At 36.7% G+C, this 144,179-nt stretch overlaps 6 protein-coding genes and 1 pseudogene across 7 annotated transcripts; 5 read left to right on the plus strand and 2 right to left on the minus strand.

Annotated features, from left to right (window-relative positions):
* Nucleotides 1-38,563: 38,563 nt before the first annotated feature.
* LOC126719181 (uncharacterized) lies at nt 38,564-42,807 on the minus strand. Its single transcript, XM_050421762.1, has 2 exons — nt 40,816-42,807; nt 38,564-40,609 (listed from the first exon to the last, which is right to left on the minus strand). The coding sequence occupies exons 1-2, from the start codon at nt 42,805-42,807 to the stop codon at nt 38,564-38,566; spliced, it is 4,038 nt and encodes a 1,345-aa protein (XP_050277719.1).
* Nucleotides 42,808-43,647: 840 nt separating this feature from the next.
* Nucleotides 43,648-44,673, minus strand: LOC126719182 (uncharacterized). Its single transcript, XM_050421763.1, has one exon. The coding sequence runs from the start codon at nt 44,671-44,673 to the stop codon at nt 43,648-43,650; it is 1,026 nt and encodes a 341-aa protein (XP_050277720.1).
* A 17,610-nt stretch (nt 44,674-62,283) lies between these two features.
* On the plus strand, nt 62,284-64,879 carry LOC126716913 (putative receptor protein kinase ZmPK1). The gene has a single exon (XM_050417958.1). It carries the CDS (start codon nt 62,356-62,358, stop codon nt 64,750-64,752), a length of 2,397 nt encoding a protein of 798 aa, XP_050273915.1. The 5' UTR covers nt 62,284-62,355; the 3' UTR covers nt 64,753-64,879.
* Nucleotides 64,880-65,934: 1,055 nt separating this feature from the next.
* LOC126719183 (probable carboxylesterase 15) lies at nt 65,935-86,382 on the plus strand (annotated as a pseudogene).
* A 14,380-nt stretch (nt 86,383-100,762) lies between these two features.
* On the plus strand, nt 100,763-103,852 carry LOC126716914 (probable carboxylesterase 15). The gene is made up of 2 exons (XM_050417959.1): nt 100,763-101,473; nt 103,361-103,852. Exons 1-2 carry the CDS (start codon nt 100,806-100,808, stop codon nt 103,665-103,667), a joined length of 975 nt encoding a protein of 324 aa, XP_050273916.1. The 5' UTR covers nt 100,763-100,805; the 3' UTR covers nt 103,668-103,852.
* Nucleotides 103,853-114,389: 10,537 nt separating this feature from the next.
* On the plus strand, nt 114,390-115,460 carry LOC126719184 (uncharacterized). Its single transcript, XM_050421764.1, has 2 exons — nt 114,390-114,662; nt 114,975-115,460. Exons 1-2 carry the CDS (start codon nt 114,390-114,392, stop codon nt 115,458-115,460), a joined length of 759 nt encoding a protein of 252 aa, XP_050277721.1.
* Nucleotides 115,461-131,270: 15,810 nt separating this feature from the next.
* LOC126716915 (bidirectional sugar transporter SWEET16-like) lies at nt 131,271-135,805 on the plus strand. Of its 2 annotated transcripts, XM_050417962.1 has the most exons (6): nt 131,274-131,429; nt 131,581-131,617; nt 132,620-132,830; nt 133,416-133,580; nt 133,949-134,068; nt 135,325-135,805. In XM_050417962.1, exons 1-6 carry the CDS (start codon nt 131,396-131,398, stop codon nt 135,499-135,501), a joined length of 744 nt encoding a protein of 247 aa, XP_050273919.1. In that variant the 5' UTR covers nt 131,274-131,395; the 3' UTR covers nt 135,502-135,805. The 2 variants fall into 2 exon arrangements, with proteins under 2 accessions (XP_050273920.1, XP_050273919.1); XM_050417963.1 differs by lacking the exon at nt 133,416-133,580 and having other exon boundaries at nt 131,271-131,429.
* Nucleotides 135,806-144,179: the final 8,374 nt, after the last annotated feature.

Here is a 144,179-nt window from a genome sequence, read left to right on the forward strand (position 1 = left end):
CTTCACAAATCACAACTTGCTATATATTTATTTGATTTTTTTTAATATAAAATAACCAAAGTTTATAATGAAAAAAAAAAAAAAAATCAATCACATGACATACCAAGATTGATGGAGCATGCTAAGAGCCTTGTAGCTGAATTAAAATCTCTCTATTATACACAAAGTGCTTGAGGGTTTAGGGGAAAATGATTCGAACTGTTGTATTAGTAGCATATTGTAATTATTTTTCAAAAAAAGATTGATAGAGTATAAAATGAAACACAAAATGAAGGATATGAAATTTATATTTCAAGAATTATAATGTGAAACATAAAAAGAAACTTACCACAAAAATTAGAAAGTCCAAAATAAACATGCATGTGCTGTTCTCCCATTTTAATCTTAGAATATTTATTAATCAGAAGATATGAATGGAGACTTCACAACTACATTGACAAACAAAATATATGGGACAAAGGGAAAAAGACGAAGTAGCACTGATTTTTTGAAGACCAAAATTTTTTAGCAACCTTTCCTGGTCCATTTTTCATGAAATAAAATTAAATGAATCTTATAGCCCAACCACTTTTAAGCTATGTTTCTGGAAACATGCATGATACAAGGACTCAGTCAAGTCAAGCTCGAAGAATATTGAAATCAATGACAATAAAATTTTAGCTGTTAATAGTTCAAAAATAAATTCTTCATGTTGGACCATGGCCATTACCCGCTGCCTAAAATATAGATATTAGGTCCAATTAATAGCCACAATCGTGCTTTTCCACCGAAAGATTAATAAAAACATGTACACTTAATTTAAGTGTACGTAGTTTTTGAACACAAGAACACAAGGGAAGTATAAAATAAAAACACAAAAACATGAGGGTTATATGATTTAACCTAACGGCCTACGTCCATGTAAGAAAGTCTAAATGACTACGTCTTTAATATATTAGAGTATAGTACAAATCTTGTATTATAATGAACCATATCATGGGTATATATAGCAGACTAAACCCTAAACTAATAAACTTCTAGTACAAGTAAGAGATTTGACTTGCACATAGTAAAATTTGGCTTGGGTCTATGCTAATGGGCTAATATATCTCTAACACCCCTTCTCAAACTCAAGATGGAAGCTTGATGAAACCTTGAGATTTGATAAGGTTGAGAAGATTGCTTGAATGAAGTTTGGCTCTGTAATGTTGGTTTAAGGAAGGAAATGGTCTTGTAGTGTTGATGTGACTTCTAATAGTGGCATGATTATACCGAAGAGTTTTGACGGCAGCAGTGAGGAGCCAAAGAAGATGAACGCAATGAAGAAACACCGAGGAAGACAAAAATTGCTCTTAAACACACCATAAAGACAGAAAACCATGGCCACGGAAAGGTGGCTCTGATACCATGTTAAATATTAACTAGGATATATTCCATGTTGCATATGCTTGTATAGATGTGGAAAAGGAAAGTATAAAATAGAAACACAAGAACACGAGGGTTATGTGGCTTAACCTAATGGCCTACGTTCACAGAGAAAAGCTTAAATGGATATATCTTTAATATATTAGAGTGTAATACAAATCTTGTGTTACAATGAACCATAACATGGTGTAGACACCCTTTTTCGTTCCCCAATTATAATGTATGCCTTTTGCGCATGTGTCCCCCCAATGATGAACTAATTAAATGACATGCATAACTCTCTAATCTCTCTCATTTGACACTTTAGTATTTTATTTTTCAGCTTCTCTATTTATTTATTCACAGTTTTTACTATCAATCTTTATTTTAATTGCATTTGAAGCTACAATTTTTAATCCATGTACACTTGTCTTTTTTTTTTCCTTTCTTCATTTTTCCACAAAATCCTCAATTTTTGAAAGTTATAACCAAAAAAATCAAGTTTCGTCCCTCAAACTTCTGTTGTTAATTTAACTTAAAAATAATTGCATTTTAATTCGAATACTAGCAAACCCAGCTTTAGTGCTCCCAAAAGAAAAGGACAAAATAAAACTGAATGGTGAGACGTGCGTTTTGGGTACAGTGGACAGACGCCTCCCACATGAAGCAAGTCCGGCGTGTCCTGAGCTGCAGGATTTTTTTGTCTTGGTTGTCATTCCACTGTTCCAGCCGGGCAGTAGGGTGCAAACAAAAACGCACAGACTGATAACGGGTGGATTTTAAAAAATTTTGAAAAGAGGGAGTGGAGACCATATAAGGAGAGGAAAAAATTTTGAAAGAAAAAGAAAAAAGGGGGAAAAAACGGAGAGATTTTTTTTGTTTTCCATTGGATTCAAGAACAAAGGGGCGGATCTATTTCTCAGCTCCAAAAAAATCATTTTCAGGACACCTTTTTTTTGCATTCTAATTTTCAGAAAAGCTTTCAAAAAACACAAAAGAAAAACATTGAGAGATTGAAATTTCTTGGGAGTAAACCCAGTCCTGAGGGGGGACAAATCTCACACTGTACACAGGTATTTCAGCACTTGTCCGTCAACCATTGCCGGTGGAGTATCGCATGGTGGGAGGGCCATCCATCAGAGAGCGCCGTTGTCGTCGCCGTTCGTCTCAACGGAGTCACCATCAAACCCGTCCAAGGGAGCTAGGTATGTTTTCAACCTTCCCACTCTTTATTCTTGTGTGATTCAGTGGTTTGAAGTCATTGCTTTGCTGGGTATTTGCTGGGCGTTTTGCTGGGTATTTGTTTTTCTTTTCAGTCTGAATGTTAAGGCTTGGCTGTCTTGTGAACAATGAATAAAACTTGTCTGTAATAAAAGAAAGCTTTGTTTTGATAACCGGTTAAGTAATGAAAGAAAGGTAAAAGAGAATAGTTGGGGTTAAATCATGCATGTGACTTCTTAAAAGTTGGGTCTATGCATTGAAAACTTGTGAGAAGACATAACTTTCTTTCTTTTTCTTTTCCCACCGTAGCTAGCCTCTACATGTTGGTTAGACTCATATTGTTTCCAACTACTCTCATGATTTTGGTTTCCACAAACAAAATGAAAAAATATACTTTGTTTTGTTACTTCAAATCAGAGGCAAGTCCTTAATTTCGGTTTCCACAAGCAAAAAATAAAAATTTACTTTATTATTATTACTCTTATTATCATTATTATTATTTTTACTTCAAATCAAAAACAAGTTTATGTCTTCGATTTTCACAAACAGAAATAAGAATATGCTTTATTTTTTTTTACCAAGTCCATGTTTTCGGTTTCCAAAAATAGAAATAAAAATATACTTCATTTCCTACTCCAACTCAAAACCAAGTCACAAACTAATCTGATTAAGCCCACTCTTCTCTCAAAATAAAGTAATCCCACTGGTTCCCTTAAAATGAAATCTTCTCATGTTGCTCAGAGCATGACTTGGAAGAGCTTAAGCTTACACATATTTTATATATATATATATATATATATATATAGTAGTTGTTAATTTCTTTGTCATTATTTTGTTTCGTTATTAACTTGTTGCTTATTTTTATCATCGTTATTTTGTCTTATGATTTAGCTTTAGGCCACTGATGAGGATAAAATTGGGCAGACAAAGGCGACGGTACAGACTTGACAAAGGAGACGGTACAGACTTGACAAAGGCGACAGTACAGACTTGACAAAGGCGACGGTACAAACTTGACAAGGGTGATGAGATGTTTTTGCCGTCAGCATTACTTCAAGGCTGACGGGGACTTGAAGCAAGAGAACTCCACATAAAGCTGAACATCCTGAAGTTGACGGGATAAACATAGACTGACGGGATAACATAAACTGACGGCGTCAGTCTATGGAATGTTTGCTCTGCACGGTTACGTGTATAAGTATATAACTTGCTCCCCACGTTTCACGAAACCTAAGGACTCTTATATGGAAAGAATCCCGTAAAATACGCCCAAGAAGACTCCTATAAGGAAAAGACTTCTACTCCAAGGAAAAGAGGGGCAGCCCTCGCTACTATAAAAACCCAAGCACCCTCACAAACCGAGGTACGCATAATTTACCCTTTCTAGCACTCTAGAGCAGTGAGAATAATCCTAACTTGACCTTCGGAGGGTGTTTGGCCGGTACCACACCGGTACTCCCCGCTAGGTTATTCCTTTTCGTTGTGCAGGTGCCATTTGCAATCGTACGAGGAACGTGTGACTCACTGGTGGTATTATTTCCGGCATCATCAGTTGGCGCCGTCTGTGGGAAATCGTTTTAGCACATTTTCGCTTCCTAGACAGAAGAGTTACATGGTACTCACTCGCTCAATGGCGACCACCAACGACGTTCAAGAAGAAGAAGCCCCTACAACCGCCCTTGAAAGACAGGTGAGGACACTCGCCGCCGCCATGGAGCGCCTCACCAAACAAAACCACGACCTAGAAGAGCAACTGAGACAAAAAAATGCAGCTCCCAACAACCATGGAGCAAATCAAGAAGGAACCAGCGCCGACAGAAGAAACCAGGAAGGACCCCAGGCCAGCAACGCCCCGAGCAAACCAGAGCGACAAAACACAAGCATCCCCTCCCTCGCAGAAACCACTCCGCCGCTTGTTATCGCAGAGATGCAAGCCATGAAGGAACAAATGGAGGTTATGATGAATGCTCTCAAGGGACGGGTATCAAGCGACCTTGACGACCTTGTCAACCGAACTGACTCGCCGTTCACTGCCACCGTCAACGCATACCCTTTACCAAGTAAGTTCTGCATGCCACAGATAGACAGTTATGACGGAGTCAAGGACCTACTGGACCACCTGGAGACCTTCAAGACCCTAATGCACCTTCAAGGAGTTGCAGACGCCATCATGTGTAGGGCCTTCCCTACAACGCTGAAGGGCGCAGCAAGAATTTGGTTCAGCCGACTGACGCCAAACTCCATCAGCACCTTCAAAGAGCTCAGCGCTCAGTTTACCGCCCACTTCATTGAAGGCCATCGATACAAGAAGTCTACGGCTTGCTTGATGAGTATGAAGCAGCGAGAAGATGAAACTTTAAGAGCCTACATCTCCCGCTTCAACAAAGAGGCACTCTCGATCGACGAAGCCGACGATAAAATACTTGTTACGGCGTTCACGAATGGCTTGAAGAAGGGTAAGTTTTTGTTTTCCCTATACAAAAACGACCCAAAAACCATGTCGGAAGTACTTTATCGCGCCACAAAGTATATGAATGCTGAAGATGCGCTGTTAGCTCGAGAAGAGAGGCCTAGGAAAAGAGAAAGGCAGGAAGACAATCGGCAGGACCAAGGCCGAAAGAAGGCAAGAACAGGAGACTGAAGGGACGAAAGGCGCCCTAAGCCCTTAGGGGGAAGGTTCACGAGCTTCACTCCGCTAACCGCCCCGATAGATCAAGTCCTTATGCAAATTAAGGACGAAGAGGCTCTGACGTTCCCGGGAAAACTGAAAAGCGACCCCAACAAACATTCCCGGGATAAGTATTGCCGATTCCACCGCGACCACGGCCACGACATAGCTGATTACTATGACCTCAAGCAGCAGATTGAAGCCTTCATCAGATAAGGAAAGCTGCAGAGATTCGTTAGCAAGGAGAAAACAGATCCCCCCGAACAAGACCAACGTCCCCGACGGGACAATGAGCGTCCGAGGCCCCCGATCGGAGATATAAGGATGATCGTAGGAGGAACGGCTGCCACCGGGTCATCCAAGAAGGCCCGCAAGACCTACCTTCGGATGGTACAAAATGTTCAGCTGACGGGAGTCGTACCAAAGATAGCGCGGAGAGAGGGTCCCATAATCGGATTCTCAGAAGAAGACGCGCGACGCCTTCACCACCCACATGACGATGCACTCGTCGTCAGCTTGCGTGTAGGAGATTACAATATGCACCGGGTGCTGATCGACAATGGCAGTTCAGCAGATATCTTGTACTACACAGCATTCCAGCAGATGAGGATCGACAAGGAACGACTAATCCCAACAAATGCCCCACTCGTTGGCTTCGGCGGGAGCCGAGTATTCCCACTGGGCGCGGTCACATTATCCGTAATTGTAGGTGATTACTCTCAGCAAATAGCCAGGGACGTGACATTCTTGGTGGTTGACTGCTCGTCAGCCTACAACGCTATCCTCGGGAGACCCACGCTCAACTCATGGAAGGCGGTAACCTCCACTTACCACCTGATGTTAAAGTTCCCAACTGACTACGGAGTAGGGGAGCTGCGCGGGAGTCAGATGGCCGCACGCGAATGTTACATAGCCATGATGGAAATGGAGGATCAGTTTCAGGCTTTAAGCATAGAAGAGTACCGGACGATAACGGAGCCGGTTGAGAAATTAGAAGAGATACCCCTTGACAGTTCCGATCCAGGCCGGACGACCAGAATTGGAACGCTTGCTAACCCCACGGTCCATCAGGAGCTCATAACCTTCCTCAGATGCAACCAAGACGTATTCGCATGGGGCCATGAGGATATGCCGGGAATAGACCCTCCAGTCATGGTGCACAGGTTGAACGTGTCGCCCGCCTTTCCACCTATCAGATAAAAGAAGAGAGTGTTTGCCCCTGAGCGAGACCGAGCCATAGCAGAGGAAGTCAGGAAGTTACGAGAAGCAAGCTTCATTAGGGAAGTATACTATCCCGACTGGTTAGCAAATGTAGTAATGGTCAAAAAAGCAAGCGGAAAATGGCGGATGTGTATGGACTTCACCGACCTTAATAAGGCCTGTCCCAAGGATAGCTACCCCCTCCCCAGGGTTGATGTCCTAGTAGACTCTACAGCCCGACACCAGTTGCTGAGCTTCATGGGCGCTTTCTCGGGGTACAACCAAATCCGAATGCACGAAGCGGACCAGGAGAAAACGTCGTTCGTAACCAGCCAAGGCCTCTTCTGTTACAAGGTCATGCCCTTCGGCCTAAAAAACGCAGGCGCAACGTACCAAAGGCTCATGAACAAAATGTTCGCGCAACAGATTGGGAGGAATGTCCAGGTCTACGTAGACGACATGCTAGTCAAAAGCCGAAGGGAGGAAGATCATCTAGGAGATCTCAAAGAAACGTTCGACACACTTCGCTCCTACAACATGAAGCTCAATCCGGGGAAATGCGCCTTTGGAGTGACGGCAGGAAAATTCTTGGGATTCATGGTATCTCAAAGGGGAATCGAGGCGAACCCGGACAAGATCCGGGCCATTATGGATATGGCACCACCAAGAAATGTGAAGGAGGTGCAAAGCCTCAATGGAAAGATAGCGGCGCTGAATAGGTTCGTGTTAAGGGCGACAGACAAATGCTTGCCCTTCTTCCGAACATTAAAGAAATCCTTCGAGTGGACTGACGAATGCCAGCAAGCCTTCGAAGAATTAAAGGCTTACCTCTCCTCCCCACCATTGCTAAGCCCGTCGCAGCCGGGAGAAGAACTTTTCCTCTATCTAGCCGTTTCCCCCGCAGCCGTTAGCGCGGCCCTGGTCAGAGAAGAAGAGAAAGTGCAAAAACCCGTGTACTACGCAAGCCGAGCGCTTCACGGTGCCGAAGAAAGATACCCGCCCATGGAGAAACTTGCCTTCGCATTAGTTACGGCAGCCCGTAAACTCAAACCATACTTCTAAGCTCATACTGTAAACGTCCTGACTGACAAGCCCTTATGACGGGCAATGAGCAGCCCCGAGGCTGCGGGACGATTGGCGCTATGGGCTATAGAGCTGAGCGAATTTGACATTCAGTATCGCCCGCGGACCGCCATCAAGGGACAGATCGTCGCCGACTTTATAGCTGAGTTCACTCATGACGAAGACAAGGGGGCAGCAGAGTCCCCTCAATGGAGCATATATACAGACGGATCGTCCAACAGGCAAGCCGCAGGGGCCGGCATTGTGCTACTATCGCCCGAAGGAGACACCATCGAATGTATGGTCCGTCTCGACTTCCCTGCCACCAACAATGAATCGGAGTATGAGGCTCTAATAGCGGGACTTGACCTCGCCAAAGCAGCAGGAGCCGCGAGGGTAGTCATCCACTGCGATTCACAGGTCATCACTAACCAAATAAACAGAGACTACGATTGCAAGGGCGAAAAGATGAAAAGGTACCTTGATGAAGTAAGGACGAGGGTGGGTGACCTAGAAGCCAAAGTCGTCCAGATTCCCAGAGAAGAAAACGAGAGGGTCGACCGTCTCGCGAAGGCCGCTTCAGCTGAACAAATGGTCATCCTTGGTAATGTACTCTCTTTCGTACAACTTTCCCTGCTAATAGATCTTAGCAACATGCAGGAAGTATGCTCCGATAGTAGCTGGACAGCACCGTTAGTTTCGTACCTAAAAAACGAGGTCTTACTAGACGAGAAGGAAGCCGCAAGGAAACTTAAAGTCCAGGCGGCGGGGTTTGTCCTGATAAAAGACGTCCTGTATAAAAGAGGTTTCTCTCGACCATATCTGAGATGTTTGGGTACGGAAGAGGCAGACTACGTCATGAGAGAAGTACATGAAGGAATCTGCGGAAACCACTCAGGGTCTAGATCGTTGGTACACAAGCTTGTGCGAGCAGGATATTATTGACCCACCATGCAGAAGGATGCTGAAGCCTATGTCAGGGCCTGCGACAAATGCCAAAGGTTCAGCAATATTATTAGACAACCAACCGAAGAGCTGACCCCGATGACAGCCCCATGGCCGTTAGCACAGTGGGGATTAGATATTATGAGACCATTCCCTACAGCCGTACGACAGCTAAAATTCCTGGTAGTAGGCATCGACTATTTCACAAAATGGGTGGAAGCTGAAGCTTTGGCAACGATTACAGAAAAGAACGTGCGGAGCTTTGTCTGGAGATGTATCATATGCAGGTTTGGCATTCCTAGAGTCTTTGTCTCGAACAACGGGAGACAATTCGACAACGACCCCTTCCGGGATTTTTGCTCACAGTTAGGAATAAAGAACCACTACTCCTCCCCCGCCCACCCTCAAGCTAATGGACAGGTCGAAGTCACGAACCGATCCTTGCTCAAGATTATCAAAAATCGGCTCGAGGGGGCAAAGGGTATATGGCCCGAAGAATTGCCAAGTATACTATGGGCATACAGGACGACGACAAGAACACCCACGGGAGAAACACCGTTCCGACTAACGTACGGAGGCGAAGCAGTTATCCCAGCCGAAGTTGGACTCACAAGCTACAGGGTGCACAACCATGATGAGAACAAAAACGACGAGGCTATGCGACTACAGCTCGACCTAGTGGACGAGATCAGAGCAGCAGCAGAACAAAGGCTCGCCAGGTACCAGGACCGCATGGCCAAACACTACAACTCTCGAGTCCGACATAGAGACTTCCAAGTTGGAGACCTTGTTCTTAGAAAGGTCATGGGTGCCGCTAGGGACCCTACTCAAGGGAAACTCGGCCCCAATTGGGAAGGACCTTACCGAGTTACATCGTGGCAGAGAAAAGGTACTTACCACCTAGAGAAATTGGAAGGACAGAAGCTACCACACCCATGGAATGCCGAACACCTACGGAAGTATTACCAATAGGAGCGACAGCATGAAGACCGACCTATTTTTGTTATTCCAGCAAACTTTAGTTTTACTCCTCGGATTTATCATTTACTTCAGTTTTTTTTCTTTTCTTGCAACAAATACTTTTTAGCCCGAAGGGCAGGATTCGGTTTTAATTACTTTTATTTAAATACATGCCAATAAGAGGAGTTTATTCAGAAATTGCTGGAGTATTTATTCTTTCTACGGTTCACTAATCTCATATTCTAGGACGACTAAGTCCACAACACAAGGACCTAAAAGCTGACAGACCAAAAAGATGTCAAAAGACATCAAGGCCAAGGCCAAGAAGCTGACGGTCCGAAAAGGCTAAAAGCTAAAAGGCTGACGGTCCAATAAGATGGAACAACCATCATATGGACAAGGTCCTCAAAATTGACGGACCGAGAAAAAAGATGTTAAAAGACATCAACGCCTAAAAACTGACGGACCAAAAAGATGTCAAATGACATCAAGGCCAAGGCCAAGAAGCTGACGGTCCGAAAAGGCTAAAAGCTAAAAGGCTGACGGTCCAATAAGATGGAACAACCATCATATGGACAAGGTCCTCAAAACTGACGGACCGAGAAAAAAGATGTCAAAAGACATCAACGCCTAAAAACTGACGGACCAAAAAGATGTCAAATGACATCAAGGCCAAGGCCAATAAGCTGACGGTCCTAAAAAGCCAAAAGCTAAAAGGCTGACGGTCCAATAAGATGGAACAACCATCATATGGACAAGGTCCTCAAAACTGACGGACCGAGAAAAAAGATGTCAAAAGACATCGAACGCCAGAAAACTGACGGACCAAAAAGGTGTCAACACATCAAGGCCAAGGCCGAAAAAATGACGGTCAAAAAAGGCTAAAACTAAAAAAAAAAAAAAAAAAAAAAAAAAAAAAAAAAAAAAAACTAACGGTCAAAAGAGGTTGACGACTTTAAAAAGGTGCGACAAACCAAGAGCTGTAAACCGACGGTCATAAAGCTAACGGGGTTTTCAACAGTTGAAAGAACTGACGTATTCCAAGCAGACGAGAATTTTTAAAGAGATAAAAGCTACCGAAATGAAATACATGTGCAACTGTACATAAACGACAAAGGCACTTAAACATGGTTTAAAACTACAACTGTTTAAAAATTACAACTGTTTTCCAAAAAATTTAAAAAGCAACAGTTTTATACATGGCTACAATTAAGCAGCAGGAACGTCAGTAGGGTTGCCGTCAGCCGGATGATCTTCAACATCCACGATCACGGCTGGAGAATCAGAAGTTGTAGGGTTAGCGGCAGGCTGTGCCAGGACTACACTGCCGTCATGCTCCGGAGTAGGGCCAGGCTGAGGAGAGCCGTCGTCTCCATCATCCATTGTGATCCCAGACAAGTCTAGCTCCGGAAAGGCTGACGCGACCTGTCGAAGGCAATCATCGAACCCAGTGCCGTAATACTGACCACACGAGTCCATAAAAGACTGCGACACTTTGAAGTCTCTAATCGCGTCAGTCCCCGCCGTCTGTAACTTCTCCTCCAGAACCGTCACTTCTCCTTGGAGCTTGTCGTTCTGGCCACTGATCGCCGTTAGTTTTTCCTTAACCTCCTGCAGCTCCTGGTTAAGGAGACGGACGGCTTCCTTGTACTGAGCCTGTTGATTCAACAGGTTCCTGTTATGGCTACGAACTCGGCTGACGACCCCCTCCTTCGCCACACAGCGGTCACGAAGGGCCTTGACACGAACCAAGGCCTAAAAGAGCGTATCCGTCAGTTAAAAAGTACACCAAAACAAGATACGGCATGTTCAACCCAAAAATGTGAGAAACCTACCCTGGAGAGATCAAAGAGGGCCGACGCCCCTAAATCCTCCGTCCCCACTTGGTCACAGGGCTCTATGTCCGACGGTTTTATCAGAGATTCAACCTCCCCGACGGCATATTCCTTGTGGGTTAGGAGACGGCACGGACCCTCGTTGACGGGACCAGTGGAAGTCATCACCCCCTTTCCCGCGCCATGGCCAGACGTTGGAGGGGACTTTTCCTTCAATGGTTCGTCTGCAGGAGTGACGGCAGTCTTTTTTGATGGACGGCCGTCACTCCCGTCAGGTTTCCTCTTCGCCACTTTGGCGACGGCCTTGGGGGTTGACGAGGCTTCCCCCCTTGCTTCCTTGGCCTTCCTCTCTTCCTTCTGACGAGTTGCGGCGGCCCGTATCCTTTGCTTCGCGGATTCCATCTCTACAACACAAAGAAAGACTGTTAGGAAAAGTGACGGAAAAAATTAAACTGACGGGAAAGTAAAAGCCTACTCACGTCGGCGCGTAAACTCTTCCAACCTACGAGCTTCCGCTGACGGATCTGGACCCCCACAGTATAAGTGGAGGGTGTCAAGGGTGATCAAATCCCTGCACTTACGGTCTTCCAAAGGGATTTCGAGAATCCGTTGGATGAACTCCTCCTGCTCGTCAGTTATATGCGGACGGGTATAAGCTGAAAGAAATAAGAAGTGTTAGTACCGTCACCTCAAAAAAACGCACGAGCCTTATGGTTGACGGGATTAACCTGAATCCCTGACAAAGGCCCAGGTGTTGTCAAAGTAACCGCGGGGCATCGTCGCCCACTCTTCCTGACGGCAGACCCAGTCCGTCCTTTCAACAAAAAAATACCTACTCTTCCAGTTCCTATTTGAGTCAGGCATGTCTAACACTAGCCGTAGCCCTTTCTCTCGGGCATTAAAGTGATACGTCCCCTTAGACGAGGCGATGTGGTGAGGCCTATAACAATAAAAGAATTCTCCTAAAGTAAGCTGACGGTGTCCTCCACTAAGACTGCCCCATAGGATTTCAGCTCCTATAAAAGTCCTCCAGGCGTTTGGGGCAACCTGGGTGACGGATATTCCAAGGAAGTCAGCAAGTTGACGGTGTAGAGCCGTCAACGGTAACCTCAGGCCCGCAGCAAACATGGCATCATACATGCCGACGTCAGCTGTCCTCCCGGAGTAACACCTCTCACCCTCTCTAGGGAGACGGATGGGGATGTGGTCTGGGATTTGGTAACGGACCCGCAACTCCCTAAAAACTTTACCACTCATCCCAGGCAAAAATTTGTTGTCGGCCCAATCCTCAGGAAAAATGAAGGGACGGTTATCTCCGGGACCCTCCAAGGTTCCTTCACTGGATCTCTCATCCCCGTCACTATCCTCTCCGTCAACATCCATTCCATCCCCGTCGTTTTCATCCCCTCTTCCCTCATCCTCATCTCCCTCGGCAAAACTCTCATCGCCGTCAGGAGATTGGGCTGACGACTCTCTCTCTGACGGGAGGGAGAAGTCTGACTCGTTTCCAGAACCAAAGGTTTCGTCGTAGCCCGCTCCTTCGCGGACTGACGACTCGTCACAAGACGCGTCACTCGACATCTGACTACCTACAAGTGACGGGCTCAAACTAAGTACCTAGGCTGATGGCCTCACTAATGAGGCAAAAATAAAAAAGAAAAAGAAGGAAGGAGAGAGGAGATGAAAACTTACCGGTACGGAGGCCTTCTGGATGGCTCTAAAGGCAGCAACAGATAAGTCGACGGAAGTGAAGCTGACGAAAGGTAGGCGACGGACTTTCTCTCCAAGATCAGCAAGGTTGGAATAGTGAAAAATGACTGGAAAGTGCTGTTTATATATGGAAAAAACGGCGCGGAAAACGAAGCGACGTCTCGTCAGAAGTGAAGCCAATAGGAACGAGCCACCTGTCCAAGGTATTAAATGCACAGATCCACGCAAACAATATCCCTGCCTCTTTTAAAAACAAACTCCATAACCTGTCAGTACATAGTTTGACGGAGGTATGGAGTAGGGGGCAAATGATGAGGATAAAATTAGGCAGACAAAGGCGACGGTACAGACTTGACAAAGGAGACGGTACAGACTTGACAAAGGCGACGGTACAGACTTGACAAAGGCGACGGTACAAACTTGACAAGGGTGATGAGATGTTTTTGCCGTCAGCATTACTTCAAGGCTGACGGGGACTTGAAGCAAGAGAACTCCACATAAAGCTGAACATCCTGAAGTTGACGGGATAAACATAGACTGACGGGATAACATAAACTGACGGCGTCAGTCTATGGAATGTTTGCTCTGCACGGTTACGTGTATAAGTATATAACTTGCTCCCCATGTTTCACGAAACCTAAGGACTCCTATATGGAAAGAATCTCGTAAAATACGCCTAAGAAGACTCCTATAAGGAAAAGACTTCTACTCCAAGGAAAAGAGGGGCAGCCCTCGCTACTATAAAAACCCAAGCACCCTCACAAACCGAGGTACGCATAATTTACCCTCTCTAGCACTCTAGAGCAGTGAGAATAATCCTAACTTGACCTTCGGAGGGTGTTTGGCCGGTACCACACCGGTACTCCCCGCTAGGTTATTCCTTTTCGTTGTGCAGGTGCCATTTGCGATCGTACGAGGAACGTGTGACTCACTGGTGGTATTAATTTCCGGCATCATTAGCCACCATGTCATAAAATCAACTACTTATTTGATTTGGTGTAATGAATTCAATTAATAATATTGTGCCCATTTAATGATTAATTGAACATCAAATAGTCCTTACTTATTTAGTAGAGACCGGTAGACATACCGGGCATGCGTGGGTGCTTCATACCTTCCCACGGCGTAATTTGACCCCCGAACTTGTCCTTGGTGGACGTAGACCATTTTTCTTATCCATTGAGTCAATCAAATAAAAAGAGAGGGTTTTATTTCTTGTTTTATTTTCCCTTAAAAAAAAAAAAATAAAATAAGTGGCGACTCCTTGACTTTTTTCAGACTCATGATTTTTCTAATAAAAAAAATACTCTCAAGATCAAACCTTTATTTTCTTGAAAACCCATCCCGAGAGGCATCATGTGGCTGTGTCCACACATGGGTATATATAGTAGACTTTACTCTACACTAATAGATTTCTAGTATAAGCAAGAGACTTGACTTGCACAAAAAGTAGAATTAGTCTTGGGCCTATGCTAATGGGCTAATATATCTCTAACATAATACATTCATGGTAGCGGTTTTTGCCAACTTCCACAACATATGTCACCGCCTTGCATCCGTCTTGGAGTCCTCATAGTTGCACCAAGCTATAACACGTCAACTAAGATGGTTTGTCTTGATCATGGAAGTGGAGACTTCTAGTTGATGTGTTGATGTGTCTTAAGTGTGTAAAACATATTGAACTGGACTGTTGTGAGATTAATTATTCAATTAACAACAGTCATTGAATAATAAATCTCATGACTTCTAATTTCATAGACTTTCAATCTTGAGAGGATAGTGAACCTGATTATGAAATGTAGGTTACTTTGATATATCAGGAGTGAGATATAATTTAATGGTCAAAACCTTAGTATGTTGGGTAACCACATGTAGTATTGAGGGAACACATATTCTCAAGATGGAATCTATAATCTCTTTCTACAAAGACACGAAATATTTCCTTAAGATAAGTTTAATGGGAACTGATTATTCAGGGCCGGCCACTTTAATAAAGAGTTACTAAAGTTCATATTTTATGAAATTAGATTTCATAAATATGAATAACTAAAAGATTAAACTAGGTACTTAAGGAATAAAATAGTTCTTTACAAAGTAATAGTTTATTATGACTTTGTTCATTATGGATATTTCATGGAAGGGTCAAATGATATCATATTAGAGTCATGGGATATAATTTATTGATAAGGCCTAGAGTGCAATTATATTTCCATAGTAGTACTTGTTATATAATTAATAGTAACTTCAAGCTTGTCAAGAGTTGACAGGTAAGTCTAAAGCCCATTGGAGCTAAAGCCATATTAATCCCTTTGGTCCCATCCCAAGCCACACACTTAGGCCTAATTGGGTTAGCCCAAAAGGCTAACCCAATAAGATAATTAGTTTCTATTTAATAAGAGTTATTAAATAAAATAACTGCTAAGGTAGTTAATATGTACATATGATTAAAAAGAAGAGAAAATAGTTTTTCTTTACAAGATTTTTGGAATACATTGTTCCAAAAGGAAAATTAACGTATGTAAGAATTGATTGAGAGACCACTCATTTTGGGCACCATGTGCAATTGGGATGAAGATTGAAGGTATTCTCAAATCTTGTTTTTGGATTTCACTGTATCAAGGTACGCTTTCTGTTCTTTGTTCTAAAATTCAAGGTTATATGTTATTTCTCAGGAATGAAGTAGATCCTTGTGTTTCTTCCGTTGTATGTTTTGTATGAGATGCAAAACTAGTTTTCCGATAGGGGTTTTGTAATGGGTGACTCTTTTGGAGGGAACGTGGCTCACCATGTAGCACTTAGGCTTGGTGTGGGTTTGGTTGAATTGGAGCCAGTTTGGGTGAGAGGTTATGTGCTCTTGGTTCCATTTTTTGGTGGGAGTGTGAAGACTAGGTCCGAGGAAAGAGGCCATGTGAAAGTATTTTGGAATTTGGACATGTATAACGGGTATGGAGCTAGTGCTCAATATTGCCAATATGCTATGTATAACATATGCTATCTGAGAATCAATGACTCTGATCTTCTTCCAACAAGAAATAGTTTTGCACATTTTGCCGACAATAACTAAACTACATAATAGTTTAATTATTACAAAATCCAAATATAACTTCTTTTTTGAGAAATTATGTTACTTGATTTTTTATATTTTTGTTTTTGTTTTTGTTAATTTGTTGTTGCTGCTGAATGCTTGATTATAAAGTTAGACTGTCATTTAATCCAATTAACATGGCATGATGCATGGTTTATAACTACTTTATATGAGACTTGTCCTTGACATATAAATAGAGTATGTATTAAGTAAACGACAGTATTTTATATGAATATGTAAAAATTCTGTCTTTAATTTCAATATATTATCATTTTAACTAAAAATTTCATAACTTATGTGAAAATGAAATAAAATTAACTAGATTCATTTTATCACAATAAAACAATCATGTTCAAAAAGTAAAAACTAATATAAATAAATTAAAAAAAATAAATTCTTTTTTCTTACTGAATTAGAGCAATCAAGAATAAGTAAAGAAAGAGCATAGAGCAACAAGTATAAATAAGGATATCTGATTTGTGAGAGAAAATGAGAAGAGAGGATAAAGATTTGTTTCTCTAGAATAAGGCACTTTCTTGTACAAAACTGTTGGGATGAACAAATGCTCTCTCTTGTTCTTATAAGCTCAGCTCACACACTTACTTCCTGTTCATACATGCAAAGGATATGAGTCTTGGCTTATATAGTGTGAACTAAAAAGAAGATTAGGATAAGAACGTAGCAGAATGCCAGCAGATATTTTGCGACCTTGTTGAGGGCTAATTGGTCGCAACATGGTTGCATCAATAGTCTCTTTGGATCTTTTGCCACGTGTCACTCTTGGGCTGTCTGGTTGCTTGCAGGTTCACCTCCAGGCGCGAGATCTCTGGTTGATGCAGCTTTCCATAGTTGAGGGAAGGCTCAAATACATCTACCTTTTTAATGGACTCATTGCTTTGAGCTAATATAGTTGCCGAGGAAGAGAGCGGTTTGAATGGGAGAGGAGACTGAGGATGAAGTTCTTTGTCTTCTTTTGTGTTTTGTTGGATTTTGTTTAGGGTTTCTCAAGGAAAGAGATGTCCTTATTTCTTTTTATAGTTGTAGGCACTTGGCTCAAAATTGAATGATGTTTTTTATTTATTTATTTTTTTTATGAAACTGAAAGCTCGGATTTGTGTTAAAACACAAGTGCTTGTTCAGACCCCTAATTAGAAATTACGACTAGATTGCTTTTACTCTAACTTAGACTAAGTGCAAAACAAGAATAAATAAGCGCAATGAATCGATAGCACTACCCTAAGCCATATTCATCCATCATCAACAATAAAATGAAAGCTTAAAGAGTAGGGAAGAGAGATGCAAACACAAGATAACACTGAAACGTGTTATCGAAGAGAAAACCGAAGAACTCGACGAAAAATCTCTCCGCAACCCTCCAAGTCGAAATCGATTCACTAGAGAATAAAATTGGAGTACACAAATAACAAAAGACCCTCTAAGCCTACTCTACCCCATGTACTTGAACCCTCCAAGTTCCTGCTACCAACTGACTTCTTGGAGCCTTGTCTTCTCTAACTTTCTAGATCCTGCAATTCAGCCTAATTGCATCCGCCAATGAATGGCTACTTCCAATACTTCCCAGTAGCACCAAAATCTCACTTTATACTCAGTATGAGTGTGGTAAGTGTTTGGGCTAGCAACCTCTCAAAGATCTAGAGATGGAGAGGTAAGAGTTGAGGAAAACCACAAGGAAATATGTAGATAATTATGGGTATAACAATCTCTAACTCTCAAGTATATTTTCTAGGGTTTTCTCTTTGAAAAACACTCATTACACTTTGTGTGTAATGAGGGTATATATAGTATAGGTAAAAACTTGGTAAAGCAAAACATAATTTTTTGCCAAACAGAGACTTTCGCGAGTCCTTCGCGAGTTGGCGTTACCCTCGAAATAGTCGCGAAAATTACAACTTAACATGACTCTTCATCTTCTTGTAATGTGCTCTACATATGGCTTTTTTGCGAGTTGCTTCTTGTGAGACACTCATGAGCCAGTTATGAAATCCACTTGTTCATCTTTTGAAGCTTGATTCTTTACCGATCTTTCACACTCATCCCTTACAATTAAACCTACATACATATAGGGAAAAAGATTGAAGAAATTACAATCAAATTTGGTACGGAATCAAAGCCAACACAATATAGTTGGAAATCACAACTTTATAGAAACTAAAAAGGCATTATAGGGAGCAAACTTTAGAACCCAAATGGCATTGGTTTGAAATAGAAAAAAATATTCCCAAAATCAAAGCTAATCTACAAAAATTTGTTAAACCCAATCAAACACATATGATTACTATAAACATTTGGAAGACAATTCACAATGAAAAAAAAAAAATGGTGAGTAGGCTTTAATTCGCCTAACCTACTGTACTTTAGTTTAAAGTCCTCATTGGCAAAACACCAAATATTGAAACTCCACATCTGCCATAACGAAAAGTAAAATCATCTACTTGGATAATAAAGTTGGGAATAATTCTGTTAAATGTGCTCCCTTTGTAGTGAAGAGGCTTCTCATTCTCCACTGTTATGAGAGGGCTCATCAATTTTGAAACAAGAAAACATAAAAGCTTAATGGCCATGGTAATAAACTTAAATCATAAAATGGCACAGCGCAGGGAGAAATAATTCAAAAATATAGAAGTAGATTTCATGTAATTAAAAATATAAAAAGGGAGCAAAAGTTACTTGGCTGCCCATGCAAAGAGCTTAAGAGTTTCCTTCAAAGAAAATAAATGCAAAAGTCAGTAACTTCCTTTAACAGTGAGAGATATAAATTGAGATGTGTATAAGACAGTGGCTTCTAGTTTACTTAGGAACCATACCTATAGTTTCAGGAATTGTATTACCAAAGATGATGTACTATGTAACCCAAACGCAATAAAATAAGCGCACAATGCATTGCAAGGTTGGTTATCTCGCTAAAATAAACATTGACGAACCTTGGAAGTTGGAACAAAAGGTAGGTAATTCAGTCTTTAATTTGAAACTCTTATGTTACTATACATTCAAATAGTGTAAGAACTATTACAATTATTGACTGTGTACATATATCTGATCAGTTAATTAATAAAACTATACATTGAAGCAGTGTAAGAACCATCACAATTATCCACTATAGACATGCCTGACTAGTTAATTAGCAAAACTACACAATCAAACATTGTAAGTAAGAACTATTGCAATTAGTTAAAAAATAAACTTTCTTACCTAGAAATCTTATCAAGGGCCAATCAAAATCGAATAAACCCATCTGCAAGTTATAATTTCAGATACAACCCACTATAAGATTCCACTTAAAACAACCCCATTCAATAATCATTCAAAAAATAAAGGGTGTCAATCGAAATCGTAAGCAATCGAAGATTTATGCGTGTGGTTTAGGGTTCTCGGTTTGGAGATTTTTTAGATACAAAACAATGGATTCGGTTTTTTAAAGATTTTGGGTATAAAAAAGAATAAGAAGACATAAATTGATTTTAAGATGATCAACCCAACAAAGATGTCAAGACCAAAAGAAATACAGGTCATGGGATTTTCGAAACCTTAAACGATTATTATAAATAAATGCTCCCGGCTAATCTATCGAAAGAAACGCATATCCAAACTTAAGTGACTAAGCCTGAATTGAAATACCAAAACCTAAACCATATTTTATAAGCAAATTTTTAAAACAAAATTTAAAACTTTAATGGTAATGTTTTCGGAGGTATAACGGTGGATTGAAGCCAGAAAGCGAAGGGAGATTGGCTGATGGCGGTTAAGTCCCCAGATTTCTTTCTCTACCCTTAATGTTTGTTGTTTTATATTTTGAATTGAAGCATGCAAAAGAGTGTTCATAATAAAGGCAGAGTTGCAGAGACAAGGAATGTTGGGGAAAACGATAGAAAGAGTTTAAAAATGAAATTGAAAACTTTACCAGGAATGCTTTTGGAGAAATAATTGTTTGATCACAATAGAGTATTGCATATAGAGCAAGCCACAACAACGATTGCAAGTTTGCAATAATAATACTGAAATGAAATGCCCATCCAAAAAAAAAAAAAAAAGAAAGTTCCTTCAATGGGACAAACAAAAAGGCACAATTTTTCGATGTTTTTAAATTTAATTGTGGCACAAATTTATAGAGCCACATGGCCCAAAAAAGAGTGGACAACAAAACGTCAAATGTTTCGCTTTTATATTATTATTATTATTATTATAAAATTTATAAGTACATCTGTTTGTTCATTTAGACCTCTTAAACCAGATTGTTTAGCCTAATTAATTAACCAAGTCCATTATTAGGTTTATTATTCAGATCTAGGTTAAACAAACATATATCATATTATGCACAAATGCAGAAAAGTAAATAATACCACGATATGATAACTCAGAAAAACTGATGAAACTAACCGTTTCAATATAAAAATCTAGGGAGGATTTGACCTAGCTATCTTCAAGGTAAAGTAAATCCACTACAAGAGAATCAAAATTTTTACAAAAGATTTAACCTTAAATCTATTGCTACCTCATGTAGTAACTTACTGACACGACCGTGTGCAAGCTTCGAATCCACAGACTCATTCTTTTCTTGGATTTACAACAACATAAGCTCCTTTACTTATGACTTTAAGATCCTACTCAGATTTTAGATCACCATTAGTAATAATCTTGTTGCAGCAACTAGGTTCTACCAATGCTTGATTGTAGATCTTACTCTGGTAGATTCTTGTGTAGTTAGAATAGTGTAGTTAGAAGGTACAAAACTTCTTAGATCTCACAAAGAGTATCACACAAGTCTTCCAAAAGTTTCCAAAACATAGCTAGGATTTCCCTTTTATATGTGGACAAGTTGGAATGAAACCCTAAACGTTTTCGCGGGCTTGGGCCTGATTTAAAAATCTGTAGAATTTATTTTCCGATGATTTTCGATCGATCGAGCCTAATTCTCGATCAGTCAAGCAAGGCAGAAAGTGTCTTCCTTTCTCTGCAGTCAGTTGAACTTGAAGCTTGAAACCTAAACCTTTAAGCATTGCCTAACACATAGACTTGACAAGTTTTGTTCTCAGTTTGCCAACACATTTAAAATATAATTCTAAACATTTAAACCTAAATCTTTAGGACCTAACAACATCAATTGTCTATATTTATAAATCAACTTACATTTTAATTAGAGGTTGGCATGGTAAGTGATATATAAGCTTATACTTTTTAATATTTTTAATGAATAAATATTTAGCATTTTTTTTAAGATAGTTAATACTGCAACTCAAACCATTTTCCTCCTTTACCCCCAAGCAATTTGTGTATGAGGATGTGTCAATTAAGTTACAAAACTCTTGGTATATTTAGCCTATTAAATTGACTAATAAACAAAAAATAAATATCTATATCTATTTATCTATATATAAAATTAGTAATAATTCTAAAATAGTACACTAGTATTAATCGGTACCGAAATATTTCATTTCCTTGATCAAACCAAAACACATTTTTAGTATGGTATTGACTCTTTTGGTTTTATCATGTGTTTGCCAACATATATAAATATGGCCCAATACTCATGTACAAATTTTGTTTACACTAACTATGGTTCTTTGGTTAAAGAGACTCCTTTCTCTTGTCTTGACGTAGAACCACATGAATTCAAAAGGAATGGATAGCTAGAGAAGTATGATCTTATTCATCATAATTCTAATAGAAAAACAAAAAGATGCTACTACTTTTTATAAGTGCTTCTAAAGAAAGCAATCTAGGTTCAAATTTGCCCCTCCCCCAACAATTGAATTTTTAAAAACATAAAAAAAAAAAAAAATCCTCCTTTATCAAAGAACTAGTATAAGGAATTCCCTAGAAATTAAGGAGAGATTGAAGTTTCTTGAAATTAATTTGATGAACAAATATAGGGTCCTATAAGAAACACAGAAAAACTCCACAAAAATTTTATTACATTATCAAATTTGCCCACCACTTCTATCACGAACTATTAAAAATAATTGCAGAATTTGGCGGGTCCATATGATCAGATAACAACATTATCGAAAGAAGAAAAGAAAAAGCAAGATTCTTTCACAAGTGAACGTGTACATAGTGTGGCAAACAGAAGTAGATATATATATATGGAACTCCATAAATTGTTGTTTTATTAATATGAAATACCGTAACAATCACTTAGGAGGATTGGGATACAAAAGCGTCATTATGTTGTAAGTGAATTTATAAACCTTTTTATTTATTTCAACAAATTGGGCATAATAGAGAAAGGCGGCTTGAAAGGCAAAATGGACTTGTGTGGATGCATCACGATATAAGCCTTTATCGAAGAGATCGATAGCTTGAGAGATTTCAAAGACTGCAAAGTCGTAATTATCATGACAATCCTGCATCTTCAACCACAATGTATGGTTACTAGTCTTGCTAGTGTTGTCAAACACCTTATATATGTATGAAAGTGTGTCATTTGTTAAACTCACGAATAACTCTATGCCAATCCTGACAAGGCCAGTGTAATTGGCTTTGAAGCTTCGTGGATCTGATTCAAACATCGATATGCAAATTTTCTCATATGTAGTATGATTACAAGTTTTTCTAATCAAAGCGGCTCCTTTCTATTCTGAGCACTACAAAAGAAGAGGTCTATAGTCGCGTTTCAAAAATGCAGCTATAGACCCCAAAAACACGGCTATAGGATAGAGTTGTGTTTCATATAGCCGTGTTTACAAACCTGGCCTAAACAGCGCAGCAATAGGCATATAGCCGCATTTTTGTAACCACAGCTATAGGATTTGGGCCTATAGCTGCGTTTTTAGAAATGCGGCTATAGACCCCAACCTATAGCTACGTTTTTGAAAAACGTGGCTATAGTTTCTTCCAATGTAGCTAAAAAAGGGTCTACAGTCGTGTTTTTTTTAGCAAACGCGGCTACAGACCTTGTTTGGGTTGCGTTTTACAAACACGACTATAGCCTCCTTCTATAGCCGCATGCCTGATCACAATACAAATTGCCATTTTTTTGCTCCTCAGTATCATCTTCCTTTGCAAACATAACTCATATTATAAACAATGAGTCACAAACATTATTGTCCCCATTCTGAATTTAAATTCCCAAGAAAATAAAACATTAGCTGACAAGAAATTATGCAAAGATAACTATAAATACACACATGCAAACACTGGTTTTCAATATAGATAGAAGCCAAAACTTATCATTAATGTTATACTCAAAAAAATACTTTTCCCCTCCACATCCATGTATCATGTCATCCTTTCTACCTTCTATAATATTTGTAAATGATTAGTGCCCACCATTTTATGTTGAATAGTGATGCCATGTATCCTATGTTGTTACATAGACATGCATTATAGGTATATGTGCAATTTACACAAGTGTTTACAAGATTATAGGACAAATTATATCAAGCTCTGGAAGGTTACCGTCATTCTATTCTTAAATTCTTCTCATCATCCCAACCAAATAAACCTCTAAAACTAAGAAGCTATAGAAACTAGATACTTCACAATTGGTGTTTTTTTTTTTTTTTTAATAATAATAATAATAAGAATAAGAATAAGAATTTTAAGAAACAGGGCTAACATGTGAAGGTTGGATTGACCTCAAGGAAACATCAAAACCCTCCAAAAGCATTGTATAGTTAATCTTAGGTTTATCAAAACCCTCCTAGGTTTATTTTAGTTTTCTGCTCTTGTTGATTTTGTTCTACATCAATTTTGGTATCAGGGCTCATTTATTAAAAAACAAAAAATTAAATCACATGACAAAATCCCTTTCATTTTATTCTAAATTAATTCTTTTAGATAATGGCATTTAGCTATTTTAACACACTCTTTTGTGGTCAATTAATATTTTTAAAATCATATATATTATTCATAGTAATAATATGTGTGTGTGTAAAAGGAGAGCAAAATTCGCATGACAAATCATACAAAAAGATTGTATTTTATATCAATAGTTAAACTAAAAAAATAATTGAATATGAAAATCAACAAATGTTATTAGAAGAAACTTTTTTAGGTATTTCATTCAATTAAACTTGACGTGAAATTTTTTTTATTCAAATACACATATTTTATTAACGGAATTAACTGCTTTTTTAGTTATATTTTTTAATATATAAATTTATTTTATTATTTAAGTTGTACAAAACATTAATGACACTCAAACTTAAATCCTTACCAATAAAAATTAAAAAAAATTAAAAAAGAAGGAACTGCACTGGTGCCAAGGCTAGTTTTTCTCATATCCAAGCCTCTTGGCTGACTATGAGTGAGAACCAACATTTTTCCAACATATAAAAAAATATGAATTTAAATTCAATAAGGATATTGTGTAAACCACCCCCTCCCCCCTGGCTAGTACAAACAACCACATCCTCACTAATACCCGAAGTCTAACAATTAAAGCCCACAAAGCCCACACTAATTGTTCGACTAAAAAGATACTGGGTATAGCCTTTATTTTTTTTTAAAAAAAATGTTAAATGTTTGTGCTAGAAGGTGGGGTTTGATTGGGTTATCTAAGATGTTTATACTTAGACCTTACTATTATGATGCATTTGTAGCTCACTTGAAATTCCAGTGGCTATTTTTTCAATTGCATATAGTATTATTGTTAGCATCCACCCACCCTGATAATATTTATAGGTAGCAGACTGGCGTATGGGTTTCATCACACTAGGAGGACCAACGTATCCATTAAAATTAATGATACAAGGGAGTCAAGATTTTGGCTATTTGAGCTGGGAAAAAAGACATTGGGTTTGTTCTTGACATCCTATCATGTTTTAAGTCTTGGGTCTTAAAGTGTGTCAATCCTGTATAGCATAGGATTGAAATGAGGCATATTATAGCCTCCATATGTTGTATTGTAGTATTTAGCACGATATGACATGAGAAGTGATATGGATGCCAATTTTCAACACACGCCTGAAATGTTTTGAAACTTTTGGCAACAAAATTTAATTGGAGTAGTGTCTTTAGCAATAGGATTTCACCTAGAGCAAACTATCTTAATAATTCTAACAATATTTATAGTGAGTCACATGGTAAAAGCTTGTTGTACAACAATCAGAAGTCTGAAAAATAATGAGGTAAAAAAACTGTTCACATGGCATAAGGATGGGGCATCTACTTGATACAACTATAATGAGTAACGCACAAATTATACTACGTAGTTTATAATATGTTCAATGATGTTGGAATTTCAACTAATAGATTGAATTCTTACCACCTAAGCTAGAGCTTTGGGTCAAGGGCTATGGTCAAGGGCTGCCTACAAGTATGCATTGGGACTTAAATAACATTTAACTTAATGGCTCTAACATGAAAGAAAAACTACATTCCAGAGTGCAGTTTTTTCTTTTCACAAAATACACCATTTAGGCAAAGTGGTAACCATTCCAAATCCCATTATTGTTGTGCCTTCTGCACTTTCCTTCCCAGGTCCCACCATCTTAAAAACTCAAAAACCTACTGAGGTAGCCGATGAACCTTTTTTTTTTTTTTTTATTGGTATATTCAACGATAATTTTTTCTCACAAGGCAGCCAATAAACCTGAAACAAGGAAACAGGTGCAACCATAACCAAACTACAACTAAACAGCAGTCCCTAATAATAATTTTCTATTGAGGATATTCTTTACTAATTAAAATCTTTCCTAAAACTGCTGACATGCATAAAGAAGCATTTGAGGACACCTTCGGATTCCATAGAAACATAGCTCCAATAGGTGCTCTGGAAGCCCTAGGATAAGAGTGGACATCAAAATTTCTACATTCAATTGAATTTCAAACCATGTCATCCTCTCCTCCAAGTTCAAGATGAACCTTCACTAAATCCAACAACTAAGAAAAGAAATGCACTAACTCTTAACTCCCGCAACTATGCCCCAACAAATCTTTGGCTACGATGAAGATTCCCTAATGCAACTAAATAAGAAGCCAATTTGGCAATCTTACAAACTATCACAAAGAAATCTAGATATAAGTATGATTCATAGATACAAACTATCTTGACAACCAACTATAGATCACTTCACAAGAGTATAGAAGTTAGCCATCTTTATGCATATATATATATATATATATATATAATAAAATAAAAACCACTTTTTCATGTTACAAGACCCTAAGATCATCGGTAATAGCAGCTAGCTAGACCAAACACACTCACCCACCTCTTTTGACCACTGGGTTAATTTCACTATAAAATTTCAACACACGCCTGAGAAGCCATTTTTTCTTTCAGCTACAAGACCATAACAAGGCAGGACTCCAGGTCATCATCCATCAAACAAAAGTGCACTACACTCACACTCAGTAGAAATGCATCAAATATTTTTGGAACATTGTCTGACTAAATAATTAAAACGGTTGAAATTAGAAAGGAAATTCTCATACCAAGAACAGTTTCTGGAACATTGTCTGATTGAATAATTTTTGTTTTCAAATCCTTGTTCTGTACAATAAAAATTCGGTCAGTGCTGGCTCTATAGACAAAATGAAGGCAGCATAGAAGTTTTTAGCACCAGCAAGAGATACTTCAAACCTAGCATACTAACTAGAGATAGAGTAATTATATCTTATGAAAAATGTAAAACATGAAAATTTATAACACATATTTGAGAAATAGCAAAGGAACACAAAAGGAAAACAAAGAAACTAAAAAGAAAAAGAAAATACCTCTTTAAGAAAGTCTATTTCTGATTGGGATAAACCTCTCCTGCAGTAATTAAAAAAAAAAAAAAAATTCAATTAAAAGCTAAACCAAATGCAAGATAAAGTTAATTAAATCAAACTAAAGAAAGTGCAAGAATGTCTTTCTAAGATAAAAGAAGAATGCACTTTAAGACATTATTACAATATTACATACGATCAGATAAGTATAATAACAGGGATGAAATGTGACAAAAAGATGGTGAATTTGTGGAGGATGTTTTATTACACTGCCAAATGGTGAATTTATGGAGGGGATGTTTCACTTCAATGCTCAGACAAAGTGCCATAGCCCCCCAAACAAGTGGAGCTTTTAAGCTTTCCACTTTGTTGAGCTTTTTAAACGCCGTTAAAAAATGCAGCTACAGTAGAGAATATAACAAATGCCAAAATTTATTTGCAAATGCATCTGCTCTTTATATACAACATAAAATATAACCCCTTTTTTGGCTATTCTATTATGTTTGGTAATTAATTAAGAGAATTCAAACATGTATCTAATTGTGTGTAAGTAGTGGATTCTAGTTAACTCAATTTGTAAAATTTCGGATGATTGAATAAGAAGTTTGGGGTTTAATCTCCAACTATATCAAAAATCGATTGGTGTTTTGGTTTGATGATAAATAATACAATCATCAAAAGTGAACGTCATATATTGAAACTCCATAAAAAAATTATATGTAAGTATATTTTAAGAAGAAAATGATAGACTTTTTGAAAATTTGATAGTTTTATATATTTATTATATTGTTGTTAGGTTAATAGTTGTATAATAAGTACGACTTCTTTCCTCAAAAAAAAAAAAAAAGTACGACTTCTTTTACAAGCACAACCCAATCTCACAACATTTTCATAAGATGAATCCCCAAAATTGGTAGATGCATAAAATGTTGTAGACATAGTATTTCTTTTAAAACAAATAATAATAATAACAATAATAATAATAATAATAATAATAATTAAATGCACAATAAAAATTCTACCATTATAATCTTAAATGAAAAAAAAAAAAAATCCTTAAAGGCTCACTATAAATTTCACTATTACTATAAATTCCACAATTATAATAAAAAGTGTTACTTTCACAATATTTTCATAAAAAATACAGATGGTATGTTGTTATTGGTTTTAGTTTAAAACCACTATTGAAATTGTTTTTTTGCTCGCTAGCAATAACTAATAACCACCTGCTAACTTCTTGTGAAAATATTGTAGACATAACATTTCTTTGATAACAAATGTCCATTATGATAATAAATGAAAAAAAAAAAATTGTCCTTAAATGCATAGTATAAATTTCACCATTATATCAAATTCTTTAAATAATATGTAGTTAAATATCCACTATCAGCTCCTTTAAATATTCCATAAAAAAAAATTTCACCTTTCCCCCCTCTATAATGGACTTTATAAAGTGGGTATTATTTTTCTCTTAAATTATTTCTAAGATGAAGTTTTTTTACTTTCATTTTTTACCTATTTTTTAAAGTAGCCTAAAAGGAAAGTCTTAAATAAGTTAATTTCTACACATATTTCTCCTTCAGGTGCAATTGTAAAAAAATGAAAAACAATTATACCTCTCTCTCTCTCTCTCTCTCTCTCTCTCTCTCTCTCTCTCTCTCTCTCTCTCTCTCTCTCTCTATATATATATATATATATAAGTAATACTGTACAACTCAATATTTTTTTAATTAGATGTGAATATTGACAATCTACTTTTGATTTACATTATCTTCGTATATTCTCCATTTTTGCAACATTTTATGGTGATCAAAGGTCAATTACCATCTTGTCAATCAGGTGTTTAAATTCAGGTTTTTGTTTTATGGTGATCAAAGGTCAATTACCATCTTGTCAATCAGGTGTTTAAATTCAGGTTTTTGTAGTTAAAAATAATTCATAAAATACGAGTTAATGGATTGAATGGTAAATAGATCCAATTGGAATGAAAATTGGTATGCTTGTTAAAAATATATAGAAAATTGGATGGTGTAATATTTGTTTAGGTTACATTAAGTATAACTTAAACTCTCTCTCTCTCTCTCTCTCTCTCTCTCTCTCTCTCTCTCTCTCTCTCTCTCTCTCTCTCTCTCTCTCTCTCTCTCCACACACATATATTACTATTAAACATCAAGTGGGTCGGGGGGGGGGGGGTGTGGGAGATTCCATATTTAAATACACCACATTTAGTTTATAAAATAAAAAACACCACATTTACACTTTTGTGTTACACACACCTATTTGTTAACATCTCTATAAAGTTTTTTGGAGAAAAAATAATACAAAATAAAAAATACAATGATTTATGTCCCTTTGAGTTCGAAAAAAAAGGGGGGGGGGGGGAAATTAAAATTCACCACCTAAAATTATATCTCAGATTACACTTTGTACCATAAACTTTTCAAATGCATATTTTGTACCGTAAACTATAATTTTTGTTACGCTTTGCATACGAACATCAAAATTTGTTGTTAACTTGATCAAAATCCAAAGTTTAAAATGTAAAGCGTAACAGAGAGTATAGTTTTGGGTGGTAAATTATAATTTTTACTTTGTTTCTAAAGAATTAAGAAGATGAGCAATTGAGTCTTTCACGTGATGCCATGCTTTTCCATTCAAGTTAACACCAAACTTGACTTTAGATTGCAAAGTTTAACAAATGTTATAGTTTAAGGTGAAAAATATGCTTTCGAAAAGTTTAAGGTGCAAAATGTAATCAAAGGGATCATTTATGGTGGTAATATGTAACTTTCCTAAAAACATAAAATGAATTATGTCCTTTTGTGTAATACATGAAAACAAAAAATTAACAGTTTAAAATTTTAATTATAATACATGAATTAATACAATACATTGGTACACGTCCTTTTGTATTAGACATGAAGGGTAAAAAAATAAAATAAACTACCAATTTAATGGGTTGTATGAGTATAATCCATAGGTATAGTTAATGGGTAGTTACATACAACAAAAAATGTTAATGTGAACTCTTAACTCTTCAATTTATTGGAAAAATTATACTTTACTCAATTAAAGTAAATCTAAACCAAACATTGATTTAGCACCTTGGAAGTCTATAGCCTCATCTTTTAGCCTAAAAACTAGTCATTAAGAGCACCAAAAACTCAATATACAAACTCTTATTTAGGTTCAAAATAGACCAGCCATGTTTTACCTATTGAGTTGAAACTTTGGGTCAAAAACCCATTCAACCAGAACACATTCTCACAATTCCGAACTTAGTTAGGGGTGGAAATTTGGGTATAGGGGAAACTTCCCTCTTTTTCTCGCAACCATTCTCAATTTCTACTTCTCGTTGACTGTGGGTTGAAATTTCGGACATGTTCTGTTTTTATGCATTTCTCTACATTTTTATTTTTTGCATTTTGATTTATCTCTTGTTAAAGCATCATTAGCCTCTATTCACTAAATATTGAAAATTTGGGCTTGATACTCTCCACAAACAATCGCTTCTAAAAATCCCAAGGGGAGATTTGGGCCGTTTTTGTATTTTTGGCCCTTGTTACAAAACGTCCTTGACAATGTTCTCAATAGATAAATTTCCATTTTTTTTTTGTTAAATAGAAAATTTGATACAATTGATTTTATTAACTATTGGTATGTAGAATTTTTTTTTTTTAAGTTTATATAAGTGGTTAATTGAAAATTACTCAATTGGTTTCCTCATTATAATAATTGCAATTTATGTTTTCAAAGGGAGAAAAACAAACTAATCAAATTTAGTCGCATATTAAAAGAGGACAACATAAAACAATAACAAAAAAACCCTTCTTTATATTATAATAATAATAATAATAATAATAACTTTTTCTTTTAAATGAAGAACACAAAAATATTTATATATTAATAAATTTAAGAAAAAAATCATGAGAAGAATGGGCCAATAACTAGTGAAAAAAGAAGAAGATTATAATGGAACTACTGCAATTCAAAATAAAGTTGTTATTATGGAAATGTTGTGAGATATTATTGTCTCATTAGACTTTCTCATTAACTTCTCATAAACTACTTTTTTTTAGAGAAGGGATGGCGTGGAAACAGCCATGAATAGCAAAGTCTATATACAATTTAATTAATAAATAATTTCATATTTGATATTTACAACATAAATATCTATAGTTACCAATTCTTTAATTTATTGTGTGTGCTAGTTAGTTCATCTGTTAGAGTCCTTTGTTCTCAAAATTTGGGGTTCGAGCTCCACTTACATCAAAAACCAATTGGTATATTGACTTAATAATAAAGAGTAATTATTATAAGGGTCATGTTAACGGATACTCTTAACGCAATTGTTAATAAATCATTTTAGGAATTTTTTGACAACTTTTTTGGGAAATAGAAAAAGCTATAAATATATTAATTGCTTGTTTTCATTTCCCATAAAAACTTTCTTAAAATGATTTGTGGGGCACGATAGTTTGTGGGCTCGGCCCGCTCGCTTATGGGGAGTCCACAGGCCCCAAACTGAAGGAAGCCAGGGCCTAGGCTCAAAAATAGTAAGCCCAAAGTGGCCCGAAGATACAGCCGAGGACAGCTTAGTCCTCGGCAGACCCAAAGTCTCATTGATGAAAGTGGCATACAAGCAAACTTAAAAGATCAGAAAATATCTCGGGGAAATAGTCCTTAATACCCTTCATTGATATGACATTGCACCTGACAGAACCGGATTCTTAGGCTTTATTGACCATCTCCAACCATTCTGGGATTAGATTGACGGGACAAATATCAGTCCTGGAAAAATTGACCCTATACGTGGACGAGGGACAACAAACGTAGGCTAGTATAAAAGGAAAGGTAAACTAATTAGGGAAGGGGCCCCCCATCTCACTTCCTGGAAAAAGCTCCAGGGATGAGAATGCCCGGGTAATGTATATATACACCATCACGAAAAACCCACCGCCGGGTAACCGGAGAAAAACACTAAGTGCTCTTCGGACCTGATCCGAGGAGTCCAATCCATCAAGTTAGAAAGTTGTGGGGCTTGGAAGTCCAGGCTGAAGCCTTTCCTTATCTAAGTTCCTTAAAGTCCGGTTTGGACCAATGCCCTGTGACCAAACGCTAGCATTTCAAGCCCACTCTCTACAAATTTTATTGTGAGGGATCCTTCACGCGCGAGCCCAACGTCATTGTTGGGCCGCTTGAGAATCGTGTCCCTACAATTGGCGCCGTCTGTGGGGAGGCTTGCGCGTTGGCATGGGTGGCGCATGAGTCAGCTCTCTAGCAAGCAGAGATTCACGAGTCTTTCCCATCTCCGGCGACGTGCAGTTGTTGCTCCGCCATAAGCTTCTGCTAGGGGCTACGCCTTGCACTGCTAACGGTGCGGGTAACTCTAGGGGCTTCCGGCCTCAAGCCAACTCTCCCCTCCCTGGCCTAGGGGCTGACCTTCGAAAAATAAATAAGTATAGAGAAAAAAGTACAACAAAGAAGAAATCTTACAAGTTTTGGACAGAACCAAGGCCTTGCATGGTCCTCGGACCCAAGCCTATGGGGAAACCAAGTACAAAAAAGAAATCTTACAAGTTTTGGACAGAACCCAGGCCTTGTACGGTACTCGGACCCAAGCCTGTGGGGAAACCAAGTACAAAAAAGAAGAAATCTTACAAGTTTTGGACAGAACTAAGGCCTTGTATGGTCCTCGGACCCAAGCCTATGGGGAAACCAAGTACACAAAATAAAAACCATAAGTTTTGGACAGAACCAAGGCCTTGCATGGTCCTCGGACCCAAGCCTATGGGGAAACCAAGTACAAAAAAGAAATCTTACAGGTTTTGGACAGAACCAAGGCCTTGCATGGTCCTCGGACCCAAGCCTATGGGGAAACCAAGTACAAAAAAGAAATCTTACAAGTTTTGGACAGAACCCAGGCCTTGTACGGTCCTCGGACCCAAGCCTGTGGGGAAACCAAGTACAAAAAAGAAGAAATCTTACAAGTTTTGGACAGAACCAAGGCCTTGTATGGTCCTCGGACCCAAGCCTATGGGGAAACCAAGTACACAAAATAAAAACCATAAGTTTTGGACAGAACCAAGGCCTTGCATGGTCCTCGGACCCAAGCCTATGGGGAAACCAAGTACAAAAAAGAAATCTTACAAGTTTTGGACAGAACCAAGGCCTTGCATGGTCCTCGGACCCAAGCCTATGGGGAAACCAAGTACAAAAAAGAAATCTTACGAGTTTTGGACAGAACCCAGACCTTGTACGGTCCTCGGACCCAAGCCTGTGGGGAAACCAAGTACAAAAAAGAAGAAATCTTACAAGTTTTGGACAGAACCAAGGCCTTGTATGGTCCTCGGACCCAAGCCTATGGGGAAACCAAGTACACAAAATAAAAACCATAAGTTTTGGACAGAACCAAGGCCTTGCATGGTCCTCGGACCCAAGCCTATGGAGAAACCAAGTACAAAAAAGAAATCTTACAAGTTTTGGACAGAACCAAGGCCTTGCATGGTCCTCGGACCCAAGCCTGTGGGGAAACCAAGTACAAAAAAGAAGAAATCTTACAAGTTTTGGACAGAACCAAGGCCTTGTATGGTCCTCGGACCCAAGCCTATGGGGAAACCAAGTACACAAAATAAAAACCATAAGTTTTGGACGGAACCAAGGCCTTGTATGGTCCTCGGACCCAAGCCTATGGGGAAACCAAGTACACAAAATAAAAACCATAAGTTTTGGACGGAACCAAGGCCTTGTATGGTCCTCGGGCCCAAGCCTATGGGGAAACCAAGTACACAAAATAAAAACTATAAGTTTTGGACGGAACCTAGGCCTTGTATGGTCCTCGGACTCAAGCCTATGGGGAAGCCAAGTACACAAAAGCACCATCGGAGTTCCCTACTTCCCAGTCGATTGCTCGGATGGATTATTTAGAGATTATCAGCCTTGGACGGTATTCACGCGCTTATCACAGAATATTCAACTGTTATCCCGGTTAGTTTCCTAAGTTTGATTTACTATGAATTATCGATATAATGCCTGGTAGTATTGATAAATTGGAGTTAGTTAGATTATGTTTCAAGCTATTTTGCTCTAAATATTCTTGAAGAAACACACACATAGGGCACACCCATTCACAAAGTAGTGTTGTCAAAGGAACAGTATCCAAAACAAGTAAAGAAATTTCTATTTTTACTAAAACAAAGAAATAGTACAGCGTACAATGAAAAGCTGGAATCAGTTTGTGTCAAAGCTCACTACTTAACCAAAAAGAAAGGAAGATACAAGAGAATAAAATAAAGCTGAGGAAGTAGATCAGAGGAGAGGTTGGCTACAGCTCCAAGACCTTGTTCTTCCTCAATGCTTTCACATGCCCACAACTCAAACAGCAAAAGAGACCCAACTTGAGCCTGACACTGCTGAAGGAAAGGTGCAGGGAGTTGGAAGTTGAGGGGCTTTCTCTAAATATTTGCCTGCCACAAGGCAAAGGCGCTGATGGCGGAGAGTCTTTCTTCTGACACACCAAAATCCTGGCATGAACAGAACCTGCTTCGGATTTTGACTAAAAGAGGGAGAGACACCCTTTTCCCTCGGTCGAAGTGGAGTATTCCCCTGAATTTATGCTTCCTGTGCCCATACCTTACTATTTTGAGTCTCATGAGGACACGGCGCTTCTGTGATGGAGAGATTTCTTCCTTCCCAACCTTCGCCTCAAACATGTTATGTTAAGAGAGGATAGCACTGAATGTAGGAATTGTGATTTGGGAGGAAACTGAAGGAGCTGTGTGTATATAAAGCAACTCTTTCTCCCTCATATTTATTTGAAAAGACAAGGTGGTGGCAGTCAACTCACGCGGCGTCCCAAGGAACGCTACAGACAAAATGGTTCTGGCTCAACTTCCAACGTCAACTGCAACCACAAGATTAAAGAAGCCTCGTAAAGGCGCACCTCGATCATTGGGACGTCAGAGAGTACTGCGTGGCCAGAGGTTGCAGAAATATCTCTTAATTCGTGGGGTAATTGAATTCGCGGCCCAGGCCCGCTTTGCGTGAGGGCCCAGGGACTGTGGCCCACGCCGAAAAATAGCCGTTGCCAAGGACAACCCCTGCTCGGCGCCTCGGGAAATGCCCGATGAAAGGGAGAATTTGAACTCAAAGAGTCTTGGACAGAACCTAGGACTTGCATGGTCCTCGGACTCAAGCCTATGGGGAAACCAAGTACTGAGAAAAAAACATAAGTCTTGGACAGAACCTAGGACTTGCATGGTCCTCGGACTCGAGCCTAAGGGGAAACCAGGAACATAAAAGAAGAAAAAACATAAGTCTTGGACAGAACCTAGGACTTGCATGGTCCTCGGACTCAAGCCTATGGGGAAACCAAGCACTGAGAAAAAAACATAAGTCTTGGACAGAACCTAGGACTTGCATGGTCCTCGGACTCGAGCCTAAGGGGAAACCAGGAACATAAAAGAAGAAAAAACATAAGTCTTGGACAGAACCTAGGACTTGCATGGTCCTCGGACTCAAGCCTATGAGGGAAACCAAGTACCTAAAAGAAAAAGCATAAGTCCTAAACAAAACCCAGGCTGTGCGAAGTCCTCGGACTCAGGCCTTTTGGGAAATCAACTACTCGGATGGAGAAGTTTCTCGGCTAATTTTACGGTAAGTCTCGTTCCTCACCGGTTGGATCGTTATGTCAAATAATAATTTTGTTGAAGTTATTGTGGCGTCTTTTTATTAGCGAGTATTTTGGCCTTAGTTGTCATTGATTCAAATGCTATACTATTGTACCGAGCAGTGCTTGCAAATTTATTAAAACATATAAACATAACATACGAAATAGAATAACAATAACCTTTATTAATATGAAAAATTATTACAACGTACAAGGAAGGGCTTAAACAAGCCTATACAAAAAATGAACTGCCGAAGCAGTAATAACATCCGTAATACAGATAAGTAAACAGTTAGGTGTCCTTTAAACTCGCCTTCAAAGTCTCTCTAAAATCTCTGCCTCAGTACTGCTCATATCAGGAGAAGAACCTTATATAGAAAAGATGAAGGAGAAGGAAGAAGAATTGGAACACATGGAAGCACTTCAGCAAGCTCTTGTCGCTGAGGAATGCAAAGGAAAAAGAAGATGGAGGACATGAGCAGGAAGGAGGAGAAGAAGAGGGAAGAAATGAAAAGAAAAAGAAAGGAGCAAAAGAGGGAGAAGGGGAATCAAAGGATGGCGCCAGTGAACAAAGAGAGGAAGAAGCAAGGGCATTTAGTCCCTGCCTCAATCCGAACTTTTAGCACACTGGAGCCATATTAGGTATGCTCATGAGAGAGCGGGTGGAGATGATAATGGAGGTTTTCGACTCAGTCACACCGAAAGTGGGATGTGACGAGTCCCTGCTTCGGATTTTGGCTAAAAGAATAGGGAGGTAAATCTTGAGTCTCCGCCATCCTTGCCCCGACCGAGCCATCTCAAGTTTTGTTAGGACATGTCGTTTCTGGGAGAGGAAGGGTTTATTCATGGCTGACTACTATGGTGGATGTATTATTGGATAAGGAATAACCAGATGGGAGAAGTGAACTCTGAGAAGGGCCTGAGGGATTCAGATATGAGAAAATCGCCTTTTGTCTTCTCTCTTTATATAGGGAACGAAGAAAAGGGTATATACCACGTTCAAATCCCCAGGGAAATCTATAAAGAAGAACGCGCCGTTTCGTTCTCCCACGCCATCAGTAACCGTTAGCTCTAGGAGGTCTCGTAAATGGGAAGATATTAAAGGCACGCTTCAGATAACCAAACGGCATAATGGCAACGTGCGCAAATTGAGGGAAACGTCTTGTAGACCGGCGCATTCCTCGGGGAGGTGAAGAGTCGCCAACGTTGATCAAGGGCTGAATTGAATGAACCGCAATAAAGGCTTGATATTACCAAAACCCACCTTTCCAACCAAGACGTTGGACAGCAGGGTTTTGAGGGGCTAATGTGGGGCACGATAGTTTGTGGGCTCGGCCCGCTCGCTTATGGGGAGTCCACAGGCCCCAAACTGAAGGAAGCCAGGGCCCAGGCTCAAAAATAGTAAGCCCAAAGTGGCTCGAAGATACAGCCGAGGACAGCTTAGTCCTCGGCAGACCCAAAGTCTCATTGATGAAAGTGGCATACAAGCAAACTTAAAAGATCAGAAAATATCTCGGGGAAATAGTCCTTAATACCCTTCATTGATATGACATTGCACCTGACAGAACCGGATTCTTAGGCTTTATTGACCATCTCCAACCATTCTGGGATTAGATTGACGGGACAAATATCAGTCCTGGAAAAATTGACCCTACACGTGGACGAGGGACAACAAACGTAGGCTAGTATAAAAGGAAAGGTAAACTAATTAGGGAAGGGGCCCCCTATCTCACTTCCTGGAAAAAACTCCAGGGATGAGAATGCCCGGGTAATGTATATATACACCATCACGAAAAACCCACCGCCGGGTAACCGGAGAAAAACACTAAGTGCTCTTCGGACCTGATCCGAGGAGTCCAATCCATCAAGTTAGAAAGCTGTGGGGCTTGGAAGTCCAGGCTGAAGCCTTTCCTTATCTAAGTTCCTTAAAATCCGGTTTGGACCAACGCCCTGTGATCAAACGCTAGCCTTTCAAGCCCACTCTCTACAAATTTTATTGTGAGGGATCCTTCACGCGCGAGCCCAACGTCATTGTTGGGCCGCTTGAGAATCGTGTCCCTACATAATTTATTAACAAATGTCCTTAGGACATCCATTAATATTTCCATTATTATAAAACATGTCATAGGTTGAAATATTATCCTATCAAGAAAAAAAAAAATCTTCAATATTCTTCCTTTTCTTGCCTATAACACTTTCCATTTAAAATGATGCAGCATCTTCTCGAATTTTCCTAATTAACAATAAAAAAGCGAATGGTAATAATTTGTATTTTTTTTTGAGAGAGAGAAAAAAAAAGTTTTAGCATTTGCTTAGTACTTCAAGTTTTACTGTAAGTTCTTGCAAAGCAAGGATGGAGCTATGCTTGGACGAAGGGGAGGGGGGGGAGGGGGGGGTGGGGAGCTTGGCCCAATGAAAAAAAAAAAAAAAAAATATATATATATATATATATAATTTGATTTTGAATTTTTATGCTCCATTTCTGTTCAATTCTCCCAAATTTTCACAAAAAGTACACTTTCTTTGTTCAAATTTTCATTAAATTTTGATTCTTTTTGTGGGTTACCATCTCGGTTCTAAAATCAAAATTGAACAGAAATGAAGCATAAAAATTCAAAATCAAAATTTTTTGATGACGTTATGAATTTTTTGATTCTTTTCTCGATGTTATTAACGTCATTATTTATCTCCTAATTCAAAAAATTCCACCTCATTTGTTTACAACCTGTTTCATAAATGTATGGTCTGCTTCTTTTGATGTTCCTAAAAGAAAAGGTGTATTTGATTTGCAAAATTGCATGTCTGTAATTGAACCTGCTAGAAACATATAATGCTTTGTAACGGGTTATATTTAATTATGCTTTGTAAAATTAAAAAAAAAAAAAAAATTTGAGGAAAAAATTGGTATGGGATTCCCATTGTTCTGTTTCCCATTTAAGTTTTTTACTTATTTTTCAGTGAGTAATGCTTACTATACATTTTAACACAAGTCTTCGCATTTCATCTACAATTTTTTTTTTTTTTTTTGGTTAAAAGGGTTATATTATAAACAACTAACTGTTTACAGACACCAAAGATGGGCTTGTCAGCCTACAACATGACACACCATACATATCTGCATACAAAATAGGGAGAAATTCAACAGAAGGAGGCTAATCAAAAATGACAAAATCATCTTGCATACAACAGCCCCATCTAGCCAAAAAATCTGCACACATGTTGGTCTCTCTAAACACGTGCACAACTCTGACTTGCTGCAGTTGGCCTAACAACATCCTGCAATCATGCAAAAGAGGAGAATAATTTCTATTAGGAGTACTGTTAGACTTCAAAAGCTCCACAATCACCTTGGCATCTAATTCAACCTCCAAATGCTGGCATCCTAACTGGATAGCTAAAGTAAGACCATCCCTTAAAGCCCACCATTCAGCAACAACACTGGTAGTATAATCTATTGACCTTGAATACCCTTTAATCCACAATCCATGGCTATTTCTAATGATTCCACTGCCCCCTGCCTTTCCAGGATTTCCTTGAGATGCCCCATCAGTGTTGAGTTTAAACCACCCTTCAGGTGGTTTATTCCACCAAACCTGGATAGCAACTTCCCTGGTTGCCTGACAAGTTTTGCTTACACAATAAAAATATTCTCTTGCCTGGTGGATACAAGCCTTATGAAGATTAGGATTAGGAATAGAATTTTCAAATACAACCTTGTTTCTGTTCTTCCATAAAGACCAAATAGCAAAAAGAAACATAGTACCCCAATGCACTTTGGATTTGTGCAAAATAATACTCGTACTGTTAACTTTCAACCACTCCTCAAAACTATCATTAAAGGTGCTAATAAGGGCTGGTGGTGGTTCCAACTTCCTCCAAAATTCACGGGTTAGATTACAGTCCCGTAACAGATGAGGAATAGTTTCCTCACTACATTTACACAGGGGACAACGCTTATCACAATTTATCCCTTTTGAAGCCAAAACACCATGTACAGGTATGCTACAATGAAAAGTCAGCCATAGGAAATGTATGATTTTGGGTAAAATATCCAATTTCCAAATCCAAGAACCTTGAAATGAATTTCCATCATTTTCCTCCTGACTAGCCACTTGATAGGCAGATTTTACAGAGAATTCCCCATCTTTTGAAAACTTCCACATTATAAAGTCACCTGCCCCATCACAATTCCGAAATGGGATGGCTCTAATTTTATCTTTAATGCCTTCAGGAATAACAAACGAAAAACCATCCCAATTCCATATTCCTTCATGCCTCAAATCTGCAACTGTATGGTCAAGATCACCTTGATTAAGGGGGCCCTCAATTAACTCTCTTAAGGACTCACCCCTTATCCAGTTATCTGTCCAAATTTTCACTCTCGACCCATCTCCCAAACCCCAACAAATACCTTTCATAAATACAGGAAACCCCACTTTAATTGCTCTCCAATTGGGAGAAGAAGGGAGACTATCCGGATTACTTGCTCTAGCTCTCGGACCAGTACAATATTTTTTTAGCATAATTTTGGCCCAATGAGCATCCTGTTCATGATACATCCTCCAGTTTAATTTTGAAAGCAAAGCAATATTCTTTGCTCTAGCTGCTTGGATCCCCAGTCCTCCTTCTTCCTTAGGTTGAACAATTTTATTCCAACCCACCAGATGCATCTTCTGCCTATCACTAGTGGAGCTCCATAAAAAATCTCTATTAATTTTATCCAGCTTATCACAAATATGAGCTGGAAGGGCAGCACCTTGCATCACATGATTAGGCATGGCAGCCATGACAGACTTGATCAAAACAGATCGACCTGCAAAGGATAAGAATTTTGCTTTCCACCCTAACAGTTTATTCATAACTCTCTCCACAATATCATTATATTGCCTCCGATTTGCGCCCTTGTGGAGAATAGGAAATCCAAGATATTTTCCTATATTTCGAGTTTCATTGAACCCCAATTTCTCCCATACCTCCTCCATCTCCTCACTAACATTAGGAGAGAAGTAGATATGAGACTTATCTTGACTGATTTTCTGTCCAGACTCCTTACAGAACTTCTCCAAAACTTCAGCAATGGCATTACATGCCTTAGAGTCCACTTTACTGAACAGAATTATATCATCTGCAAATAATAAATGGGATATTCCCACATTACCCTTAGAAGCTGTCAAAGGAGTCCAAGAGCCATCCCTACACTTAAGCTCAATCAAATGACTCAAATACTCCATACACAATATGAATAAATAGGGTGACAGGGGGTCTCCCTGCCTAATACCCCTCGAGGGATTGAAAGAGTCCAAACCCCCCCCCCCCCATTCACCAGCACCGAGATACTAGTAGTAGACACACAACCCATGATTACTTTGATCAGATTTGAGGGAAAATGAAAAGCATGTAATACCTTGTGAATAAAACTCCACTCAAGTCTGTTATAGGCTTTCTCCAGGTCTAGTTTAATTGCCATATGACCCGTTGCCCCTTTTTTCCTATCCAGTGTGTAAATAAGCTCCTGAGCAATGATAACATTATCTGCTCCTCTATGCCCAAGCACAAAAGCAGTCTGCATAGGAGATATCAGATTGCTTAGAAAGGGACGAATGTGTGCCACAATGATTTTTGAGACAATCTTGTATACGGAGTTACACAGACTGATAGGCCTATAGTTATTTAATGAAACTGGATTTTGGCATTTGGGCACAAGCGTAATCAATGTCTCATTAAGGAATTTAGGAACTACCCTTGTATCAAAAACTTTCTTAACTTCTGCGCAAATAGAGCCGCCCACTTCTGGCCAAAAGCGTTGAAAGAATCCCGCATGAAGGCCATCAGGCCCAGGAGCTTTAAATGGCTTTAGAGACCATAGTGCAGCTCTGATTTCTTCATCAGTGATACCACTACTAATACTCAAGCAATTCTCAGCAGATAGAAAACAACACGAAAAAGAAGTGACTGCTGAAAACATGGGAGACATACAAAGCTCTGAAGTGTAAAGCTTTTCAAAACCACAATTTATATGTCTCTTTATCTCAATCTCATCTGTGATCCAGTTCCCCAAGGAATCCTTTAAACAACGGATTTTATTCCTGTGCCGCCTAACCAGTGTGGAGACATGGAAAAAATTTGTATTATGGTCTCCGAACATGGCTGCATTCAATCTTGACTTAAGTGCCCAATATTCCTCTTCCTGGAGTAAAATTATAAAATACTCCTCAATGAGTTGTTTCTCCAAGTTCAAGAGGAAGTCACTTGGTCTGCACGCCAAAGCTTTTTGGATACCATTAATTCTGGCCAATACTCTTTTCTTTTTAGCAAATAAATTTCCAAAGACATTATAGTTCCAATGCTTGGCTTTACCAACAAAATCCATAATAGATTCTTGAAGATCTCTGCCCGCAGTCCAAGCCTCCTGAACAATATTTGGGAACCCAGGATGTAGGAGCCACATAGTGTGGAAACGAAAAGGTTTGTTTTGACCAGAAAGGGTAGATCCAAATAGTTCAATTAAAACTGGACAGTGATCCGAATAGGTCCTAGTCAAATGAGTCACTGTAGCTTCAGGATAAAGGACTCTCCACGAAGGGTTGGCAAAACACCTATCAATTCTCTCAAGAATAAGATCGGAAATGGGCCTACGATTCATCCAAGTATATTTAGGCCCAACAAACCCTAGGTCCAACATGTTACAAACATCCAAACAATCTTTAAATTGGAGAGCCCTATTTAAATTCACCTGATTCCCTCCAAATTTATCTTCGCTACTCAAAACTTCATTAAAATCTCCAAGCATAAGCCAAGGCAAATTATGGAGCTGGGCAACAACTTTAAGATTAGCCCATAAAATTCTTCTCTTAGACAACCTAGGTCTAGCATATATAGCAGAAATAAGCCAGATAGGGTCAGAGTTACGCACCTTAACAGTCGCATGAATCTCCTGTTCTGTTGTAGACAAGAGCATTACATCAACATCATCTGTTTTCCACAAAAGCCACAAACCCCCTGCATAGCCAATGGTCTCAGTAACTATGCTTCCATCAAAAGGTAAATCTTCAATAATTTTAGCAGCCCTATCTCCACCAACTCTTGTTTCTGTGATTACCATGATCGAGGGGTGGTGATTAATAGCCATCTCAAAAATTCTTCTCTTGAAGTCTGCATTTAGAGCACCTCTACAATTCCACAGTAGGACATTCATCTTCACAAAATGACCAAGAGGAACCTCAATCTCCGGAGGATTAGAGTTCATCATGGCTATTTCCACCATACTCCATCCCATCCTCCTCAGTATGTCCTTGGAAGCCACCCAATCTGGCTTCCACACCATCATATGCTTTAGAATACCCAAGGTGTCCTCCCTGCTGCACAGAAGCACATCGCACCTCTGAATTGGGGCCATTAACTAGATTAATTTCAAGGTGGGGTGATTCCCCAAGTGGGCCATGGCCATTCCCCTGAAATCTACCAGCCTCCTTTCTTGTATAATCCATCCTGTCTCATCCCAGTGTGGCACGACCGGAGGTCTTCGCTGTCTGCTCAGCTCCTCCGCCTTTTCCAATGAAATTTCGGGAAGATCCGTGAGAAACTTCCACCACTGATTAGGAGTGAGGTTCCATGCTGGGTGATCTAGAGGCAATTCTCCCGTTCGCAAACTTAGTGGGGTTATTGGGAACAAATGCCTCCAGGCCTAGCTTAGCTCCGTCTCGAACCACCCCGGAACTTCCGTCGGAGCTGCCCTTATCTGGGCAATAACCTTGTTGGGAATGATCACAATCTTGTTCTTGTACCACATTGCCCAGCCTGCTCGAGGACTTGTGCAAATCCCGAATGTTATCCCCTCCATATCCGCTACTGCCTGGCTGCTCAATATGTTGAGAAAGCTCTTCAATCTCGTCAGACTCAAAGAAAGAGCGTTTTTGCGATCTGCCTCCTTTTAAGCTCTTATTACTTTTAACTCACAGCCCCTTAATCCCTTTTTGTTTGCTTTTCTGAAAGGCTTTTATTCGAGAAGCCTCTACAACTCTACCTTCAGTCTTGTTCCCTTTGTTCAATGCTTCCTGACACAAGTCCATCTCTTGTGTTGAAATGACTTGATTTTCACGTGCCTCAGATATGCCTTCATTAGTAGATATCTTGGAAAAAGGATTATCACATCTAACCCCTTCCCCATGCCAGACGTTAGTGTCATGATTGCCAACCTTACCCTTAAAAGCATTGTCGCGAATGACCATGCTGCCCTTCAAATCATTACCTGTAGAAGTACTAATTTTAGTAGACCCATGCCCTCTTCAGACTTAACCGGGCTTCTTTTCCTAGACACAACCATCCAAGGCCCATAGTTCATTTCGGACTGGGCATTGTCCGAGTGATTGACAGGTTTAGGAGAGGTAGGTTCCTCACCATCTCTAGTCACAGGCTTGATGCGGTAACAACAATTCTCCTGCTTATGTCCCAGTCTTCCACAACAAAAACAAAGAGTGGATATGCCTTCATACAACACTTGCTGAACTAATCTGCCTATTCGGATTGACTTAATAAGAGGCTTATCTAAATTAACTTGGATGCAAAGCCTCACATAACTGCCACGAGTCTCAGATGCAGTATAAGAGTCTATGCGTAAAACCGGGCCAATCACACTTCCTATTTCTTTGAGAACAGAGATATCATAAAACTCAATTGGAAGTTCAGGAAACCTCACCCACACTGCTACTGAGGTAAGCTTATCCTCAGAAGCTTTGAAATATGGCTCCCAAGGTTTAATAGCAAGGAAGTGTCCCCCTACAAACCAAGGTCCACCATGCAACACCTTATCATAATCCTCATCATTACTAAACCGGATTAAAAAATAGTCTTTTCCCAAATTGACACAATCCATTCTAGCTATAGGCTTCCATAAGGCATTGATTTTGAAAGTAAGGTAATTAAAACCCACAGACTTACCATACACTTTCACGATCAAAGCCTTCACCCATGGAGCTCTAATACGTGCCTTAGTTTCTTTTGATAGCGTGACCTCTGCCATCCCCTCAACTAAAGGCTCTAGTTCTGAATCTGAATCATAGCTGTCCTCCCAGATTTTATCTACCTGGAAGGCCTGCTGATAAGCTCCAGGGATATCACCCACAAGGGTGTCCTTATAGCTGACAGGCAGTCTCGGTTGAGACAGGCTTCTTGATCCATGGCTATCTTTAAACTTCTTTACACTACGGTGCAGCTCATCCTCCTCTTCGCTTGATCGTTGGGTCAGGGCGTACTCAGCTTCCATACTTCCAGAAGTCTCTTTTTTTTCGGTGACAGGTTGCGTCATAAAATACCACTTCAAAACAACAAGTAATAATCCTTCATTTACTAAATTATTTTCATCTACAATTTAGTTCTATACCTGCATTTCCATTATTCTTTTTTGACGTACGACTATAAATGGATGTAAAAAGGTAGTTGGTCATAAAGTGATGATCTACCAATTATAATCGCATATGTCATCACTTATAATAAAAATTATTGCAAAGTAGGTGGCTTATGGCGTGCACCTCTTTCATTGACATATTTGATTTCATTTTTGTAGGGGGAATAGGGAGCCGATCTTGTTTGCCGCTGTCATCTGGTCACCATGGAACAGGCGTAACAACATCTGTCTAGGCAAGTCTACACTACCCCTTGATAAGTTGATGGATTTAGGCCGAGAACGCCTAATCGAGTCCCCAACCAGCAACTTGATATCTTTGAACCCTCAACAACGTCAAGCAACAAAGTGGACAGCCCTTGAGACACACGGCTTCAAGATCAACTTTGATGGAGCAACATTTGCCGATAATGACACTGCTGGAATAGGAGTGGTTATATGAAACGATGCAGGTTTGGTTATGGCTTCGCTTACTCAACAAATACCCATGCCAGCCTCGGTTATTGAGGTCGAAGCTTTGGCAGCGAGGAGAGCTTTGGAGCTTGCACTGGAGCTTAGTTTCGATGACATAATACTTGAAGGCGACCCAGAAATCCTTATCAAGTCCTTGATGAACGGTGGCAGCAAATTAGCCCACAACGGACTCCTTGCATCAAATATTCTTTTCATTATTTCCCACTCCTCAAAGTTTAGATTATCTTTTGTACGGAGTAACTGAATTAGGCTAGCGCATTCTTTAGCAAGGTGAGCATCCACTCCTCCTCCAATGTCCGTTTGGATGGAAGAAATACCACTAGACCTTACATCTGTATTTTTGGCTAATTTGAATAGCTTTCCTTAATGATAAGTCCCAATTTTGTTTCTTAAAAAAAAAAAAAAAATTCATAAAGAAATAATTGTAAGGAAACATTTTTCATTTTATATTGTTATGCGCAATATCAGGTGTCACATAAATTATGAAGATTTTTGTAACTTATTTCATTATAACTTTACATCCAAATCCGTGATTAATGGTATGGCTCCGCATCCAAAAATTATCTAGCAATCATCATAGCTAGGAATTCTTTATGAAATTGCATTGACTTAATGGGCTTGGGTTAGCAAATTTGTGGGCTGTACCAATGGATTTTGGGCTTGGGTTGGATGCTTAATATTTATGGGTTTTGTCTATTTTTGAGATTAGTATTTTGATAGGCCCATAGTTTTGCAAAAAGTGTTCTAGGCAAGGTATAAGAATTATGAAGGTTCTTTATGATCTATTTTAAAGTTTATACTCCATAAATCACATCTTGTTATGTATTAATTTGACTTTCTTTAAAAAATAACTAAAACTTATAATAAAATTTTTTTTAATCACATGACATATATATATATATATATATATATTTTGAGAACCTCTCACATGACATATTAAGATTGATAAGAGTATAAAGTGAAACATAAAGAAAAAAAGTAGGATATATATAGAATTTATATTTCAAGAATTATAATATGAAACATAAAAAGAAACTTACCAAAAAATAAGATAGAAATAAACTAGCTATAGCACCATGCATCCGTGTGCTATTAGGAAAATTATTAGTAGCTCCCGAAGTACCATAAATGCGTATTTTCTCCTCTCACATGAATGGTGGGTCCTACCATGAATTTAATTAGTGAAACCCATCATTTATGTGAGAGGAGGGAATACGCATTTATGGTACTCCGGGAATACACAATAATTTCCTATGCTATTATCCCATTTTGATCTTAGAATATTAATATCGATATTAATCAGAAGACATGAACAGTCAGAACAGAGACTTCACAACTACATTGACAAACAAAAGACATGGGACACTGGGAAAAAGACGAAGTAGTACTGTTTTTCTGAAGACCAAAATTTTTGACCAACCTTTCCAATGTCCGTTTTTCATGAAATAAAATAAAATGAATCTTATAGCCCAACCACTTTTAAGGTATGTTTCTGGAAACGTGCATGATACAAGGACTCGGTCAAGTCAGGCTCAAAGAATATTGAAATCAATGACAATAAAATTTTTAGCTGTTAATAGTTCAAAAATGAATTCTTCATGTTGGACCATGACCATTACCCGGTGCCTAAAATATAGATTTTAGGTCCAATTAATAGCCAAATCACGCTTTTCCACCAAAAGATTAATAAACACATGTACACTTAATTTAAGTGCACGTAGTTTATGAATATATCCCTTTCAATTCACCCTTTTCTTTAATATATTGCTCCTTAGCCAAACCACAAAAGTTATCAAATACGTTATTAAGAGAGAAATTAATAGAGCTATTGATTGGAAACGGCACTCTTTTTTAGTGGAAACACACTGCACAATACGCAGGAAGACATCAACAACCGGTTTGGGGCCAAGATAATTTGCCAACATGAAAAATACTTAGGTCTCCCATCTTTGGTTAGAAAGAATATGTCCAAACTTTTCGGCAGCTGATTGAGAGATTGGACACTAAACTATCTGGTTGGAAGGAGAAGCTTTTGTCGAATGCAAGAAAGGAAATTCTTATTAAGATAGTGACACAAGCAGTTTCGACATACACTGAGTGTATTTAAATTGCCAAATGCATTGTGCGAGGAGATGACAAGTATGGTTCGGAAATTCGGTAGAGTCAGTCGAACAACAAAAATAAAATGGCATTTTTAGTTGGGAAAAGATGTGCTTGCCTAAGGTTAAGGGTGGTTTGGGTTTTAGAGACCTCAAGACCTTTAATTTGGCTTTACTAGCAAAACAAGGTTGGAGACTCCATACAAATACAAATTCACTGGTCCACAGGGTACTTAAAGCTAAGTATTTCTCCAATAGTGACTTCCTCAATGCTGAAATAGGGAATAAGCCGTCTTTTGCATGGAGAAGCATAATGAGTGCAAAGACTATTGTTCAACATGGGTATAGATGGCAAGTGGAGGATGGATCGGCTATTAGTATAGTACATGATAAGTGGTTGTCACAGCCATCTACTTTTCGAATAACAAGCATTCCCCATGGAATTCCAATAGATGCTAGAGTTAGTTCACTAATTGACCCACAGCTTGGAATATGGAAGTTGGACTTAATCCAATACTATTTTAATCCGATAGATGCTTTAGCCATCCTTAGCATTCCCATCAGCCCGAGATCACCAAAGGATCGTGTAATATGGGCATATAATCCAAAGGGCAGGTTCACCGTCCGCAGTGCTTATAAATTGGCTCATTCTCTCTCGCCCAATTTGGACCAGAGTGAGACTTCAAATGACCAGGCTGATCGCAAGTTTTGGAAGGTTCTCTGGAGTCTAAATGTGCCAAACAAAGTCAAATCTTTTGCATGGAGGGCAAGCAAAAATATTTTACCTACAAAAGCTAACCTTGGTCACTGAAGAGTCCTTGATGATCTGGGACTGCGATAAGGATAGTGAGATTTGGAAGCTTTCAGGCATTCCTTCTGATACTCAGGGAGCACACTTTGAAGATTTCAAAGACTTATTGTGGCATGTTATGTTTATCCAGCATTTCAGTGATGAGGTGGTCTGTTTGTTCATTACCATTGCATGGGGTATGTGGTTCAACAGAAACTAGACTAGGCACGGTAAACCTAGACAACCTGGCCCGGTTATTCTTTGTAAAGCAAGATATCTGGTGGATGAATTTCAAGCAGCCAATCTCAAGATACCAACAATTTTAGAGGATAGACCAATTCAGTGGGTTCCCCCAAAGCTGCCATGGTATAAGATAAATGTTGACGGAGCTGTTTTTTCATCTCTTGAATCCTCAGGAATGGGGGCAGTCATTCGAGATTCTGAAGGCAGGTTGGAGGCAGCGCTTAGCAAAAATTTTCATTGTCCATTTGGCCCTCTAGAAGCGGAAGCAAAGGCCATGGAAGATGGTGTTCAATTTGCTTGGGATGTGGGCATTTGGGATGCAATTTTTTAGCGTGACTCGAGGATTGTATTTGATGCTCTTAATGATCTCAGCGACCCCCCTGCCAGCATGTTGCCTATTTGCCAAGATGCTAATTTGTTGGAGATTCATTTGCAAAGCAATGGTGTAATTTATTGAGGATGAAGAAGACTTTCTCATTGTAAAATCCAAAATAAGTCGAGAGGTTTTCCAACGAGGGTGGAGCAAAAAGTAGATTTTTTTTTTCTTCTTAGTACATGACTAACACACCAACTTGAGAAAGATGTTGGCTGCAAAGTTCTTCAGTTCATTCACACGATGAAAATCAAGAAGCTCCTTAGTTACAAAACCCTATGGCATACAAACGTAGCAGCTTCTACAAGAGAAAGATAAACAAGGGCAAATTGTCTCCGGTTACAATTTGAGTGTAACAACAATTGCAACAACCTTTGCATTTAGTGAAACGACCTTTAAAATAATCCTTATATATGTCTAGGATTGTAAGAACATAAATCTTACACAAATAGCTTGGATATGCGTAAAAAACAAATTTGAATTTCGTAATTCTCGATAGATACAGCTTCTGTCGAGAGCTGTTGAGAATTATATATTAAATCTCGATAGATACATCTGTCGAGCTATCTGTCAAACTTTAATGAATAACACTTCTTCACTTGATTCTTGAATAGACTTGCATGGCTTCAATACTTGGACTTGAACTCTTATTTCTTAAAATATTAAACACATCCTAGATCTACCCAAATACAAGTAAAGTGCGTTTTGTCAAAGGATTAACTAATTCTAAATGACATATGTTCATAACAAGTTCCACATATGTCCTAACAATCTCCCCATTTGGCAATCCGTGACAAAACCACAACAAACAAATAAAATATGAGAGAAGTCATAAATTACTCAACTCATAATCACTTGTTGAATACAAGAAAATCTAATCCTAATACAAACTCTTGAAAAACTTTGCAAGAAGAGAGTTCATAGCATGATAGATTTTGATAACCTTTATTTCTAAAACACTTTAAACAAAACTTATCAAGGCATCTTAGTGTGAAACAGAAATATAAGATTACATACAAAAAAGAAACATGTGTATAAAGAGAGAAAAGAAACAACACACGGAGAGATAGGTGAAATGATGATAACATCAATATATAAGTGAGAAATAATATACAATGTATGTCATCAAAAGAATGGTCACAAGACCGATGTACAAAAGATAATGTATCTAAAAGAGAAAGAAAAGAAAAGATACATAAGTCCTCACTACATCCCTTAAAAATATAAACACTATTCCTATAAAAAATGTCCTATGCTAACTCTCCCCCTAAGTACATGACTACTCTCATACCCAAAACTACTCCCCATTTTTGTCACGAATGACAAAGGGCAAGTCACTGAGAAGCAGTCATCTCTTTAAGAGTTAGCGTCCTCATCCTCATCATCATTATCATCATCATCGAAGCCATCATCATTGTCCTCATCCTCTGAAGCCTGTGGAGATAGAGAGGGAGATAGAGATGCAGTGAAGCCACCCATGCGAGCCTGTTGTCGTGCGATACGACTAACACGGGTGTTTACCTGATACAACTTAGTAGAAAGTATATCGAGGCGAGCATCCATGCGCTTAAACTGCGCCATGAAGGCCTCTAGCATTACACCACTCGCAGAAGAAGAAAGAGGTGCGGAATAGGCTGGAGGAATTGCCGTCTCGGTTCATGGCCGCTTAAATCGAAGTTGGGCTTCGCTCCATCTAACGGATGCCACACTGATGGCGCCAATGACGGTGAAGTGAATAGACTCGAGATAAGAGACAGAGGAGTGGTGAAAGATCCTCATGATAGTAGAAGGAAAGATGAGCTTATCACGGGTCGCCGTGTCTTTATAGACATCCATGAGAAAGAGAATGAAGTAAAAATGGAAGTCTATAGTAAGGTCCTCTAAAAGGGATAACAAAAATCGAGTATGAGGCTCTGTGATATAGTTATAGTGAGACAATGGATGGAGAACGAATGTCATCGTTATATTAAAGAACTTCAGACCTTTTGTAAAACCCGAGCATGAGGTATTTTGACGGTCACCCCATGAAGAAGGTGTCTCATAAAAGAGAGATAGAAGTTTGTCTTTGGACATAGACCTCAAACGTGGACATTCGGGGTAGTTAGGATGCGACACCCTCGAAACATGTAGTACTTTGGAGATAAGCTCTGGAGTAACTACGATACGTATACCTCAAACTTGTGTAATAGACTGAGGTATAGAGGTATCGAAACCATGCATGTTGGAGTAAAACTCCTATATGATCACGGTGGGATAGCTCACGGGTAACTTACGTAGAGATTCCTATTCCCAACTGTGAATGATAGTGGGTAGAGCAGTATTGGAAAAATCCGATAGAATTACGCAGCGTTCCGAATGAATGCCACGTTTGGAGAAGTTCTCTGAGAAGAAGTCCTGACGGGCCTTCTCATCACGGAACCGGACAGAAAGAGGAGTAGGATTAAAAGATGATGCCTCAGAGCGAAGAAGGTTCCAGAATGATGTGGATTTGCGCTTAGGTGCCATGTACAGACTGTTTGAGAGAGAGAGAGAGAGAGAGAGAGAGAGAGAGAGAGAAACAAACAGAAAAGTACCAATCACAAAGAGCACCAATATAAGAAATGAAAAGGTACGTATGCATGAACAATGCATGAGCATGTGACGTGCAAAGAAAAATTCATCATGGGCTCAGCCCAATCCAATCCTACCAGTACACAAGTTTCCAACATAGAAACACACATCTAAATGCATGAAATATTATGAAAATGCAAATGTAATGCAATGCATGAGCATATAACAACATATAAGCAAAACCCAACCTAGAAATTTCACAAAATAGTCATCAATTTTCAAAAGCCCCAAAAAGTTTTCAAAAACCCAAAACCTAGGTCTAAAGTATGAAATGCATGAAGAATGAGAAAAAAAGAGATCATACCAATGAAGAAAAAGATCACACTAGGCCGAAATCCAAGTGGGTTTGAGGTCTAGAGAGAAAAGAGAGTGTTTAGGAGAGAAAAGAAGTGTTTATGTTGAAGAGAAAAGGAGAGAAATGAAACAGATTTCACGCTAAAGCTATTTAAGGAAAACGCATCTCAATGGATCGAGGATTTATTGAGATTCTATTGAGCACTAACTCTCCACAGATTAATCTGTCGAGGTGCTGTCGAGAATCTATCGACGGCAAAGTATCTCGATGGTTCGAGAAGCTATCAAGAATCTATCTGCCAGAAAAAACTTTCTCGATGGATCGAAGATGCATTAAGATTTGTCGAGAAAAGAAGTTCAAGGGTCTCGATAGATAGCTAGCTGTCGAGATCTGTCGAAAAGCTGTCAAGCTTGATAAAAACAGTTTTTCAAAGAGAAGAAAAACACAAATATGAATGCAATCAAACAAACTACTCAACCAAAGATCCAAACAACATTTTAAGCTTTCAAAAATGTCTTTCAACAAGAAAAATGCAAAGCATTTAAGATCTTAACACACACACACACACACACACACACACACACACACAACAAGTCTAACCAGTTTTATATTTCAAAACACAAGTCAAGATAGTTTAGTAAGTATAAATTAACACATGTATTCCTTGTGATAGCCAAATCACATTGTACCCGCACATATATCAAATGTAGCAAAGAGTTTGCGTGTTGTGTGTGAAAACATCACAAGATTGCATAAGTGTCTCATGTTATGAAAATTTGAGATATGAGAAAATCAATTTAACTCACACACAATTATAACTACTTGATGAGGACTATCACATTTAAGGTACATCCTATAACTCTCACATCTCTTAGAAACACGCTTGCAACCCATATTTAAAAGCATTTTGATTCTTTTTGCTTTTTATTTTTCTTTGCATATTTTTCTTTTTAAGCATATCATGCATGGGCATATAAGAGAGAGAGAGAGAGAGAGAGAGAGAGAGAGAGAGAGAGAGAAGAAATACCCAATTATGTTAAGCCAAAAAAATCATAATTTTGCTATGACGAAGTATACAAATGTTATTTCATGATTGGCGGGCTTTAGTTGTGAGATTGTTATTTATACATTTCTCTTAGGATTTTTTAGTCCTTCTCGTCAAAAAGAGTGATATGAGTGTTAAATATAAGAGATTACTTAATTGTACTCATCACAAACATGAGCCACAAAGCTTCCTTGCTTAGTGGTGCATTAAAATGCTCATATAAGCTACAAAAGATACAAAGTTTAGAAAACTTTGTTTCAATGGCCATCCAAGGTACACAATTACCAACGTACACAAAACACACACTGTTTTTGTATTTTTATAATTTTTATAATTTTTCAATTTTTTTTATTTTTATTTTTGTGGAAGAAAAATTTAGTAAAACTAAAAACAAACAGACAAAAACATGTTAAAACAAAGCATAGAATAAAATTAGACTAACTCAAAAACAAGAAAACAAAACAGACAAGTAATGCATAAACAGAAAGAGAGGGAGAGAGAAAAAGCGACTGAATCACTTTGAACCTTTTTCCTTCCACACCTTGGAAGAACCTTTCCATTTGGCGAACCCTTGATCCATCGGTGAGCGGGAAAAATTGAAACCATTCAAGTTTGAAAGGAACATAAGGGCCTTAAGAAGATCTCCAAGAGGAGAAAAAGAGGATGAAAACTAATTTAGGTTTCTAGACAAGATCATACCATTACTTTGTTGAGTGGCTAACCACTTGTAACAATTTGGACGAGTATGTCCTAAAGCTCCACAGTGATAACAGAGATGCTGTTTTTTTTGTTTAGACTTTTGAGTATTTCCCTTCTTAGTCCTAGGGTTTCTAGTCTCTTTCTTATCAAGCTTAGAGGGTGCTCCTAAGAAATATTTACCCCTGTTTATGTTTTCACTAGCTGAAACAGTTTTAACATCATTGTTCTCAGAATTAACATTATTACCAGGTGAAACAAACATAGTAGTACTAGAAGAAGCAATATTAAGAGAAGAGAAATCATACTCCAAACCGGTTCTATCAGATGCAGATTTATGAAAGCTAAGCATCTCATCAAGTTTTGCACTGGAAGTTCTTTTTAATTGAGCTTTAACTTGGAATAGTTCCGCTTTAAGCTTCTTGTTCCTTTAAGCTAAGAAATTATTCTCAAACCGCAGTGCTCCAATAGTTTGATTAACTTCATCAAACGTTATGGAGAGCTCCTCTCGATCTAGCTCAATATCACTCAACTTCTTGGTAGCCAGCCTATACAGTTTCTCATGCTTTTCAGAGACCTTGTACAACTTAGCATAGGCTGTATGGATGTCATCTTGTTCATCCATTTTCTCAAACTTAGAGTCCACCAAGTCCACTTTATCATCTGCTGTTCTATAACCCCTTCAGTAGGATCAACTGTAGCAATGAAGGCATTCAAGATTCCTTTATCATCACTGTCATCTGAATTATCCTCAGGCTTGGTGTAACTCAAGGTAGCAGCAAGGGCCTTACTTTTCCTAATAGTCTTGAGATATGTTGGATATTCTTGTTTCATATGTACAAAACCTTGACATCCAAAGCACTTTGGTTTGGAGGGAACAGTGTACTGACCACCATCCTTAGTATCCTTCTTCCTTTTATCTTGGCTTTTGAATTGTGAAGAACTAGATCGCTTTTGGTTCTTGTCGAATCCTTTCGCATTGACATTCTTTATAAACTTTTTGAATTGCCTAGTGATATAGATTTCATCTTGAAATCTTCATCATCAGAAGACTCATTGGTATCATTGGTTTTGGCCTTCAATGCTGTAAGGTTGAATTTAATCAACCATCTTGTTGGCTTTATTCCATACCAAATTTGCTTGTATTTCAGCAATTAGTAACCCTGTATTTAGGTGGGATTTTTGTAAGGGTAGTGAGTGAGATAGTGTGATGAAATGCTCAAGATTGTGCAAGAAAAACAGAGACTTGCGACTGGATCTCGCGGGTGACTCGCAGCTGTAAGCTGCTAGAAGATGCACACGTGCTAGGCATGTCAGAAGTTGAAGCGTCATGCTAGCTGGAGCACTACAGGACAAAATAGGACAATTGGCTGTTCAGTTACCTCGCGGCTGGAACTCGTGACTCAATCAAGCCGCGAGCCAGCCCTGTTTTGAAAAATTTGACTCTTCACATTCCATTCTCACCCTAGTATAAATACTCCTTATACCCACGAAAGAAAGAGAGCTTCCAGAGAAAATTTTGAGAGAGAAACCCTAAAGTAAAATAAGATTGATTCATCCACAATCTTCACATAAGAGACTCTTCAAATTCCTCTACTCTCTTCCTCTCCATTGTTAAATTCTTGAGAGGCCTTTTACCAAAACCTTTTCTCACCATATCCATTACTGTGAGAGGGCTGTTTGGTGTTCTGGGAAGCAGTTAGGAAGGAACCAATTTACATTGGTTGATGCTATGGTCAAGAAGCGGAATCTAGGAAGTTAGAAAAGAAATAGGTTCGGCGCAACCTCATTGGAGCAAGAAGTTTGGAGGGCTTAGATACACTGGGTAGATTAGGCTTGAAGGGTCTATTGCTGTTCATGTATCCCAACTACATTTTCTAGTGGATTACTTATCGCTTGGAGGGCGGCAGAGAGGTTTTACGTCGAGAGTTTCGGTTTCCTCTTCGATAGCACATCGTTGTGTTGTCCTTGTGTTTGCATCTCTCTTCCCTTAATCTTTGCCTTTTATTTTCTGTTGTGGATGTGATTTTAATTGGCTTAGATTGTTTACCAATTCTATTTATAGCTTGTGTTCATTTTCCGCATACTTGTTGTTTGTCATAAAGCTTGAATTAGTTGTCTAAATGTTCAAGGGTGTTTGTTTGTAATTGGTTGTCTAAATGTTCAAGGGTGTTTTATACACTATTTGAACTTTCAAATGCCACGCTCTTGCTCTTGCTTGATTTCTCAATCTTAGTCAAACCCAACTCATAGGTTTGCAAGTTGCCGACCAGCTTTGTCAAAGTAATTTTGTCAATATCTTTTGATTCCTTAATGATGGTGATCTTGGCATGAAATCTCTCAGGTAGAGATCTGAGCACCTTCCCTACAATCTTGGGTTCGGGAATGGTTTCCCCAAGATTAAAGGTAGAGTTGATTATGTCCTTTAGCTTGGCATAGAACTCATCAAACGACTCATCTTCCTTCATCTTAATTTCTTCAAAGCTCGTGACAAGCCTTTGAAAATTTGAATCATTGACAGCCTTTATTCCTTCATAGGTTGTGTGGAGGATAGTTTATGCTTCCTTAGCAGTTTCAGTTATGGATATCTTCTGAACTCCTCATTGGTGACCGCACTAAATAAGGTATTGAATGCTCTGCTATTGAAGTTTGCCACTTTGATCTTAGCATCATCCCAATTAGTCAGTGCCTCTTTCGGTTTTGTCCAACCAATCTCCATAGCTAGCCACACCTTCTTATCTAAAGACTGCAAAAAAGCTCTCATGCATACTTTCCAATATGCATAGTTAATGCCATCAAATAAAGGAGGTATAGTTAGAGATTGTTGATGAGAATGCAAAATGTCATATTTTTCTCCCTTAATGTTTAGTCTTTTATATTTATTTGGTGCCTAAATGTACTCATTATTCTTATATTTTGATTTAGGATGCAAATGGAGGCATTAAGTGCAAAACGTAGTTAATTGGGCGATTTTGGACAACTTTGACATCGCTTTGTAATCTGGGAAAAACTCTCTCATCCGAGCTTCGATTGAGATGATTCAAGATGATATGGAACGCAAAGAAAAAGCTCTACAACTTTCATGTTTTGAGTTTTGAGAGATACGGGCTGAATAAAGGTCAAAATTGAATAAAGGTCAAAATCGAACTTGAAGTTGCTGCACCTGCACTGCTGACGTTCTGGAATGTTCCTTTGCCTGCAATTCTAATACGCAGATCTGGTGTGGGTTATTTTTGGAAGGTTCCAGATCTGATGCACGAAAATTCCAGCTGAAAAACACCACTTTCCTAGTTATATTAGGACTTTGTTTTATTTTTAATATTTTTCTTTAATTAGTCAGACTTGGATATTATTATTTAGAATATTTTTAGGAGATTTTGTAGGCTTGGGAAAGGGGGAATTAATGTATAAAAGGGGGAGGAGAAATTAGAATTGGACACACAAACCTCTCTCTCCCCTCTTCTCTGATTTTCTCCTTTGAGTTTTCATCATGACCCTGCGTGGCTAAACTTTTATACTTGGTCGAAGGAAACTAAAGCCTTGGAATCAATAAAACTGTTAGATTTAATTTGTTTTTATTGTTCAATTTATGTTTTGAATATCAGATGTTCTTCTGTGCCTATTTTCATGATTGTCTTGTTTAAATACTAGGAGGCTTACTAGTTTATTATTCATTGCAATCTACTGCTAGGTTAGATATCAAATTCGTAATTGTTTGATCTCTCTAACTTGTGAAACAACCAAGATTTAATAATTTGCTGCGTCAAAAATTATTAGATCTTAGGAAGAACGCTTGACTAAATTAAATACAACCGCTTGTGCTTGTGTTGTTTAATTTCATCGATCCCTCTAATTCTTAAGGCTTCTATTAGATTAAACCTTTAGTGCTTGTCTTGGATTGTTTAGTAGTTAGGGTTTATTAGATTGCTTGTTTTCTAATTAATTACGACTAAGGAGAGATAGGAAAATAGTTCAAACGGTGAATATTCAAAGTGTTAATTGATATATACTTGCATCGATGATCAGTTGTAAAATTCCAATGGTGGATGTTGACTTAGACCAAGGTTTCTTCTCTTGATTGATTTTGATACTTTGATTTGAATTGTTCCTTAGTTGTTTTTCTTAAAATTGTTTTCATTATACTCAAACCCCCTCTCCTTGTTCACGTAGCATAAAACTAAGCTAGATACTCTCTGTGAGAACGATCCTTACTCGCACTACTACATATATTTTTAGGAGTATAGGTTTTACTTTTGGTTGCCTACGACGGCACACCAATTGTTCTCTATCCATGATTAACAGGGATGGTAGCACAAGAATTTGCCCACTCTGATGCCACTTGATAAGCCAAGAATGTATTGACCCATTTGGTAACTTAATCAAATTAATTAGATTCAATTACATGCAATAGTGTGGTAGCACAAACAAATCACCAAATAACTAAATGCAGCGGAAAATAAATTTGATAAGGGTGATTTGTTTACGAATGAGGAAAACCACAGAGGCAAAACCCCACTGGGTGAATTTAAGGTCACCACTCCCTAGAATCCACTATTATTAAAACAAGTAGTTACAAGTAAAGGAATCCTAGTATCTTATACTAACCTACAGTTGAACCCTCACCCCAATACATAATTGGACTTGTAATGTAGTGACAATCTCTTATTTCAATGCACGGCTCCAAGTACGTGACTAACCAATTGATGTACGGATCCTAGTATGTGACTAACACACTAACTTGAGAAAGATGTTGGCTGCAAAGTCCTTCAGTTCATCCACACAATGAAGATCAAGAAGCTCCTTGATTACAAAACTTTACGGCGTACAAACACAACAGCTTCTATAAGAGAAAGATAAACTAGGGCAAATTGTCTTCGGTTACAATTTGAGTGTAACAATAATTGCAACAACCTTTGCATCCAATGAAACGATCCTTAAAATAATTCTTATATATGTCTAGAATTGTGGGAAAGAAACCCTACATAGATAGCTTGGATATGTGTAAAAAACAGATCTAGAAATCTAAATTTCGTAATTCTCGATAGATACAGCTTCTATCGAGAGTTGTTGAGAATTATATATTAAATGTTGATAGATACATCTGTTGAGCTATCTGTTGAGCTTTAATGAATAATACTTCTTCACTTGATTATTGGACAGACTTGCATGGCTTCAATACTTAGATTTGAACTCTTGTTTCTTGAAGTATTAAACACATCTTAGATCTACCCAATTACAATAAGTAAAGTGCGTTTTGTTAAAGGATTAGCCAATTCTATATGACATATGTTCATAACAAGTTCCACATATATCCTAACATTTATAAATGCTTACAAACACCGAACAGTTATGACTTTTCATTTTTTAATAGGTACCTTTTACGTCAATAGGTATATTTTCATTGAAAAGACACATTTCCAATCAATAGACATATTTTCATTCAACAGAAACCCTTTTATTCAATAGGCACCTTTTTATTCAATACTTGGACTTGAACTCTTGTTTCTTGAAGTATTAAATATGTCTTAAATCTACCCAATTATAAGTAAAGTGCGTTTTGTCCAAGGATTAGCCAATTCTATATGACATATGTTCATAACAAGTTCCACATATGTCCTAACATTTATAAATGCTTACAAACACCGAACAGTTGTGACTTTTCATTTTTTAACAGGTACATTTTCATTGAAAAGGCACATTTCCAATCAATAGACATATTTTCATTCAATAGACACCTTTTTATTCAATAGGCACATTTTCATTCAATAGGAACATTTTTGGCCAATAGAAACTTTGTGTTATTTCTTTCAATATCAAATTTTTTTTGTTTTTTAATTTCATGCATTTTTGCTTACTACAATTTTTTTTCCCTAAAACTCATTTGGTAGCTATTCCCATACATTGCACGGGTGGGTTAGCGACTATTATATATATGTATGTATGTATAATTTTTATTTAAATAAATTATTCAAATTGTTCTCTTTCTCAAAAGAGATTATTATGATAATCAAAATTTTATTTTCTAATTATATGTTAAGTTTTGGTTATCATACTGAATATGTATAATTTATTCTCTAAATTTTATTGTAGATAATTAGTTGTCCTTAAAAATTAAACAATTTCAAAAAGTAATTTCCATCACTCTATTTTTTACAAATATATAATTTTATAATTTTTGATGTTTTTGATAGATATTATTATTTTTTGAAATGTTCCATATTCTTCTAACTATTTTTATTATGCATTATATTTTCCTAGTTTCTTTTGGTACAATTAAAATTTTTAAGTTTCAAAGCTATTATTCAAATTTCTCATTCTCTTAAGGAGATTATTTTGATAACCAAAACTTATCATATAATTACAATTGATATTGCTTAAATAATTAATAGTACTCTAAACCCAAACTTGCATTTTCCTATTCTTAAGTAGGTACACCGAATTGGGTAGAAGTGATTTGAAATAGACCAAGTGGTTCGAAGTGGACGGGATAAAACAAATTGGATTGAATGGACTAAATTGAACTAAATAGACCGAAGTGGAACGAATTGGACCTAATGCGCCAAATTGCACTGAATTGGCCGGAATGGACCAAAGTAGACCTAATGGGACTGAAGTAGATCGAATGGACCGAAATATATGGAAGTGAACCAAATGAACCGAATTAGAATGAATTGACTGAAGTAGACTGAATGAACCTAATTGAACTGAAATGGACCGAGGTAGACCAAATTAGACCAAGATAGACTAAATTGGACTGAGGTAAACTAAAGTAAACCGAACTGGACTGAATAGATGAAGTGGATTGAAATGGAATGAATGTCGATCTGTAATTAGCATAGCCACGATTGTGTTATGATATAAACTCAAATTCTTACTACCAAAATAATCAAGTATTAACTCAAACAAATAGATTCTAAACTGAGTAATAGAAAAAAGGAGACCCTTTTAATCTACGAGAGAAGAAATCAGAGGCAGAAGCAAGAGCATTTTATAATGCTAGTTAGGCTGTGCAAATTTTATTGTTCTTTGCTCAGGTCTTGTCCTTGCAACTTGCTTCAATATTTGCTTTCTCCACTGTTATATTTTAGTGGAAGAGTTAGCTTGGGAGGAAGAAGAAGAAGATGGGATATATGGCGTTGTTTTAATAAAATATATGGTTTGGTTTTGTTTATCTGTTTTATGTTTTTAATTGGTTCATTGTGAATATTGTTAGATAGTGTTCAAGTCGAACTCTTACGAGATTCAATAAGATTTCAGGAACCCAAAACACAAGATGGAAACTAGAATGTGTAAACAAACATTGTATAACTATTATTAACGAAGACTTTGTTATGCTATTGGGTGATTCGTTGAACTCAACGTGATAAAAAAAAAAGTCTTATAAATAAAACCAACTGGTAAGATACTATTTTCTTAAAAAGAACTCTTTCCTAATATACGCATGCTAAATCTAGAAGTATTCAGTTAGTCAACACACGCAGGATCTTGTTGAGTTGCATTCCAACCTTCTGAATCTTTATATTTGTGTCCATTCCCACCAAGTCTTTTGGGTCCCTCCCTATTCCAAGTGGATAATATTTTATACTTAAAAAAATGTAGATCCTTCTTTGTATTACCCTCCGGCTGCTCCTCGGAGGAACTAACTAGCCAACCATATTGGACTCTAAAATATTGGCAAAATTAATATATTATTTCCCTTTTTTTTTTTTTATATATATAGAATTTAATATATTATTTCAGAATGAGTTAGGATTGTCACTATGTCAAAACAATAGTACATCTTTCCAAAAAATACTGCAATCTTGAAATGTCTCTCTCTCACATACAGTATGAAAATATTCACAAATCAATTAGAAAATTTATTGTTTTAATTAGATTTTTCTAAAACTAGAGAAGATTTATGTAATTTGCACCTACAAGCTTTTCATTATTCACCGAGGAAAAAAATCATTTAGCGAAAAGGGTCAAATATATGTGGTCAATAATGTCTTTTTATTTTGGCTGGGAAAAATATCATCAAAAATTGAAGATAAATGCATTTAGAGGAATAATACTACTAAATTACACACCTCTCATTTTCAACTCTTCTTATTGTTGATGGAAACATCATCCTACATTGATATGGAAACGTCATCATTGTGAGCAACACTCTAGAAATGATTAACTCTGGATCTCAAAGTCTCCAGAATTAAAAAAGGAAAAAAAAATAAAAAATCCCTCAAGGCCTTTTCCATATCAATGGTACATACTAATATATACTGAATTATATCATCATATTGATTTAAAAAAATAATAAAAAAAGTCAAAGAGACTGCATAAAGAGAACTTGGACCCTTCCCCCATCAACGAAGGCCATAATTGAGCCTAAATATTTACTCAGTGGTTAGACAAGACTTTTGATTGTGCTGATTTGCCCTCCAAATCAAGAATCTTCCTATGCCATGTGGAGAGGTATAGATATACTATTTTGGTACATAAAACAATGTCCTCAGGCTTATCTAAATTGGACCAAGCACGTAACGAGTCAACAAATCAATATTAAATGTTTGCTGGAATGTGAATACAATCAGCCATCATAATGAACGGTTTGCAGGAAATATTCAAGAAAAAAAAAAAGGGTATGCAGAAACTAAATTTTTTTTTTTTTTTAAATCACGTATATAAAATTTTCATTTAGAAGTTGGTCCATATGCAGAGTCTTTTGCCTTGTTTTATTTATTTATCTATTTATTTTTTGTTTATATTTTCTTGGCAATACATCATAAAAAGTCTTGGTGTGCGCAACTAGTGGGCAGGCAAACAAGTAGAAAGATTATTTCAACAAGTGAGCAGTTCAGATTTTGTTCTTCAATTATATATGACGAAGAATATTTAAGTAGTAGAAAGATCTCAATCGTGCAATACCTCTTGCATTTCCTTATGGATATCTCAATTTTCTTCCTTCTTTTATGTCTTCTACAAACTCTTTCTCTATCTTCATCTAATACATTAGACACTCTTAGAGGCACATCTCTATCAGTTGAGAAACCAAGTGACAAATTGGTTTCAGAAAATGGTGAATTCTCTGCGGGGTTTTTCCCTGTTGGAGATAATGCTTTTTGCTTTGCCATATTGCTGAACAAGTCCTCAACTCCCACAGTTGTTTGGATGGCAAACCGAGATGAACCTGTTAATGGAAGAGGTTCCGTGCTTTCTATTTTCGCAGACGGCCAGCTTCTACTAACCAATTCACTTGGTATCGTCATTTGGACAACTAAAGCAGCAGACTTGACCTCATTAGAGGTCACCAATTTGCAACTACAGCTCCAAAACACAGGCAATCTCGTTCTTCATAATTCCAAAGGTGTTGTCATCTGGCAAAGCTTTGATTCACCATCAGATACGCTTCTACCTCAACAAGCACTCACCATGATGTCGAGCCTTATCTCAAGAAAAAGCCAAGATGACTATTCTTCTGGCAACTATAAGCTCTTTTTTGACAATGATAATGTGCTCCGCCTGCTTTTCCAAGGTCCCACAATGTCCAGTCTCTACTGGCCGGATCCATGGCTTACAGACCCTGGACAAGCTGGAAGATCTATGTACAATACTAGTAGACGTGCACTACTACACGACTTGGGTTATTTTGAGTCATCTGATAATTTTCAATTCAATGCAACAGATTTTGGTGTGGTAACTCACAGACGATTAACACTTGACCCTGATGGCAACCTGCGATTATACAGCCTGCAAAAGATGAATGGGAGTTGGGATTGGGTTGTAACATGGCAAGCCTTCTCTGACCCATGCAGGATTCACGGCATATGTGGACCTAATAGTCTTTGCAGTTATGATCCTGTTTCTGGCAGGAGATGCACTTGCTTGCAGGGCTTCAAGCTTAAAGATCAGACTGACTGGTCTTATGGCTGTGAACCAGAATTCAGCATCCCTTGCAACCATACAGATGAGTCTAGCTTTGTCCAACTTGCTCATGCTGAATTCTATGGCTCAGATATGTTCTTCCATCAGAATGTTACCTTTCAATTTTGTCAAGAACAGTGCCTGAATAGGTGTGACTGCAATGGCTTCCAGTATAATTACAATGAAGGTAGTGGTTACTATAATTGTTACCCCAAGTATCTACTAATGAGTGGACACCAATCGCCAAATTTTGTTGGAGATTTTTATTTAAGACTACCAAAAGCTGGTCTTTTTTATAGCAAGATTCCTGATGACGAATTCAAGTTACAATGTTCGGCCAACCTATCCAAGCAAATCATTAGAACGTATGAAAATAAGACCGTAAAGCTTTTGCTTTGGTTTGCCACTTCAGTGGGAGGTATGGAGGTGACTTGTGTTTTGCTGGTCTGGTTATTCTTGTTAAGAACTAGTAAACATCCTAACCCAGATCCTGCTTCACAAGGATATCTCCTCACAACTAAATTTAAGCGATTCACCTTTGATGAGCTAAGAAAGGCAACGCGGGGATTCAAAGAAGTGATTGGGCGAGGAGCAGGAGGGACAGTATACAAAGGTGTACTGCCTGATCAGCGGGTTGCAGCAATCAAGCGACTCGATGAAGCTAACCAAGGAGAAGCAGAATTTCTAGCTGAAGTAAGCACCATTGGCATGTTGAACCACATGTACTTAATAGAGATGTGGGGATATTGTGCAGAGGGAAAGCATAAGCTTCTGGTGTATGAGTACATGGAACATGGATCTTTAGCTGAAAATATTAGTTCTAATGCACTTGATTGGAAGAAGAGGTTTGAAATAGCAGTGGGCACTGCAAAAGGCTTAGCTTATCTGCATGAAGAGTGCTTAGAGTGGGTTTTACATTGTGATGTAAAGCCTCAGAATATATTGCTAGATTCCAACTTTCAACCAAAAGTAGCAGATTTTGGCTTGTCTAAACTAGTAAGTAGAAGCATGAGTGATCATTCAAGCTTCTCAAGGATGAGGGGAACTAGAGGTTACATGGCTCCTGAGTGGATTTACAATCTTCCAATTACTTCTAAAGTGGATGTTTATAGTTATGGAATTGTGCTGTTGGAAATGGTGACTGGAAAGAGCCCAAGTGGCATCCATACCTCTGATAGTGGAGAGACAAGAGAGCATAAGAGGTTGGTCACTTTGGTAAAAGAGTATATTAACATTGGAACTGCAACAAGGAAGTCATGGATTGAAGAAATTATAGATCCCATGATGTTTGGCAAATATGACAAGGTTAAGATGGAACTTTTGGTCAAAGTGGCCTTGCAATGTGTGGCAGAAGACAGGGATGAGAGACCCAGCATGAACCAAGTAGTAGAGATGCTTATAGGCCATGAGGATTAATATTTGTTAAAATAATTTAGAAGTTTTGTTTAATTTGAGTTGTAAAAAGATTTCATTATGCATTCATATTTCTTTTTTGTGGAAGAATAGAAATTTTTGAACTGTAATAAAGGAATTTATGGATTCATCTTCTCTCCATTGTATATAGAAGTTTCTTTGATTTTTTATGACATGTAAAATTTGATAAAGAGTAATGCTATAGTCACAAACTATTTTACAATATTTTTACAAAATGTTGATGTTACAAACTTCTTATTGGTTTTCATTAAGGCCCATAATTAATGTAACTATTTTGTTTATCAATAATCACTCAGTATATTAGCAATTTGTAAAATTTTTATAAAATAGTTTGTATCTTTAGCATTATTCTTTGATAAGTGTACGAGAGAGAAAGCAGAAAATGTTGGATACTTTTAGCCTCTTGGTTAATTTAACATGCTTTACAAGGTTGTTACTAAACTGTTGGCCAGACATATGAAGCCTTTCCCATATGAACTCATTAATCCACTTCAGGCGAGCTTCATCTTCGGCAGGAGAGCAATAGACAACATTGTATATTCCAAAAGGCTGTTATGAAATTCAAGGGAAGCAAGCCCAAATGTCAATCAAGATTGGTTTTGTGAAATTTTATGACATGCTATAATGGAATTTCGTTCCTTGGAATCTAGAAATTGGTTTTGAGAAAACCTTCCTCTTACTAGTGATAAGGGATATAAAGGAGAACATATCCTAAGCTCTTGTGTTTCTTCCTTGTAAAGCCTTGGACCTGAGGGAGCTGGTGGTGTGATTAGGGTTATGACAGTAAGGAATAAAAGGCTTTTTGAGGAATATTAAGATTGCTTTGGGAGAACCATGACCTGAGTGGGTCAAAGTGAGTTTCAAAATAGTTACTCAATTGATGAAAATTTCCCTTTGTCGGGTTTCACATTTGCATTAGTCACTTATTATTTTAAGAAAAAACCAAGTAAAAAAAATTATAAAAAATACATATTTATCTATCTATATACATTTAAAAGCTGAAACTTAGAATTTATTATTGCTATACTCCTGTTGAGCCAAATCAGCAGTTATATCATCCACCCATTTTCAACATATATTGTTTTTATCTTCTTCTTAATGAAAGTTACAGTATTCTTATAAAAAAAACATAGAAAAAAAAATAGAGCTATTGAGATTTGAGAGATGGGTTCTCTTCCTCATGTAGTTGAAGATTGCTTTAGTTTCTTGAAGCTCTATAGTGATGGCTCTATTTCACGCTCAACCAACATAAACTTTAACATCCCTGTCATTGATGATGGCTCCGTTCTTTGGAAAGACTACGTGTTTGACAAGCACCACAATCTTCACCTACGCCTTTACAAGCCCACATTGGCTTCACTCACCAAGCTTCCTGTCTTATACTACATTCATGCCGGTGGTTTCTGCTTTGCGTCACGTACTTTTCCCAACTTTCACAACATATGTCACCGCCTTGCATCCGGGCTTGGAGTCCTCGTAGTTGCACCAGACTATAGGCTTGCGCCGGAGCATAGGCTACCGGCAGCCATAGATGATGCAATGAGTTCTCTAAAATGGTTACAAACCCTAGCCATGCATGGCGACATTGGTTGTGATACGTGGTTGGGTGATGGGGTTGTGGACTTTGATAGGGTTTTTGTAGTGGGTGACTCTTCTGGTGGGAACGTGGCTCACCGTGTAGCACTTAGGCTTGGTGTGGGTTTGGTTGAATTAAAGGCGCTACACTTTGATCAGGGGGGTTCAAATGAACCCCGACTTCATTTTTTATTTTATTTTTTTATTTTTTTATATATATATAAATTTTTTTGTTAGTTTAATATTTTAATTTATTCTTAAAAATATTATTTTTACATGCCTTTGACTTAAATTTTGTATACAAGTATTACAAGTATTTCCAACTCTAAGAGTAAGAGTAAGTGTTTGTAATTGTAATTGTCATTTTTTATTAAAAAGTTATATTATATGTGCGTGAATGTGTCGAATATTGATTGTGAATATTACTTTTCCTTATAATGTTATTTGGGTAAATAATAATGTGTGTGGAAGTTTGTGTGTACAATATAAATATAAGAGAAATATTTTGATCCTACTTTCATTGGAAATATAGCAATTATCCTGAGAGCATCCGTAAACATAACCCTAAATATAATATAATTTTATATAATTTAGTAATTCGGAAACAGAGAGGGTTTATTGCATTTGTGTGTATTTTTATTATGTTATAATAACTTTTTGTTATAAAGTCAGAAAAATTTAAGAAAAAAATTGTAAAGTTAGTGATTGTTCAAGTATTTGATTGGTTAAGTAGACATGTAATGTATTATATATATATGAATGAGTGTGATTGTGTATGTCAATAATTAATACAAAGCCAATGAGTTAAGTTTATTCATTTAGTTTAAAATATTTTTATAGAAACAAAGACAAATAAATAATAACAACTGCATAAAATAAAAATAAAAATGTTAGACAAACTTAACAAAGTTAAATAGTCATAGCTACCCACAATGATAATAAATACTTATAATGAATTATCATGTAACAATTCAAAATTTGAAAACTTGTGGAAGGAAATTGTAAAACTTTATTTTTTATTTGGTTGATAACTCGATATATTCAAGTTTTCTTTTTATTAAATTTTTTTCATTTAAGTTTTTTAATGACCTCCTTAAACAAAATTCTTAGAGTTGCCTTTATTGGAGCCTGTTCGGGTGAGAGGTTATGTGCTCTTGGCTCCATTTTTTTGGTGGGAGTGTGAAGACTAGGTCAGAGGAAGAGAGGCCATGTGAAGTATTTTGGAATTTGGACATGTATAACAGGTATGGAGCTAGTACTCAATCTTGCCAATATGCCATATACAACATATGCTATCAGAAAATCAATGACTGATCTTCCAACAAGAAACACTTCGCACATTTTTCTGACAATAACTAAACTACATATTAGTTTAATAATTATAAAATCCACATATAACTTCTTTTTTGAAATTATGGCACTTGATTTTTATATTTTTGTTTTTGTTTGTTGTCGCTTGATTATAAAGTAAGATTGTGAGTTAATCTAATTAACATGACATATTTATATGATGCATGGCTTGTAACTACTTTATATGAGACTTGTCCTTGACATATGGTTAACAGAGTGTGTATTAAGTGAACGACATTATTTTACATGAAAAAGTAAAAAAGCTGTCTTTAATTTCAATATATTATCATATTAACTAAAAATTCCATAACTTATGTGAAAAATGAAATAAAATTAACTAGATTCATTTTATTTCAATAAAACAATCATGTTCAAAAAGTAAAAGCTAATATAAATAAATTAAAAAACTAAATTCTTTTTTCTTACTGAATTAGAGCAATCAAGAATAAGTAATTTTTCTTCTCAAAAAAAAAAAAAAAAAGAAAAGAAAAGAAAAAAAAGAATAAGTAATTTGTATTCTTTAGTAAATGATATCTTTACAAGATTTTCTTTTTATGAATTGGCAAAAATTCAAAAACGAAAATAATAATATTAAAATTAGCTAGGTATAGATTTTTTTTTTTTTTTTTTTGACATAGGGCTAGCTAGGTATGGATGTTTGATATGTATCTACTAGTAGTAATTATTTTTAAATATAACCGTACATGCTAGAGTTAACATAATGTTATTATCAGAGACTCATAGGTAACAATGAATATATTAAATGTTGGTCTCATTTGTATTGTAAGAAAAATTGCGTACAATTAAATGATTTAAAAAATCTTCATGGGATTTTTATTTATATTTATAAAATAATAAAAAGCAATCAGATTTTTGTTGGGTGTGAGAAGTGGGATTTTACCAATTCCTTTTTTAAATTTCTTTGACCTCTAAAAACATCATTTTTTCCATCCATGTGTCAAACATTTAGTATTTTAATCACGATCTACTCCAAAACCGTGTGCGGCATTTGGATTAAGTGCTTCTTCTTTACCAAGCTAGTTCTAATCAAATTCCTTGGAAGCATCTGAGATTGTTGTTAAATTAAGGATGAAAAAGAACATACGTAACACAGGCACACAGCCAACTCAAGTGATAGGAAAAACTTTCTCCTTTTACATTGTCCTTGACAACTGATTATAAATTAATGGTCACACCAATCTTTTCGGTTTCCTTTTTTCAACTAGTGGATAAAATTAATTAAAAAAAAAAAGTACCTAGTTTTTTAATTTTCTTGTTGGTCGAATAGGTGGAAACCATTACAGGCCCGGGGGATTGTATAAACAATCAATGTCATCTTTATTTGTTATTATTATTATTATTATTTGGCTATATATGTATCAATGTGATCTTTATGGGAAATTATTGTGTACTCCCGGAGTACCATAAATGCGTACTCCCTCCTCTCACATGAATAGTGGGTCACACTAATTAAATTCATGGTGGGATCCACCATTCATATGAGAGGAAAGAGTACGCATTTATGGTATTCCGAGAGTAACTAATAATTTTCCATTGAGGCAAGGATCCACCAAGCATTAAGCAAACGCTATAAGGTGCTATCTTGCATGTATTACAATTTCATATAAAGTACATTAGTACACTATCATACAGAGAACAAGTGGTGACTAGTTGTGAGAGGATAAAAAATAACTATTAATGCTGTGACATGATCTATCATTAGTTGAATAATCAAATTATAACACATACCTTTTGCAAGAGTAACAGAAATCGGTGAGACCTGTTCTCAATCCATTATCATTACTAGTGTTTAACCCGCGCAATGCATGAGATCGTTTAACATATTAATGAACTTTATATTAATGAACTTTATTTAATAACATAGTATATTTAAGCATATAGTGTCCAATACCTAAAACTATATACATTGGAGTTGTAAGAACCAAGTACAAGAATTCTGGGCCTTAGATTACTTGGGCTCACAATTTATTTGTAGTGGGTTTAAGGATTTCCTACAATGGGTCGTTCTCGGCAGAGGGACTCAAAGCGACACTCAGTTGATACTCTCTCCTTGACTATTTTCTCTCAATTTTTCTGAACCCTTTCTTCTCCCAACTTTCCTCTATTTATAGCCAAGGTTAGTGGGGAGATCATGATTATATTCACCGTTAGTGCTATTGAAGGTCCAGTATTATCTGGTTAAAGTGGTTGTTTAGGTGAAAGGGCGGTGCAGCATTTATGATCTTGGAACTTGGTTCCATTTTCACCGATTATGTTCGGCAACTCACGTTCCCGTGCATATCATGACCTTCCCGGGTATTGACTCATGCGCTCTACCGGGAAATATTAACCGGTCAACCCCGGGAACTTAATACCCAAAACTTTGTTTTTGGCTCTAAGGCAGTTTCAAGAAGGGCATAAGGTAACTGGAACTTTCTGCTGGGCCTGCGCCCAAGGCCGGTATGGGCTTGGGCCCGGGGCCCAGATGGGTCTGGGCCCAAGGCCAGTATGGGCTTTGGGAGCTCGGTGCCGTACAATAGCCCCCCCTTGATTCATACTCGGTCGCCGAGGAGAATCAAGGAGCTGCTTGGGCATTTTGACCTCGGGAATCTTTTAGTCTGGGACTTCTGGCTGTCACTTCTCATTAATAGTCATCTCAAAAGACGCGCAGTTTCGCGGCGTCAGGCGCAGTCGTCATTATTGCCTGACGGTTCGTGAACCGAAGCGGCGCGCAAATCGGTTACGCTTGGCATTTGCTGGGTCGCTCGTACGCTGTGCCCATTTATTGCTTGATCAAGCGTTTCTTCTTTCCCCATTTCTTCTGGCTCTATAAATAGTTCTTCTCCAAACGTCACTCCATTTTTCCTTCGCCTCTGATCTTTAGTGCCCACTCTCTGCCGACCACATTTCTGTGTGCTTGCTTGCTCAGCGTTCTTTTCCTCCTTAGAACCCAAAGTAAGTCTTTCTTCCCCTTCCTGTTCCTTCAGCTTTGTTTCTTTGAGTTTATTCTTGTAGTTTTAGGCTTTATAGATGGGTTATTCTTACCTTCTAGATACCCCGGCTGCTTTGGCCACCTTTAGGAGTAAATTTAGTATCCCCAGTGACGTGGACGTGGCTTACTGCCATGAGAGTGATATGGAACTCCACCGAGGGCAGGGTACAACCTTCTTTCCTTTGATGTCCATCTTAGAAGGTGGGGTTAGGTTCCCGGTAGATCCCGTCCTGATAAGCACACTCACCTACTATGGGCTGTGCCCCGACCAGCTTCCCCCCAATTTTTACCGGGTAGTTAGTTGTGTCGGCCAGTTGAACCATACCTTTAACTTACAACTAGACCACCATGATATTAACCAAATGTACAGCCTCTGTGGGAGTAAATCCACAAATTACTACTTAAAGACAAGGGATGCTTGGGTACGGCTGATATCGTGCCTACCCGATTCGAACAGGAACTCCGCCGGGGAGTTCGTCAGGGTGCGCGGCAATTGGTTTGCCGGGGAGATCCCTTGCCCCCTCACACGGCGTGAAGTGGATTCGTACCCTCCCCTTCTTATAGTTGTTTGAGTAAAAGAAAATCTTTTATTGTTAAAAGCTAACGCGTTATCTGTTCTTTTGCAGACGGCAAAGTGTTTGTTCAGGACCTCAGAGCCGTCCACGTCAGGGACCTAAACTTCGTCCTTCGTTCCGAGATCTACGTGCATTGGGACGGGCAACTCCGGGCCTCACACCTGATCCTCGGCGTGGAACCGGTTTACTCTACTTGGCAACCTTTCAAGCAGGCGTTGATAGTTGACAGCCCCCTGCTCTCGTACATAGACGTCCGGTACGTGAATTTCTTGCCGCCGAAGCTTACAACCGGGGAAGCGAGGGAATTTGGTCGGCGGTTCACTGCCGCGGACGAACTAGTTCCCCTTCGAGACGATTCCGCGGAATAGGTATCCCGGCGCCTTAGAGAGAGAGCTCACGAAGCTATACAACAAGGGGACCAAGCCCAAGAGCAGCCCCATCCCGAGGATCCACCCGCCGAGCATCAACAGCAAGTGACAGACGCGGCTAACCTGCTAGCTGAAGCGATCCAGCCCGGTGCAAGAATGGTGGCAAGGAGAGTAATGACCCTTGACAGGTTCGTGCCTGGTGCCCGGCCGACCAACCAGCCCCCGCCTACTCAGGGTCGGGGTCCAGTTTCTCAACCTCCTCCCCCCTCGCAGTCCGGACGTGCCCGGAAGAAACAGAAAGTAACCGAGCAACATTCCACGGTCCCGGGGGACGCCGCTGTCCAGACTCCTCCCCGACCAACAGGGGGGATTGTCATCCGCGAGCCGCCGACCGAAGCCGGCACGGGGGGCGCGTCCTCCTCCCAAGTGGCTCCAGCGTGGGAGCCAAAGTTCCTTCTGGACGGCAAGCCATTGCCATCGACGGCCTCTGTTCGGATGTGGGATAAGGGCGAGGGCGGCCGTATTGCCCAAACCTTGGCCAGAGCTCTCCAACTTCCCGAGGACGTGCACGCCTTTGATGATGGGTCCGAGGAGTCCGTGGGGCGCCGGTTAGAGTGGCACGCCATTGCGGTAATTCTTTTGTCTATTTGCTCCATGTAGATTTCCTTTTGTCACTTTGCTAACCTTCGCGCTTGCTAGGCCGCTCAACTGGCTCACATTGTGGCTGCCCGGGCACGGGAGCTTGATGAGGAAAATGAGTGCGAGAAGGGGGCGCGGGAGGCAGCAGTAAAAACGGCTAAGGAAAAAGCCAAGATTGCTGAGGCTGCCGAGAAGAAGGCTGCTGCCGCGGAGAAGTTCCGAGCATCGGCCGAACAGAGGTGTACTGACCTCCTGGCCAGGCAAAATGAGACGGAACTCAAACTGGCCGAAGCCCTCAGCCTCAACACTTCTCATGCCGATGAGATAGCTGATCTCAGGGCAGGCTTGGCGGCCGCGGAGCAAAAGTGGTACGACGTAGGCTTCGCCGACGCCGAGAACTCCGCAGAGCCGGTGGTGGCTCGGGCTCGGCATATGGGTTTCGAGGCCGGGTGGTTTGCTGCTCTTCAGGCAATGGGAGTTCCTGAAGACTCGCCGCTGAGAGACCCCGGCCAGATTCCATTTCCGAACCCTGTACCTGCCGTCCAGAACGCCCCGGCTGCTTTTGACGAGGAGGAGACGGCCAGTATGAGGGAGTTGGTTGAGCAAATCGACTCTCACGCCGAGCCCGAGGATATGGAGGCCACGAGCATACCTACCGTGCAGGAGCTTCTTGGTGAGGGCCAGCCTTTTCCTCTGACCGTCCAGCAGGAAGTGCCAACACCGATTCAACCTCCCAGCTGATTTTATTTTTACTTGTTTGTTTATCTTTATTTTTTTTTATTTGCCTATGTCACCGGGATGTGGTGATTGAACAATTGCTTTAGTTTGTCGGTTTTATTTGCCTATGTCATCGGGATGTGGTGATTGAACAATTTCTTTTACCTGTTTAATCAGTAGTCCGTTTTCTGCTTCCGTTCCAATTTGTTGAATGAGATTATCTTTGTTTTGTGTTTTGCTTGAATTATACCAGTGCTATGGCCGCTTAATAGAATGGTACCCCCGAAAACCTGTTGTGCGGCGCTGTGAGAATTTTGAGAGCGCTATTGGACTGTTCGGCGATATTGATCGAGCCGAGGATCAGGTTTCCGTCCTTAGGGTTTCTTCGTAGGGTTTTTACCTGCTCGGCGATGTTGATCGAGCCGAGGGTCAAGTTTCTGTCCTTAGGATTTCTTCGTAAGGTTTTCACCTGCTCGGCGATGTTGATCGAGCCGGGGGTCAAGTTTCTGTCCTTAGGTTTTATTCGTAAGGTTTTCACCTGCTCGGCGATGTTGATCGAGCCGTGGGTCAGGTTTCTGTCCTTAGGTTTTATTCGTAAGGTTTTCATCCGCTCGGCGATGTTGATCGAGCCGAGGGTCAGGTTTCTGTCCTTAGGTTTTATTCGTAAGGTTTTCACCTGCTCGGCGATGTTGATCGAGCCGAGGGTCAGGCCGAGGGTCAGGTTTCTGTCCTTAGGATTTATTCGTAAGGTTTTCACCTGCTCGGCGATGTTGATCGAGCCGAGGGTCAGGTTTCTGTCCTTAGGATTTATTCGTAAGGTTTTCACCTGCTCGGCGATGTTGATCGAGCCGAGGGTCAGGTTTCTGTCCTTAGGTTTTATTCGTAAGGTTTTAACCTGCTCGGCGATGTTGATCGAGCCGAGGGTCAGGTTTCTGTCCTTAGGTTTTATTCGTAAGGTTTTCACTTGCTCGGCGATGTTGATCGAGCCGAGGGTCAGGTTTCTGTCCTTAGGCTTTATTGGCAATTCTCTTGGTGTGGTTACAAGGTCAAAAAGAAAACAGCACAGACAAAAAAGTTCATCATGCTCATAATCTTAACAGAATACAAGTTTTGGCTCACATTGATGGTTACGCGTAGAATTTCTTCAGATTGTTGGCGTTCCATGGTCGGGGGAGCGGCCTCTCATCCAGGTCCTCCAAGTGGTAGGCCCCTGCACCTGCGACGGCTGTGACTCTATACGGTCCCTCCCAACTCTGAGCAAGCTTCCCTGCAGCCATGTCCCGCATGTGCCCCACTACCCTTCTTAACACTAATTCCCCGGCACTGAATTCCCTGGTCTTTACATTTCGGTTGTACCTCTGCGCCAGCTTCTGCTGATACTCGGCAAGACGTACGGTCGCGGCCTCCCTGCACTCTTCTAGCCAATCCAAATGCTCCATCATAAGGTCGGCGTTCTGTACGGGGTCAAACCCGGCGACCCGTGCACTGCATAAACTCACCTCGGTTGGTATCACTGCTTCTGCCCCGTATGCCAGAGAAAATGGGGTTTCCCCCGTGGATCTCCTGGGGGTCGTGCGGTAGGCCCACAAAACACTGGGTAGTTCTTCTGCCCATCTTCCTTTCGCCCCATCCAACCTTCTCTTGAGCCCGTTCAAAATAGTCTTGTTTACTGCTTCAGCTTGGCCGTTGCTTTGGGGGTATGCCGGGGTTGAATACTTGTTCTTGATGCGGAGCTCGCTGCAGAAAGTCCGAAAAGCGTTGCTGTCGAATTGTAGCCCGTTGTCTGTCACTAGTGAATTCGGCACCCCAAACCTTGTAACTATGTTTTTCCACACAAACTTTTTCACGTCAGTATCCCGGATATTGGCCAAGGCTTCAGCTTCAACCCACTTTGTGAAGTAATCCACAGCCACCAGTACAAAACGGCGGTTCCCCGTTGCTCGGGGGAACGGCCCGAGGATGTCAAGCCCCCATTGTGCAAATGGCCACGGGCTGCTGACAGGATTTAGACGTCCTGCCGGTTGATGGATCATTGGGGCGTGCTTTTGACATTGCTCGCACCTCCGAACGTATTCGGCGGCGTCCTTCTGCATCCGTGGCCACCAAAACCCCTGCGTCATTGCTCTGTGTGCTAAAGATCGTCCCCCAGCATGACCGCCGCATACTCCTTCATGCAGCTCGGTTAGAAGCTCCTTCACTCTTTCAGGATGCAGGCACAAGAGGTAAGGGCCCGCGAAGGACCTTCTGTACAACTTTCGGTCCGAAGATAACCAGTACCTGGGAGCCATTCGTCGAATCTTGTTGGCCTCGGCCTCATTCTCAGGAACTTTATCCTCGGAAAGAAAGTCTATGATCGGGTTCATCCAGCATGATCCGGCCACCGCCACCTGGGCGACCTCTACTCCGGCCTGGTCGAGAGCAGTCTTCACACAGATGCTTGGCTTCCTTACAAGTTCAATCGTGATAAGCCTCGGGGTGTCCTCGGTAGCAGATGAGGCTAACGTGGCAAGAGAGTCAGCATGCCTGTTTTGTGACCGGGCTACCTGGGATATCTTCACCGTTCCAAACTGACCGATAATTTGCTTTGTCGTTCTTAGATAAGCTTTCATTCGGGGATCCCGAGCCTCGAAGTCCCCAGTGATCTGACAAACAACCAACCGAGAGTCCGAGTAGATTTCCACGTCCTTGGCGCCCAGATGCAATACTGCCCTCAGTCCGGCCAGCAGGGCTTCATATTCGGCTTCGTTGTTCGAGGCTTTGAACCCCAGTCTGAAGGAGTGTTCCAGTCGCATGCCTTCAGGGGTGACTATGACAATACCAGCCCCGGCCCCCATAGCATTTGATGCGCCGTCCACAAATAACCTCCACGGGCGAATCTCCGTACTACAGATTACCTGGCCTTCATTCTTAGGTGTAAATTCCGCGATGAAATCAGCGAGAACCTGCCCCTTCACCGAGCTTCTAGGTCGGTATCTTATGTCGAACGATCCCAACCGAGTCCCCTATTTAGCAATCCGTCCTGTGAAATCGGATCTTTTCAACAGTGATTGCAATGGATACTCGGTGAGGACGAACACTGTGTGTGCCTGGAAGTAGTGTGGTAACTTCCTCGTGGCGTGTACCAAGGCCAAAACCAACTTTTCAAGAGGCAGGTACCTTGTCTCGGCATCGACCAAGGTCTTGCTTACGTAATACACCGGTATTTGCACTTCCCGGTCCCTTAGTAATACAGCACTTACGGCATGATTGGTGACTGCAAGGTACATAAACAGATCCTCCCCGGGCTCCGGGCCCGTCAACCTCGGCGCCTTTGCCAAATACTCCTTTAGTTCTCGAAAAGCTTCATCGCAGCTCTCGTCCCACTGAAACCCCTTCCACTTCTTCAGAAGTTGATAGAATGGCCGGCAGCGATCGGCAAACTTGGAGATGAATCGGTTCAGGGCGGCCAACATCCCGGTGAGCACCTGCACCTCTTTAGGGTTGCTCGGTGGTTTTAGGCGATTGATTGCCTCTATTTGGTCGGGGTTAGCCTCTATTCCCCGAGTGGAGATCAGATAACCCAGGAACTTGCCAGCCCCCACTCCGAAAGTGCACTTTTCGGCATTGAGGCGCAGCCTGTGTCGTCGTAGTATCTCGAATACTCCCCGAAGGTCTTCAGTATGCAGCGACTCTTTTCTGCTCTTTACTACCATGTCGTCGATATAAACTTCAACCGTGCAACCAATTTTTTCCCGGAACATCCTTGTCATCATACGCTGGTAGGTGGCCCCGGCATTCTTCAATCCAAACGGCATGACCTCGTAGTGATAGTTTGCGTTCGGGGATATAAATGCTGTCTTCTCTCGGTCCTCGGGTGCTAAGGCAATCTGGTGGTAGCCTTGGAAGGCGTCCAGGAAACTCATTCTCGGGTGCCCGTACGTGGCATCCACCAACTGATCAATCTTGGGCATCGGGAACGGATCCTTGGGACACGCTCTGTTTAAATCGGTGAAGTCCACGCAAACTCTCCATTTACCGCTCTTCTTCTTTACTACGACGGTGTTTGCTAGCCATCTCGGGAAGAATATTTCTTTTATGACCCCGGCTTCCTTCAGTCGCTGGACCTCCAGGTTTACTGCATCGACGTGCTCCTTTGATGCTCTTCTCGGCTTCTGCTTTTTCGGAGGAAATGATGGGTCCACATTGAGTTTGTGAACAATGAACTCGGGGTCTACGCCGGGCACTTCATACGGGTTCCACGCGAAGACATCTATGTTCTGCAATAGGAACAACAACATCTCTACCCTTTCCCGGTCATTCATGCTTGTACCTATCTGGAAGTATTTGTCACTATCTGGGAGAATTCTTACCTTCAGCACCTCCTCGGCAACGTCCGCCCCATTTTCCTGGGGTATCTGTAATTGCTATGCAGTCTCTTTCTCGGCGTGCTCAGCTTGGCCGAGCTGTTCCTTTTCCCACTGGACCGCGGCTACGAGGCATTGCTTCGCCACCTGCTGATTCCCCCTTACCTCTACAACTCCGTACTCAGTAGGAAATTTTACTTTCACGTGAAGGGTGGACGGAACAGCCCCCATGGCGTGAATCCACGGCCTCCCCAGGATTGCGGTGTAAGGAGCGAACGATCGGACTACTATGAACGTAACTACAACTTCCTTGCCCTCCATGTCCACTGGGAGTGAGATTTGCCCCTCGGGAATCACAATTCTCCCGTCAAACGAGACCAATGGCGTGTTATACTTCGCCAAATCCTGGGTTTTTAACCCGAGCCCTTCGAAGAGGTCCGGGTACATGACGTCAGCCCCGCTACCCTGATCAACCATCACCCTCTTCACCAGGAATCCGCCTATCCGGGCTGTCACCACCAAAGCGTCGTCGTGAGGTTGGATGGTTCCTTCGAAATCATCTTCTCCGAACGAGATGTCTAGCCGTCCAACTCTCTTTTGCTTCTTGGATGATTCTCCCTCCGCGCAAGCCACTGTCATCACCATCCTTGCCGCTGCTGCCCCTCTCGGTGCGGCATGAATGACGTTGATTACCCCCCGGGGTGGTGGAAGGGGATTCCTTCTCTGTGGGGCGCCCTGCTCGGTCTCCCGGTCAGTGGAATCTGCTACAAACTCTTTCAGGTGCCCTGCCTTCACTAACTGCCCGAGATGATCTTTCAATACCCTACACTGCTCGGTGGTGTGCCCCTTGTCTCTGTGATAAGTGCAGTATAGGCTTTGGTTCCTCCGAGATGGGTCGCCCCCCATTTTGTTCGGCCATCTGAAGAATGGCTCGTTCCTTATCCGTTCCAGTATCTTGTGCACGGGCTCTTTGAACAACACATTAACCCCTTCGATCTGCACCTCTGGTTCCTGCATTCTGAAGTCCCTTTTCGGCTTTGACGGCAAGATGCTTTGCCGAGATCTCCCCGAAAAAGGGGCTTTCCCCCTGCTTTGCAGCCGGTCATCCTCCAGGCGTTTGTACTCCTCTATGCGTCTCATCAGTTGCCTCATGTCCTCCGGGGGTCTTCTTGTCAGCGACTCCCGTAGTTCAGAATCCTTGGGGAGCCCCATCCTGAAGGTGCTAGCCGCAATTTTCTCGTTTCCCCCACCAATCTCATTGTAGAGTTCCCAGTATCGGCTGGCATAACTCCGAAGCGTTTCCCCGACCCTCATTTTCATGGAAAGCAACGCGTCGACCGGTTGTTGCACTCGGCTGCATGTTACGAACCTGCTGCCGAACTCCTGAATCAGCTCGGCGAAACTGTGTATAGAACCTTTCCGCAACCCGTTGAACCATCTCAGTGCAGTAGAGCCGAGACTAGAGGGGAATACTTTACACATCAATGCATCGTTGTGCGCATGCAACGACGTCATGTGGATGTAATGACTGACATGCTCCACGGGGTCTGTCCTCCCCTCATAGGAATTGAATGGTGGACGCGTGAATCTGCTCGGCATGGGTGCCCGTTCAATCTCATCAGAGAATGGAGACCAGGCCGCCATCCGCAAGGCCCTGCTCATGGCGTCCATCGCGGCGTTGTGGTGCTGCCGCTCCTCTGGCGACTCTGACCCTTGGTTATCATATCCATGCGACCGGGAACGGTCCCGTCTACGACGAATATCCCGGGAGTGACGACGTGACTCTTGAGAATGGGATCGGTCTCGGTGTTGTTGTGTAACAGATCGGCTGGAACCTTCCCCGCCACGGTTCCTCCTGGGTTGGGGGTTGTGGTTCCTTTCGTGGCGCCGACCCCTTGCCTCCAGCTCCAAGTCCATTACCAATCTGCGCAACCGCTCCAGCTCCCGGTCTCTATCATCATGTTGCCGATGTGCTGAGACGTTTGAAATCGTCCGGTGCGTTTGGGCCGATCCTTCTCCCAATCCGGACCTTTCCTCTCCTCTTGAATGCTCCCTATCCTCCAGCCGCTTCTGCCTTCTCTCCCTCCACGTCGATCCCCGAGAAGATCCTGCGGAATTGCTCGGAACGTGCCCTCTTGAACGCTCCTCAGACATCTTCTTTGCTTGAGTTTCACTCAAACCACAGCTTCGTAGGATGGCCCCACGGTGGGCGCCAATTGTAAGAACCAAGTACAAGAATTCTGGGCCTTAGATTACTTGGGCTCACAATTTATTTGTAGTGGGTTTAAGGATTTCCTACAATGGGTCGTTCTCGGCAGAGGGACTCAAAGCGACACTCAGTTAATACTCTCTCCTTGACTATTTTCTCTCAATTTTTCTGAACCCCTTCTTCTCCCAACTTTCCTCTATTTATAGCCAAGGTTAGTGGGGAGATCATGATTATATTCACCGTTAGTGCTATTGAAGGTCCAGTATTATCTAGTTAAAGTGGTTGTTTAGGTGAAAGGGCGGTGCAGCATTTATGATCTTGGAACTTGGTTCCATTTTCACCGATTATGTTCGGCAACTCACGTTCCCGTGCATATCATGACCTTCCCGGGTATTGACTCATGCGCTCTACCGGGAAATATTAACCGGTCAACCCCGGGAACTTAATACCCAAAACTTTGTTTTTGGCTCTAAGGCAGTTTCAAGAAGGGCATAAGGTAACTGGAACTTTCTGCTGGGCCTGCGCCCAAGGCCAGTATGGGCTTGGGCCCGGGGCCCAGATGGGTCTGGGCCCAAGGCCAGTATGGGCTTTGGGAGCTCGGTGCCGTACAGGAGTACTTCTTCATGGGATATAACTTGTACTGGCCATTTCAATTAAGTGTCAGCCCAAGGAATCCCTTGAGTCCATCTTGCATTGCCCCGGAACTTCTCTCCAAAAGTAAAAGAAAGTATATATTATCATTCAAATAATTATTCATTAGTGACAAACAAATTGTGATAATAAGAACAATAATGGATAGTAACTTTGCTTTTTTCAAGTTTTAAAATATCTCTTTTTCTTGGCACATTATTTAATTGTACACCATAGTTGCTTATGCAAGAGACTTGTTAGGTAAGCAGGATTGTCATACTTTTATTGAGTTTGAGAATTTCTAGTTGGTTCATATGTGGAGGGGGAAGTGGGCTTACATTGTATGTCTCCATTTTTTCTATACTTTGTTTAATAAGTATTATATTAGACACTTTCAAAATTAAGTCTGTCTAATATAAATTGCAGCTTCATGGTAAAGCAATAAACCAAACATAAGGATGATCAACACATACACATACACACATATTTTCCAATTCTAATAATTGCAGTTAAATATTCAATTAGAATTGCTTACTATACCAGTCCCAATATCAATATTCACCTAAAAGAAAAAAGGAGTTCATAAGGCATGCCAAAACATTAGTATAAACATTAGTATTTTACTGATCCAGTCAATTCTTCCACCAAAGGGAATATGGAATAGAATTCACCTAGGTTTATGATTTGCAGATTATGACGCCCGTGCTACATTGAAGCATAAATGCATTGCTCATTTTTCCCGCAACCAAACCATTAAAATTAGGAGAAATTTTTTTCCAATTATCGTTTGGTCACAACTTGAATTAAAACACATAAAAACAACACCCAGCTTATTAAAATTAGAATCTTGAAACTCATTCAGCCACAAAGTCTCCATAAAATTTTGGACTAATAATGGGAATTAGACAAACTTACCCCATGCTATGCAATATTGAAATAACACAAAACTTAATTAGTTTTGCTTATAAAAATTTAAGCTCTATCTATGAGGAAAAAAAATGTTAGGAAAGTAAGATCAATGAGCCATATATGTGTTCTCTATGAACTGTTAATATAATAAAATGGATGCCCTCCCTCAAGCTCATTACTACCCAAACGCTACAATCCATTAAAAATCCAGCATTATTACATTCTAATTAAAATAAGAATAAAGATTTGTAAGTTCTTGGCACTAACTAACTAATAAAACATCTCCTTAATTTGCATGTGTCACACATTTGGCGCGTGTAACTCCAATATAAATTGCATGTCCATCTTAACAATTTTGCAAAGGCAGAAATTTTTGGACGGAGGTAGGGAAAATTTGGTTCAAGGATTTCTTCAAATACTATTAGAGGAATTGAGAAAGGAAAGAGAAAAACAGCCCAGGAAACCTCACTTTGTCACTGTTAGTAAAGAGTACTTTGGACGCAACAATTGCATTGGCAGCTTCTGTATGGTCAAAGCAGACATTGAAACCAGTTTGGCTGCATGTGACATTGGAATTGTAATTGTACTGTAGCCCTCCATAGACACAACATTAAACCATTAATGAACATGAGAAAATGAAATTTGGAAGTCAAATGTATGGCATAATTAACTTAGCTATAACATTAGTGTTTGTGTGAAGTTGACTTGAACTTGCAAAAGTGAGTAAGACATTTTATCAAACACATAGTTTGCTTGTTCCAAATGGGAATGAGATGAATGTTTTGCAACATGAAATCACCCAAAAATTACACCCAAGACAAAATAAGCACAACTAAGTAAAAGCACCGAGGGATTGCAACCAACTACTTGAATAGTTGAGCCTATTTAGAAAGGTATTATATAGAGCAAGTAATGAGTGCAGATGTACCAGCGCATGGAAATTTTTAAATGTAATGTGACATATGTTTTCATCATTGTACCCACATGATGCAAGACTAAGTTATAAATTATAGAAACAGTGTGAGTCAGTAAATATCTTAACCAATAAAGAAATCAAACCAAAACAAACAAACTACTCTGATTAGCAAAAAAACCATTACCAAACAACAACAAAAAAAAAAAAAATGAATAAACAAAGTTAGTTAGTACCTCTTTAGATACAGAAGAAGGGTTTGATATTCATTGCCCGGTGGCTGTTCCCCCTTCAGTTTAGTATTTTGCACCACAACTAATAAAGTTGAAGATTTGATTTTCCCGAGCTTGTGTTTCCTTAAACATGCAAACCACAAACTCAGTACCCTGAGTAAAAAAAAAAATGAATTGAAAGAAACAAAAAAACAAAGAGAAAAAGAAAAAAACAAAAAGAAAACAAACTTCCCTATTTTTTTTTTTAACTTTATTTTTTATTGTTTTAGGACATTATAAAATCCATCTTAATTTGTGTTTATGCATGAAATATATTCAAATGAAACATAATGAGGAAAATACAAAACACCTCATCACCATTATAGGATTCTTATTGTAACTCCCCAATTTATATTGCAAAGAGGACAATTAATTCCAAGAATACAAAGTCGAACAAAAAATATATCTTGAGGTAGGGGGGAGAAAGAAATAGATCCCTTAAAACCAATCCTTATTTTGTACTTGCATTGATTGAAACTAAAAATTGGTCCCTCAAGATCAAATGTCCAAGCCTATGTAAGTGCAAAGAAAGTGGCTATGGTAGGCCTAACCAAGTCTTCTATTATAGAATTTTTCTCAATACCAATCATTAAAAGATAAGAGCTGGTACCGATATAAATCTGCATTGCCTTGCTCTTTCCTTGAGCTGTGTACATTTGGTTTTCAATTTCTTGATGCTTCCTACCATTGTCCTTTTCCATCAACTCCTATTTCATTAGGACCTTGATAATATTTGCACTTTTCTCAATTTCACCAATATTCATTTTCTTATTTGTCTCTACCTTTTTTTCAACTACTTTGGCTCTAAGTAGCAATTAAGACCTAGCAAAATTTTAAATATATATATATATATATATATATTCACAAAAAAATAGCATTAGCATAAAACATAAAATGATGCATTGAGTTGCACTCTATAAAACTCAAAGGATTATTATATCATAAATTATCCAATTTGTTGGTCACTAATTGGGTGCAAGCGCAAACACATGCATGTCATGAATTGGGTATAAGGTTGTAACGTTGAATGCTCATAGGACACTAAGACTAAACTGGATCAAAACGAAGTTCTAATGTTATCCATTTAAAAACAGTTAATTTGTTAATACTCTGCATATCAAGAATCAAGAATATATATATACATTGATTTAGGAGTGAGCATTGTTCTAAGAAAATAACTTCGAAACAGATGGATTGTGGATGAGATTTTTAAAGACTTTTCCTAATGACACCATCTCTAGGTAAATGGTAAAATTTATATATATTTGACCCAATAGAATAACATCCCAAAACAATAAAGGAAGATATCCTTCTACTTCACTCTTGTAGACAACATCCATCCCATATAGCATCTTGTAACCTTTAAAAGGAAGCAAAAAGCAGGCATGTACGAAAGAAAAAACAAAAAGTTTTAGTTATGAAAAATGTGCGCTAAACAGTTGATACCAATTATCATTGTTCAAATACATTTTTTTTAAAAAAAATCCTCCACTCCAGTGTTCATCATTGCTAGTTTCTCCCCACTTAAATTTCATCATTCAATCATTAACACAGCCAGTAAATGTTAACATATTATAGTTCACACTTACCGTCAAGGTGCACATATGTTGCTAATTTTGAATATGGACACTCAAAGTCATGTAATGAGTCTGCCCCCACCTAAATATGATAAAACATCTTGATCTACCTTAATTGAGTACCACACTACTTATTAATATGAAAAATAACTTAAACATGAGGTTATATGCAATAGCAACATGAGTTTATATGCAAAATTCAGTGAAATTAAGATCAGTGCACAATATTCCAAAACAATTCAACGGTATGAGTGATAGAAACTAACAATAAAATAGATACAAAGATACCAAAGCATTTAGGTATTTGGGTTTCGTCACACATTCATGCATTTATTCGAGTACAAAAATAACTTTTTTTTATATATATAGTTTTTTGGGATAGAGAAACCAAATAGTGATTGTCAGTCTTCCAAGGAGAGAAAAAGAGATTTGCATTAAAAAAATAGACATATTGGCATATTCCTCTCTCTAGAAATCATAGTAACCTAGCCCACTTAAAAAAAGGGGATATATTGTATGGGTTTTTCTTTAGAAGAAATTAATTAAAGTAGCTATTGAATATAAACACAGCATACACAATAAGAGAAGTAAAAGTTTGTTTGGCAAAAACGTTGCCCTGTTTTGACTTTGGAGTCGTGATTGTTATGAAAAAGAGTAAGAAAGTGATATCTTTTGCTATCTTCAAGAGATCTAGTACCTGATAGCATTTGAATTGTAGGCTGAAGATATTTCGTAAGTGCCTAAAACAATGCCAATAAATAATAAAACATTAACATTTGCGCAGTAAAAAACTATGATATCCAAAATTTAGAACTGAACAAAGAGCACGAAAAAATTTTGGAAAAAAGAAAAAAAAAAAAAAAAAAAGAGATAAAGAGAGAAAGAGACTAAATTTCATATCATATCAAGAAAAACCCTTCTGTCTTCTTTGTTAACTTCAAAGTTGAACTGAAGCCTCTCATAGCTTGTACCTTCTGTGTCTGCAATTTTTTTTTCTTGCTCTTCTCTCTCTTGCTGCCTTTTAACGTCCCTTGTACAGTGAAAAGGAAATCTAATATAAACCAATCAAATCTAACCCAAAAACATATAGAAAAAATAAATCCTAACCCAAATACCTAAATGAAAACAAAATAAATTCTAATCTAGGTACCTAAGAATCAAACCAATTCAAGCATAAAGCATATTTAATATTCAATTAAAAAAAACATTACCAGTGATGGTTCCAATAGAGTGGAAACTATAGCTGGTAGTACCGCTTCTAATCAGACTTGCATTGCTTCCAAGGATTTGCCTTTCCACCTACAAACCTAGAAAAAGAAAAGTTTAAGAAAAACCCTTTAATTTTTTATTACATAGATTTGAAATTGAAATCAATCATTTACAAATGAAATCTACAATTGAATCCAAGAGAGAGTTAAATAAATCCAAAGCAACACATATACCCTACCCATAAACCAAATTTAATCTTATAACCTTGAACAAAACCAAATCTAACCCAAATGCCTAAATTGAAACAATCAAATATAAAATCATATTTATCATGTAATTTTAAAAAGAATAAAGAAAACCTTCACCAGTAACGGTTCCGATTGCATGACGGTGATGGCTGCCCTGAAATTTATCTCTTTGTCGATCTCTGTTCTTCATTTGTTTTCGATCTCTCTTTTGTAATGTTTTCGATCTCTCTTTCAATCTTTGTTCTTCTGCAGTTTACGAAATCTCTCTGTCTCTCTTTGTTCTTTTGTGTTTTTCCTCTTTCAGCAAACCGTCTCTGTAACTTTAAAACCCTTTCGGTGTGAGAAATGGATGGCTTTTGTTACGTTTGCTTTGGGCTGAATAGGTGTAACATGCGGGCCAATTAGTGGCTTTTATTATGATTGTTTCGGGTTGAACAGGTGTATAGGTGAGTCTTCCAGACGCAACGTACGGTTTTTTAAAGAAAAAATTGTAAACGTGGCAGCATTTTAAATGGTCATTTTTCCTATTTGTCATTATTTCCTTAATTCTAGGAACTCATTTTCTCTCAACTTCTGTTATTATATATATATATATATATATATAGATATAGATATAGAATATAGATGGTTTATATTTGACACAATTTTATTTAAAAAAAAAAAATTGATTTGGAGAAAAGTTTCTTCAACACATTATTTAATATATAATAATGAATTGTGTGCATTTTAAGATATTAGACCTATTTAACAATAATGTGACTTATTTAAATGATATAAGGATAATAAGATTAAGGTACAAGTGGGTGGTTAATAGAATGGCTTCGTTAGAAGTTGGAGGAGATTCATCTAATCTAATATTGGTTTGGGAGAAAAACTTAGTCTGCTTATTTTCATAACTGATTTTCGGGCACATAGTAATATTGCTATTTTTGATCCTATTGACAACAGGTTTTGGAGGTTGTCTCTTCCAATTGGAGGCGCTAAAGACCACTTCTTGATGAATCCATTTGGTCCATCTAGTCCCAAGCTAGCAGAAGTGAACCTGAATCCAATGTGGTGGAGAGAGTGATACAAATTATCAAAAGTTTCATGGCTGACAATTCCGATTAAGTGCAACAGTGATATTAAATACTACATGTTAGTGTTACATGCATGCTGGTCATTGTGAATGTATTAGCACTATATATTATACATACAGAGACTTATTAACAAATTCTACCAACATAGAAGTGGATACTCCACTCTTGGAGATAATATACAATCAATTACCACTTTTAGGATATATTTCCCGACATGACAGTTGAGGAGATTTAATAAAAAAACTTTTCTTGTGTTTGATTGGGAACAGTTTGGAGAAACACCACTTTTTTAGCTTGAGATCAACAAAGTGTCAGTTGTCATTACGCATTGCCAAAGTTCCAAAAAGAAAAAAACAGCAAACAATTTCAAGATGTTTATTGGTATCAAAAGGTTTTTGCAAACGTAGAAAGTAGAATGACTTGAAATCATGCAAGTCTTAGAAGTTGTCTTTGTGCCAAGCGTTTATCTTTTAAGCGTGAAGCTTGGGTAACATAGAATTAAGTTATTTCTTTTGCTATCTTTTCCTTTCTTATAGAAAGACATTTTGGTTGGTGGTGATGAAGAAGAAATGAACTGTGAATTACAATGGCATTCCATATATGGCCACGCTATTGAAAGCATGTTTGTGGACATTCTATATGGGCATCTCAAGCCTGGTGGATTGCGTCTTGAGACAGTCAATGGCATTGGTGTCGTTTTACAGCTCATCTTTGTGACTCTTTTCCTCATCTATGCTCCCAAAGATAAGAAGGTGATATTAATTAATCTTTCTTTTTCGTAACATATGTTCACATATCGTAAAATTCCTATGCATGATCCATTATTTACATGCTTAATTATTTTATTAGAATTGAAGTTTGAAGTAAAGTAACATTTTTCGGCTTAATGGTTTACAATTACAATAAAAAGCCATTGAGTAATCACATTTTTATTATCTTGAGCTGTGTTATAATGAACCCATTAGGACTATATAGACAAACTAATCCTAGACTAACCATAAACTAAACATGAGGTTACTTTACTTGTATACAAGTATGTTTAGAATTAATTTATTAACACTACAATAGATCATAGTGCATTACATATTTACATTTAGACTAGTTATAACACCTCTTGTGGTCTTGATATCACTAACATCCTCTATAACTCAAGGTGACCAGAGGACGAATACTATGGCTGGAGGATGGCTATATCCGTGGCCTATGGTAGAGGATATATTTATGGCTCGAGGATGACATATGTGAGACAGATGGCAATTGCGGTAGTAATTATCGAAGAACAATAGTCAGAGGATGATGATTGATGACACCAATATCTAACGGAGGGAAGCACCATTTTTTGGAAGACATCAACTGAGGGTAGCGTCACTGCAGGATTTAGAAGGAATCAACTGAGGATAAGATCATGATGAGGGATGTGCGCATTAACAGCCATTGGGCAACTAGATAGAAGCCTGCTCCTAATTAATGCCAATACCATGTTAATTAGGACAGAATTATGATAGCATATTAATGCTGTTTGTTTTAAAGTAACAGTTTCAGGTGTTTCTTTGCATTAAAATAGTGGTTAAACTTGTAAAATATTTTCTATTGGCCAAAAAATTCTTTATAAAAAGTTATAAAAGTTTTTTTCCTTTAAAAATATGGTAAATCGTTTTACAAAAATACATAGTGGCTTCCCTTCCCCCATCTTGATACTAGGTCTAGGTCACTGGTCTAATGGGTTGAGCAATTGGTGTTGGTAGTCAGATGGCTAGAGCCACCATTTTAGCAACAGGCAGCTCTAGCAACCAGTGTTGATAGTTTGGTCATTGGAGCCACAATTCCAGCCATCTGGTTAGACCTTTGGTTGGCAACTAGTACTAACAATTCAGTGGTCAGATCCGTTGTGCCAAAAACTGGTATTGGAGGTTTGGTGATTTGCTTGAAAAAATTTACATGTCATTCTAAATACTTGAAAATATTTTACTGAAATTTTTTTACATGTAAATTTTTTTTTATATTTAAGAATATTTTACTTCAAAACAAATTGAGCGTAAAATTTATATTGCGATTAAAAGTGAGAGAGAAAAAAAAAAGAAAAAAAAGAAAAAGAAAGTGGAGGTACATTCAAATTTATTGAACTTGATGGCCAATGTAAATAGCTGAAAAGCACTTTATAAATCAATGATATCAATCATGTTGTTATTCTAGTTACACTACAAATAAGATTAGAATTACTGTTTATCAAAAAAAAAAAAAAAGAATTACTTTACTCTCATTACAAGTAAGTTATAGTGCATTAAATTTTAATAAGTCATAGTACATTAAATTTAGGCTAGTTAATTATAACAGATTTAAACCTTAAGTCTTTGATATTACCAGTAGACTTGTGCTCAAAATTAAGTAAGTTGATTTGAGAATCTAATTATATGTAAGGTGAACTTCGTTTTAAACCCTATAGTATATGGGGTATAAAAAATTAAACCTTATATTTTTATAAGAAATAAATTAAATCCTGAAATTAAAAAAATAAAATAACAAATTAAACCTCATATTTTTATAAGTAATAAATTATATTTTTTATCTTTTTTTTATAAGATAAAAAATTAAATCTTATAGTTTAAAAAAATAACAAATTAAACCTTAAACTTATGTTAAACCCCAATCAGAACCCCTTAAACAGATTGAAGTTTATTTTAAATCTCATGGTTTAATTTTGAGAAATGTGTTTCAAGCCCCTGATCAGCTTAACTACGGCCTATTTTAATAATTTATTAATGACTTAAACTGGGTTTTTATTAGCTAATCTTCAAGCATAATATAAAACATGGATAAACACAAGCAAAACATTGGAGAACTAGCACACCCACACAATATTTGTTCATGGAGTAAAAACTTTAAATGGTAAAAATAATTTGAGGCTAAGCCCAAATCAGTAAGTCCACTATAGAACGTTGTTGTGGTACATATGAGTATACTCACACGACTTCTCATACATGTACTCAGACTAAGTACCTGGGCTCTACACACTTGCTAACAACTACAAAATCTTGCCTTCCACGTTCTAAATTACTTATTGTCGTAAGTCAATACATCATTTTTAAATTGATCTCTCGATCATTTCAAAACTCCTTGAAGATTTGTTGATGTCTCTATGGTTGAAGCTTTTGTTCCGATGTATGGTTACAAATTAGAAGCATATTCTCATGAGAGAGTTCTCTTCTAAACTTACACGTATGTCATGAAATGAGTCAACAGTACTGAAAATCAACAAATTTGTTATTTTTGAAAACTATAAGTTTTGGTTTGTTATTATTTGTAATAATAAAGTGTAATTTATTATTTTTGAAATTATAGAGGTTTAATTTATCACACCCCTAAATTACAAGGGCTAAAATAAAAATTTTCTCTTTAGTCTAAAACCATACCATGAAAATACACCGAAGATAATTAAAACGATGCATTTTTTTTAAATCACCTCTTTTTTGGGATAGAATTGCTTTCATTACTTTATCTACGTCTGATTTACCAAAAAATCTGAATAAACCTAAACTTCTTCTTATACGGCGTGCCCAAGTCAGGAAGGCCTATGATAATAAGCCGGGTTTCACATCAAATAAATATTTATTTATTTATTTATTAATTAAGATAATTAAAACGGTGCCTTTTTGTTTAAATCACTTCTTTTTTGTGATAGAATTGCTTTCATTAATTTATCTAAGGCTGATTTACCAAAAATCCGAATAAACACCAAAATTCTTCTTATACGGCATGCCCAAAACCAATATATTTGTTGTAACTTTATGCAAAATATTAATTAATCTAGTTAAAACCTTTTTTTGACAATTTAAATGATATTAATATTGTGTTATATATACTCACATAACAACAAAATCTTAGTCTAAAAATTTTACGGTCAGCTATGAATTCTCAATGGATTAATGAGGGTGGTCACCTGTATTCTTTTCCTCTATTCTATTCTATTTAAAACCACATTCTTTGTTATTGCTTTAATTGACATGTCATTTTTTTTTATTACTTTTACTAATGTTAATTTTGGTCTTTCTTTATACGTATTTCCTTTTTTTTTTTTTTTTTTTTTTCAATTTTATAGGGTGGAGGCCAATGAAATGGTTGTGAAGCATGCATAGATATCACTTTTTGGAAGGAACTTTTCTTACAATTTGTGTATATATTTGTGTATATTTACTTTTGAAACTATGTGTTTGATTGTAAACTCAACATGTTATGTATATATATTTGTGTTTTTGGACATATCAATTTGATGAAGTACTCTGATGCATTGCTTTGGAGTTTATTACAATGGCTCACAATAACTTTTTTTTCTTTGCAATAACACCTTATTGCAACGAATTTGTAATCACAAAGAAGGATCACTCTATTTATAACCTAAGCTTAGGATTGTGATAGTAAGTGTTTTTTTCCCCACTGGTTGAAAAAGAGAGGTCCAAAATTTGTTTCTGTGGCCCATCCAATCCATATTCAAATAAAATAGACAGCATAAGACACTACCAGAAAGAAAAAAAAGAAAAGAAAAAAGAGCTTGTTATAACGGGAATAATCATTGCATTAGCTACAAATTCGTTGCAATAAGGTGTTATTGCAATAACGAAAAAGTTGTTGCGAGTCGTAGTAATGAACTCCGAGGCAATAGGTTTATGTAACACAAAGATCTCGTTGTAATAAATTCTAAATATTGCAACAGACAAGTTGTAATCCTAAGCTTAAGTTTTTGCAATGAAGGATTGCAATAACATTTACGCGAGGAAGTATACAGAAGATGCCAAGAATGTAATCACAGCCCAAGGTCGTGGAAAAGGGGAAGATACCGGAATAGTGCTACACAATTGCTCCATTAGGGCTGACAAAGACCTTCAACCTTGCCCACAAATCAAATCATTTCTAGGTAGGCTGTGGTTCAGTTATTCACAAACTATTGTCATGGAATGTTTCCTTGACAAATTGATTGACCCTGAAGAATGGCTTCCAAAAGGTGATAAGAAAAGCTTGTACATGTTGCATTTTTTGGAGTATGCTAATCGTGGCCCAAGAGCCAATATAACAGGAAGGCTTAAATGGTCTGGGTATCATATTGCCAAAAATTCTAAAGAATTTAAATACTTTACTGTTGAAAATTTTATTAACGGTAACCAATGGCTGCCAAGTCTAGGAATTCTGTTTGTTAGTGGTTTTATACATTAAATCTTGTATACAATGAAAAAAATATAGTCAATTAAAGAAATAAATAAGTTATGATTATAATGGTCTTTGCATGAATGGTTTTTTTTCAAATGCTGCTTTATGCATATTGTGAATCATCCAAAGCACCACCAAGAGATGTAGAGACCAGGACACATTATGTTGGCACCGGCAAGAACAAATTTTATTGTTACCTATCAAAAAAATGAACAAATTTTATTGCATCCCGGTCAACTTGAAAATTTTTTATTATATTTGGATCTGTAAAACCAATAATACAAAACCACATTACGGGCTTTTCCTTTAGGGGATACGTTTCTATTGCAAGATGAGAACATCAAGTCATATGATTAGATGATCAATAAAACTATAAAACAATTCACTGAATTCAGTGAGAACCTAGCACCTCGAATGAAGTTTCATAAATACTTCCTCTCTAGCTAGGAGTAGAAAACAAAGGGTTGGTCAAAGAGCTCTCTAATTTGGGTATGAAGACAGGTGTATGGAAGAGAAAGAGGAAGAAACAAGGCTGAAAATTACAGAATAGTTTTTTCTTCTCCTCTATGATGTGCAACTTATAGAACTATACTCCTCTCCCAGCAAAAGTATATTGCTATTTTGAACTAGCATACATCAAACTTGCACAACCTTAAAGCATGGCCATAATTTAACTAGGAATTTGTTAAAATATTGGTTCAATTATTGAATTAGTATTTTTCCATTACCTTACTTTTGAGATACATAATGATTTATGTGTGGTCTATTGAAATTAGTTTGCGCTAATCCCAAAAAAAAAAAAAATTGCAATGTATGATCCATTTCTTAAAATTTTACATGCATATATATATATATATATATATATCAGATTTTCATGATTGTAATCTGTACCCTTACTACCGATCAAAGCACCATTTCTAGAGCTTTTATTTCTTGTAAATTCGTCTTATCTCAAAAAAAATAAAAAAATAAATAAAAAAGAAGAAGAAAAAGAAGAAGTAGATTGTAAACTCTCTGAAGTATCCAAATCTAACTACAAGATATCATATACTTGTCATCAAAACTAAATCTTTTGTTTCTCCAACAGAGTCCACGAACATAATCTCCAGCTTGTCCTGTTCAGTCTTTAAATATAGCCAAACACAGAAGTCATTGACAAGTTTGGATTGGGCATTAATCAAGTAGTTGCCTTGAGTGCATGTGTTTGGCAAGCCTTAAAATTATTAATTTTTACCTCTTCTTCTCAAGAAATAGGCAATTCAACAAAGTGCCTCCAAATCATTCACTTCCATCTAACATTAGTTGTGGTTTTTTTTTTTTTTTTTAGTAAGACATTTTGGTAGGTTTTGAAGAAGAAATCAACTAAGAATTACAATTGCATTCCATATATAACTACTCTACTGAGCACAAGTTTACGAATCTTTTATGCACTTCTTAATCCGGATGGTTACTTGTAACCACAGTTAATGCCTTAATGGGGTTGGTACTTCTTCTAGCACTACAAAAAAACTAGGTTTAGGCAGTGTTTGTAAAACATAGCAAAAAAAAAAAAAGGTCATTGTAGACACAAATGGTCTAGCACAACTTTTTTTTTTTTTTTTGCGACATTAAAAAACGTTGCTATAGCACCGTTGTTGTAGGTCATTGTATAACCTTTTTAAAAACTTCGCAATATATAAGTCTTTAATGGCGTTCAAAAATATACATTTTAAAAAACTTCGCCATATATAAGTTTTTAATGGCGTTCAAAAATCTTTCGTGATTTTTTCAAAAACTACTTCTCGTAGGAAATACATTTAGTGACATTCCTAAAACGCCGCAAATAGTCAATCCTATAGTGATAGTGACATTTTAAAAATGTCGCTAAAGGGTTTGTCCTTAGGCTTTCTTGCGACATTCTAAAAAACGTTGCTAAAAACCTGCTCATTATTTTTATTTTTTATTTTTTCATATTAAAAATACTATAAAAACCTACTAAAAAAATACCACAATAACTAACACAAGCTTGTAATAGATCAAATAGACCTATTGATCATCAATATTCCACAATAACAAATGTCCAAACTAACACATTAACTATAAATTCATATATATATTACCAATACATAACATATGTCTAAAGTATCATCTTGAATTTAACAAGACACTTGTCTACCTACAAAAAACAAACAACCCCCCAAACTATGACAATAATATAAACGAAGTACAATACTTCCAAGATAAATGTGGTTACTCAAAACTATTTTGTAATAGACCATAGAATCTTTAAAACACTGCATTTACCCCAAGAAACTAGTTTCTTGATGAGATGAAGCTTGCGATCTATGAAGAGTTGTAGACTGTTCATCTAAATCAAAACCACTCTAAATACAAATTAAGAGTAGCTAATAAGTTCATAAATAAATCATTTTGAGTAACACAATAATAGTAGCTATAATATCCATAACATCATTCGCACGTATAGGACTTAAGTCTTGAAGCTCTTAAGAAATAAGCAAAATCCATAGAAATGGGATTACAAATAAACTGAAATATAATAATACACAACAATTTCATAAACACTTAGTTTCATAAACCTGCAAATAAGATTATATATAACCTTAAATATAATAAACAAACCATATCAAGTTTATCTATATCTTCATTCACACAAACGTGCCATCATCAAGAATTTAACAAAAGAAATTTCTACCTAAGTCTGTAAAAATGATCTACCACATTTCTACAAAGCAAATTGTCCAAACTAACATATGATCTACCAAAAGCATGACAAACTCTGTGCCACAATAACTTATGTCCAAACTAACACATATTAAACACAGGTTCAAATATATATATATATATATATATATATATATATCTCACCGATACATAGCATATATCAAATAACTTACTATACTCAAATAGAACCTCCTTGAAAGAAATCCAATGTTTTTACAAACTGAGAATACTAAGCCTACAAAAAAGGAGAGAGTGAGAGTTAAATACTTTTGCTTCAAAGAAAAAAGAAAAAAAAAAGAAAAAAGAAACTAAAAAATGACATACTTCTTTGATCCTCTTGCTAGTGAGAACACTTAGGTCCACTTGCCTCCACTTTATGCTTGATAAAAGAGTGTGAGAGTTAAAAATCATTTATACTTTAATTATTTTTGGGTTTCTAAAAATCAAGATAGGAAAACCTGATAAAATATACTTCTTGGATCCTCTTGTCAGTGACAAGAAACCTCTCACTAACAAGAACAAGCCAAGGCTAACCCAATAATTGATAGTTTTTTTTTTTTCCTTCAAGAATGGGTACCGATCAAAAATAACAAAAATCTATTGATTTTAAACACAAATATACCAAAATCAGAACTTTACCAATAAAAGATTCAATAACAAAAACATGGAAACATTAAAGCCAAAAAAATAATACACTTTCAATATTAATGTAAACTACTTTATAACACCATGCAAGCCACCCGCTTGCTCCAACTTAATTAACAACCCACTACAAAATCAAATTATGAACATCTCAATATGATTATTTTTCTAAAAATTTTCATTAAGAAGCCACTTACCTCGAAAGTTCAATCTGAATTTACCTCAACCAGGCATCACATAACCAATCCAAATCAAGTTTCTAGATCCATCACCAAGTATCTCGAACCCTAGAACCACAATGATCAACCCTATTAAGAACAAGGCCTATCATGAAGTTCATTAGCACAATCAAGGATGGAGGCATTTATCAAAATTTTTTTTATTAAAATACACACACACACACACACACACACACACACACACACACACTAATTCTAGCAATTTTGTTCAATAAAATTACATTTTTCCCCTCTTAATAATGGCATTGATTCTTTTTAGCGTAATGTTATAGGCACAAACTTATCTACAACATTTTTACAAACCGTTGAGGTACAAAGTCTTATTAGTTTGCATTTGGGCCCATTACTTACATCACTTATTTACTTGCCAATAATGACTCACCATATTAGCAATTTGTAAAAGAATTTGTAGCTCTGGCATTTCCTCATTTAAAGACCATTAAAAGTTTTATAGATCTAAAATCCCAGCCCTTTAAAAAGTTTTAAACAAAATAATTGTGTCTTTACCTAGCAAAAAAAAAAAAAAAAAAAAAAAAAAAAAAACCTCAGTAGCTAAGAGGTAGCAAAGCCAATGGTCAGAGCCACCCCCCTAACTTCAAGTCTTGGCTCCATCCCTGATCACAATAGTCTCCTAAAATCAAAAGGTACCCTAAAAATCAAAACAAAGGGCTTAAAACCTAACTTGACCGTCCTAAGACAAGTATCCCTTCCCAATTAGGAATGAAAAAAGCACACAAAAAATCCATGAAACCAAAGCATTTTAATTCCCTACTGCAAACAATGTGCATTCAATAGATAATATAACACACATCACTTCAAAGAAAAATGAGGTAACTAACCTTATGAATTTCATATATTTCACCCTCTTTCTCATCTATACTTCCCAGGATAAGAAGGTGATATAAATGTCTCTTTGCTGTCATGTCAACTACCTTTATAGTTCCTCAATATTAAGAAGCTCACTTTTGAAAAATTAATATATTAAATATTAAACCATATCAATAAATTAACTCTTTTTTTAATGTTAATGAATTAATTCATTAATGAAAGGTCTATTCTAGAACCTAACTCATTATTGATATATCATATATATTAATTGTATAAATTTTTTATCCCTATCTTCCACCTTTTTTTATTATTAAATATCTTTCAATTGAAGTTGACCTATTTAGGCTTTGTCTGTATCATGAAATACTGTGTTTTCTTTTTTAAAACCTTGATAGACTATTCTCTTGATTTAAAAAAAAAAAATACAAAAACAAAGAAATTATGTCTAATATGATTTGTGTTGAAGGCCGATTTTTGTCATTAGTCAGGCCTAGTAGTGAGACTTGGGTTCTTCAAGGCCATAGTAGAGTTATGGGCCGGTGAGCTGGATTTGGTTCCACCGAGGTTTTCTGAAGATTTTTGATCTACCCTTGGAAGTTTTTGAAACTAAAATGTTGAACCTAGATAGGATGGTAAAGATAGTTTTGATGTTTAGCAATATGAGGTTCCAACAAGAAAGGGATAAGATATTGTCAGAGATTGTTATTTGGATTGCTAGAGAATTACTAACAAGAAAGACAAAAGGTGTAGCCATGGTTCATGGGATTTTTGGATGGTTCAATGACTACATTGTTGGAGGTATTTATGGTTTCATCTCCAAAGGATTTAATGATGTCAGTTCCAAATCCAGAAGCGTTCATGGAGATCGGAATTTTTGGAGAAAATTACTATGATTTAATCGTATTTGATTGATGATTGTAAAGATTCATTGCTGTCAGCAAAATGCTTGTTGTGATAATTGGTGTTTAAATATGATTTAAGTTTTGTTATTTTGGGTTGATTGTCTTTGATTTAGGTATTTGGGTTATTTATTTTGATTAGGGTTGAACGATGAAGAAAAACGAAAAGAATGGCACAATCAAAGACATCTACTATTTACAACCCCACTCAGAGAAGAAGTAGAGAATGAGTTATTCAGTATTAGTTTCTTTTGAATTGTATGTACCCATTTGATTTTTCTTTTGATTGATGTTATTATATAGATTTGTGTATGTGATTCAAATTTGAAAATTTTTTTAATTGAAATTTCAGACACAATAGGTTTGAATAGATTGGTTATTGATTAGAGTTTAAATTTTGTGTTTTTTTTTTTTGTGAATTTGGGGACACCTAGATTTTTATTTTTACTTTTTATCAATGACCAAGTTTGTGATTTTTTTAGGGACTTTTATGGGTTTTGCATGTTCGATTATATTCTCAAGCACAATCACTTGTGAAGGATTTTTTTTTTTTAAGACATTGGTGAATTATGAGTCTACCTTTGTTAATTTTCCAATTCTTGATTACTTTATAGGTTCTGGTAGATAATTTTTTTAGTGGGAAATATAACAAAGCAATTAACTATAGTTTTACCTTTTATTTACAAGGGATATAACATTTTTGTTTATTAGAATTTAATGAATTTCTTGGCAAATGGATTTGCTTGCGTGGCCCCCTACCCATGATTGCCTTAAAAAACAATACGTGTGATGGTAAGTTTCTTATGAACATAGGTGCACTAATTTTTTCTTAATAGTGCTTTATGAACAATATTATGTGTCATGTTAAGTTTATGCTGCATGTTTCTTTTTAAAATATGAAATTGATGATTGTGGTCGTGTAACACAGGTCTTCACATGTGATTTTTACATTTATCTACAATTTAGTTCTATACCTGCATTTCCATTATTCTTTTTTGACGTACGACTATAAATGGTTGTAAAAAGGTAGTTGGTCATAAAGTGATGATCGACCAATTATAATCATACATGTCATCACTTGTAATAAAAATTATGGCAAAGTAGGTGGTCATAGTAGAACCAAAAATCATGAAGAGATAATTGTAAGGAAACATATTTCATTTTATATTGTTATGCGCAATATCAGGTATCACATAAATTATTTGGTTTATCCTAAATAAGAATTTTGTAATTTTGCAAAATTTAAGACGGCTTTACATCCAAATCCATGATTAATGGTATGGCTTAGGGATGGCAATTTTGCCCCGCACCGTTTGACCCGCTCCTTCCCGCTTCACCCCGTGCGGGTTTTCCCCACCCCATAAAGATGGTGGGGTGGGGATGGGGTGAGATTTTAGACCCACACCACGGGGCGGGGCGGGGATGGGTTTACACGTTTTAGACCCACCCCGCCCCGCCCCGCTCCACATTAATAAGGGTTAAAATGTAATTTTTTCATACCCTAAAACCCTACTATTTAAACAAAAATATCATCATCTTATTTTATTTAAGTGAAGATTCTTTTTGAAGAACTAGGCAATTTTTATTTTGTTATGTATTAGGAGTTTGGATTATTTTATTGTGTCATACTATGAGATTTTTGTTGTGATATTATCTTGTTAAATATTTAGATAATATTATTTAGTATTTGCTAAAAATTAGTTTGATTCGATAGAATAAATTTATTTATAATTTCAAGTATATTTTTATTATTGAAACATGTCATTTTATTTGAAAAAATGGTAATAGTTGTAGGGAAAATTAACAAAAAATAAAGTTTTACGGTGTAGGGTGGGGCTTTGCGGGTCTTCGCGGAGCCTTAAGGGGCGGGGATGGGGCAAGAAATTTTCCCCGTCATACAGGACGGGGCGGGGATGGGGCAAGAAAAATCCATGCGGGGCGGGGGTGAAGATCCCATTCTTCGGCCCCGCCCCGCCCCATTGCCATCCCTTCACTATGGCTCCATATCCAAAAATTATGTTTAAAGATAAGAATAGAATAATTAGACATGATTATTAATAATCACTAGCATCTTTTTATTTTTTTGGGTTTAATGTCATAATTTTTTATTTATCAAAATTTGAGGTTTAGACGTTTTATATTGCACATTTGCAAACTGCTAATATAATCAAGAGTGTCACAAGACTAGTTTCAAAAAATAAACAGATCCACATAGAAACATAGGATTTTAATGTTTATTTTTTGTAGCTAGTCTCATGACACTCTAGTTGTATCAAAAGTTTGCAAATGTGTGATATTAAACGTGTAAACATCAAATTTTGATAAATAAAAAATTATGACACTAAACCTTAAAAAAAAAAAAAAAAAAAAAAAAAAAAAAGTGCTTCATCGCACGTACGAAGTACAAATACTGAATGATGAGACTAGTGTGTTTTAATTAAGCGGATATTCGAATTTTTCCAGGAATGAGAGTGAGTGGCCATGTGTTGCATATTGCATTAGGTGTGGGCTCATTAGTCTTGTCAATTTTCTAAGTCTAATGGGAGACCATTCAGTAAGCTTATACCAGTGTGCGAAATAATATTTTTGCCCTCTAATCCACCTTTCCATAATTTTCCCTTTTGTTGGTCTTGCTCTTCATGCGTGGGCTTGGTCCATAAAATACAAAGAAAGAGTAAGCTTAGATGTTGGCCCGGCTAGAAATTCTTGATGGATTTGCATTGGACTTCATGGGCTTGGGTTAGCGAATTTGTGGGCTGTACCAATGGAGTTTGGGCTTGGGTTGGATGCTTAATATTTATGGGTGGGTGCAGTGCACTGGACAAAAACCACACTCTTTATGGGTTTTGTCTATTTTTCAGATTAGCATTTTGATAGGCCCATAGTTTTGCAAAAATTGTTCTCGGGCAAGGTATAAGAATAATGAATACAAATTCTTTGCCTACTTTTTGTGTTTTTACTTTATAGTATACATTCTACAAATCACAACTTGCTATGTATTTATTTAACTAATTTTTTTTTTATAAGATAACCAAAATTTATAATAATAAAAAATCAATCACATGATATATCAAGATTGATAGAGTATGCGAAGAGCCTTGTAGTTGAATTGACACCTTTCTATATACAAAGTGTTTGAGAGTCTAGGAAAAAATAGTTTGAACTGTTGTATTAGTAACATATTGTAATTATTTTTCAAAAAAAGATTGATGGAGTATAAAGTGAAATATAAAAAGTAAGATGTGAAATTTATATTCCAAAAATTATAAAGTGAAACATAAAAAGAAACTTACCCCCAAAATTAGAAAGACCAAAATAAACATGCATTTGCTGTTCTCCCATTTTGATCTTAGAATATTTATTAATCAGAAGATATGAATGGAGACTTCACAACTACATTGACAAACAAAATACATGGGACAAAGGGAAAAAGACGAAGTAGCACTGTTTTTTTGAAGACCAAATTTTTTGACCAACCTTTTCAAGGTCCATTTTTCATGAAATAAAATCAAATGAATCTTATAGCCCAACCACTTTTAAGGTATGTTTCTGGAAACATGCATGATACAAGGACTCGGTCAAGTCAAGCTCAAAGAATATTGAAATCAATGACAATACAATTTTAGCTGTTAATAGTTCAAAAATGAATTCTTCATGTTGGACCATGACCATTACCCGGTGCCTAAAATATAGATATTAGGTCCAATTAATAGCCACAATCATGCATTTCCACCAAAAGATAAATAAAAATGGGGACAAAACACATGTACACTTAATTTAAGTGTACGTAGTTTTTGAATATATCCCTTTCAATTCACACTTTTCTTTAATATATAGATCCTTTGCCAAACCACAAAAGTTATCAAATTCGTTAAGAGAGAAATTAATAGAGCTATTGAGAGATGGGTTCTCTTCCTCATGTAGTTGAAGATTGCTTCGGTCTCTTGAAGCTCTATAGTGATGGCTCTATTTCACGCTCAACCAACATAAACTTAAACATCCCTATCGTTGATGATGGCTCCGTTCTTTGGAAAGACTACGTGTTTGACAAGCACCACAATCTTCACCTACGCCTTTACAAGCCCACATTGGCTTCATTCACCAAGCTTCCTGTCTTATATTACATTCATGGCGGCGGTTTCTGCTTCGGGTCACGTAATTTTCCCAACTTCCACAACATATGTCACCGCCTTGCATCCGGGCTTGGAGTCCTTGTAGTCGCACCGGACTATAGGCTTGCGCCAGAGCATAGGCTTCCGGCAGCCATAGATGATGCAATGAGTTCTCTAAAATGGTTACAAACCCTAGCCATGCATGGCGGCATTGGTTGTGATACGTGGTTGGGTGATGGGGTTGTGGACTTTGATAGGGTTTTTGTAATGGGTGACTCTTCTGGTGGGAACGTGGCTCACCATGTAGCAGTTAGGCTTGGTATGGGTTTAGTTGAATTGGAGCCAGTTCGGGTGAGAGGTTATGTGCTCTTGGCTCCATTTTTTGGTGGGAGTGTGAAGACTAGGTCCGAGGAAGAGAGGCCATGTGAAGTATTTTGGAATTTGGACATGTATAACAGGTATGGAGCTAGTACTCAATATTGCCAATATGCTATGTATAACATATGCTATCTGAAAATCAATGACTCTCTGATCTTCTTCCAACAAGAAACAGTTTGCACATTTTCCTGACAATAACTAAAATCCACATATAACTTCTTTTTTGGAAGATGGCACTTGATTTTTTATTTATTTATTTATTTTGTTTTGTGTTGTTGCTGCTGAATACTTGATGATGAAGTTAGATTGTGAGTTAATCTAATTAACATGATATATTTATATATTTTTTTTGATGAACATGACATATTTATATATGATGCATGGCTTATAACTACTTTATATGAGACTTGTCCTTGACATATGGTTAATAGAGTGTGTATTAAGTGAACGACATTATATTACAAGAATATGTGAAAATGCTATCTTTAATTAATTCTAATATATTATCATATTAATTAAAATTTTCATAACTTATTTGGAAAATGAAATAAAATTAACTAGATTCATTTTATCACAATAAAACAATCATGCTCAAAAAGTAAAAACTAATATAAATAAATTAAAAAACTAAAAAAAAATTTCTTTCTGAATTAGAGCAATCAAGAATAAGTAATTTGTATTCTTTAGTATATCTTTACAAGATTTTCTTTCTAAGAATTGGCAAAAATTCAAAAACAAAAATAATAATATTAAAATTAGGTATGGATGTTTGATATGTATCTACTAACAACAATTATTTTTAAATATAACTGTACATACTAGTTAACATAATGTTATTGTCATAGACTCATCGGTGACAATGAATATATTAAATGTTGGTCTCATTTGTATTGTAAGAAAAATTACGTACAATTCAATGATTTAAAAAATATTCATGGGATTTTATTTATATTTATAAAATAATAAAAACAACCAAATTTTTGTTGGGTGTGAGAAGTGGGGTTTTACCCCTTTTTTTTTTTTATATATATATAATTTCTTTCTCTAAAAACATCAATTTTCCCCATCCATGTGTCAAACATCAAGTATTTAAATCACGATCTATTTTAAAACCGTGTGCAAGCATTTGGATTAAATGCTTGTTCTTTTTTTTTTTTTGATGGGAAAATGCTTGTTCTTTACCAAGCTAGTTCTAATCAAATTCCTTGGAAGCATCTGAGATTGTTGTTAAATTAATGATGAAAAAGAACATACGTACGTAACACAGCCAACTCAAGTGATAGGAAACACTTTCTCCTTTTACATTGTCCTTGACAGCTGATTATAAAGTAATGGTCACACCAATCTTTTCGGTTTCCTTTTTCAACTAGTGGGTAAAATCAATTAAAAAAAAAAGTACTTAGTTTTTTAATTTTCTTGTAAGTCGAATAGGTGGAAACTATTACGGAGGATTGTATAAGCAATCAATGTAATCTTTATTTGTCAGTTTTAGGTAATACAATTGGTAAAGTTTTTAGTAATTAAATACACCAATCATTATATAAACGCCATAAAATGCTGTCCTGCATGTGTTACAATTTCATATAAAGTACATTAGTACACTATCATACAGAGAACAAGTGGTGACTTGTGAGCGGACAAAAAATAACTATTAATGCTGTGACATGATCTATCATTAGTTGAATAATCAAATTATAACACATACCTTTTGCAAGAGTAACAGAAACCGGTGAAACCTGTTCTCAATCCATTATCAATATGGTTTATATTTGACACAATTTTATTTATTTATTAAATCAATTTGGAGAAAAGTTTCTTCAACACATTACTTAATTTTTAATAATGACTTATGTGAGGAGATTCGTCTAATCTAATATTGGTTTGGGAGAAAAACTTAGTCCGTTTATTTTCGTATCTTATTTTTGGGCACAAAGTAATATTGCTATTTTTGATCCTATTGACAACAGGTTTTGGAGGTTGTCTCTTCCAATTGGAGGCGCTAAAGACCACCCCTTGATGAATCCATTTGGTCCATCTAGTCCCAAGCTAGCAGAAGTGAACCTGAATCCAATGTTGGTGGTGGTAGGCAGCGATGAAATTTTGAAAGACAGGGTCGAGGACTATGCAAAAAAGTTGAAGGAGTTGGGAAAGAAAATTGAGTACGTAGAGTTTGAAGGAAAGCAACATGGTTTCTTCACGGATCATCCATTTTCAGAAGTGGCAGAAAGAGTGATACAAATTATCAAAGGTTTCGTGGCTGAAAATTCCGATTAAGTTCAACAGTGATATTATATTTTGTGTTAATTACATGCTGGTCATTGTGAATGTATTAGCACTAGCGCTATATTCATACAGAGACTTGTTAACTAATTCCACCAACATAGAAGTGGATACTCCACTCTTGGAGATGATATACAATTAATTACCACTTTTAGAATATATTTTTTTCCGATATGACAGTTGAGGAGATTTAATATAATTTTTTTTATTTTTTATTTTTTATTTTTATCTATACCGATCGATATGACAGAAGAGTTGACTAGTGTTGGATGGTGAACAGTTTGGAGAAACACCACTTTTTTAGCTTGAGATCAACTACATGATCAACAAAGTGTCAGTTTGCCAAAGTTCCAAAAAAAAAAAAAAAAAATTTGAAGATGTTTATTGGTATCTAAAGGTTTTTGCAAACGTGGTTCTACCATGTAGTGAACCCAGGCGTAGAAACTAGAATGACTTGAAATCATGCAAGACATCATAACTTCAACCATTCAAGGAAATCAATGCGACGCCTATTGGAGCTGGCATGTCATATTTGAATAGTAACAAAGAGACAAGAAAAGACAGAGAGAGAGAAAAAGAGAGGGTTTTGTATAGCTTAGCGGTGGCAGTTAGGGTTTGGTGCAAGCTTTTTGTGTGTGTGTGTGTGGAGGGGGTGTGCTTATGGTAGTGGTTGGAGTTGTCGGACCTTGGAGTTTTATCTTTTATGACCTTAGGCAAGATTGATTTTGGGACAAAGCGAACGGAAAGAACAGAAAGAGAAAGAGAGAGAATGCATTAATTAACATAGTTTGACCTTAAAATACTTATATTTACAAGAGAAAACTTTTGATGGTTGCATTTTTATTTTTAAGTATTTTGTGCCCATTGATGAGTTTTTATAATTGGCTGAATCCTAAAGTATAATCATACATTAAGCGGTGGTTACAACTCTTACAATACAAGTAAATTAGATTTTCTTGCTTGCTCACTAAATAGAATTGGACTTGGCCTTAATTAATATTTGTACCTAGATATTTATAACAAAAAAAATTCATCTAAAGCAAGATTAAAACCCTCATCTCCAACCATGCATTGGTACACAACTAAGTATATTAATTAGGGGATCCCTCATCTCCGGAGATTTTTGGCCTGCCTCTTTTAAGTTGTAGAAAAAAAAAAGTTGTCAATGACTTGTACATTTTGTTGTATATTATTTGGGAGAGATCAACTTTATATGCAATCAACAAAATATTATGTGTTACACTAAGAGGGGATTATGCTCGCCTTTGTTAGGAACACCAAAGAGGTATTCGGTGAACTATAAGATTCTTGACATAATGCGTTGCACATCTAATCTTGTCCAAATTCTAACAAAAGTTTGTTTGTTCTAACTACGAAAATAATATAAAAAGTAAAAGGAAATACACTTTGGATTTTAAATAATAATAATAATAATAATAATAATAATAATAAACACCTTGAATGACCAATAGAATCAAAAAAGTTAGTCCAGTATTACCTCTTCCTTATGTATTATTAAGTCTTTTATCCAGTGATAGAATGGAAACAAGTAGCTTCCCCCACTAATGTAATGATCAATGTGGGTTTCAGTTGGCACTGAATCTTCTAATCATATCAAAAAAGCTTCAATCCTTTCTAGGAAGTTGACTAAAAAATGTTCTAGCTAGCTTGCAACCAAGAATGGGGAAAAAAGAAGAAGAAAAAGTTGTCACAATTACTATGAAATTCTCGACAATTATTTCTAAACAAGAAAAATGATTTAGTCACTAAATATAGTACTTCCCATCTATATGAATGTGGTTTCTATATATGAATGCAAAATATGAATGTGGGTTCTCTATATGAATGCACAAACAAGGCCACATATGACCTAACTGAATCAAACCACTTATATTATCTCCTGTATGCTAACAGTGAAATATCACCCACCCCCCCCCCCCCCTCCCCCCCACACATTAATGTTAGTGTTTATGGTTACAGAAATCCGATATGACACAGAGTAATTAGTAATTATAGAGGAACCTTAAGGATCACAGAAGTCCTGAAAATCGCCAAACCAACTTTTTTATGTTAAAGAAAAAGTAATTGATATGCAAAGTTACGCCTAAATCTATTGGCATAAGCTTTTTGATTATGGGTATCAATAGGCTCTTGGTGGGTTCCTTAAACGTCTATTCTCCATTAACAAAAATTACAAACCAAGTGGGTCTTTCGTTGGAAGTATGATTGTTGAAACCCCCATCGAGATAAAGCTCTTAATGGACTCCATAATATTATTCTCTTTCCCCGAATACACTTTGAACGTGGGAAACACCTTGAATTGATACTCATTAGAGAATATATAAAGCAAATTCTATAAAAATAAAAAATAAAAAATAAAAAAAAATAAAATAAAACCCTCCATCTATCATCTACTACAGACATCCAAGTCTTATTCTTTTCTCCTTCACATTAATAGAGGCCCAATCACCACCTCTTCTTTTCTTGAATATCCTTCCTCCAATTCTATGGCTTCCTTGAAATTCATCATTGGCATTATCGGTTAGTTAATTTATTTTCTCCCTCACAAAATCTTTAAATTGTATTTTCTTAGATTCTTAGTCTATTGCCTCATTTTTAAATATTCTTCCAATGAATAATAACGATGATAATATTTTCGTGTTATTTTATTTGCAGGCAATATAACTGCTGTACTAATTTTTTCTTCTCCGATGTAAGGCAGATAATGATTTTATTTTTTTAACTCTTTATTAGAATATAGGAATTGCTGAACTAAGTCGAAAGGATGACTACTTATAATTGGTTTAAACTTTTTGGAAAGATAATTACAATATGTTACTAACTTCGCAATTCGAACCCTTTCCTCCTAGACCTCCAAACACTTTGTACAGTGGTGACTCCAGGATTTTTTTTAGGGGGGTTAATAGTGTCTTAAGCTAAGATTTTGTTGTGAGGAGTAAAAAAATAAAATGATTTTTTTTTTTTGGTATATACAATTGTCATATTACATACAATAATCTAACATAGTATTTTAAATAGTATACATACAACTATATTGTAAAATAGACTTAAAAAATTATTAAAAGTTTAAAGATCGGTAAGAAAACAACAATTGAGTGCATAAATAAATAAAAATAAATAACTAATCATAATATTTGTCAAGTTAATAATAATTTATTATAATCATATGTAATATCAATTAAATAAAATATATGATAAAGAAGAATAGTAACACACCTAAAAGTAGGTCTAGGAGTAAACGTGATACTAAGGAAAAAAATAGTAACTTATATAAGATTTTGTTTTTGAAATGTATGGATTTTTAATCACACATGGTCATTCTCTTGGATTTGAAGCAAGCACTAAAAGATTTTTTAGACTCAAAAAACTATAGAACACTTATCAAACTACTTGATTAAACAAAAAGAAAATATAGAAGGGAGAATGAGAGAATGATAAAAGAATCGTAGATATAAATACAGATTGATTGGTTGTACAAGTGGTATAATTTTTTGCTGATGAAAAGGAAAAGTGCAAGAAAAAACCGTTTCATTCTACCATCAACGATAAAGTAAGCTAGAGTTTAAAGAGAAGGTTTATTTATTTATTTATTTATTAACAAATGAGCAATTTTAAGAGTAGTATTACTGACATAACATTTACGCAATAAAATCTAGGTAGCAAGTTGTTAAAGATATGTAAAAATGTGACGTCACTTATGAGTTTAGATAAAAAGCCAATTACAACTTGTCACTTAAACTTTATTGTAAAAATATTATGAAAATATTGTGAAAATGGCACTAAGATGATCATATTTCAAGTTTATTTCAATTGGGTTTAAACAAAATTTAGGGTCAGGGTGTTCAAAATTTTATTTTAGAAAACAAAATAAAAATAACAATTATATATATATATATATATATATATTCGGGTCAGGCCAGGGGGTTCATTTGAATCCTCTGGGCTGGCTATAGAGTCGCCCTTGACTTTGTATATGAGGAAGTGTCAATTCAGTTATAAGACATTTAACATAATTGGTTTAAATTTTGATAGTAGAAGTGGGATATATAAATTATAATATAAAGTGCTCTCATACGTTACTACGTGTCTCACTAGTCACTACTTTAATTGTAATCAGGAAAATAAATGAGCTCAGCCACATAGTAAAGTATTTGGTCGTCAATGGCCATCTGGGTTGAACATGGACATGCCTGAGAACACTCTTAAAGCATGACCAAAACTCAACGTGGAATTGTTTATAAGACTAGGTTAGTATAAGTATGACATAGTTAAAAATAGTTTGCTAGTTAAGTTTATCCAATATTCTTCACTTCTTAAATTTATTTAATTTGGTAAACGCCGTTGGTTACTGATTATAACAAATGTTTCCAAAACCTTTTATACTTGGTTTTTTTTTTTTTTTTTTTGATGAAAAAACCTCTTGTACTTGTTAGTTGTTACAAGTAATTGAAGTTTTATCATTTATCTTATTATATAATAATAAAAATTAAGTCTTAGAAGTTGTGTTTGTGCCAAGTGTTTATCTTTTCTATACCACTAGTGGCTACACTCTATTTACGTCAAGTGTCTGCCCTTTAATAAAAACTTGAGGAAATTACATAATTTCTCTTGGTTATAATGGGCTCAAAATTAGTTAATAAATCCCCCCAAATATTGAATTATAAAAAAAATTGTTTAATATTACCATATTTAGGAGCTTAGAGTGAAGCTTCGGTAGCATAAAATTAAGTTATTTATTTTGCTATATTTTCCTTTCTTATAGAAAAACATTTTGGTGGGTGGTGAGGAAGAAATCAACTGAGAATTACAGTGGCATTCCATATGTAGCCACGCTATTGAATGCATGTTTGTGGACCTTCTATGGGCATCTCAAGCCAGGTGGATTGCTTCTTGAGACAGTCAATGGCATTGGTATCGTTTTACAGCTGATCTTTGTGACTCTTTTTCTCAATTATGCTCCCAAGGACATGAAAGTGATATTAATCTTTCTTTTTTGTAACATAAGTTCACATATCGTGGAGTTTCCATGCATGATCCATTATTTACATGTTTAATTAACATTTTGTTAGAATTGAAGTTTGACTAAGAGTAAGAGAGACAGAGAGAAGGGAGTGAATGACAAGTAGAAGTTCGAAGTAAAGTAACATGGTTCAATTTGATGGTTTATGTATATTCACAACAAAAAGTCATTGAATAGTTACATTTATATTGTCTTAATCGAGTTGTGTGTTATAATGAACCCATTAGGGGTATATAGACAAACTAATCCTAGACTAACTATAAACTAAACATGAGGTTACTTGTATTACAAGTATGTTTAGAATTAATTTATTAACACTACAACTAGATCATAGTACATTAAATCTATACTAGTTATAACACCTCATGTGGTCATGATATCACTAACATCCCCTATAACTCAAGATGACCAGAGGACAAATACTATGGCTGGAGGATGGCTATATCGGTGGCCTATGGTAGAGGATTTATGGCCCGAGGATGACATGTGTGAGACGAGTAATGCTGGTGCCACAACTCACTTATATAGCAAGTTGTGGTTGGTGGAGGGATTTCCCCACATGGACCCACCATCACCTCTCCACCAACCACAACTTGCCACATGGGTGAGTTGTGGCACCAGCATTAGTCATGTGAGATAGATGGCAATTGCGGTAGTAATTATCGAAGAACAATAGTTAGAGGATGATGACACCAATAACCAACGGAGGGAAGCACCATTTTTTGGAAGACATCAATTGAGGGTAGCGTCATAGGATTTGGAAGACAACATCATGATGAGGAATGTGCGTATTAACAGCCATTGGGCAACTAGATAGAAGCCTGCCCCTAATTAATTAATACTAATACCATGTTAGGAAATAATTATGATAGCATATTAACACTCTGTTTGTTTTAAAGTAACATTTTTAGGTGTTTGTTTGCATTAAAATAGTGGTTAAACTTGTAAAATATTTTCTATTGACCAAAAAATTCTTTATAAAAAGTTATAAAAGTTTTTTTTTTTTCTTTAAAAATTTGGTAAATCATTTTACAAAAACACATAGCGGCTTCCTTTCCCCTATCTTGTGACTAGGTGATTACCAGTCTAATGGGTTGGGCAATTGGTGTTGGTAGTCTGGTGGTTGGAGCCGCTGTTCCAGCAACCGGCAACTCCAGCAACCAATGTCGATAGTTTGGTCATTGGAGCTACAATTCTGGCAATCTAGTCAAACCTTTGGTTGGCAACTAGTACCGACAATTTGGTGTTCGGATTCATTGTATTGAAAACCAGTGTTGGAGGTTTGGTGGCTGGAGACACCTTTTTGGCAATGGTCCTATCATTGAAACCATCATTTATCGAACTTTCGGCCCTAGCGGCTCTGGTGGCTAGGTCACTGATTTTGGTGATTTGCTTAAAAAATTTTACATGTCATTCTAAACACTTGAAAATATTTTATTGAAAATGTTTTATATGTAAAATTTTTTACATTTAAAAACATCTTTCTTCAAAACAAATTGAGTGTAAAATTTATTTTGTGATTAAGAGTGAGAGAGGGAAAAAAAAAAGGAGAAAGAAAGTGGAGGTGCGTTCAAATTTACGTAAATAGCTAAAAAGCACCTTTAGCAACTACAATTTTATCTTGAATTACGTATTACAAATTTACAATGAATGCATATATCAGTCATAGATCAATTATGTTGTTATTCTAGTTACATTAAAAGTAAGATTAGAAATACTTTACTCTCATTACAAATAAGTCACAGTATCTTAAATTTAGGCTAGTTATAACAAATTTAAACCTTAAGTCTTGATATCACCGGTAGACTGTGCTCAAAATTAAGTAAGTTGATTTGAGAATCTAATTATACGTAAGGAGAACCTCATTTTAAACCCTATAGTTTATGGGGTAGAAAAAATTCAACCCTATATTTCTATAAGTAACAAATTAAATCCTGAAATTTTAAATGATAACAAATTAAATCCTATAGTTTAAAAAAGTACTAAATTAAACCTTAAACTTATATTAAACCCCAAAAGAATCCCTTAAACAGATTGAAATTAATTTGAAATCTCATGGTTTGATTTTGAGAAATGCGTTCGAGCCCCTAATCAGCTTAGCTACCTATTTAATAATTTATTAAAGACTTAAATCGGGTTGTTGTTAGCTAATGTTCAAGCATAAAATAAAACATGGATAAACGCAAGCAAAACATTGGAGAACTAACGCACCCACACAAAGACAATATCCGTTCACGGAGTAAAAACGTTAAATGGTAAAAATAATCCAAGGCCAAACCCAAATCAAAAAGTCCACTATAGAAGGTTGTTGTGGCACATATGACTTCCCAGACATGTAGTCAGACTAAGTACCTGGGATCTCCACACTCTTGCTAACAACTAAAAAATCTTGCCTTCTACGTTCTAAATTACTCATTGTCGTAACTCGTAAGTCAATACATCATTTGTAGATCGATCTCTCAATCATTCCAAAACTCCTTCAAGATTTGTTGATGTCTCTATGATTCAAGCTTTTGATCATCACACGTATAGTTACAAATTAGAAGCATATTCTCAAGAGAGAGTTCTCTTCTAAACTCACACGTATGTCAAGGAATGAGCCAACATAACTGACGATCTAACAAATTTGTTATTTTTGAAAACTATATAAGTTTTGGTTTGTTATTATTTGAAATAATATAGTGTAATTTACTATTTTTGAAATTATAGGGTTTAATTTATTATACCACTAAATTACAAGGGCTAAAATGAAATTTTCTCTTTAATCTAAAACCATACAATGAAAATACACCCAAGATAATTAAAACGATGCCTTTTTTTTTTTTTTTTTTTTTAAAATCACTTCTTTTTTGGGATAAAATTGCTTTCATTACTTTATCTAAGACTGATTTACCAAAAATTTGAATAATCCCTAAATTCTTCTTATACGGCATGCCCAAGTCAGGAAAGCCTAAGACTAAGAGTGATGATAAGCCGGCCGGGTTTCACATCAAATAAATATTTATCTATTTAGATAATTAAAACTATGCCTTTTTGTTTAAATCAATTCATTTTTGGGGTAGAATTGCTTTTATTACTTTATCTAAGACTGATCTACCAAAAATCCGAATAAACCCTAAATTCTTCTTATACGGAATGCCCAAGTTAGGAAGGCCTAAGACTGATGATAAGTCGGGTTTCACATCAAATAAATGTTTATCTATTAAGATAATTAAAACGATGCCTTTTTGTTTAAATCACTTCTTTTTGGGGATAGAATTGCTTTCATTACTTTATCTAAGACTGATTTACTAAAAATCAGAAATAAACCCAAAATTCTTCTTATACGGCATGCCCAAAACCAATATTTTTGTTGTAACTTTATGCAAAATATTAATTAATCTGTTTAAAACCTTTTTTTGACAATTTAAATGATATTAATATTACGTTATGTATTGTAATAATTACTAAGTATATATTTTGTTTGGAAGATTTTCAAAACCATGTCGATTTGCTTATATTACATTGTTTTTGTTTTTCTTTCTTTAGAACTCTTTTATAAACAATCTTAAAGAATTTAGAATACTAGTTAAGTTACAATACTGATGTAAATCGCCTACGTAAATAATTAATAGACAATTAATAAATTATATATATATATATATATATATGTAGGGGTAAGGGCCCAAGATCATATATTGGGTTTTGGGCTTCATCCGAGACATTGACAAGTCCAAGGAGGGGCAAATAGTTGTTAAAAGATTTCCAGTTAAAGTCTCATAAGCAGGGAATTAAAGTCTCATAAGCAGGGAATGAATGGAAGATGATCCAAGGAGGAATACCACCTCGGATATGACGAATGATGCTCAGATGTGTACTTTAGCAATTAAAGTAACCCTCTAAAAGGCTCTAGCGATAGGAATGTGCCTCATGAACATACGAGAAAGAATATTATGGCAGTCTAAGTCATTCTGATATCCAAGAGTGATCATTATATACAGGTTTAACCTCCTCGAATTGAAAGTCCATTGATATCAGCATCCTTTATTTGTATTTGATCGTCATGCAATTCAATACTAGTCGTTGTTCAACTCATTAGGACCTAGTTCCTTGACCCATTCTTTACAAATTTATTGTATTGGGCTCATTGGGCCAAGACTCCATACATTTTGGGCTTATGCCGCAAATTGTGACCCTACAATTGGCGCCGTTTGTGGGAAGAACTTGTGCATCAGTAAGTGTAACGATTAAACATGGTGGGATCAGTTCCACACCAAACAAGTCCATACCAAACAGAGCCTGCAGGTTCTCAACTGCAGGACAATTTTCTTAACCTTGAACGGGAAAGGGATCAAGAGAGATATCGAGAGGGTAGTGTGCATACTACCTATACAAGCAGAAGTCATGTGTCCCAAAGGTAAGACAATAATAAAGCTCTGCAGTGAGATTGATCACTTAAAAAAGAAACTATGTCGTGTGCAACGGAAGCGATCCCCTTCCATTTCAAATACGTCCTCTAATGATGAAGGAGACAACAATTATAGGCAAAGGTCAAGAACCCCACCGAGTGAGACCTTTTCTTATGAGGAAGAGCACCACCATCAACGCAAACACAAAAGTCTGTCTCGTAAAAGCCTAGTAAACGACGTCATGAGCAAGGCATTGGATCGGATCTCTAAGTCACCCTTCACATGCAAGATAGAAGGGGCTAAACTCCCTCAGCGATTCCATCAACCTACTTTCACCATGTACAATGGTTGAACAGACTCCGTAGAGCACGTAAGCCAGTTTAACCAGAGGATAGCCATCCATTCCAAAGACGAGGCTTTGATGTGCAAAGTATTTCCGTCCAGCTTGGGACCAGTGGCAATGAGATGATTTGATGGCTTGAAGCCAAACTCCATAGTTTCCTTTAAGCAGCTCACCCAGGCCTTTGGCTCTCGCTTCATCACGTGCAGCAGGGTTCCTCGGCCCTTGGATTCCCTACTGCCTTTGTCTATGCGAGAAGGGGAGACTCTGAAAGCATACTCGAACAGATACTGGGAGATGTACAATGAGATAGAGGGTAACTTTGATGACGTTGCCATCAACACCTTCAAGAGCGGTCTCCCAGCCTAACATGGTTTAAGAAAATCCCTAACAGGAAAGCCTGTCACCAGCTTGTGCCAGCTCATGGACCGAATCAACAAGTATAAAAGGGTTGAAGAAGACCAGCAATTGGGTAAAGGTAAAGCAAAGATTATCCCTCAGGAGAGAGAGACTTCAGGTCGGACCGATTTAATAACAATAGCCGATAGAGGAGAGACTTTGCAAGGTAATCCAGATCTGCTGATGCACAGACAGTCAATGCTGTGTTCCGAGATCTAGTGCATTAGGTTCTGGAGAAGATCAAGAACGAGCCATTCTTCAAATGACCAAATAAGATGGCAAGAGACCTCATAAAGCGCAACCAAAACTTGTATTGCCAATACTACCAAGAACCGAGGCACACCACCGAGGACTGCAGAAACTTAAGGAACCACTTGGACTAGCTAGTTCGAGAGAAAAAATTAAGGCACCTCCTACATCATTCCAGTGGTCAACAAGGACAGGCAAATCTGGAGTCCCGGAGAGACACCTTCTTAAGACCTCCTATAAGCACGATAAATGTCATTCTTGCTGCTCCGAGAAGGACCGGCTTTTGTCCTTCCAGAGTGATGTCTGTGGCTTGGCTATCCACCGAGGACGGCGATCGGGAGTCCAAAAAGGCCAAGAAGGAAGCCTCACCGGTGCTGGGCTTTTCGGATGAAGATAAGATCGGAACCATCCAACCCCATGACGATGCTCTGGTAGTTACACTTAGGATAGGAGGATATGATGTGAAGAGAGTGCTGATAAATCAAGGTAGTGTCGTGGAAGTAATGTACCCCGACTTGTACAAGGAGCTGAACTTAAAATCCAAGGACCTAACGCAATACGATTCCCCTCTAGTAAGTTTCGAGGGAAAGACCGTTATTCCAAGAGACCAGATTAGACTGCCCATACAAACCGATTTGGACGTGGTAGAGGTGGATTTCATTGTGGTTAACGCTTATTCACCCTACACAGCTATTGTAGCTAGACCTTGGCTTCATGCCTTAGAAGCCGTCTCTTCTACTCTGCACCAAAAAGTGAAGTATCCGTCGGAGGGCCAAGTTAAAGAGATTGTGGGGAATTAGTCCATGGCCAAACAGTGCATGGTGGCTACCATCTCATACCGACCCAACGCTGAGTCCTCTACCTTCCCTGAAAAGGGCTTATAGCAATCAACAACCCTGGCATTGCCCAGTAATGGATCAACCAAGGAAACAAAGTGCGAGGACCTAGAAAAGGTTGCTGTTGGCAATGATCCGGAAAGGTTCTTTCAAGTCAGCTCAGAAATACCTCCCCAAGAGAAAGAAGAGCTAATTGGGTTTCTTAGAGAAAACGTGGACATATTTGCATGGAATGCCTACGAGGCCCCAAGGGTTGATCTAAGCTTCATTTGCCACCATCTAAATGTTAACCCATCTATTACTCCCAAGAAGCAACCACCTCGACGCCCGTCGAAGGAGCATGTTGACGCTATTAGGGACGAGATGATGAAGCTTAAAAAAGCAGAGGCTACCAAGGAAGTTTTTTACCCTGAGTGGTTAGCCAATACTGTAGTGGTAAAAAAGAAGAGCAGAAAGTGGCGAGTCTGTGTAGACTTCACGGATCTGAATAAAGCTTACCCAAAAGATCCGTTCCCTATGCCTCAGATAGATTAGTTGGTAGATGTGACCGCGGGCCATCCCAAGATGAGCTTCTTAGACGTCTTTCAAGGATATCATTAGATACCACTGGCTGCAAACAACTTTGAAAAGACAACTTTTGTCACTTCCATTGGAAACTACCATTACAAGGTGATACCTTTTGGTTTGAAAAACGCAAGGTCCACCTACTAAAGAATGATGACCAGAATTATTTGAGCCGCAGCTGGGTAAGAACATTGAAGTCTATATAAATGACATGATGGTAAATAGTAAGGTGGTGTCCGAGCACGTGAGAGACCTCGGAGACATCTTTGAAATTTTGAGGAGACACAAGCTGCGTCTCAATGTATCCAAATATTCATTTGGGGTAGGACCAGAAAAATTCTTGGGCTATATGGTGACCTACAGGGGGATTGAGGTTAGTCCCAATCAAATCAGGGCTGTCAACAGCTTACATCCGCTTCGGAATCCCAAGTAGGTCCAAAGGCTTACCGACATGATTGCTGCCTTAAATCGTTTTATTTCTCGGTTGGCAGACAGGTGCAGACCCTTCTACCTCTTGATGAATAAATGGAAGAGATTTGAGTGGACTAAGGAATGTGCTTTGGCCTTCCAACAACTTAAAGAATATCTATCCCGGTCACCAATCATGTCCAGTCTCGAGGCCGATGAAGTCTTGTTCACCTACATCGCTATGGCCCCTCATGTAGTAAGCCTAGTGCTAATAGGAGTGGACGACGACGTACAACGACTAGTTTATTATGTGAGCAAATCGTTGCATAAAGCCGAGATCCATTACTTACCACTAAAAATGGCCATCCTAGTGGTGGTTCAAGTTACACGAAAGCTTCCCCATTACTTCCAAGCACACACAGTTATCGTTCTAACCCAGCTTTCGCTCAGGTCCATACTTCGGAGTGCTAATTATACAGGGAGAATTGCTAAGTGGGGCACCATTCTAAGGGCTTTTGATATCAAGTGCATGTCTCGTACCTCCGTCAAGGGCTAAATCCTCGTAGATTTGGTGGCTAAATTCGCTGAACCCACGTTAAAAGAAGAAGCAGAGATGCAAGACATGGATGAAAAATCATTTGGCGCAATCTCTCTACAAGGGCCCACATGCTGGAAAGTATATGTTAATGGTGCAATGAACCAAAGGGGCTCCGAAGTGGGGCTAGTTCTAATTTCCCTTTAAAGGATTACCATTGAAAAATCACTAAGACTGGGTTTCTCGGCCACAAATAATGAGACTGAATATGAGGCCCTACTGGAGGGGATGTCCATGGTTCAGAAACTGGACAAAAAAGCAGTAAACATATTCTCGGACTCAAGACTGGTCGTTGGCCAAGTGAATGGGGAATTAGAAGAAGGAGACGAAAGAATGCAAGGATACTTAGACCAAGTTAAATGCCTACAATCACGTTTCGATTCTTTTAGCTTACTGCATATCCCTAGAAGTGGAAACACACATGCCGACTCCTTGGCCACGCTTGCCACCTCCTCGGCTCAAAGTTTACCCCGGGTCATCCTTGTGGAAGATTTATACAAACCCTCAGTGACGAAAAGAGAAGTGATCCATGTCCACCAGGTCAGAATAGGACCTAGCTGGATGGACCCTTTAGTACTGTTTTTGATGGAAGACATCTTGCCCGAAGAGAAAACCGAGGCTGACAAGATACGGTGAAAAGCTTTTCGGTTTTGGCTATCTGAGGACCAGAAGCTGTATAAACATTCCTTCTCTGGACCATACTTGCTCTGTGTACACCCTGAGACCTCAAAACTAATCCTAGAAGATTTACACGAAGGGATTTGTAGAAGTCACACAGGAGGCAGGTCCTTATCTCATAGGGCCATCACCCAAGGCTACTAGTGGCCAAACATGCAGAAAAAAGTACATGAATACGTGAAGAAGTGTGACCAATGTCAGAAATTTGAGCCAAACATACATCAACTAGAAGGGATCCTTAATCCACTATCCAGCCCTTGGCCATTTGCTTAATGGGGCTTGAATATCGTCGGGCCCTTTCCCAAGGCAGTAGGGAACAAAAGGTATCTGCTCGTTGGCATTGACTACTTTACTAAATGGATTGAAACTGAACCTTTAGCGAACATCAGAGATGTGGACACCAAAAAGTTTGTCTAGAAAAACGTTGTTACCTAGTTCAAGGTCCCTCACTCCCTCATCTCGGACAATGGTCTTCAGTTCAATAGCAAGGTCTTCAGGAGGTACTGTTGCGAATTGGGAATTACGAATAGATATTCTACCCTAGCCTACCCCTAGGGGAATGGGCAAGCCGAGACTGTTAACAAGGTCATAGTGAACAGACTTAAGAAGAGGTTAGATGACGCGAAGGGAAGATGGGTAGAAGAACTACCTCATGTCCTGTGGACGTATCGAACCACACCTCGCAAATCAACAGAGAGACCCCATTTTCGATGACTTACAAGGCCGAGACTGTTATCCCTCTAGAAACGGGCTTTCCAACGCTAAAAACCAGCTCATTCTATCCGAGTAGCAACAATGAATTGCTAGAGAAAAGCTTAGATCTTATTGAATAAAGAAGAGAAAGGGCAATGGTCCAATTGGCGTACCACCAACACAAACTCAAGCAAGGCCATGATGCCAAAGTAAAGCTAAGGCCACTAGTGCCTTGTGACTTAGTGTTGAGGAAAGTTCTGGGCACTGCAAAAAACACAACATGGGGAAAGCTAGGACCCAATTGGGAAGGACCATATTGCATCACCTCAATGGCTGGTATAGGGGCATATTTTCTAGAAGATTTAGATGAGCATATAATACTACGCCCTTAGAATGTAAACAACCTAAAAATGTACTATTATTAATAAAAATTTCCTTTTTCAATAAGTTCTTTTGTTGTATAAAGGCATCGTGCTTCTTGTCTCTCAATCTACTGAAGTGTTAAACAGAACCTAAGCTCTGCATGGCTCTTCGGATCACAGGTTTAGGGGATATTAATAACTTTTGACATCCACTCAAGTGTTAAACAAAACCTAAGCCCTGTATGGCATCTCAGATTACAGGCTTAGGGGAAATTGATAATTTTTAACATCCACTCAAGCATTAATTTCCCCTAAGCATTAAACAAAACCTAAGCCCTATATGGCTTCTCGGACCACAGGCTTAGGGGAAATTAATAACTTTTGACATTCACTTAAGCGTTAAACAGAACCTAAGCCCTGCATGGTTCCTCGGACCACAGGCTTAAGGGAAATTTATAACTTTTGACATCCACTCAAGTGTTAAACAGAACCTAAGCCCTGCATAGCTCCTCAGACCATAGGCTTAGGAAAAATTGATAACTTTTGACATCCACTCAAGTGTTAAACAGAATCTAAGCCTTGCATGGCTTCTCGGACCACAAGCTTAGGGAAAATTAATAACTTTTGACATCGACTCAAGTGTTAAACAAAACTTAAGCCCTGCATGGCTCCTCGAAGCACAGGCTTTGGGGAAATTAATAACTTTTGACATCTACTCAAGTGTTAAACAGAACTTAAGTCCTGCATGGCTCCTCGGACCATAGGCTTAGGGGAAATTAACTACTTTTGACACTCAAGAACAACATTACAAACGTTAAATAGAAATTAAGTTACAAGGTATGTTACTTATTACCTTCAGATTCAGCATTCACTACATAAGAGTTAGTTCGTATTAGAAACATAAAATAACTCTACCTTGCCGGTACTTAGTTAGATTTCTTGAAATGCCAACAATGAATTACGGTTGGAAATGGAGCAACAACAGTTCAAGCTCATTTGCAATAACAATAAAAATGGAAGCAATGAAAGTAAAGACCCAAGGAATAGAAGAAAAATTTCATTCATTAATTTAAAAGAAATTATATTACAAGCAGTGGCAGAAGCCACAGGGATGGAAAGCAAAAAGAGAGCTACAAAAGAAAATCCTACATCTAGAATTCTAGGCCTTGTCTTTGAGGGGATCTTCTTGGGATCAGCAGCCTCGGAATGAGCACCATTGGCTTTGGACTTAGACTCTGCATCCTTGGCCTGTGAGACTACATCCCTGATTGTGAGTGAGTCCACGAAGGGCTTATCCTTCATTGGTGGCTGAGTTTCCTTATCCACTCCTGCCCCCTTAGGAACGTTGGTGTCAGGAAGGGGGCTTGGGCAAAAAGGAGCTTCTCAGAAGGAGGGTCCGACTCAGGAATCTCTCAAATATCCTCTGGGAAGAAGATATTCTCGACCCTCCTCAGCTCGAAGTCTACAGGGACTCCTGCTCAGTCCATCGCCACTCCTCAGGACTCGGTGCAGTAATCCCTGCAAACTACAGCCACCTCCTCCGTTAGCCTGTTCTCCGTGTCCAGCACCCCACGCTTATAGGATGTCTTCACCTCGGCCTCAACTGCTTTCCTGGCCACCCAAACTGCCTTCTTGGCTTTCTGCAGCTACACCTTGAGATCTAAGACTGATTGCTTTTCAGTGCCCAAATTTATCTCTATTACGTGCAGCTTCTGGCGCATATCCTCGGCCTGCCTTTCCATGGTCTTTAGTCCTGCCTTGGCACTATCGTGAGCTTGGATAGCCTCTTTAACCTTCTCGAACAAGCTCTCCTTTTCCTGCCTAAGGACTTCGATAGCTTTCTCAGCCTCAAGGCAGGACTGGACCTCAGCGCTCATCTCATCGCGGGCATTCCTAACCCACTCCTCGACCACATAAATTTGCTAATACCTGCATAAATGTAGCGGAAGGGTTATTAAAACATATGCAATATGTGAATGAACATAGAGTCTAAAATTTATACGAAGAAGGATGTCTGGCTTACCATCGCGAGGTCCCTCTTCAACAACATGAAGAGGTCCGGCTGCCTGGTATTCCTAAGCCCATCCATATCTCGGGGGAGGAGAAAGGGCTGCTGTAAGGCCTTGGCGAGGTATGGAGTTTGTCCCCTCCATGAGAAAAAACTAAAGAAGCTATATAATGTGAGACACCCTCCATGAGAAGGGGATCGAAAAATAGAGAGAAAAAAATATTATGGCAGTCTAAGTTATTCTGATATCCAAGAGTGATCATTATATACAGGTCTAACCTCCTCGAATTGAAAGTCCATTGATATTAGCATCCTTTGTTTGTGTTTGATCATCATGCAATTTAATACTAGCCGTTGTTTAACTCATTAGGACCTAGTTCCTTGACCCATTCTTTACAAATTTATTGTATTGGGCTCATTGGGTCAAAACTCCATACATTTTGGGCTTGGGCCGCAAATTGTGACCCTACAATATATATATCACATAACAACAAAATTTTAGTCCAAAATTTTTATGGTCGGCTATGGATCTTTAATGGATCAATTAGGGTAGGTCTATTCTTTTTCTCTATTCTATTCTATTCTATTTAAAACCATATTCTTTGTTACTGCTTTATTTGACATGCCATTTTTTTTACTACTTTTACTAATGTTAATTTTGGTCTTTCTTTATATTTTTTTGTTCTCTCAACTCGGATCAACTCACTCTTTTTTATTAGTGCATTAGTCGCTCTCTATGAACACAATTAAACCATCTTAAATGACTCTCACTCATCTTTTTATAAATGGTGGCGACCCACTTTGTAATACTTTAACTTAAAAAAAATAAAATAAAAAACACTTGTTATATAATTTGTGCATTGCACAGGTAATGTATGTTAGTTTAATAGGTGGATCATGGATGTTGCTTCTTTAAATGGAGTAAAATGATTATTGCTATGAATTTTAGGCCTTTTTGTGGAACTTAAATAAGTTGGGCCATTCTGTTTCATGTTATCAAAGCTAGCCATTTGTTGTATCCATATGTTAAAAGGATGCATGATTCAGTTTTTCTCTGTATTTATGTTTTAGTAAATTTACTTTGATAACTTCTTTTGTATGCTATGAATGAACCCCATCCTAAATGGGTGGGTAGTCATCATAAACATCAAATATATGCTATGAATATCCATTTCATATTCTTTTTTGATGATGAGAAAAAGGGGGCAAGGGCGACTTTGTGTAACTCACCTCCTTGAGCGTGACCACAAGGGCACCCCTCATTAGAGAATGTTGGATTGAGCCATAGTTATTGTGACTGGAGTGCCACAGACCTCACCCTAGCACCCCAAGAGAGCTAGCAGTAAGGCGCAACGCATGAGTGCTCCCACTTCCCATCCCCTGTACCCGCCAGGATTCAAACGAGAGATCATTGCGCATGTGCACGGGATTCCTACTGCTAGGCCACCCCTCTTGGGGCATATCCATTTCATATTCTTATTATAATTATTATTGATATTTTTATTATTAATGTTAGCCAATGCTATCACGTTAAGACAGCACATATGGTCGGCATATTCAATGTTGTTTTTCCTGGATCGGTAATTGCAATAACGCTTCTGTCAATCCATGAAAGAAACAAGCAGCGGACTATTATTGGAATTTTATTACGCATCACCTTTGTTGTCTATGGTGAGTTTTTTTCACTAAATAGACATGTAATTTTCCTAATTTGTAACCAAGTTTACCCAAAAAAAAAAAAAATTATGTTAAAAATATAGAAAATCTATATAGAGTAACATAGTCTGCAATGTAAAAAGTGCAGAAGCTAAACCCATACCAAACACATACCCGTTTATCTTATAACGAGTTGGGTCAAATGGATTGAATAAAATGGACTTAACTTTTTTTTTTTTTTCTTTATGAGGATCTGGAGTTAACTTAAATTAACTATTTAAAATATCATTTAACTATTTTAAAGCATGAATAAGTACTTTTACATCAAATCGAGTAATGTTTTAAGAGAAAAAGAGTGGCACACTTATTTTTATTATAGACTATATTTTATTTGTTTATTAAAAAAATAAATAAAGAAAGGCATTGTAGGTATTTAAATTAATGGGCAAGACTTAAGTACAATACTTAGGTGCTGTTCCTTAAGTTCATCTCCTAAGATTCTGCTATGTAGATTTTTTCTCATTAAATGAAAGTGTATTTTTTAGTTAAGTAACCACGTGGCAGAATTTTAAAAATGGAATATAAGAAATAACACTTAAGATACTGTATCTAAGTTTTATCCTAAATTAATAATTGAGTCAGACTTGGATACATAAGGTATAAATTAAAAAACCACAACAAACCTTTTTTTTTTTTTTTAAATCCTAACCCCTTAATATTATAGTTAAGATGGGCCAGTTAGAGAACCCAATAAACCTAACCCATTATCATCCTTAGTGTGATGTAGGTTGTGATACATGGTATTGGAAGATTGTTATTTTTTCACTATCGCATATGCTATATATGTGCGTTGCACACACACAATTTTATGATGGATTTTTTCTCATTAGATGAAAGTGTATTTTTTAGTTAAATAGGCACATGACAGAATCTTAAGAATAAGACCTAAGAAATAGCACCTAAGATACTGTATCCAAATTTTGTCTTAAATTAATAAATGGGTTAGATTTGGATACCTAAGGTATAAATTACAAACGCACAACAAACTTATTTTAAAAGAAATCCTAACCCCTTAATATTATAGTTAAGGTGGGCCAGTTAGAGAACCCAGTAAACCTAACCCATTATCATCCTTAGTGTGATGTAGGTTGTGGTACACGGTATTGGAAGATTGTTATTTTTCACTATCGCACATGCTATGTGCGTTGCATACACACAATTTTATGGTGGATTTTCATAAATTTATACTCAAATATGATTATAATTCTTTGATTTTATGGGTTGTTAAGGTTTCTAGTCAATTTAGAGACCATATATGATGGGATATTAATTTGTATTTATCTAAAATACTTTTATTTACAAAATAAGTATTCTAAACCTTAAACTTTCCTTAAAAAGAAATAAGTTTTCTCAACCTTTAAATAGGTTCTTTCCTTAAAAAAGAATATGGTGCTTAAGCTATAAACAGAAAATTTAAAGGGAAAAAAAATCAACAGTAAAGTTTCAGTCCATTGTTTTTTTTTTTTACTTATATTTTTTGTCTTTATCTTTAAGTTATAGTGATAGCTAGCTTGATGCGTCTCAAATAAAAATGAGATTATTTTAAGATAGATCTAATATAATATGGGTTGGTGTGTTTTCTATGTAAAATAAGAGGGTTTGGCCGTTTGAGTTTAGAAAAAATTTCTTTCATTCCAAACTTGACCCTTTGCCATTCCAACTTCTCACTGACAACCTCTCAATTGTTATCTCTTGACCTCTCTTGCTATCATGGTAGCACATAAAAACAAAATTTTATGGGAATATTTGGCTACTTGCAGTCATAAATATTTTATGTCTTAATTGACACTGATTAATCCCTTTTTTAAAAAATTTTTTTTTTTTTTTTTATGTTTAACAGAAAACAGTGATAAAGACTAAGAGTGTGAAGTATATGCCGTTTTCCATTTCATTCTTCCTATTTGTCAATGCTGGCATTTGGTGTGTTATTCCATACTCACTAAAGACTGCTTTGTCGGAGTAACTTTTCTTGACCTAAATTGAGCAGATAATTAGCATATCCATGATTTTCTTTTTTTAAATTCTTTCTTATATCCTTTAATAATTATGGTATGTTGAACTTAATTCTTTCTCATCTCTTTCAAGCTACCATGAACTTAAGTTCATCGCTTTTAAAAAGCTTTAAATAAAAAAAAAATTAAAGATAAATTCTAAACCCCTACTTAATTGTAATTAATAATCCTCGTACTTTAGTTTCTTCTTAATTAATAAGGTTATAAACTTATAATTGTAAATAAATAAATAAATAAAGATGGTAGCCATAATAGAAATTAACTCCAAACTAACGCACACGGATGGGCCTGGAAATGTTGGTTGCAAAATACTTGTGTCAACGTAGTGCATATACATAAATCCAAGGTGATCTTAAACGTCATGGAAAATAAAAGCTCCAATAAATTGAAGTGTTAACTTAGAAGTTAGAAGTGAAGTACCTTTTTAGTAAGAGGTTTGAAGGGTGGGTAATTAAATGAAAGCTCGACCCACAAGTTTTCCCGATTGCTTGACAAGGTTCTATATTCTGCTTTCTGTCACGTATCCTCATTCCTCTCACCAATAATGGTATTGTGACTTAATTTTAAGAAAAAAGTACACAAAATTCACGTTAAGTTTCTCCCCAAAACATGAATCTCTTACGTAGAGCTAAAAACTTGATAAAAGAAACAATGAGTTGCTCATATAATAACAAATGTTCATATTAAAACCGTATTTTCCCATTAATTAAAAAAAAAAAAAAAAAAAAAAACCATATGAGAGTTTGTGTTACGTACACTCAAAAGCTCCAAGATTATGTGTTATACAATTGACAGTTTATACATGAATTAATACTATAGGAGGTTAAGTACCTTACACTCAAAACCTTAAAGAGTTTCCTAATTATAATTTCTTAGCATAAGGGGGTGAAAAAGAAGGGGGAAAAAAAACAGTTAATCAAAAAGTTATTTCAGGTGCCAAATGCATGCAGTAGGCTTTGCGTTGGGCTTAGTCCAGCTGATCATCTATTCAATCTACAAATACAAACCAAAGGTGTCAGATAAACCAGAAGATGTGATGAAAGAAGAAGGCCCCACTCAACTTGTCAAAGGAGTTCCAGAGGTGCAAGCGAATGATGAAGAGGCCAAGCTATAAAATCAAAGCCTTAACAATGGCAACAACATGCAGAATCAGCATGTTTATAATAGACAATATAGCATGCTAAAAGATCAATTTGACTCTTTCTTTTATGGTACAATAAAATGGCCATTTTACCTGAAATGATGTGAATGGAGCATTGTGTTATACACCAAAAGATTATTTTCACACTTTACATCCACCTTTTCCCCAGCATAGAATGATTTTACGTCCATATATCAAATATATCCATTTGGATTTCAGAAACGTTATGAGAAGATGATTAAAGAAAAAAATGTTTATATTTAAACAAAAAAAAATTACTGTAATAACATCAAAATCATTACAATAGTTGATGCGTGTTGTTGCAATAAATTTTGAGGTAATTTTGTGTAACAAAAAATCTCATTGCAATAATCACTAAATATTTTAATGAAAACTTTGATATAATGATATATATATATTGTAACAATAAAAAATTTATTGCAACAATATATTCGTTGTAATAAATAATTGTTTCATATTTATCATTGCAATAGATTGTAAAATAATTGATATCAAGTTATTGCAATGATATACTAGGTTACTTTTTGTGCTAGGACAGAGACATGGCCTTTACGTGGGCTTTACAATAAGTTTAGGCCATTGAACCATGGTTTTAAAAACCGAACTAGACCGGCCGGTCCGACCAGTTGAATCGAGAATCGAAGGCCAATCCGGTTTGAAAAAAGGCCAAAAACTGGGTAAAAACCAGAAAAACCGGTCAAACCTAAGAAAAACCAATCAAAAATTGGTAAAAACGGAGAACCGGAGACAAATTCGTTTTTGCCCCCGGTCCGGTTTTTAAAACCATGCATTGAACATGATTAGATGATTCAGATCTACCTTCTTCTAAAAAAAAAACTAATAATAAAAAATCTACTGGAATTATTCCATATCTATATTGTAAAATATAGATATCAAAGTTTTGGCATATTATAAAATTTTGGCATTGCGCAGTGTTTGAGCCTAAAAATTAATTTTATATCGGGGTCAAATTATGATAACAATAAACCACTAAAAAAATAAAAATTAATAAAAAACCCTCTGAGAGAGAGAGAAAAGAATTTTATTTTTTTAATAATACAGTAAATTATAACTCATAATATATTGTGTATAGAAAATTATTATCTTTGATACAAAAATACACACAAGATGAAAGATAATTAATCATACTTCTTAACTCTAATATAAGAAATTTGTCTAGTTCGCTATAGACATGTCTAAAAAATATTTATAAAAGAATTTAATATCTCCCAATATACGAAATTTATCTAGTTCGCTTGGGGATGATCATATTTTATAGAATAAAGTTCATCTTATCATTTCTAAAGTGAAATTCTTAGCCATTTGAATGAAATTTAATTAACTCATTCAACTCAGTTAATAGGAGAAGGTTGTCCTCTTATGCTGTGCTTTTTATTCGAATATGGATTGGATGGGCCACAGAAACTAGTATTTTTGGACCCCTCTTTTTTCAACTAGTAGGAAAAAAAAAACACTTAAAATAGCTAATGGATGGCCCAAATTTTGAATTATCCTGTTGCTGACTAATTAATAGGTGGAAACCATTACATGATCGTTGGGCGTTTGTGAAAATCAACATCATGTGATCTTTATTGGCGAAAGGATCCACCTGCTACATATTTAGTAAGTGCTAAAAGGGTTTCGGTGCATGCATTAATTAGAAATGTTATAAAATATTATGATAGGGTAGAGTACGTATTCCATCATAGCTAATGGACACACTTTTGTAGGTATGTTGCCTAGCCATCTTGGCTGTTTAGTTTTTTATATATTTCCTCTTAACCAACAAAAAAAAAAAAAAAAAAAAAAAAAAGGACACACTTTTGTATATTTTTTTATTCAGAAATATGAAACACTTTTTTTTTTTTTTTCCTTCTGATGACACACTTTTGTCTTGTGTGTATGATAATATAATTTTATTATAATTTAGACCACTAAATAGTTAAGTCTCTTTTATATAATAAATAACTGAATAAAAATTATAAACTCAAATAGTTTTACAAGAAATAAAATTTATGTCTTTGTTAATGTACAATATATTTACCATACAAATATAAGATTATAAATATTTTGATTAAGTAATTCAATAAAATTAGAATTTATCTAGCTAATCATATATTTTATATCAATTGATCTGAATAGTTTATATCTATAAATAGTTCATTTATTATACACAAAAAGGGTATGATCCCCTCAACTTTGGTAGGGCGCGCGCTATTTTCTCGTAGTTATTATTATACTATAAAAGAGCATTTTATCAACTTTTTTTTTTTTTTTTTTTTGAGAAAGTCATTTTATCAACTTTGATAGGATGCTATCTTCACATGATTTTTCTCATATGTATTAAGTATATTATAGTATGTCATCAAAAAAAAAAGTATATTATAGTAAATTATTGCACTGAAACCAAGTGGTAATGTGCGAGGAAAAGAAAAAATACTATTAATGCTTTACTGTCATATATATTCATTAGTTACGTAAATTATCAACGAACTGTGGTATTTATCTCTTACAATTTTTTTTTTTTTTTTTTTTTTGAGAAACTAATTTATCTCTTGCAATTAGTTGCTCACTCTACTGTAATCTCATTATGCGAAAAAAAAAAAGTGAAATCTGTCAGACCTGTTGGTTCTTAATTCTCATCAATATGGCTAACAATATAGTCTAATTTGTATTATTTTCATATTATATTCCTATTTGTTAATTTCCTCTTCCAGCAATACGAGGAATTACAGAGCAACCCTTGGTCCTTGCCCCTTGGTGAACCCTCTTTGTACCATCTAGTCCCAACTAGCTAGCTCTGAGATGTGGCCCTCGATCCAATTTTTGTGATACAAGCTACCAATGGCTTCATGGCTGAAAACTCCGATTCAGCTAAGAGCCTTGGAGTTTAATTGACACTTTTTGATATTTTCAATTAAACCTCATAAATTCAAAATTTCAAATCCTCTACTATTATCTATAGAATTATAATAAATAAATAAATAGAAAAGAAAAAAAAAATCTATATACAACAACAATTCCACCAACATAGAAGTGGATACAATTCCACTTTCCCTGGAGATACGTGATTACAGCCAATCGACCACTTATAAGAAATATTGAAAATTAAATCCTAATATGACAGTTGAAGAGATTAATACACAAAAAACGCTAATCATATGTATCATTGTTCTTTATTATAGTAATTAAAGGTTAATTATTGGGTGGTGGATTTTTTTTTGAGAAGATTGGGTGGTGGATTTTAAAATTCAATCCCATATATAATTTTCTCTCATCATATGATAGCTAGAATGATCCTCAACAGTCAAGAATCTTTGAATCCATAGTGGATCCGATATTATCAAAATCCAAAGTAAGAAAAATAAAACCCTCATCTAGAACCATTGACTAGTTAAATACGAGGATATTTTTGGCTTAACTCTTGTGAGTTGTCAATGACTTGTAAAGGCAATTTTTGGTCTAACTAGAGTGAGTACTGAGTTGTCAATGACTCGTAAACTTAATTCACACATTATTCGGCTAGAATGATCCTCAACAGTCAAGAATCTTTGAATCCATAGTGGATCCGATTGTATCAAAATCCAAAGTAAGAAAAATAAAACCCTCGTCTAGAACCATTGACTAGTTAAATACGAGGATATTTTTGGGTTAACTCTTGTGAGTTGTCAATGACTTGTAAAGGCAATTTTTGGTCTAACTAGAGTGAGTACTGAGTTGTCAATGACTCGTTAACTTCGTCACACATTAGTCGGCTGAGATTGACAATATCTCAGATATTTCATGCACCTTCAATTTTGTCCAAAGCTCTAAGTCTCTAACAAATATTTTCTACATGTTCTATTGGTACCCGCAAGGCTTCTGATTAGTCAAAAAGAAAAAGAAAAGAACTCTAGGGTTAGTCCTTGTCGTGGACATATATATGTGATACGTCTCTTTCCATATATACAAGCATTATTTTTGGAAAAGAAGTTGCTCTGCCTCATAGTCTATGAGTCATAGATCACATTGCGTCTCTCTGATTAGTGATTACAGGATAGCCAGTGTTCTTCTTGCTACCTTAATAATGTTATAATATTTCAGGCCTTCAGTATATGTGTTCTCATGATCTTAATCATAATCTAAGGAATTAAACATGTGGCCTAAGGAATTAATCATATTTCAGGCCTAAGGTTGAACCTTGGGCTGCGTTTTAAACGTGGCCTAAGGTTCACCCTTGGGCTGCGTTTAAAACGCAGCCTAAGGTTGAACCTTAGGCCACGGTTAAAACGCGGCTTAAATGAGTGTAACAGGCCATCACAATGGGACGTATGGCCGCACTTTTTAAACGCGGCCTAAGGTTGAAAGGCTTAGGCCGCGTTTAAAACGCGGCCTAAGGGTACGGTCTTAGGCCGCGTTTTAAACGGGGCTATAGGACCCGGGCTTGGGCCGCGGTTAAAAAGTGCGGCCATAGGACCATCAGTCCTATAGTCACGGGTTTTAGGCCACATTAGAAACCGTGGCCTAAAAAAACGTGGCTATAGGCTATAGCCACGGTTTTTGGTCATGTAGCCGCGTTTTAAAAACGCGGCCGGAGGTCCGTTTTTTTGTAGTGGTGCTTTAATAATGTGGTAAATTATAGATACCACCGTTGTAGAATTAATACTTCTAGAATATCACAATGATGTAACTAGGAAAATAAGCAATGTAAGGTCTATTTAGTATGCAAACTCAAATAACAGTTTTTAGTGTTTAAACACTAAAAACTATGTTTTCCAAAAAGAAAAGTATGTTTGGTAGAAGTTTTTTATTAAAAGTGTTTGAGTTACAGTTTTCAATTTAGGATGTTTAAAATATGTATTTTGAAAATTCATCCATAACACTTTTTAGTTTTAAAGTAACATTGGTGAATAGTTTTTTTGTAAATAAATTGAAAGTAATGGAGTCCATTGACAAGACGAAACTCTTTTTTTTGTCTCCCACGGGTCCACCACTTTGTCATTCTCTCTTCTTTCTTTTGTCCCTCCTTAAATAAAATAGTATTATTTTCATCCCTTAAATATATATATATATATATATATATATACCAAACACATAATTATATTTTTTTTCATATTTTAAAGTACGCTATTTGAAACATGTTACTAAACACATTTTTGCATTATGATTACTTTAAACATGTGTTTTCACAACATTTATTAAATCATAGTTTTTATATCATTTTGAACAATAATACTTAAGATATGCCAAACAAGCCTGTAATCTCTTAATCTATTTCAACTTCTTGAACAATAATTTTAATTTCATTTTCATTCAATAAAGATATGCTTCATGAATTTATCTTATTTTTTATTTGTTAAATAAATTAAGCGGGATTCCTTTTGTAAAACCTTCAATCTAGGAATATGATATCGTTGGTTGAGTAAACCTCTAACCACCTTGAAACTTGATCTCCCCGCCAATAATTTTGGGAAGTGTTTCTCACAATATATAATACAAAACAATTAATAGATATTTTATTACTGCAAATCTTCACTTAGCAATTTTGCTACACATGGAGGAGACTCCTCTATACATGATTCTCTGCACAGCGAGTCAAGGTTGAAGCTATTTAGTTGAACCATGGTTAAGCGTTACAAGATGAAATTTTTGCATCCATGCAGCATTAGCCCCCCTAAACATATTATATTACAATTACCTTCCTTCTCAATTTATTCTTTAAATAGAGGAAAGAATATTGAATTTAGTCACTTAATTGATATTCTATTTCAAATACTTCAAACTTAAAAACCATGGAAAGCAAAACTGTGTGTCAAAAATAAAGATGGGTTTGCCATTATTAATGTATTGAGTATAAGCTATGTTGAGTCTCATATCTAGAGAAAAATTAAAGAAAATGATGAATTGTTATACTTAATTAACAAAAATAAGATGAATATCCTATGTAAATCAATGGACTCTTGATGTAGTCCCTAGATGTCTCTCTGCCACAACAAAATGATAATAGACCATGGTTTAGTTCTCCCTTTGGTTGAGTTTGGGTCCTGGAAAAGTTAAAGACCCTTTGATGCACTACGCAAGGTTCTCTTTCCCCCAATAAACTTTTACGTGTGGATGGAAAACATGTATATGAACTTGTACCCATTAGAGCATCTATATATATATATAGCAAATGTTATAACAAACCCACCATCTTCTACTTCAGACGTCCACGATTTCTTCTCTCCTTCACAATTAAAAGCCCATCACTACCTCTTCTTTCCTCCAACAACTCCCTCTTCATACTCCTTCCATGGCTTGCTTGAGCTTCATCATTGGCATTATTGGTTAGCTTATTCTCTCTCTCTCTTACAAAAACTCAAAAAAAAAAAAATTTCTTGGATTCTCAGTCCCATGCCCCATTTTTTCTTTTGTTTTCAATTTCTTCTAGTAAGCAATTACTCCGTGTTTTATATTTTTCTTGTTATTTATTTGCAGGCAATATAACTGCTATACTGCTTTATGCTTCTCCAATGTAAGACGGTTATTTCTTTGAGCTCTTAACTAGATTTATGTAGGAATTGCTAATGTAAGGAGAGGGAATGACTTGCAATTGCTTTAAGTTTTCATATTAGAAGTGAAATAATATACAATGCTTTTATAGGTATATATATATAGAGTAGACTTCGATGTTTGAGATGGAGGGTTGCAACAAAGACCCCTGGTTACTCATTATAACAAATGTTTGAAAAACTTTCTATACTTGTTACAAGCAATATTTGGACTTACATCTTGTAGAACAATAAGTAACCTTTCTTTTATAGCTTTTGCTTTTAAAACAAAATAGTAATACAATTTTGTCAAAATATACATTAAGTTTTCCAATTAAATGTGTTCTTGTAGCACAATAAGTAACCTCTGTTTTATTACTTTTGATTTTAAAACAAATTGTAAAACTCAAATACAATTCGGTTATTACATTAGGGTTTCGATTAAATTCAAACACATTGATACAATATTGAATTCAATTGTCCTTGTAAAAGATAACATCATTTGTACTTCATTTATCAATGAATCTAGTGTTTGAATTTAATTAGAGAAAGTTTTCTCTAAAACAAATATATAGAGGGAGACACACATACACTCACTATCAAGCTTTTTCCACATATCAACAATGATCTTGTCTCTCCACAAAAAAAATGTCATCAAAATAATTTAAATGATGCATATGATGCTCAACATTTACTTACTTCCTAAGTAGAAACTCAAAACATGAGTTTCAAATTGGTTAACAAATTTATAAGATTCAGAAACTTATTGCTAGTAAAGTTGGGGTTCGACTTGATAGTTTAGTAGTATCAGCATCCTTTGTGGTGCTGGATGTTTAGGGTTGGAACCCCACCTCCTCACTTCCCCTATTTTTCTATAAGAAAATAAAAGAAAAAAAAGAAAAAAGAGAGACAGAGACAGAGAGAGAAAGAAACAAGTGAAGCCTATGTGGCAACATTAAAAAAATTATATTTTTTTCTTCTTGTAGAAGGACCTTTTGGTGGGTGGTGAAGAAGAGATCGACTGAGAGTTACAATGGAATTCCATATATATGCACACTATTGAACACATGTTTGTGGACTTTCTATGGACTTCTTAAACCAGGTGGATTGCTTCTTGTAACAGTCAATGGCGTAGGAACGATTTTACAGATTATCTTTGTGACTCTTTTTCTCATCTTTGCTCCTAAGGATAAGAAGGTGATATATTGATTAATCTTTGTTTTTCACATACATGTTTTTGCACTTTACAGTTATGCAGAGTATATAGTTCCCCTGCATCACACCCTTTGCATTCTTAATTGTTTTGTGCTCATAATTAAGTAGGTATACTTTAGAATCTAATCTAATCTAATCTAATAGTATACAATTAAAATGCACTCTTGAAGTGAGGAAGGCCTAGGAGTGTGCCAGGTTTCACAATATGATTTTTTTTTTTTTTAATTAAGATTATGATCAAAATGATACTGCTTTGCTTAATTTATTTATTTGAGAGTAATTTATCCAAAATCCTAATAAATCTAAAATGTTTCTAAGATTGCCCTACCAATTTAAATAAACCAATATTTTTCTTCTAACTTATATTCTGCAAAATGTTAGGTATTTTTTAGACCAATTTTAATGATATTATGAATGCCCTTTTTAATAATTATTAAGTTAAATTATTATTTCAGCTGATGATTAAAAAAAAAAAAAGACTAATTTGCTTATAATATTCACTTTACAATCTCTATCAAAAGTCAATTAAGTAATAATATTATGCATGTTATCAATTTCCCTCTTCAGATTAAGACGGTATATATGGTGGCCGTCTTAAATGTCGCTTTTCCTTTGTTGGTAATTGCAATAACGCATCTAGTAATCCATGGTGCAAGCAAGAAACTTACCTTTGTTGGAATTATAAGTGCTGGAATAAGCATTGCCATGTATGCAGCACCTCTATCATCCATGGTGAGCTTCTTCACTCATTAAACATGTAATTTATAATTACTTCACTAAAAATGTTTACGTTAAAATTTTCTACAATCTTTAGCGAGTGATATGGTCCACAAGCATTTGATAAAAAAAATGCTAAGTGACAATGTTTCAATTGTTACCACTTGACCTCTCTTCTCACCATGGTAGTAGGTAATGTAGTCCGCATCAATCATATCAGTTTTTTTTTTTTTTTTTCTTTTTTTTTTTAATGTTTTGGAATATATATATAAATATATATATATATATATACTTTGATTTGGCAACTTGCAAGCATAGGGTATTTTATATCTTATAGTTGATACTGATTAATCTCTTTTTTATTGTTTTGTTTATGTGTGAAGAAAACAGTGATAAAGACTAAGAGCGTAGAGTATATGCCGTTTTCGCTTTCATTTTGCGTATTTCTCAATGCTTGTGTCTGGGGCATTTATTCCATGCTCACCAAGGACATCTTTGTCGGGGTAACTTTTCTTGACCTTTTATGAAATAAAAATGTGCAATATAAAAGTGCAAACTCCTCAAGCTCAAATTGAATCCTAATTTAAAACGTGTAAAGTTACAAACTAATCCAATTCCTATATATATACATTTATTTATTTATTTATTTTTAAAAGTCATGCAGTTTAATAGTCGAAAGTGGGATCTCTTTTATTTAAGGAATGGGTAATAAGTCGGGTTTGAGCTGGGAAAAAAAAAAAAAAGCTAAGCTTAAATTCTCTAAATGTATTACATACTATATAACCTTACTAAACCCTATTAAATTTTAAGAATTCTCTCAACCATTGAACCATTCCATTTATATTTGCAAAAACCCAAACCCCTCCTAAACCTATTTGCTTATTATGTTATCATGAGTTGGGTTAAAATGGATAGGATTATTGAAAATTAAGGTAAAATTGAAGATTTATAATATTATTTAGCAAAATTTAAGCATTAATAAGCATTTTTATACCAAATTTAATTTTCTTTTTTTTTTTTTGAGAAGAAAGAGAGACACAATTTATTTTATTATAAAATTTTATATATATATATATATATATATATTTTGTGAAACAAAATGAGTAACGGAATCATTCTACTTATTCAAAATTTCAAATACACAATCACGCTGGATTTGAATATGTAGGATAGAAAACTCAAACCCTTCCCAAATCCTAAAGGGTTTAACCGTTTGAGTAGGTGAAGTTTAAATCCAAGCCTATTTAAAAAATTAAAAACCCTTCTACCAACCTGCGTATGTGGCATGCCATGTAACACGAATGTGCTTATGTGGCATACTTAACACTTTTACTTACCTGCATACTTGGCATGCAAATCATACCGTAGATGGCCCCAAAAATATTGGTTTTAAAATACTTGTACCACCTTTAGATTATACGTGAATCCAATGTGACCTTCAAAGCCATGCAAATGAAATGCAAAAAAAATAAAAATCCGACTTCTGTAACCTTACAAAACAAGGAACAACGCACAAATGAAAATTTTAGAAGTACCTTTACGCAAGAAACTGGAAGAGTAGGTAAATGAAAGCTCAACTAACAGGTTTTAATTTCGCAATTCTATGACAAGTCTATACATACACACACACATATATATATATATATATATATATATTGTGCTTGGCTTTACATACGTTCTTCCCAAAAGTGGCATGCAACTACTTAATGTTTGATTTCTCAGCATATTAAAAAAAAAATTAATCAAAAATTTATTTCAGGTGCCAAATGTATTAGGCTTTCTGTTGGGCTCAGTCCAGTTAATCCTCTACTCATTCTACAAGTACAAGTCAAAGATGTTGGAAAAATCAACAAATGTGATAATTGAAGAAGGCCCTACCCAAATTGTCAAAGGAGTCATTGAGATGCGAGTGAATGATGAAGTGGTCAATCCATAGAATGAGCAAGCCAAAGCAGCATGTTAAAAGGCAATACAAAAACCCAAAAGTCACCAAGATTGTTTCTGTGTCTGTCCACTCAACTTGAGGCCATGAAGATAATGCTAAAATGGGACAAGGGCATCACCCTTGATTTTGAAGAATGTCTTTTTTTTCTTTTTTTCCGGTTTGTTATAATTTGTTAAATTGTTTTTTTAAGTCTTCAGTTTTGTTAGAATAATTTTTAAGTGATTAAATTTGCCATTTTTTACCAACTTAAGGAGAATTGGTAATTTATCACAAAATCATAATATGTGGTTCTACATTTGAATCGTGTCTCTATTCTACTTCTCATTTGAAAGTTAAAAATCTCAAATGTTGAATCTTACTTATTAAGGAGATTCTAGATCCATATATACAATATTGTTAGGATAATAATTAAGTGCATAAATGCACAATTTCTAAACAATTTAAATTTTTGAGAGAGTTGCTAATTTATTGAGCATTGTTTTCCATAAAGTCTATATTTTTAGGTTGGCAACCATGAACAAATTGTAACCTTTAGAACTTAGTTTTGTTTAGTGGTTTAGTCTAGAAATATTCTAAAATAAGACAAATGAAGTCTTGCACAAATGGAGGCTCAAGAAATCAAGAAAAGATAAGTGCAAAAACAAAGACTCACTTATCTTGACTGATCAAGATGCACATCTCGACCGATCAGGATTTCACTTTCTTTCTTAGCCATGGGATCTAGGGTTTTGATGGAACTTAAGGATATTTAAATGAAAACCCTAGAGCACGTTTTTACACATTCAAGAGGGTAGTGTTTTGTACGCAAATTTGGAGATTTACCAAACCCGTTTGGAGGTACAACTAGAGACCTTGTAAAAACAAAAGATCTTGTTATAAACTAAAGTTGCTGCATCAAGTCAATTATAGTTGATGATAATTGGAGAGTTTGTGTACTACAGTTTCACAGTAGAAGAGCTCGTGGATACGAAACTACATGTTGTCACTCGTGTATTTAAATTTATTGTACAAACTTCTATTTTATTTGTGAAATGTTTCCTTGAGGATTTTTTAGGTTAAATCCTCCCTAGTTGCAAATTGGAGAGTTTGTTCACTTTGAAACCACATTTTCAAAAGTTTTCCTGGCTCATCATTGTTGGTATTTATGTCATTTGTGAATGTGTGATGTTTGTTTAAATTAGATCTATTGCATAATTAATCACTTTAATTAATTAGCTAGAGACTTGATAAAATCTGACTTAACTGGGATCTAAAACCCTAACATTTTCAATATTCTTAATTGTGGCTTTGGTATCTAGATAAAAAATTGTGATTTTGGCATCTACAAAGACCAAAATTTCTGTGGTGATATATATGTAGCACAAACTTTTCTAAATTATAGAATATTGCAATGTGAATTTATGAAGAATTAAAAACTAAAGGGTTAGGGTGGCCTTTTAAGCTGTCCTTAATATTTTAAATATAAATAGGACACACTGATCCTTTTGGGTTTTTCTTTTTCAACTGGTGGAAAAAAAAAAAAAAAAATCAATGACCAAGTTGTTAAAGTGCCTTGTTGCTGACTAATTAATAGGTGGAAACCATTCCATGGTAGGACGACTGTGAAGATAATCAATGTTATCTTTATTGACGCAAGGATCCACCTCTCAAACATTAAATAAGGTAGTGCATGCTTTCGAGCATGTATTGGACATATATATTATAATGAATAAATTATTTTACTGACGAAGTGGTGATTTGTACGAGTAAACAAACAAACAAACCAAAAGATTAAAAAAAAAAAAAAAAAAAAAAAAAAATTTAAAATCCACTAGTGCCATCAAGTAGTCACTCACTTCACTAAAATCTCATTATTATATTAAAAAACAATCTCAATGATGAAATCTATAAGACCTGTTGATTCATAATTTGTTATCAATATGGCGGACATTAGCCTAAATTTTTTTTTTTGGTAAACGACATTAGCCTAATTGTTATAATTATTCTTGTATTTTATTTCTTGGCACAGAGTTTTGTTCCCCATTTTTTCTCATATTATTGACGACAGGTTCTGGAGGTTGTCTCTTCCAGTCGGAAGCACTATAAACCATCTTAGTACCAACCTAGCAGGACCCTTGATCCAATGTAGGTGGTGGTAGGAAGTGATGAAATTTGGAAGATAAGGTGGAGGGACTATGCTAGAGGCTTAAGGAAGATCTAAGAAATAAAAATCTAGTGCATAGGTGGATATCAACTTTGTTTCTCCACGGATCATGCATTCATTATCGGAAGTGGCCAAGAAATTAAGTGATACAAATTATCAAAGGCTTCATGGCTGAAAATTTCAATTAAAACAACATTGAGAGAAACTACCTTATATATGTTCAATGTTGGGCATGCATTGTGAATGTATTTGATGCATGTTTGTCTTACCTTATAAAATATGTGGATTTTAATTTTTACACACACACATATATATATATATATATATATAAGCGCAACCCTAAAATTTTATATATCCATTTCTATGTTCAAGTCGAAATGATCTCCAATACAATATTGAAAACTTTGTTTAACTAATTTTAATTCCGCACCCTTACTTCAAAAATATGGAATCATGTCATTCCAAATGGGTTTTAGACTAATTTAAAGTTATGAAATTTTAAATTTTGGTGAGATACAAGTTTTGGAATTTAGGCATCGGATACCAAAGACCCAGTTGTATTAATTAACTAATTAACTAATAAGGTGGAAGTTAAATTTAGACTCCATACTTGATTTTATTGTGGAATTTAATAAATATAAAAAAATTAAAAAAATTAAAAACAGTTAAACAAATAACACATGATATTGGTGATCAAGTAAAAATCCAACAGACGCATTCAAAGGAAAAACCCCTACTAGGGTTCGAAAACCCCAAGAAGGAATTCAGTATATAAATTGAATTTTACAATCTGCTTATGATCCTAGTACCTAGTGGGAAACTTACTGATATGACCTTATAATTAGCTCCACGCCGCATAGACTTTTCTATTTTGAAAACCTTCCACGAACCACGTTTTTGACCCTCAAGACCAGCTTGAAAATTTGATGGTCACAGTAGCACTAGGATGGCTCTATGGCTTCAACACTAATTCACTCTATGACAATAACAAGACCATCTTGATTCTTCTCTTAATTCTCTAAAATCACTGGTTGATGATATTTTGGTTTAGGTTTTATTTGTTGAATTATATGGAACAAAATTTCTAAATCTCTTAATAAGTCGTGCATAATAGGTCCTTAAATAGTTTTGGATGTAGGGCACACAAACAAATTAATGTAACAACCAACTTATTTAACACACGAAAAACTCAAGAATCTCGTTTCTCGTTCAAGCAAGTCGCAATCAAGGAAGTTTCAATAACCTTGTTACGATCAAGTGAGTCACAATCAAAAGTCTAACAAAACTAATGCCTCAATCAATCGAGACTCAATCAAAGGATAGTTGAAATTACATAAACTTCTATCTTTGAGCTGCTTCTTTGTACACTTGATCTTTAACTTACGAAGACACATTACAAACTTTTTTTGAGAAGAAGACACATCACAAACTTGATCAAGTTACATTGTCATGGAAGAAATATGCCAACCTTTAAAACTTAAACTAAGGTATCTGATGGAGCAGTTCCATGAAGTCATCCTTTCACACCATGTATCATCCACAAAAGCCATTCTTTTGTAGCACGTGGAACATGTGTGAATCTCACACTAATAAACATGGACACAAATACAGGAATGGGTACAACAAAGCAAATTTTTTAAATAATTATTAAATATATATTTATTTATATTTTCTATATATTACTAAGAATTTATTGTTTATGTAATGTTAAATATATAAATATATATATATATATACACGAAACTAAGAGTAATAATAGATAATAAAGCAAACCCATCTCAATCAAAGGATATTTTGAGATTAGAATACAAATCAAGAATAGAAAAAATTTATAAATTTTCAAATGTGTTATTACTTTTTAGAGCATGAATAAGTTCTTTGTTTTGTGAAAGGGGTATTCGATTCTTCTTGTTTTCATGTCTCGATCATGCCCTTTTATTTATTTATTTTTTTTTTTTTTTAAGGACATGCATGTAGAAGTGTTTTAGGCATGTCAAGTGTCCAACACGAATACAACATCCCAAATTAAGTGTCTGTACTTTCTAGGTCCCACATGTTTTAAGATGTTGGCTTCATATAAAAAGCAGTTCCATAAAAGTATATATTTTTTATAAAATTTGAAAACTGAACTGCCCTGGAGGTTACAATATGTTTAAAATGAAAAATAGAAACCCTAAGGCGCTATATGCTCTACATCATAATGTTATATATATGTGAAACTAAATCAAGAATAAAAATATTTATTAATTTTCAAATGCACTATTACTTTTTAAAGCATGAGTGATTTCTTTGTTATATAAAAGGGTATTCGATTTTTCTTGTTCTCGTGTCTTGATAGTGTCTTGAAATTTTTTCTTTTTATATAGAACACACATGCAGAAGTGTTTCAGGCGTGCCAAATTTAAAGTCCATATAAACCACACAAAATCAATTCTCCCATGTGCCTTACTTCTTAAGGGAACACTAATATCGGAGTGAATTACCTCTACTTAAAACAATCTCGGAAAACATTTGTCGAGATATCATGAATAAATCTCAAGGTATGTGTGCAGTGAAATTTGCAAAAGTTTGAGAGGTATTACGTAGTTTTCTATATTCTCAAGGCTAATTTGTAGCTTTGTGCCTTCTGTTAAGGCGTCAAAGTTGTCATAACCAAATTGTACTCCCGTAATTAACAAAAGAAAACTTATATTAACCAGTTGTCCTATATACAAATTAAGTAAATGGCACTTGTATGTATTCCCAGAAGATTGAGAGTTACATTAACTCATTAAGTGGTTGCTTAGATGCTTGGTCGCTTGTTTTCTTGAGAATATGTTCTCTCTTTTTTGCTGGGTTTGTTTGTGTGAGATCATATTGTGCCCATTTCCACTCAATTTGATTAAAAAATAATAATAATAAAAAATAAAACCCTGTTTTCAAGTTGGGTATTTTGTGGCCAAGTGATTAAGCTACACCTCCTGCCAGCACAGTTCGCAATAACATGAACAAGAAGACATACATGTTCACTTTATTGAGTGCAAAAGCGTGTGAGAAAGAAAATGAGAATGAGTTTTTGGTTAATTATACGCCTTTTCGTCATATGGGTCCGAAGGAAATGGATTATTTAAGAAGAAGAAAAAATGTTCACTTTAATGAACTTGTGGAGTTCATTTTTATTTTTGTGATAATTTGCTATTGAGAAATTGTGGGAAAAGTGAGATTTTTTTTTCTCTTCTGAATATTCTATAGACATCTCTTTAGAAATTTGTATTTTTTTTTAAGAGAAATTTTGATAATTGGATTGCGGGTGTAGAACTAGACAAATGAAAAAAATAAAAGTAAGGTTGTTTTTCTTTAAAAAAAAAATAATATTTTTTCATTTTTATAATTAAATATACTAGTATGAGATTGTGTTTAATGATTTTTAGAATCATTTGCCCTCAAGGGCGAAGAGGGTATGTATCTCCCTAGGGCTGGACCTTCAACTGAAACCAATGGTTCCACTTGCAAAAAGATTTCAGTATTTTGGATGACAAAATTTGCCTTGGGTAGATCAGTAGACTGGGAAAGTTGCTTCTTTCAAAGCCTCTGATGTGCTTAGAAACCCGCAGATTGCCCTAATAATACCCAAAGAAGAAAATAAATTGTTATGCTTATACATAACCATAAAACAATAAATAATTGGTCGGTTAGATTTGGTTTCTTTTTTCAGGGGGTAGGGAGACGGAGGAGGAAAATTAGAGAGGATTTGAAAGTTTTCATTATACTATTTTAATTTGTCCTCCTCTCCCCATGTGTGTCTGTGTTAAAATACTTAGTATTAAAAAAAAATTGTCATTATGAAATTGAAAATTAAAATCTTGAATATGAATTTAATGTACTCAACAAAAATTTTCCTAAAACTTGGAAAATGGTATTTGGTAGTTTAGTATTTTTTTTTTTTTAAATACCATTTTTTTTTATTTACTAAAGTGTTAGTCTGTTCTATTCACGCTTCAGATTTAGTTTCTAGATGTTCATGGTCAAGAATGTTAACAGTTGAGAATCTCCCTTATGCCTTATCTCACAAGAAGATGAACCCAAGTTGTTGCCTAGTATTTGATTATGTTTGCAACTAACTATAGGTACTAATCTGTTATCAATTACTCTAATCAAATAAAAATCTCTATTGACTTTAGCAAGCCATGAGTAAATTAATATTAAAAACTTATGCAAAGACGGAATATAACCTAGGATTGGATTCAGATAATTTGGCTAACTTCGCCTCCACATACCCACTATGACAATCAGCCTTCTCAAGATAACAAAAAGTATTAGTACAATAGGCAAAAATAACTTGATCCAAAGATAAATAGATATAATGATTTTTTTTTCTTTCTTATTTTTCATGCTCAAAATAGCCAAGTAATTTCCTATTCAATTTCCACATGTAAAATTTTACCAATAGTTTTACTATTGATTGTCCAAGTATCATATTTTGTGTTTATAACTTCCATCTGTTGGCTAAAAGACAATGGTGAGAATGCAGCGATCTTGGCCGCTTACCTGGCCGAGATATATTCATCAAGAAAATTGGTTCTATTTGGATTCGTAGTAAGATTTGCTTCTCTGATAGTTGTTAACGCAACGTTGAAAGGATATTTACCGAGCAGAATGTGGATCGCAGGGATGGTAGTTTCGTTGTCGGCTGTAGCTAAACCAACACTCAATGCTGCATCAAGGAATTTGTAAGGTTGAATTTATTCAACCATCTAATTGGCTTTATTCCGTGCCAAATTTGCTTGTATTTCAGCATTTAGTAACCCTGTATTTAGGTGGGTTTGATGTAAGGGTAGTGAGTGAGATAGAGTGAAGTTTGCTCAAGAGTGTGCAAGAAAACAGAGACTCGCGGCTTGGCCTCGCGGGTGACTCGCGGCTGCAAGCCGCCAAACGCAGCACACGTGCCAAGCATGCCGGAAGGTGAACAGTCATGCTAGCTGGAGCACTACAGGACAAAACAGGACAACTGGCCATACTGTTATCTCGCGACTGGATCTCGCGACTTAGTCAAGCCGCGAGGTCAAGCCGCGAGCCACCCCTATTTTGTAAAACCTAACGTTTCACATTCCTCTCCCACTCCAGTATAAATACCCCTTTTACCCACGATTGTAAGAGAGCTTCCAGAGAGATTTTTGAGAGAGAAACCCTAAAGAAAAATAAGATTGATTCACCCACAATCTATATACATTAGAGTCTCTTCAAATTCCTCAACTCTCTTCCTCTCCATTGTCAAATCCTTGAGAGGCATTTTACCAAACCTTGTTCTTACCATAATCATCACTGTGAGAGAGCTGTTTGAATTTCTGGGAAGCAGTTAGGAAGGAACCAATCTTCATTGGTTGATGCTACGGTCTAGTAGAGGAATCCGGGAAGCTAGAAAAGAAAAAGGTTCGGCGCAACCTCGTTGGAGCAAGAAGCTTGGAGGGCTTAGGTGCACTAGGTAGATTAGGCTTGGAGGGTCTATTGCTGTCCATGTATCCCAACTACATTTTCTAGTGGATTGTTTACCGCTTGGAGGGCGGCGAAGAGATTTTACGCCGAGGGCTTCGATTTCCTCTTCGATAACACATCGCGTGTTGTCTTTGTGTTTGCATCTTCCTTCCCTTTTATCTTTGCCTTTTATTAACTGTTGTGGGTTGTGTTTTTAATTTGGCTTAGATAGTTTTTTTTCCAATTTCATATTATAGCTTTTGTTAAGTTTCCGCACACTAATTGTTTGACATAATGCTTGAATTGGTTAAGTTGTAATTTGGGGGTCTAAACGTTCAAAGGTGTCTATACACATATTTGAACTTTCATTTGGTATCAGAGCGGGTACACTTGTTGTGGTTTAAATACCTAAGTGTGATCCTTGACCCCTTGTGTTTATTTGCCATGGATTGTGCTTTGTATGCCTCTTTGCACGATTTGGTTAGTGATGAATGTAACATGCCACGTGTTTGTGATAATGCCTCTATGAGTGTTAATCCTCATAAGTGTGATGACATGTTATTTGAATCTATATGTGTTGTTGACAAACTCTTGAAGAAAAATGCTAAGAAGTTTCAAAAGAATTTAAGCAAGTTATTTTGTGAAAATGATGATTTAATTGCTAAGCTCAATGAATCCAACAAATTGGTTGTGAAATATAAAAAACTTGCTGAAGATTCTCTTGAAAAGCTAAAAGAGTTTGAATGTTTGAATATGGACTTGGATGCTAAACTTGTTTTGTCTAACAAACTTGTTGATGAGTTAAAATGTGAAAATGAATCTCTTAAGATGCATGCCAAGTGTTTGATTGCTGAACCCATTGATAAAATGGATGATAATATGTGTTGCAATCATGTTGTGGTACCCGATCTTGTGCCTAATGTGTATTCTACCTCTAAGGACAAATCGGTGTATGTTCCTCCACACAAAAGAAATCAAAATGTGGAGAGAAAGACTGTTAAGTCAAAGCCTCTGTTTAGGTCTCAACCTAAGGCTTTGGATGGATCTAAGTTTGTTCCAACTTGTCACCATTGTG

Source organism: Quercus robur, chromosome 3, assembly GCF_932294415.1.
Source record: "Quercus robur chromosome 3, dhQueRobu3.1, whole genome shotgun sequence".
In the NCBI taxonomy this organism is placed as follows: domain Eukaryota; kingdom Viridiplantae; phylum Streptophyta; class Magnoliopsida; order Fagales; family Fagaceae; genus Quercus; species Quercus robur.

Bases quoted from the DNA above. Each gene is read 5' to 3' on its own strand.
- LOC126719181 (XM_050421762.1), bottom strand. From the start codon at position 42,807: ATGGCCCCAATTCAGAGGTGCGATGTGCTTCTGTGCAGCAGGGAGGAC. The intron at 40,610-40,815 runs GTATTACATGCT...ATTGAGCTTAAG, and splicing joins AGTGGAGTTTTATTCACAAG to TGTAGGGATGGCTCTTGGAC.
- LOC126716915 (XM_050417962.1), top strand. From the start codon at position 131,396: ATGGCTTGCTTGAGCTTCATCATTGGCATTATTG. The intron at 131,618-132,619 runs GTAAGACGGTTA...TTCTTCTTGTAG, and splicing joins CTGCTTTATGCTTCTCCAAT to AAGGACCTTTTGGTGGGTGG. The intron at 134,069-135,324 runs GTAACTTTTCTT...AATTTATTTCAG, and splicing joins CCAAGGACATCTTTGTCGGG to GTGCCAAATGTATTAGGCTT.
- LOC126719184 (XM_050421764.1), top strand. From the start codon at position 114,390: ATGTCTGTGGCTTGGCTATCCACCGAGGACGGCGATCGGGAGTCCAAA. The intron at 114,663-114,974 runs GTAAGTTTCGAG...AAGGGCTTATAG, and splicing joins CGCAATACGATTCCCCTCTA to CAATCAACAACCCTGGCATT.
- LOC126716913 (XM_050417958.1), top strand. From the start codon at position 62,356: ATGGATATCTCAATTTTCTTCCTTCTTTTATGTCTTCTACAAACTCTT.
- LOC126719182 (XM_050421763.1), bottom strand. From the start codon at position 44,673: ATGGAAGCTGAGTACGCCCTGACCCAACGATCAAGCGAAGAGGAGGAT.
- LOC126716914 (XM_050417959.1), top strand. From the start codon at position 100,806: ATGGGTTCTCTTCCTCATGTAGTTGAAGATTGCTTCGGTCTCTTGAAG. The intron at 101,474-103,360 runs GTATGGAGCTAG...TATTGACAACAG, and splicing joins AATTTGGACATGTATAACAG to GTTTTGGAGGTTGTCTCTTC.